The following is a 120,306-nucleotide window of genomic DNA, read 5'->3' as shown; positions in this document are numbered from 1 at the left end:
ATGACCGTGCGCCTGGCTCAGGGCCCGGAGGCCTTGCTGGAGGTGGACAGGGGGCATTCCCAGCAGGGGAGGCCTATCGGACATCTGCATGCTGGCACTGGGCCTCCCTCTCTATTTCCGGTGCACAGAGCCCATGGGTGGCCAGCCCGTCAGGAAATGGTGACATGAACTGCCCTTCAAACTGAGAAACACAAATTTGAAAAAATATGAAATTGCTGGAAAGGCGGGTTTCCCAGTTAAAATGCCAGCGTTCTTTAGGATATTTCTATAAGCAGGGCGGTCTGGCTGCAGGGTGGGCCGGGCGCCCAGCACAATTCCGTGGGCAGCTTCCACAGAGTTTGGAGGGCCCTGGAGTGTGGAGTTGGCAGAAGTTCTGGCTGCCGCTTGTTACTTAACTGAATGCGATATAGACTTCCTGGGCATCCAACCCAGGGTACACCAGGAGCCCTTCCAAGACCACCCAAGTGGTTTGCCCTCGTTTGGCGGTTCCTGCCACCCTTCGCCATGCCTATGCAGCTTTCTGCTTCTTATCAGGTGGGGGGAGGTTTCCAGGAAACTCCTCATGATGCACTGGAGGTCCAAGGACTGCAGGCTGAGATAAGTATTTAAAGATGCATGTGTTGGTCAGGGACAGTCAGCATGTATTCATCCTGCACCAGCTACTCTGACTTGCAGCCAGCAGGAATCACATTTGTTTTTGTATATATTCCATGTACTGGGCTAAGAGCTGAAATACTGCTGAGTATACATCAGGTGGTGTAAAGCCATATTTTTGCATGCTTCCAATCAAACTTTTATAGGTTCCCATGATAGCTGTTTTCAGAAATGAAATTTCTGTGAAGTTAGATGTCTAAGAAGAAAGAATATTTATGTGTGGAAGTCATTTTAAGTAAATTTACTTGAGTGTGAGATCTTATAAGCATGTGCAGGGCTCAACTAAGGAATGAATGACTGACTTTCAGGCAGAAGAAAGAGTGTGGGGCAGAGGCAATACCTGTGGAGACAGTGGCTGGAATTTGTGTTCCAAAACTTAAGAAATCAAACTCCAGTTTCCAGAAACTCTAGCAAAAGTTGAGGTGGAAAGTGGGGTGGAAATTCTCCTTAGTACATCAGTGAACCAAAAACAACTGATAAACAAAATGGGAAAATACTGAAGACATTAAAATAAGATTAATTCTCTTCAAACTGGTAGAAATAGATTTAAATCTGACTTTTGCTCATGATGTTTGTGGGCAAACAGCAGAGTGAAGCCTCTGGACTCTGAGGGGGAATTAGTGCAAATCTATAACTCTATACCCAGGATACTGGGCCTTAAAGAAGAGCTTCATGCTGAGAAGTGCTATTTAAATGAAGACATGTTCAGGAAAAACCAGTGAGAGTCCATTGCCAGGGAGTCATGCACCAAAGGGGGTAGTGAGAGAGAATTTTCCAGGAAAATGTAAATGAGCCCAGATAGAAGAAGTGAGAAGCAAATAAATTCTGTGTGTTAAAAAAGAAGCAACAGGCCTGACATGGAATCACTTGTGCTGAGCCCACATCCGAACCAAGACTCAGTGCCTGACCTGGCTGCACTCTCAGTCTCCCCAGTGAAAGCAAAGGAGCGACACACAGCAGCAATTCACCGGAGAATTCCGCTTTATTAGGGAAAGGTGCTGGGTTATATAGGAAGGGGCATGGGGTGATTGTGGTGTCACTTCTACGGGGCTGGTGGCTATTGGCTAGGTGCTGGGATTAGGGGGGTGAGGGGTGATTGGGCTTCAGATGGCGCTGGCGGGAACCGAGGACCCGGAAGAGAAGCAGGAGGTTCACCATCTTATGGGTGGGGGCCCCTCATTCCCCCCTTTCTCCTCTATGGGGTTGTGGATGTTGCTTTCTCTCTGACTGCTTCCTGCTGAACGGGGGTGGAGAAGGGAGTGAGGGCTTGAGGACTGGGGGGAAAGGGTTGATAGGACTCCCCACAATAAGGACGAGTAGATGTGGACTTCTTCAGGTTGGAAATCAGTGAAGGTTCCCTGTAACCATAGGTCGAGGACTTGTTGATTCTAATGGTGCCAAGAGGACACGGGTGCCAGAAGCCAGGCGTCTGCGGCCATTGTTTGCAGGAACAGTTTCCAGCGGAGAGAGGGGTCCATCTCAGCGTGTGGTGGGGAGGTCACGTGAGGGTGAGGGATCTTCTGTGGCTAAAAGCTGGTAGTTCCTGAGTAAAAGCTGGTTGAAAGTTTGATTAGAGATTTTACTGACTTGGGATTTGACAAACTTTACTATGCAAGGTAAGAAGAGACAGGTGAGGAGAATGATTATTATAGGGCCTGCAATGGGCCAAAGCCAGATAAGGAAGGGATTTGTTAGTATTGAAGAGAATGGGTTGGAGGAGTAATACTGTGGGTACCGGGAGTTACCCATGTAGTGAATGGCGCAAGACCAGTAGGGACATCCCCGTAGGTGTCTGGCCATCGCCTGAAACAGGCTTGTCTTTGGTCATAGAGGAAGCAGAGGTAGGAGAATAAAGGTAGCTGCTAGTGAACACTTGGGTGGAGGGAGGAAAGTGGAGGTATGAAGGCTCGGAGCAGCCTTTCAGAGGGCAGTCTGATGTGGCAATGAGGGCAGTAACTTTTGTTTGATGCTGTGTGTAAGTCTGTCTGACTTTGAATCGCCATACAAAGGAGGCTGGGGTGGCGGGGAAGACAATAGGAATGAGGAAAAAAAGCTAGAGAGAGCGAGGGAGCAGTAAAGGAGGAAAAAGTCATGATTCGGGTATGGATGGCAAAGGGGGTGAACGGGATTTTGGAGGAAAGAGGACAGTAAGGTCAGGAGTCTGGAGGGAGGGAGAGTCTGTAAACTTTTGTAGGTTAAGAGATCCTTTAGGTGATGTGGGGACAGAATGGTAAGGGGCGCCCCGAATGTCAGTTTATGAGCTTCCTTCTGCAAGAGCTGTCCAGCGGCTAATGCCCGTAGGCAGGGGGCCCATCCCCAAACTGTGGGGTCTAACTGCTTGGAAAGATAAGCTACTGGGGCAAAGGATGGGCCATAATATTGGCCTAGGACTCCTAGAGCTTGACTGGACCTCTCATGAATGTATAATGAGAAGGGCTTCGACAAATCAGGAAGATGGAGAGCTGGGGCTTCCACAAGGGCTCCACGGAGCTTAATGAAGGAGTGTTGGGGTGAGGAGGATAACGGTTCTTCAGGGGGGCCCTTGCTGAGGTCGTATAGGGGTCTTGCCAACAGGGAGAAGTTAGGGATCCACGCTCTAAAATACCCAGCCAGGCCTAGAAAGGAAAGGATTTCTGTCTTGGTTTTGGGAACGGGCAGGTCAGAGAGGAGCCGTTTTCTGTCTAAGGTAATGGACTTTCTTTGTTGAGATAGAAGAAATCCGAGGTAAGTGACAGAAGGGGAAGAGATTTGAGCTTTGGGGGGGGATACCCGGTAACCTCTGGAAGCTAGTAGGTTAAGTAGGGAGGCAGTGTCAAGTTGAGACTGTTCCCACGAGGGACTGCAGAGTAGAAGGTCGTCCACGTATTGTAATAAGGTGGACTCGGAGTGATCATGATGAAACTGAGGTGCTGAGGTAGAACCTGTCCAAAAATATGGGGACTATCTCAGAAGCCTTGTGGCAAAACTGTCCAAGTAAGTTGTTCAGAATGTCTTGTGTATGGGTCTGTCCAGGTGAAGGTGAAAAAATCTTGGGATGAGGGGTCCAGAGGGATAGAAAAAAAAATGCGTCCTTGAGATCTAGGACTGAGAAGTGGGAGGCCGAGGCAGGGATCTGCGATAAAAGCGTGTATGGATTTGGGACTAAGGGATGGATAGGGACGATGGCCATGTTAATGAGGCGAAGGTCTTGGATGAGGCAGAAAGATCCATTGGTTTTTTTTAACAGCTAATATGGGGGTATTAAACGGGGAGTGAGTGGGTCTGAGGTAATTTTTGTTTAAAAGATCTTGAATGATGGGTTGGAGGCCTATGAGGGCCAAAGTGGTTAGGGGGTATTGGGCCTGACAGATATACTGAGAGGGGTCACGTAATTTGACAGAGGCAGGAGGACATAGAGCCACGGAGGGGCTTGTAATGTCCCAAACTTTGGGATTTACAGGGTGTATGAGGACGGAACTGGAGCTTTCATTGGGTAGAGGGGGGTTGTCGGCTATGAGGGCCATCAGAAGGGGAGTACTGGGGGCTGTGGGAGTGGATATAGTTATGGAAACATGGAGGAGAGAAAGGATGTCCCGTCCTAGTAAGGGGATGGGACACTGGGGCATAACCAGGAAGGAGCGGGAGAAAGGTATGGGATTGTCTTGGATTGTGCATAAAAGGGGGGGTTTAATGGGAAAATCTGTTTACTTCCTACCCCAACTATAGGAGTAATGGCAGGCGTGGTAGGGCCCCGGTATTCCCACAAGACTGAGAAGGTGGCTCCTGTATATCTAGGAGGAAGGAGATGGGGTGACCGTCTACTATTAAAGTAACCCTGGGCTCTTGTTTGGTGATGGAAATGATCGGGCGAAAAGCCCCCAGGCCCCGTCAATCTTCTTCTGCCAGCCTCACTACGGAGGGCTTAGGATGGGGGTTGTTCGTCCAGCCTCCCCTTCGGGTGGCTGGGCAATCAGACCCCCAGTGGCCCTTTTTGTGGCATCTGGGGCATGGGGTGGTAGGAGATCTGGGGGAGGGGCAAGCCCTTGACCAATGTCCTTCTTTTCCACACTTGAAACAAGCTCTTGTGGGGGCTTGTTTGTAGAAGGGCGCCCAGGTTGTGGTTTTATCAGCTGGGCCAACATTTGGAAATTGGCCTGATCAGCCTTCTGTTTACGGCGTTCTTTCTCCTCCTCCCGGTTATGGAAGACTTTAAAGGCCACTGTTAGGACCTCAGTCTGTGGGGTAGTGGGGCCCTGCTCTAACTTTTTGAGTTTAGCTTTAATGTCGGGGTAGCTGTGAGCCAGGAAGTATGTCATAAGGACATGTCTCCCGTCAGGCGTTTCTGGGTCCAGGCTGGTAACTGTAATAGGGCTTGAGGGAGTCTGTCTAAGAACTCGGGGGGAGCTTTTGAAAACTGACTACTTTATGAGCTGCGTTTTTCAGACCTGCTATTAAGCAGCAGGTGAAGATATCTCGAGAGCAGAGACCCACGGCGGTGGGGGACTGAAGGGTTCTGGCTCAGTCTGTGGGGTAGAAACAGGTGATGGGGGCAAAGACGGAGGAGGCTCCTGGAACTTAGAGGGGGGCTGAAGGGCTCAGGCTTGATCTGCAGGGGGGTGAGGTGGGGGAGGGGATGGTGGGGGAGGAAGGGGGGGCTGTTGTAGGAGAGGAGGGGGAGGGGAGTGGGCGGGAGGCTTCTGCGGGGGAGACGGCTCGCAGGCTAGGAGAACTTGGGGGGAGGCGGGGTAGGAGGCGGAAAGCCTCGATATAGGGAATCTCCTTCCATTTTCTCAGGCGCTGGCAGTAGTTAAAGAGGTTGCGAGTGACGTCAGGATCAAGAGCTCCCCCTGCGGGCCGTTGGTTGTTATTGTCTAGGGGGCATGTCGGCCAATCTTGGGAGCAGGATTTGCGGAGAAGTTTTGGTTTTATATCAGGCGTCAGGGAGAGGGTGGCTAGACGCTTGAGCAGGCATTCAAGAGGTGAGCTTCCAGGGAGGGACGAGGAGGCTCCCATGGCTAAAGGACAGAGAAGGAGACAAACAGGGGAAGACGAACGGAGACCCTCGGACTGGGAACAGACCGCAAGGAGACAGAGGGCGTCCCCGATGGTCCCTGGGGGTCTGCGGACACTCGTATACGAGTCAGTTTCTTAGGAAGTGTGGGTCGTCACCCAGACTTCTCTAAGAAGGCAGATGCCGGGGTCACGAGGTACCTAGTACTAGGGATTTTCGGCGGAAGGAACGGAAGGAGGAGGGGGGGGAAGGGAGCGTTCTCATCCGCAAAGGAGTCACCTCGTGTATGGCTGTTGGAGGAGGGGGCTGAGGGTCCGCCACAGCCGTGAAGGCCTAAGGCGGGGAGAGTTCCCTCCTCGTCCCCGAGCGTCAGGGCCTTGCTGGACGATCACGGTCAATGGCGCTGCGATAGCTCGGGGAAGAGCGGCCCGCTCCAGGGGAAAACTTACCCAAAGGCCAGAGAGGAGTGGGGAGTGTGAGGAGCCAGCGCCGGGAAAAGAGGATGAGGGCAAGCTGCTGCTGGTGTCGGGGGGGAAGACGGGGCCCAGTTGGGGTGTCCCGTCTCCCGGGTTTCGGCACCAAAGAAAGGAAAGGAGCGACACACAGCAGCGATTCACCGGAGAATTCTGATTTATTAGGGAAAGGTGCTGGGTTATATAGGAAGGGGCATGGGGTGATTGTGGTGTCACTTCTACGGGGCTGGTGGCTATTGGCTAGGTGCTGGGATTAGGGGGGCGAGGGGTGATTGGGCTTCAGGTGGCGCTGGCGGGAACCAAGGACCTGCAAGAGAAGCAGGAGGTTCACCATCTTATGGGTGGGGGCCCTTCACCCAGGACCGAGGTCACAGCCAGTGAGCCCGGAATTTCCTGGCTGCCACCAGTGAGGTGACCCACCAAGACAGCCTCGTATCCCCATAGGAGAGCAATCTAAGTCCGAAACCATCCCCCCTTCCCTGTCTGTTCTGCAAGAGCCTCGAACACTTTGTGCAGCTCCTGGGAGCTCTTTCCTGCCTGTTAGATGGGGTGCTCAGGAGTCATTGCACGAAGCCCGGTAGATCTTCAAACTACCCTTGTTTTCTAACAGTGCACAAACATTATTAAATGCTGGATAGGTAAAAAGTAGTTATAGCATGTTGTAGAGGATGTAAACAAGACTTGAATTAACATTCAAAACGTCAGTAGGATTTAGGTTGAGAGAGTAGAACTGTGGTCACATACAAACACATACTGTACAGAAATGAAGGAGGAGAGAAACATCATTAGATTTTTATGGGGCAGCATTCTCATTCTACACCCTATGGAAACAGGAGTGGGGAAGTGAGAGCACGTCTAACTATCCCAAGGCCAGAGCGAAAATCAGCAGGTGCTCCTAGACTCCATCAGAGATTAGCAGGCCCCGCAGGCACAGGGGGTGGAGTGGGTCACAGGGGGTGGGGGGCTCACACGGAGCGGGCGAGGGTCACAGACATTTCCTCCAGAAAGGGAAGCACGACGTCACGAGCCAAAGGGCAAATGTGCCACTGTGGAACAGTCACTGTTCACATGATATTTACTGAGTTTAATTCCTTCACGATGAGAGCTTAATCTGGTGGTTGAAATTTCAATATATTTGGCATCTTCACTAAAGAGAGTGATAGACGCAGGCCGGAAGCCATGAGCCGATGGTGCACAGTCAGAGATCCAGCCCCGTGGGTCTGCGATGAGTGCAGGAGCTCGAGGGAGGAGAAGGGCCCACGTCTGGCTCCTGAGCTGTGGCCCCGCTGCTGATGTGCCGGCTTGGCTAGCAGGGCACTTCCTGCTTCCGTATGCTGATGGGGGATACTGTCTTTACGAGGTTGCGCCAACCTTTAGCAGAATGGTGGGCCCACTGAGTCAAAAGGTTTTAATGTTTCGCCCTTTTGCTATTTGTCTGTCCCTGTTCAGCTTTTAAAATTAATTAATTAATTTACTTTTTCCCTTTGATACCCTTAAACCATTTCTTCCACCCTTCACAACTCCAGCACTTGGCATATTGCCCCAGGGCGCCCCATGTTGTTGTGAATGATACATTCATCCTCCCTTATGGCTGAACAGTATTCCACCGTGTACGACCAGTTTCCTTACCCACCATCCGCTGGTGGACATGTAGGTTGCTTCTTTGTGTTGGCTGTTGCTGACAATGCAGCAGTGAGCACGGGGTGCCTATGTCTTTTCCAATCAGTATGTTCATTTTCCCCGGGGACTTGGACTTCCACAGCGGTGCCCTCATCCGTGGTGGTCTTCTGAGATGGTTTTCCAGGAGCCCCTGGACTGCAGCCATGAAGCCGTGGAGCAAGGTCACTGCGGGGTGCACAGGCGGGGAGAAGCCCTGTCTCCCCATGCACGGGTGGGCAAAACGCCTCCAGGTCCCCTGGCATATCGTGCTGGATCCCACAGCTCCACAAATGACACATTTGTTTGTGGATGGGTGACAAATTTTTTGCTGGGGTGGGGACAAAACAAGGAACTCTTATGCTGCCACGGTGCTGTCACCACTCCACTCCACTCTTCATCACGTTGTAAGATTTAAGAGATAGAAGCCTGAGGTGTGACCAGAAAGCGGTGTTAATGGGTTCGCAGTGTAACATCCACCATGCGGTGTGGGGGAGTGGTGTGGCCCTGTTAAGGGAGGGGGTTTTTGGGGGATTCAATGTAAGTGGTTATTTAAGTGGTTGGTAATGGATTTCTATCACTTTAGGGTATTTTACACAATGCCCATGGTAACCACAAAGAAAATATCTGAGGAGTATGTACAAAGCAACTTGAGAAAGTGATAAAAAATGTCATTACAAAATATCATCTAAACAGAAAGGAAGCCGTTACGGTAGGGAATGAGTTACAAAAGCTGTTGGACACCCAGAAGACAATGAACGGAGATAATGTTAAGTGTTCTTATCCTTAAAAAGTGTTTGCTGCTTTTTCTCTGACCCGGATTGTTCATTATAGGGTCTGACAAGCATATAATGCAATCTGTTCTCAGCCATGATCGTCTTCGAGGATCCTTATGAACGCCACCATCTGTACTGGAGCTGGTGTACTAGTCTTTCTTGCTCTGTCCTACAGATGGGCAGACCCTATGAACCTATTCCCATCAGCATAAATACATGTACACAGAATTTTTTAGGGTTAGTATCACATGTTTTCTGGTTTGCAGTCACTTCCATGTGTATCAAAACCTTTGCTAGCCATACCATTATGGACCCACCACCTTACATGAATATTCTATTTCTTTTGAGTTTCACTGACACACAGCATTATGTAAATTCTGGGTGGACAATGGGATAAAGTGACACATGCATGTAATGCAAAATGCTAACCACAGTAAGGCTAGTTCACACATCCTGCACCTCTCATAATGCCTTCGTGCCGTTGTTACAGTGCTTCTGGGGAATTGCTCTCCTGGCAGCTTCGACGCGTCAGCCATGGTCACTGTGCTGTACCGTGGACCCCCGAGCTCTCCCACCTTCTGAATTGAAGTGTGTACCCTTTTGCCAATGTCTTCCCATTTCCCCACCCTCAGCCGCTGGGAACTACTGTCCCACTCTCTGTTTCTTTGACTCTGATGCTTTCCGATCCCACACTGGAATGAGGTCATGCAGGAAAGTCATAGGACTTGTCTTTGAGTGTCTGATCCCACTGAGCATAGTGTCCTCCGGGCCCTCCATGTCACAGCAAATAGCAGCCTTTCCTTTTTTGTGGACAGATAACATTCCACTGTATGTATGTGCGGCACATCCTCTTCACCTAGTCACCCGGGAGTGGGCACTTACGCTGTTGCCATGTCTTGGTTCCAGAGAACAATATGCTGCTGTGTACATGGGGCACAGTTATCTCTTTGAGGCAGTGACGTCCCCACCCTCATATACATGCCAGATCTGGTGTTGCTGAATCCCTGCTACTTTTATTTTAATTCTTTGAGGAACCTCCATACTGTTTTCAGTCGTGGCTGAGCCAGTTTACATTCCCAGCAACAGGGCACTGGGGTCTCCCTATTCCCACATAGCAAGCATTTGTTAACTCTTGTCTCTTTCATAACAGCCATGCTGAGAGGTGTGAGGTGACACCTCCCTGTGGTCTGGTGTTTCTTTGATCATTAGCATGCAGAGCATCTTTTCATGTGCCTGTTCGCATTTGCATGTCTGCTTTGGAAAAATATCCCTTCAAGTCCTCTGCCTGCCCATTTCTTTTTTGTTTTTTTACTTAACATTTCTTTTATTAAGGTATTATTGATATAACTCTTATGCAGGTTTCACATGAAAAACAATGTGGTTACTACATTCACCCGTATTATGAAGTCCCCACCCACACCCCATTGCAGTCACTGTCCAACAGGGTAGTAAGATGCGACAGATCACTATTTGCTTACTCTGTGCTACACTGTCCTTCCCGTGACCCCCCACACCATGTATACTAAACATAATATCCCTCAATCCCCTTCTCCCTCCCTCCCCAACCGCCCTCTCCCACCCCTCCCCTTTGGTACACGCTAGTCCCTTCTTGGGTTCTGTGATTCTGCTGCTGTTTTGTTCCTTCAGTTTTGCTTTGTTCTTAAACTCCACAAATGAGGGAAATCATTTGGTACTTGTCTTTCACCACCTGGCGTATTTCACTGAGCATAATATCCTCCAGCTCCATCCATGTTGTTGCAAATGGTAGGATTTGTTTCTTTCTTATGGCAGAATAGTATTCCATTGTGTATATGTACCACCACTTCATTATCCATTCAATCAGAGGCTGTTACAACCCAGCCAAATAGCAGCCATGACACCTGGAACTCCCAGGTTCCCCCAATGAGCTTTCTGCTTAGAATAGTCCCCCAAGGCCCCCTTCCTCCATGAAGGACCATGCTGTCCTGTGTTCCCTGCACATGCCCGGGGCTGAGCCACAGCTCCTCCTGAAGTGCAGTCCCTGCTGTTCCCACCTAGACCCCCTTTCCTGGTGAAGCTTTACTTTCTGGTTGACATGGTGCCAGGGTGCCTCAGGGAGCACTGAGGAGGGAGACCTGCTGACCGGGACCACCGGCTGCTGAGGGATGACAAAGGGCTTGCGTCCTTTACATCGGAGACAGATCCACGAATATGGTTCCTTTGAGTCACAGTTACCTTCTTAATTCTGGGAAAGACTGGGCATTACAGGGCGAGGCAGCAGCGACCAGGACTCCGTGTTTCAGGAGACAGTCTGCTGTGGGGCTGATGACTTGCCCTGAATCTCTGGAGAGAGAGTATGAGCCGCTGATGGGAAGGGCTTCTTCCTTTGCAGGAGATGCACACAGCCCTGCACGGCACAGTAACCCAGCTCCGTCTGCACGTGCAGCCCAGAGATAATGAGACGTGGATGAAAGACATCCTCTCAGGGGCCTTTGATCAGGATGAGCTTCCAGCAGAGAAAGTAGGAAACGTGGGACTTGGTCTAATGATGTATCCCAGGAACAGCCTTCTCACTGCTGCTTACAGTAGCATCACATTTACGTTACAAATCTCAACCAGGAAGGTTTACTGGTGAACTGCTGGAGGCCAGTAAGGCCTGAAGGGTGTTGAGGAGGCCTAGCCAGATAAGTGGGTGGTCAGAGGTCCTGGCAGTGGTAATGGTGCCCAGAGACCCCAGGAATGCAAATGCCATCAGAGGTGACAGGGAGAGGCAAATCCCCTGGGTAAATGGTGGAGAATGCCACACAAGTGTCATTTACGAAGTCCAGTTCATGAACCTGTATTTTTAGTGTGATGGTAGGTTCCAGCCTATGGTGGAGGATAGCCTGACCCAATATTTATCAAAGAATTGACTTTTTGTTGAAACAAGAATATTCTGAGACTTTTAGGATTCAGGGAAATTGTCTCTTAAATCTGACTTCCTGCGTGCAGGTCAATTTCTTTGCCATTGTCTTGATTTCCTGTAAAACCTGAAATTCACTGGAGGTAAAGAACAAGAGCTCCGGGAGGGATTGGAGTTGCTCTGAATCATTCATTGGCCTTTCCACGGATTCAAGTTGCAAGAAACAATTGATGCTTTCAAATTAAAAAAAAAAATTCTTGTAAGTGTTGTTCTGTGAGATCTTTATTCTTTATCTCCTTCCTGATCTGGAATGAGGGAGTCAGGAAGTCATCGTCCCCTGTCCCCTCCTCAGCCCAGCACACCCCCTGTCCCTCAGGGTTTCTGACGTGCTCAGGATGTGGGTTCTCACACTGTGTCTCTCGCACAGTAATACACGGCCGTGTCCTCAGGCCTCAGACTGCTCAGCTCCATGAAGGCTGTGCTCGTGGACGTGTCCCTGGTCATGGTGACTCGGCCCTGGAACTTCTGGGCATAGCTTGGGACTCCAGTATTAGTGTTGATCCATCCCATCCACTCGAGCCCTTGTCCTGGGACCTGCCGCACCCAGTTCACACCATAGCTGGTGAAGGTGTATCCGGATGCCTTGCAGGAGACCTTCACGGACGTCCCCGGCTTCTTCAGCTCAGCCCCAGACTGCACCAGCTGGACCTGGGAGTGGACACCTGTGGGAGGACATGGGAGGGGATGACATGCCCATGACTGGCCCTGTGCCCTCCTCAGCCCAGGGACTGGGGATCCCCGCACCTGCAGCCAGTGCCAGGAGGAAGAGGACTCTCCAGCTCCAGTCCATGGTGAGGGGGTTGCTCTCAGGGGCTCTGTAGGGGGGGTGCGGTGCTGGGGTGATGTTCTTGGGGCACAGACATGCCCATATTTAACCTGGTGCACCTCAGCTCGTTTGCATATTCATGATGCAGAATACTTTATAGAGAGGCTGGGCCCTACCTGAGAATGAGCAGGTAGGGGACACAGGGACCATCCTCATGGGAGTGAGGAGCCCAAGTCCCAGTTCTTCTTTGCAGACATGTGTCCCCGTCACATCCCTGAGCTCAGTTCAGACAGAGCTCCTCCCAGTGTGGAAAAGCCCCATGGAAGGTCCTGGTCCCTGTGAGCCCTCCCTGAATGGCATGGACACCCCATGACCTTGTGCTCACATCTTAAATCTGAGTGTCTTACACCTAGGATCTCAGGGTCCCCAAAATGCTGCACCAGTGAGTGAATCCCTCCCTGTCCTTCAGCTCCTCCTTCTCAGAAGCCCTGTAAATGCCCGCTTGGCCCCTGGCTCTCCACGAATGTATCAGGTTGGGTGAACACTTCTCACAGGAGAGGATATTATAGCTCACAGCAGCTGTCTGTATGCAGCTTTAAACTGGGTGAAAGTTTTTATAGGAAGTCAGTGCCAGGCCCCCGGAGGGAAGCACTTCCCACCCCCTGCACCTGCTCCAGGGCTGCAGGCCTGTCCTGGGGAGCCAGCGCCCCCTGCAGCCCAGCCCCTGTCCTGCAGAACATGTCCTGTCTGGGCCCCCAGCCCATTTCTCTCAGCACCTCTAGTCCAGTGTACGTGGCTGTGTCCTCCCTCAGGTGCTCTTTCAGGGCACCACGTGCCCCGACATGGTTTCCGGAGACAGAGAGGGGGCCTTACTAAACCCACATGCTCTGCACAGAGACCAGGGGGGACTTCATGCCACCCCAGGGGGCTCCTTCCCTGGAGTTGCTGGAGGCCCTGACAGTCCACACTCAGGGTGAGTCCAGACCCTCAGGGCTCTGGGGCCTAGAGTCTCCTTGAGGCTCCTCTGCACAAGGTACCACCTGAATTCATCTGCACATACTGACCTCATACACTAGCCCACTGCATGCCTACACACCCACACCCACACACACACACACACACGTAGAAGGTGGTGTTCTTGCTGACTCCAGACTTGCCCCTCCCTGTGTCTAGCACATGGGCAGTGACCCCACACTAACTCTAGGCCTGGGGACAGTGACTTCCTCTCTCCATCAGAACCACAGTGAACCTTCCACAGCACAGAATAGGACGTTCATGCCCATGTGTTTGTTCCTGTAGCACCTGGGATCCTGCAGACGCTCAGTAACAGTGGGACACATTGTCCCTCAAATAGATATGGGCCGTGTTCCTTCTTGGCCCAGTCAGTACACAGCAGCCTTGTTTCCCCTGGAGCCCAGGCCTGGATGGGAGACCCCTAAGTGTGAGGGTGAGGCAGCTCCCCTCCAGCTGACTCAGGGGAGCTGCTCTGTTGGGGCACCCGAGGGGAGCGGCAGCCGGGGCAGGTGAGTGAGTACAGGTCGTGAAGGGTCCCTGGCTTCTGCAGGACTCCTGGTCACTGTGAGGGACTCACTTCTGTCCATCTTGGGGGCTCCACCCTGCTGGTCACCACCCCTCTGACCCCCAATCCATGGGCCTCAGGCCTGGCATCTGGCCCAGCGTCAGACTCCCTACTTTGTCCCCAAGGATGGCACCAGGCAGGTTCCTGTGGGACCCCCACCTCTTCACTCCTGGTCTGTGTGTCTGATGGAAACCTGGGACACACCTGATGCCCCACAAATCCCATGAGGACAGGGAACCTCTGGCAGAGTCATCAAGGGCACAGAGAGAGGAAGGGTCTGAGGCCAAGGAGAGGGTCCTGATCTGTGTCTGGAGCTGACAGGGTCACAGAGGCACAGCTGTCCTGCCCCTGAGTCCCTGTGACTGTTCTCTCTGGGTGTCCCCGAGTCCCCTTGGGCAGACACCGTGTGTGTTCTGTGGCACCTGCAGCATAGTCTGATCATATCACGTTGGGTGGTGTATGTGTGGAGGGCATTATTTCCTCATGATTAAACACTAGGATTCAGTGGAACTGCTCTGGGCTGTGACCCTCACAAATCTGCTCCATGGAGCATGTCCCCTGCCCCCAAATATGCCCTAGATGAAGGGTCCCCAGTCTGTATCTCTGAAACACAATCCTGTTCACTATTATTCACCCAACAGGTGACATCACATGATGGTGGGTCCAGAGCAGGGAGGAATCCCCTCCCACCCCAGAACACAGGTCAGGAGAGTCCTTCCCTGAGGGTCTGCCTGGAGAAGGTCTGGGGGATTTCTCAGGGATCAGTCATCTCCCCTAGTCAGAGCCATGAGGGGGTGTGTGGATCCCATCTGAGAACCTGGAGGCCCTGGAGGGAAGGCCAACACCAGGGTGGGTGTGGCCCAGGTGCTGTCCTCCCCTTACCAGAGCCCCCTGTGCCCCCACCGTGCATGACCGTCCCCTGAAAGGGCTCCTGCTCCTTGTGCTCCTGCAGCTTCTGTTCCAGGTGAGCAGATCACTCTGTGCCCTGGGAGGAGCATCAGAGAGAATCCTCTGACCTCACTGAAGGGGTTTTATCGGGAATGTTAGGTAGCAGTGCTGATGGGGAAACCTGGAGAGTGTGTTCGGCTCACGGCTCACCACGGTCATCCTCTGCTCTGGCTGCTGTAATGATGACCCACAGGCCGGGTGGCTGATGAACAGCAGGAATTTATTTCTCACAGCTGTGGGGTCTGCGATCCTGATCCCAGGTGCCAGCAGGATGGGTGACTGGGGAGAACCTCCTCCCTGGGGGGGCTGTCCCTCCTGTGACCTCACGTGGAGGGAGGGGACACAGGAGCCTCCTCAGTGCTGCTTCACGAGGGCCCTGGCCCCACTCATGGAGCTCCGCCTCCTGACCTCAGTGCTTCCCAGAGGCCCCGCCTCCTAACAGCATGTTGGCCATTAGGATTCAAAGTGCACATTCTGAGGTAGTTTCAGTTTTAACCTGATAGCAACCCCTGAAGAATCAATACACAATTCCAGCAACCGGAAGGCTGCTCCGAAAGAGCCCGTCAGCTGAGGAATCACACGGATCCTTGGAAGCCTCTGATCTTTGGACCCACAAGGCTGATGCATCTGTTTCATAATCGGGTCATGACTTTGGGGAGTAGACAGCCTCCACCCAGACTCTGGACCAACCCTGGACAATTGGATTATTAGTATTACTTTGCTATTATTATTGCTTGCTGACATGTAAACATACCTCCTATAGACTCAGGTTATTGTACCTGCATCTACCTGCAAAGTTTGCTGGTGAGGAGGCAGAAACCAGGAAGGCTCAGTGAGGGTTAGGAAGGCCTGGGATGATGGGCAGGGGCACGGGGTGGCCAGGGACCCGAGAGCTTGAATAGAATTGGAGGATTGAGGCAGAGACACATCCTCTGAGCAGATGATAGGGTCAGACCTTGTCCACTAAGAAGTCCAGTCCCAGTGTATTTTAGGTTTCTGGTGGTTCTGGGATGCATCTGAGGGTGGCTGACTCACCAGTAGATGGGTGTTGTCCATGGATGGGGTCAGACCCTCTTTGGGCTCTGGATCATTGTCCAAGTTTTTATTTTTCTCTCAAAAACAGGACAACTTGTTTTCGAATGTCCTGGCTTTCGTCATGTCTGCAAACATCTGGGGACAAATCGGGAGACCCTGTGGTTGGCAAGGTCCTGGGAGGACTTCGCGCTGCCTAGAAGCAGGCTTGTGGGTCAAATGTTGGCTTTTGCAGAGGCTCAGTTTGCAAGTTAAGGGCCGTTGGCTTCCATTTCTCTACCCTCCTGTGATCCTGCAAGCTGACCCCAAATGACTGAGTGGCAGTGGCTATAACAATGCTTAGACATTGTCCTGTCCACCCATCCACACTCCTCCAGTGTCCTCTTAAATCAGGGAGAAGATTTCTGTCTCATGTGGAAATGGACTAATGTTATGCTTGGGACCTCAGCTACGGTGCTGGGAGCCTTTGCAAAGTCTGTGACTGCATCCCACAGGGTCTTGGGGTGCCCCATCTTCCTGAGGACACAACCTTAGGTCAGCCCACACGGAGGGAAGGGCCTCCACGGTCACTCCCGGCAGGCCCAGGCTGCCAGCCTGCAGCCCAGCCCCTTCCCAGTCCTTTGCATGTGCATCTGATGCTCTAGCCACCTGTTCTCCTGATGTGGGTGGCTCCCTGGAGGCTGCCTGTCTTTTTGATGACCGCCAGGTAGGCACAGGTAAGAACCCTTCATACTGTGTGTGCACAGGTGTTTGGAGACTGGTGGACATTCACAGCCACACACACTGGTGTCCACAATGAAGGGAGCCTGCAGTGGCAACCAGATGGAGACTCGTATGTAACCTTAGCATTGCTCCGGACTAGGGGGGATCCCAGGGCAGGGAGGATTACAGGTTGAGGCAGGAGACGTGGTAAACAAGCATCACCCTGTGGTGAACATGGTGGCCCCTCAGGTGGAAGAGCCTTCCCCAGATCCCTCTTCCATAACCACCTGAAGTTTCTCTACAATGTCAATTTCCTTTGCAAAAGAGGACTTCAAACTTGTACTTTCTGTTTAGGCCTTGGGGGAGGGTAAAGAGCTGTTCCTGCTTCTGGTGATCAAGGGCCTGCAGTTCAAACTAATCCACATGCCAAAGGCCACTTCAGGGTTGCTTGTCCTGATGCTTTGCTGTAGGCTGACTGATCCACCAGCTGGTGAGCAGAGACGTCTCCTCAGGAGGGGCTTCCCAGGCCAGAAGGGTTCCCTCTGGTTCCCACTTTCCCCCTCACTGTGATGCCTGTGAAATCACACAGAGCAGAGGTGTCACACTGGAGCTCAGCACGGGTCCTGGACACTGGGCTGAGGGTGCACCCTCTCCAAGCAGGCCTGCCCTCCGGGCACAGCCTTCCTCTCTGCAGTGTCAGATTTAGCAAGAATCCTGCAGACAAAATGGGGTCGGATTAGCCAGAACCCTAGTTCAGTTCTGATAAACCCCTATCTGATGGGTTCCCCAGCTCCCCATGAATCCTTCAGCCTCAGCTGGGATAGGACGCTAGGGGCAAGGGCAGTCACCATGAGTCCCATTACACCAGTGCTGTGCCTCAGTTTCTGCAGGCTCTCACACAGGCCTTCTGGAGAGGCAGGAGACAGAGGGGACACTGTAATCCTCCCCACACCTGGGACCAGGGTTGAAATTGCTGGTGAGCATTGATGGACATGCTGAGGAGAGGGGCCTCCTGGACTCACTCTGTGTGTGCAGGAAGGAGAAGAGTTTGTACATGGGAATCTGGAGCTTGTCCTTGTACCAAGCCCTGGGCCTCTGTGTGCACCCACTCCCCTCCAGGGAGGGTCATAATGCACTGGACTTTCTGGAGAGTGAGGGTGTGTGTCTGCAGTCCTACTGAGGGGCAGGCACAGGCATGGCATCCACACCTCTGAGAACATCAGGACCAGAGCAAACCCAGTCCCCTAGTCCCTCACCTCCCACTCCTGCTGCTAGTGGCCTAACACAATGGCTAAAATGGAAGGACTTACAATGCGAAGTGTTGTCATGCATAAAGAAGAGCTGACAGGCTGACCATGCTGGTGGGAATTGAAATCTACACAGTCACTCTGGAGCTCAGTAAGGCAGTTTTCTACAAAGCTGAGTGTAGTTTTATCCTACAATCCACAAGTCAAGGTCCTGGGTATTTACCGACCTCTCATGAGAGCTTCTGTCCACACAAACTACATGGGAATGATTGTAGTTGCTGCATTCATAAGGGCTGAAACAGGAGGCAAGCAAGATGTCCATTCACGGGTGAGGGGTGAGCGCTCTGTGCTCCACACGTGCAGTGGACAGTCTTCACTGGCAGAATGTGTGACTGAGACCTGTAGGGGAGCTAAGAAGACACACAGGAGTCTCTTTTTGAAATGGATGTGAACTTCACTTATCATAAAATTAACTTTTTTTAAAGTGAACACTTGAGTGGCATTAAGTCATTCTCAACCTTGTGCAACCATCTCCTTTGTCCAGGCCCCAAACCTTCCCATCTCCCCAAAAGGAAACTGTCCCGCAAGCCCCTTCCTCCTGTTCCTCTCACCTCCATCCCTGGCCGCACAGCCTGATTTCTGTCCTGTGGACTCGCCTGTCCTGTGTATTTCACACGAGTGGAATCACATCCTCTGCACAGTTTGTGTCTGTCCCCATCAAGGTTTCAGAGTTCATCCACCTTGGAGTTTGTGTCTGTGCATCATTCCTTAGTTGGCTGAATAACATTCCACAGTAAGGATATTCCACCATTTATTCATGCACAGCTTAACATCCGGGCCGTTTCCACCCCTCTGTTTGTTGTGAATACTGCTGCAGTGGATATGCATTTATTCATGTCTGTTTGGGTCCCAGTTTTCATCCTTTTCCGTGTACAGGTCACGGCAGAAGTGCTGGTGGTGTGCTCATCCTGTCGGTAACATTTTGAGGACTTTCTGTCTGTTCTCCGCAGTGCCCAGCATCTTTCCACATCCCCAGCCCAGTACCCTGAGGGCTCCCAGTTCCCCACACCCCTACTTCCCCTCTGCTTATCATAGCCATCTAGTTGCCTGGAAGTGGTACATCCTGGTTTTTCAGTTTCTATTTCCCTAAGATCTGAAGGTGTGGAGCATGTTTTCATGTGTCTGTTGGCCATTGTATATCTTCTTTGGAGCAAGATTCATTCAAGTCATTTTCTGTCCCCCTGTTTAAATGTGGTATGTTTACCATTTCATTGTTTAGTAGTTAGTGTTCTTTGTATATTCTGGGCACTGGACTCTTGTCAGGTTTGCAAATCTTTTATTTCATTCTGTTGAGTGTCTTTTCACATTCTTAGTAATGTCCTTTAATGACAGATGTATGTAGTTTTGACGAATGCCAAGATAGAAATTCTTTCTTTGCAGCTCTCAGTGTCATAAGAAGAACCACGTGACACATCCAGGGTCATGAAGAGCTGCTCTCACGCTCCCCTGCAGGGATCTCAGGGTGTTCAGTTTTACATTCAGCTCTTCAAAGCACTTTGAGTTTGTCTTTGTATATGAGGTAAGGTTGGGACAGTTTCACTGTTTGCAAGCGGAAATCCAGTTTTCCGGGCAGCATGTGGGGAGATACTCCACCTCATGCTCCCTGCAACCTAGACAGGATTAATTCACCCTAGAAGTGTGGACCTCTCTGTGCACGCTCAGTTCCATTCCACTGGTTTATGGGTCAGTCCTCATACCAGGAGGAAACTGTTTTGAGCGCTTCCCAAATGCCATGAGGATCCCCCAGTCATGACTGGGGATGCAAAGTGGTAAACCCACTTGTGAGGCACTTTAAGTGTCCCTATGGAGGTAACCTGGGCATTCCAAGTAATGGAGCAGCCATGCCCTGAGAGATTTAACCAAATCATGTAAAAACTTAGGTTCACACAAACCTCCACAAAGAGATAATGCTTATATCTGCATTATTCATTTGAACTTCTCATATTGTACATTCTGCTCACAGGAAGACAAGTCACAGGGAACAAATGACCCCACAGCTTTGGGACTGGGACGGGGATAGAAGGGTTTGGGGCTGTGTTACACAAGGCCCATGATGCCATGGACAGGATTTTGGAGGAGATTCTGGTGAGACAAAGATGATAGCTTTAGAGACGGCCTCTGCTTCCTAGAGAACACGTTACTCTGATGGGATTTTAAGTACAGGGTTTAGTAAAGGCAGTTCTGATCATGTTCTCAGATGAAGACCAGAACAGGGCTTGACACTGGAGGGGGGCCGTCCTCTTTATTACCTGGGAGAGAGCTTGGTGCAGCTGTGTCTGTGTCCTTCTTCTGTGGAAGGGAGAGGGTGGGAGAATGACCCTGACCCGTCTCCGAGGGCTGGTGCTAAGCGGGGCTGAAAGACGTGTCGGCTCCTCCTTGGAACTTGAAACAAGTGCAGTGGGACCTGTCTAGACCGTTTGCAGACTGTATGCCTGCTTCTCCACATCACCATCGATGATCCAGCATAAACACAGTTTCCTATGAGAAAAGGAAGAGCGGCTTGAGCCTGAGTGAATCCCCAAAACTCCAAGAACACCAGGCCACCCCCTACTCTGCTTTCAAAATCTGTCCCAGGGGTTCTGCTGAAGCCACACATCCTGTGATCTGTCCCAGCCTGCGGCGGGTTCACTGTGGTGTGAGTCAGGGGCCCTCTGAAGGGTGTCTGGTTGGAGCACCCATGGGTGGCCCTGAAGGCAGTCCAGGAATGTCCCCAGCACCCTGCACCTTCCTGTGGTCGAAGGTCGTGTGGTCTCACAGATGCTGCAGCCTCACCTGGCACCCTTGCTGTGTCTCTCACAAGGGTGTCTTTCTAAAACAATAAAGCATAATATACAAACCATCTTAATTTACTCTTTATTCAACTGCTCAGAGGCCAAGCATCAGAAAACCACTTTTATGGGTTCTTGATGTCATGAGCCTCTTTCTGCAGGGGGAACACAGAATGGTCCTGGCCATGGTCAACTGCACATGGCAGGCTCACTAGGCCTGACCCCAGTTTTCTATCAGACATAAGCCGACTGCTGCTGTGATGATATTTTAGAGGTTTATTCAATTCCATCATCCATTGTCCTACCCCAGGAGGCTCTCCTAGATAACCTGGTGGGACCTGAGTCACACAGAGCTGGCCTGGGGATAACCTTGCTTGTGGACAGCAGATCACCTTCCCAATAGTCCAGTCTGGCCTTCTTGATGACCATCCCCATGGATGCTGGGTGAGCCCGGCCTGAACCCTGATGGCCACCCCACAGCCCACAGCCATGAGGGAGGCTCATCTGCAGGCCGCCTGGAGCCCAGGTGAGCAGGCCACACAGTGACAGTGTGAGCAGCACAGGGTCATTTCTTCCTCACTGCCCATGGTCACCAAACACGTGCACCCCCTGGGCTCCTGCTTCACTGGCATTTGCCAATGTGTCCACACAGAGGAAAGCAGGGGAGCCCTGGACAGGGTGAGGGACAATATCCCTCCAGCCCTTTCAGGAGGTTGCGGGTGTCACAGCTGCGCTCCAGGTAAATATCCTGAGCACTGAAATTAGGGCACAGATAACACATCCTCTAAGCTCAGGAGCAGAGGCAGCAAAGGGCAAAGCAGGAAAACAACTAGTGGTGGTGAAACAGATAAGAAGGAAAGTGAGCTCAGGGTCAGAGCCGAGGTTTATCTGTGCACTGTGGTCAGGGGGTGACTCAAAAGTGAGCCCAGGAGAGACTGCAGCATCCGATGCTGGCCCAGCTTCTGGGTGGCTGTTGCCACACCCAGACACCCTGTGCTAGTCAGGGGCTCCCCCAGAGGGCTCTGCACTCACACTGATTGGGATCCCCCATCCGGGTCCCTGGAGCTTCCTCGGGATTCCCACCCTAGTGAGCACCCAGGGTCATTTATGCCTCGTTGAGGGACACAGTACATTTGGTGCAAGGGAGAGAAGAGCTCCAATCAGCAGGAAAACAAGAAAACCTTCTGTCCTGCGAGATGTCAGGAGTGAGCAAAGGAACATAAATATACAGAAGTTCCCTGGGGGAGCTGCCACGTGGAGAGGGAGCCCGGACCCTGACAGGAAGCAACCCTGAGCCTCCATGTGCACCTGCTCCTGCGGCTGCGTCCCTCTGACGGTGGGTCCTCAGCGCCCCCTGGTGTCCTGCCCCTGCAGCCCAGCCACTACTGTGTCCTCCAGGGAGGTTGGTGTCTGGGCTCTCAAGGACTTTGCCTCACTGTGTCTTTCGCACAGAAATACAGGGCTGAGTCCTCGTCTGTCAGGGGGTCCATTTGCAGATCCACCGTGTTTTTGCCGTTGTCTCTAGAGATGGTGAACCGGCCCTTCACGGAGTCAGTGTAGTATTTGTTGTTTCCATTCCAGCTAATACTTGAGACCCACTCCAGTCCCTTCCCTTCAGCCTGGCGGATCCAGCTCATTGCATAGTCATCAAATGTGAATCCAGAGGCCACACAGGTGAGTCTCAGCGACCCCCCAGGCTGCACCAAGCCTCCACCAGACTCCACCAGCTGCACCTCACACCGCACACCTGCAAACACAGAGATGTCCTGGTCAGGCACCTGTCACACATGCAGTGCTTCCCCCTCTCACACCACCCACACCCCAGGGTCTCCTGTTCCCCATCAATCACCTCCTAGGAGAGCAGCAAGGAGAACCCAACTTAGCCCAGACTCCATGGTGAGCCGTGTGTGTTGAGTCCTGATGACCGACTGGGGACACCTGCGACTCCTGGGGCTGGGGCTCCTCTCCCAGAGCTGCAGGGTCAGGGCTGGGCTGCTTTTCATCAGCACAGGGAGGGCCCCATTTGCATGAGCTCTGACTCAATAGCAGCCCTGGGGCTGTACATCTATGGAGTGGGTAGAGCCCCAGAGCAGGGGTGTGTGTTAGGGATGCTTAACACATTAAAATGCTTTCAAACTATATGAATTTTCATTGTGTCTTAGTGTATTGATAGAAATGAGTGACCCATATTGTGATTTGTTTCATACACTTGTGCAAAACCTAGTGTCATAGGAAGCCATGGATATTCATTTATTTACTTATAAAAATTGCAAAAAGTATACAAATGGTTGCTGGAAGGTTTTCCTGAGACCGTGTCTGGTGGGATGACCCCGGGGGTGTGGGCCTGTGTTCCTCCCAGTGGCCCCGACTGCTCCCTATTCCAGCCCCAGGGAAGAGCTGCCACATTCTCAGTGATTTTCAGGCCTTTCCTGCATGGGAATGTGGGATTTGCTGCATCGCAGTCCTACCTAAAACACGGAGGAAGCCAGGCTCACACACCTGTGCTCAGGACTCTAATGTTTCCTGGGTCCGTATCTAACCCTCCAGCCCTCCTGCCCCTCTGATACCCACAGTTCCCCACCCCTCCTTGCTGAGGTGCAGCGCCCAGGATAATGCACATCGTTACCCTTATGTCAATGACTGTGATGTAAGTGTCACTGTGCAACAGCATCACTATAAACCGAGCGCACAAAAGCTTCCCCCAGGATGTGTCCTTGTGTCCTGGGGATTTCTCCCCCGACCCCTTCCCTCCTCCTCACACCCACGAGATCATGGTCTTTATAGGGCTTCACAGGTGATCTCATCTTGGAGAATCAACACGAATGGATGCCCTGAGGGAGCTTTAATGCTGAGGGGCCAGTGAGCCTGGGCAAGGAGCTATCAGGGTACTTTTCACAATTCCTACAGGGCAAAGCAAGTCTGGGCCATGAGTTTGAAGAAAATGAAGGAACAAGGTATTTGGAATGAATGTTTGTAGACCCCAAGGCTGCCTGTGTTTCTCATCTAACGGATCAGTAAACCCATTTTTTCTCAAATAAACCCATGGACGCTGTGCTGGCCTGAGGCTGCCCTGCACGTGGCTCCTGGTGGGATGCACTGGCCACGCTCCCCACTGTGGTGCCCAGATACCCACCCTCTGCTCCTGCTGAAGCCGTCAGTGCTGCCATTTGTCCCTGGGAGTGGCTGCAGGATCTGGGAGATGGAGGGGGTCCCTGAAGGGACACTTTGTTCAAGGACACCCGCATGAATTTCTGGGACCTTCCCTGGCCTGCGGGACAGTGTCAGAAACCCCCTCCCTCCACAGCCTCTGCCCGTCCCTCCGGGTCAGAGGAGCTCCGGGAGCTGCCACCTCCCAGCACCGCCCAGCCCCCTGCCTTCTCCCTGCGCAAAGCTGCTGCCCAAATAAAGAACCCGGGCCAGTTAAATCCAGTCCTTGTGGCTGCTTTAGGGGACAGGGAATAAAAGGCAAAGACAACCCGTGATTGATAGAGACCTGCCTCTATGTGCAGGTGTCGTATAAACTGACCACGGCCATGGTCAGAGCTGTGCCCACCTGGCTGGCTTGTCCCCTCCAGTTCTTCTCTCCGACAGTCACCCACAGTCCCTGTAAGGGCGTCTGCAGATGTCATGAAAGTCCACCACCTCATTGCCCTGAGACTCGGGGTGTGTCCTAGACAACCGGGGTGTTCCAGGTTCCGTCAGAGCAGGACTGAGGGACACGATGTGCTCAGGGGACAGACACCTCTGCTGCAGCTCAGGAGGAAAAGTGAAGCCCTGAGGGGTGGTGGTGCCCAGCCTGCCCCACATCACAGACCCTCAGCTCTGAGTCACCACCCTTCCCCACCCTCCAACCCCACAGTGAGGGTGGCCTCTGCAGGACAGCTGAGCCTCACGGGACCCGCACCCACATCCCAGGTACTGATCCAGCCTCCCCTGGGCCTCTAACACCCACTGCCTTTCCCCAGGGTCCATGTGTGCACGGAGCAGGCACATCCTAGGCAAGCATGGTGTGGACATCCCATCGGCCTTTTATGGTGCTGGGGGCTCCCCAGCCTAGGTCACAGCTGAACCCCAGGTAAGGACTGAGCCCCATGTTCACCCCTGAACCCACATCAAGGAGCAGGAGACAGAGATGTGGCCACACATTGCAGCAACGAAAGACACTAATTCGTAGAAAGTGGGGCAATGCAACCAGGGCTCAGAGAGCCTGACCCAGACACTTTCTGTCAGATGTCACCTCCACCAGGTCCTCAGGCCACAGGCCCTGGACTGGATGCATTGGGTGTCACCACAATCCTCAGACTGCCCTTGGTGGTTTCCTAAGATTCCCACCTTGAGTCTCACTGAGAAACGCCCCCCCAGGGCCCTTAGCATCCTCAAGCCTCTGCTTTGGGACCCCTGCACACATTGCTGCCTCCACAAGTGACCCCCTGTATTTGGTGCATGTGATAAAGTGACCACACATCACAAGTTTCCTCAGCCAGAAATGCCCAGTTCCCAAGGCATGAGGAGCACAGAGGGTTTCCATGGGAAGCTGTTAGATGCAGAGGAAACCACAGACTCTGGCAGGAAGCAGCCTCCCTGTGCACCTGCTCCTGGGTCTGCTCTCTGAGCTGTGGGTGCTCAGCGCCCCCTGGAGTCCCGATGTCCCCTAGTGCATCCTGCGTATCCCAGGGTGTCGTGAGCACCTGGTATATACTGAGCACCCCTTTGTGTGCTCAGTGCCCCAGAGTCCTGAGATGCCTCCGGTGGTCCTGAGAGACCCTGAGAGCCACTGTGGAACCTGGGAACGTGGGCAGAGCTGCTCTGGAATGAAGGGAAGAGGCCCCCACCTCCACATCCATGTGGGTCTGTAAGTGTCCAGGTGCTCTCAGGGCCTTAACTGGACAGACATACATGAAGGGCCCATCCTGCCTCCAGGAGGTGGGGGCACCTGGACGGACAGGGTTCATGTACTCACAGAGGAGACAGTAGGGTAGGTGTGCCTTTGTTCATGGGGGTGCTCGTGGGTTTCAAGTGTAGCTCATCCCCAGGAAGGAAGAAACAGGTATGTGGGGCTCCGAGGTGCTGGTGACATTTGTGGACATTATTCATGGTGATTGTGGCTGGACACAAGGTCATGTTACAATACTAGGAAGAGAAAAATGGAAGAAAAATAAAGACCGAAGGGTCTTTAGCAATAAAAGGACATAAGGTAACCTGTAAAACAGATGCCATTGAAGGTCCCCAGTGATGAGGACACTGAGGGGAATCAGCCACCATGACCTGAGGGTGACTTAGAGGGGCAGGTGGCTCTCATGCTGGGGAGATGGGACCTTCCCTCTGATGCCTTGTGTCCCCTGGAGAGGGCTCAGAGGATGGACAGGGAGCAGAGTCTGGTCTCAGCACAGGGGGGCCTCACGTCTGCAGCGTGGAGTCTGTGGGACTCGGTGAGCGACCGTGTGACAATGTGTGCAGAGAGATGGCGCTGTTGTTGGGGTGTGTTCGCTTCAGGTGAGTTTCTGCTGCTGAATCAATGAAAATTCGCTGTCACCAGTTTTCTTTGTTTTGGTTTTATTAGCTCATGTTCTTGGAAGCCCAGTTGCCAACATTGGAAATAAAGAAGAAACTCAAATATGACAAGAAATTTTTCGCTACGTGTCCATAGACCCTTGGGAGTGATTAAGGTTAGGCTCAGGGAATCTTGTTCAAGATAACCTGGAGGCTGATCTCTAATGAGATGGAAACAGGTTAACGGAAACCATCAGTGATGACAAGAGCCTCAGTTCTCTGAGCCACTTATTGGAAAACCACCGGATCAGGCAAATACCCCCAGTATAGGATCTGATGCCTCCAGCTGTACATGAACATAGGTCTGCCTCCCTGGTGCAGCCTCACGTCCCCCCAGGCACCTGTCCCCGTGCACATGTGACAGCTCTGGGTCTGGGGTCACAGGCCTGGTTCTTCAGAACTCACTTTGGGGAAATCCCGTCCTTTCCCCTGTCCCTGCTACTCCCTGCGTGTGACTTTCAGAACCATGTTGTCAGGTCCATGCCTGGTGGGGGTCAGAGCCCCTGAACGTGACACAGACATTGAGTTGAATAAAGAGAATGGTGTCCTCCCACGTGGAGAATCTGCAATCTCACAGCTCCATGGTGGCGCCAGAGGGCTTCCAATGAATATTAGATAAATGCCTCTGTTTCTCTGCACTACGTGGTGTGGACAAACTGGTTTCTACCTAAATCCAATACTTGTGAGGACACTTTACAAAGACATCGGAGGTCATTCCTGGTCATGTGACACCAGCAACATCAAATACCTGGGCAATCTGTCCTGAGGGACATGGCCAGCACCCGGTCCTCAAGGGCCCCCTGTACACATACATGGATTTTGTCCAGTTCCACCTGCCATGGATTTGAATGTGTTTTATTTGTTGTGTATTTTCTCCTTGTCCCGAAGCGACTCCTTGACAAAAACCTACATTATTTTAAGTCCCTATAGCCGTGCCTGAGTGCACATTTCCCATGTGTGGTGGACCTGCTGTTACATCCAGTAATGGAGGTGCACACCTTCCAGCCTCATCATACACCAGCCCTGCAAGGCGTCATTACATCTCAAATTCCACTCTCCCCACATCCACAGTTTTCAAGGAATACTGAAAAATAATATTCTTTAATAAAACTATCCAAACTTTCCTCTGTGCCAAGGTGTTCCTACTGGATATGAAGGCATCAGGGTCCCCTCCCTGCGGACACACCCCTGACCCCCTGTGACATGGTCCCGGGGACGACCGTGCACTTAGACATGTTTCCTCCCATAGCCGCCTTGGCCCTAATGTGTTCGGACACTGCAAAATGTTTAAAAGAATCCATGTACCTGCTCATGTCACCAACAGGTGACGGCTGCCTCCCACTCCATCTTTCCCCAGACTCCCATGGGCCACAACCCATTCATTCCACGTACTGAGAGAAACACCACACACAAATAGCCCTTGAATCACACTGAAGGGATTTAACAGGAACTTTGACAACAAGCTTCGCTGCACAGCCCCAGAGTCAGTGTTTGGTTCACGGCTCACCAGTGTCTTCTTGTGCTCTGGCTGCTGTAACGAGGATCCACAGACGGGGTGGCTCATAAACAGCAGGAAATTCTTTCTCACAGCTGTGGGTCTGGGATCCCAAGATCAGGTGCCAGCAGGTTGAGTGACTGTGGAGAACCTCCTTCCTGGGGGACTGTCCCTCCTGTGACCTCACATGGAGGAAGGGAACAGGGAAGCCTTCTCAGTGCTGCTTCATGAGGGCCCTGACCCCGTCCCTGGGGCTCCGCCTCCTGACCTCAGTGCTCCCCAGAGGCCCTGCCTCCTAACACAGCACATTGCCCATTAAGTTTCAAAGGGCACATTTTGGGGTGGTTACAGTTTTCAGCAGATAGGAACCCCTGAAGAGTCAATATATAATTCCAACCAACCGGAAGGCTTCTTGGAGAGAGCCCATCACCTGAGGAATCTCACGGATCCTTAGAAGCCTCTGATCTTTGGACTCACAAGGCTGATGCACCTGTTTCATAACGGGGTCATGACCTTGGGGAGTTGACAGCTTCCACCCAGACTCTGGACCAACCCCTGGACAACGGCATTATTAGTATTACTTTGCTATTGTTATAGCTTGCTGACATGTAAACATACTTCCTATGGACTCAGGCTGTTGAAGGCTCTTTAACCCTGTGGATTAAATGAAGGTTCCTGTGGCCGGGATGTTCACCTGGGCATGGTTGGCTAGCTCACTACACACGTGTGGGGAACATGTCATTATTGACTCTATAGTAAGAGCCCTGGCTGTGCTCTGGGTGACATGACAGCATGGGATTCAAAGCTGCAGGAGAGCAGAGCAGAGGCTGGAGTGGTGGCAGTGATGAGGACAGAGACTGCGATGGCTCAGGTGGCAGAGAAGCCCAGAGGCGGAGACCGGCTTGCAGCCTGCAGACTCGCTCTGAGTGAACAAGATTTTAGTGATTAACCTCCCACCATGGAACTAAAGTGGATATAACTCTTTTACTCCAAGAACATTCTACTGTCATTTCTTTGGTCACATTGAATCCACAGTGAACTTGCCCAGGGCTGAAACCCATTGGCGAGACACATCTGTCACTGGTCCTCTGCCTCCCCCACTCACACATCCCACATCCCTACGGTCTCCTTTTCACCTTCTGGGAGAGCAGCAAGGAGAACCCAGCTCAGCCCAGACTCCATGGTAAGCTGTGTGTGTTGAGTCCTGATGACCGACTGGGGACACCTGGGACTCCCTGGGCTGGGGCTCCTCTCCCAGAGCTGCAGGGTCAGGGCTGAGCTGCTTTTCATCAGCACAGGGAGGGCCCCATTTGCATGAGCTCTGACTCTAAAGCAGCCCTGGGGCTGGACCTCCATGCAGGGGGTAGAGCCCTAGAGCACGGTTGCGATTCCTTAGGGAAGCTGAGCCCCTGTTGCACAACCTGCTCTCCCAGGGGAGGTGTGTGTCCGGCTCCCAACTGAATCCTCATCACAGAGCTCTGGGCACTGCAGTACAGGCCTGGGTCCTCGGCCATCACACTGAGCAGCTGTAGGATCACTTGGTGCTTGGCTGTGTCCCTAGAGATGCTGACTAGGGCCTGGAGGTCAGAGCTGAGCTGAGTGGTCCCCTTAGCCCAGATCACACCGACCGGTTCCAGCCCCCTTCCTGTGGGGGGCAGGTCCACCTCAGAATATTCCAGTACTGAGAGAGCAGGTGGCACAGGTGAATCTCAGCACCCATGAGGACTTTGCCATGCCCTCCCCACAGTGCGATGTCGTCCTTGGCCTGCACACCTGGAGGCAGGGAAGAACATGACTCCCCCAGACACACGCCTCATGCCTGCACCCCATTGCTGAGAACTGTGGGTCACTCAGTCAGGACAGAAGCCAGCAGGCAGAGCAGGGCCCATGGACAGGGCCAGGTGTTTCTGGATAGGGCAGGGCCCAGAGGGAGTGGTTGGATGACTCCTTAGTCATGCCTGGATTTCTCCTTGAATCTGGTGTGTTTGCACGGGCACAGTTCAGCGGTGTAAGGTGGAGGGCCAGGTGGGTTGCAGGTCACTGTGCCCACAGGTATCCTGAGGAGGCCCAGGCTAGTGAAGGGGAGGGGCCCCTGGGGAACCAGGGGCATGCAGGTCTGCCTGAGCCTCAGGGCTGCGATGCTGGGCCAGGCACCTGGGTCCCAGATGGCCCCTCTCGGTAGCTCTCCACGCAATGACATCATCTGCTCCCTGTTCATACACACCCCATTTCCTCATGGTGACCGAGAGGCTCTCTGTCCTATTTTAATACCCCACTGGCAATAGTGTCCAATGATGCTTTTCATACCATTTTAACAGACATCAGAATGAGTTTTCTTCAACAGAATAGAAAGCTTAAGGCACAGACTGCACCCTGATCAACGGACAGGTTCATGGGATGTGGGAGCACAGAGCGTGTCTCTTTGATCAGCAGCCTCCGTTGGGGATTTGGAGATTGGAGGTCCACAGGCCTCCGGGAGGGGGGCTCCCAGGACCTTCCTACTGCCTTTGCCTGTGTGCGGGCAGGGAGTCCCTTTACCTCCAGGATTACAGGCCACAGAATACGGGGTCCTTATCGGGAGCCAATGACCAATTCAGTGATTATCATAGGAGGACTGTGACACAATATTAGGGCTTTGAGGACAGAGAACATGAGAATTTCTTCCAACACTGACAACTTCCGTATGGATGGAGTACAAGATGGGAAAACAGTGTGATTTGATGTTTGGTATGGCCTGTGTTTGGGTAATAAGTGAGCAAGAAGATACTTGTGGAGACTGTGAGGATACAGAGAAGCAGAGAGGGGCGTCCATGGTGCCTGCAGAGAGAAAGCCCCGCCACCCCCCCACATTCACCCTGAGGCTGCCCGATCCTCCAGCAGCTTATCCTGAGGGACAAGGGAGGCCTAAGTGAGCACCTCCTGCACAACACAGATAAGGGACTGTAGGAACTGGCAGGAGAGTTGGGGCAAGGTGTCTCAGGGCCCACCTACTGGGCAGCCCACAGGAGGGAGGGGCACTGCTGAGGGCCTGGAGCCCAGACCCACCAGCCTGACTGGGGGCCCAGAACATGCTGCTGGTAATGTTATGGAAAACCTGAAAAACCTGGACTGGATTGCTGGTGGAAGAACTCGGAGGTCTTGGGGTGCTGAGGTTTATTTCACACCCAGCAGGCCCCAAGGGGAGTCGTCTCCCAAGGTCTGCGCTCCAAACAAAGTCAAGGCAAGCAGTATATATATTTCTGCTTCTGTATCTGCAACATTTCTACGTGCACAGCAAGGGAGCAGGCAAGGGGGAGGGAGGTCAGGGAGGGAGGTCCTGGCAGAGCGGGGAGTGAAGGGAGTTTCTGTTGTCTTTGCTCAGAAGAGCAGCAGGATAGAGCTGCCTGGACTAGCCTGCTGTCCTTGTAATTTTTCCCTGTCACCCTCCCTCTGATGCCCCTTTCCACACTTCCTTTTAGGATGCATCAGCTCCTTGGTTTATGATAGGGTCATAATGGATCTGCGTATGCATGAGCCGCACGGAGGACATGCGTTCCCTGATTAAGCTAAGGAGCCAGTTAGAGGTGCAGGGTCCCACTAATAGCTCATGGAGCAACAGAGCCGCGGGCCCAGCAAGGCCAGTTAACAGAGTTGTTAGCTACAGATTCCAGTTTAACACCTGCAGCTTGGGAGGCGCTAATGTCAGAGGGGGCTTGTGCAATTGGAGCGGATGGGCACATATCTTAAGGGCCGGTTAAAATAAGAAAGCAGCTGGAGGGGCACGTACCCCACCTGGAGTCCTCCTCCGCACCCCGCCTCAGCCCAGCCCTCCACTGACTGCGCAGTGGGAGCTGAGGACGCTCCAGGGACTGAAGGCAGACCCCGTAGTAATAGTCACCTGCTTAATCAGGGAACCAAATGTCATGAAAAACCTGAGAGGTCAGCATTGTGGTCAGCTGCCCCTTTAGTCGGTGCCTTTGGGGGCTGCCTGACCTTTTCATCCCCATCCCTCTGTGCTTGGCTCTGGACTCCCCCCATCAGACATTCCAGTGTGGCTGAGGCAGGTCTGGCGGACAGTGGGTCTCTTCTTCCCCTAATCGCACAGTCTGAGTCCCATTGATTTATTGTTTTAGTCCAGTATCTCCTCTCACCTTTAAGGGAAAGGGTGGCCCTGTTCTTACCATAGCATTTAGCAGGCGTGTAGGTGTAGGCACTGAACCTGGTCCCCCATTTGTCTGACTTTGTGCAACCACACTGAGGTTCCCCGGGAGTGTGGGGGAGAAGGGAAGGGAAAGAAGGTGTAGAAATAACTTGACAGAGTGCTAGTGGGGAGATGCGGGCAGAGTTTGAGTGTAGTTAGGAGAAACAGGTAAGCAAAGCACAGCAAAACAACCTACGACTGCCTAGTAGACAATAAACAGGGCAACTTTCGAGGAATAGTCCAGTCCTGGCAGGGGGGACAACAGCAGAGAGTTCAGTGCCCAGGATGAAAGATACCAGTCCAGCAAGGGCCAGGATCCACGGCGCACTGGTGTTCTCATCAGCCAGAGGGCAATCGTTGGGTGCGGAGGCAGAGAGGGTTCTGCAGGTCTGGCTGGGCCTCCCACGGATGTATTATTTGCCCGGATTATGGGCCCTTCTCACTCTGGAATGACAGACCCCCGGGGTGATGCCTGCAACGTTGGGGGCAGTAGGAATGGTTAGAACAACAATGCGGGGCCCAGTCCACTGAGGTTTGAGGGGGTCCCTTTTTCAATCTCTGACCTGGACTGAGTCCCCAGCCTGAGGGGAATGCACTGGGGTCCCCAAGGAGATCATGGCTCTTTCTAAGCTGTATTGCTGCAGCCTATTCAGGGTGGCTCCCAAGGCCTGGAGCTGCTCTCCTGCTCCCTTATCTCCCATCTGCTGTAGGTTCCCTGGAGGCTTCCTAGACACGGGGGAGGGCGTCTGTACACTAATTCAAAAGGGGAAAAGCCTTGAGTCCCAGGTGCACAGCGAGCACGCAGGAGAGCCGGGGGCAGTAGGTCCGCCCACGGACTTAGCTAGGGTTCCTTTGAGGGTGCGATTCATTCACTCCATTTTCCCTGAACTTGTGGCCTGTGTGCAGTGTGGAGTTTCCAGGTAATGTTGGGAGATTTTGTTAAAATCTGTATTGCATCTGCTATAAAGGCAGGTCCACTGTCACTGTGAATTGTAGACAGTAGGACAACCTGGGGCACAATTTCTCTCAGGAGGACTTTGCCTGCCTTCCGGCTTCATTCTGTCCTGGTTCAGAAAGGTTTGACCCACCCAGGGTATGGACGCACCATTACTAGGAGGCATCTGAGCCCTCTGCTTGGCTGGACATCTGTGAAGTCTATCTCAAGGTCTTCAAAGGGGGCAACTCCTGCTCTCTGGACACTGGGCGGGGGTCATAGTGCAGATCGAGCATTATTTCTGGCACAAGTCATGCTCCTCTCCCTGACCGCTTGGCATGATGCTGGCAACTGCCTGATGTAGTATTGCTTTTGGAGGAGGGCTTCTAGTGCCGTTTTCCTAGGTGGGTGAGCTGGTGGTGTTCACTGACTAGATGCCTTCCGGTTGCCCTTGGGACAAAGATGTGTTTGTCAGAAAGCATGTACTATTCTTTAGAGCTAGGGTGGCTCCGTCAGCCATGGCCCAGTCCTTCTCTTTTTCAGTGCATGTGGGTGGAGGGGCCTCCACTGGGGGTGTTAGGGTCGTAGCAAGGGAAGGAGCTTCATCTGTTTTTTATTTGGCTGCTGTTTTAGCTGCCTTATCCGCGAGCTGGTTCCCCTGTGTTATAGGGTTTTCCTTTTGATGTTCTATGCAATGCAGAACTGCTGCTTTCTTATGTATGAAGAGATTGAAGGCCCTTTTTGTGTCCGGCATGCCTAGGGCTGGTGCCTGTTCTGAAGCAGCCTTTATTTCCAGGAAGGCGGCTCTTGCCTCTTTTGTCCAGCCAGGGGGCCTTCGGTCTGCCTCCCACCCCCACCCCAGGAGGCTGTAGAGGGGCCTTGCCATTGCTGAGAATAGGGAGTCTAGATTTTGCTGAACCCTGCGTCCAACAGGAAATCTTGCATGCCCTTCTTCATCTGGGGGTGAGGTAAGGAGATAATGACCTTTTTCCTCTCTGGCCGTAGTGCCCTCTCTCCCTGGGTGAGGACGAAGCCCAAGTACCAGACTCTCTGCTGGCAGACTTGTGCCTTTTTCCAGGAGGCTCGGTATCCTGAGTGTGACAGGAGGTGCAGGATGACCTTTGTGCCTTTTGCACAATTTTCCTGGGTGTCACTGGCAGGGAAGAGGTCGTCTACATACTGCAGGAGGGTGCAGGGCATGGATTCTCTCAGAAAGCAGGCAAGGACTGGGGCCAATGCCTCTCCATAGAGACTGGGTGAGTTCTTGAGCCCTGTGGAAGGCGCGTCCATGTTGACTGCACCTGCCACCCCGTATCCGGTTCAGTCCATTTGAAGGCAAACAAGAGCTGGCTTTGGGGTGTAATTGAGGAGGTCAGCCATGGGGAAGGGTAGGTAGTAAAGCGTGGCCAGGCTGTGTGGTCCCATCTTTACTATGCCTTTCAGGATCCCATGTCTCTTGCACCAGCATCTAAAGGATGCCTGCTCCTGCCTGAGGGTTCAGTCTGGCTGCTGCTCTGGGTCTACTGGTTCTGGGGGTCGCAGGGAGGCTGACAGCTGCAGGGTATCCGGGACCCGGTGCTGGGTGCTGACAGTCTTGGGAGTGCATATGGTGGGGACAATATTGGCTCTTCCTCTGGGTCACCAGAAGAATTTGCAGAGGCTCAGGCTTCTGTTGATTCTTTGTGGGCTGCTTTGTTGAGCTGACTAAGACCCTACCCTGTCCCTGCCTGTTCCAAGCGAACCACACACAAGGGGGAGGGTCTGGGCAACTCCTAACCGGGAGTCAGTGTATGGGAACTGGTTGGGATGACCTGGGTCTCCAATGATGACCCATTGACTCGGTGGATTGTTGGGATATCTAGAGACCCTTCCGGAGGCCACCCTACACTAAAGGTGGGCTCTATGGATTCACACAGGGCTTCTAACCTGCCTGGAGTTAATTTTACTCTGTAGTTTTCTGAAAATCCCTTCCTGAAATTTTTGGTTGTGGTGTCGAGAACTGTGGGTTCACTGTGCCCTGACCCCATGATGTGTCTGTGGACAGTGCCATGACAACCGACAAGGGAGGGGTGCCTCCTCTAGAGAGGAGACCAGTCAGATGCCCGTCCATTCACGCTCCTTGTGGAGACTTTGGTCAGCCTTGACCAAAGTGCACCCGTGCAAGTCCCTGGCCAGGTCAGCCGAAGCTGACTCACTGTTATGACATGGTGGCTGACCACAAATAAGGCGAAAGACCCACTCAGATTCCGTAGCACAGGCCATGTAATCACAGGTTCTGTGCAGACTGAATGGCTTCAGCTGCCCTGCACACTCACTCACACACACACACTCGGACCAGAGTTTAAACATTCCCCCCCAGGAATGTGTACCTGTGAGACTTCTAAGAAGTCTCCGGAGGTGATCAGGCTCCCCTTCCACCCCAACGGGTGGGACTGGCTGGGTCAGGGGCCCCGGGGCCTTACCGGACTCGGCATCTGAACCAGATCCTCCCCTGCCAAGCCTCCTCGAGTCTGGTGGGAACAGCAGAGCAGGGCTGGCCCAGGGCAACCAGGTGGGAGCCTGCTGGCAGATCAGGCGGGGTGTGCCTTCCCGTGGCGATCTCCTGTCCATCACCGCCTGCCGTAGCCCCAAATTGGTGGCAACGAGAAGCCAGGGTGGTTGGGTTTCCCGGTCAGGGAACCAAATGTTATGGAAAATACTGGAAAAAAACCTGGACTGGGTCCCTGACAGAGGAACCAAGTGGCACTCGGAGGTCTTGGGGTGCTGAGGTTTATTTCACACTGACGGGCCCCGAGGGGGTCATCTCCCCAGGTCTGAGCCTTGTGCACAAGCAACGGGAGCAATTTATATTATTTTGATATGTGGCATTTTGGCATGTGTAGGGCAAAAGGAGGAGCCTGCAGTGGGGGAGTAGGGAGCGGGGGGTGCCCTGCTGATTTTTCCAACCAGAGTTAAAAAATGGTTTACTGACCTTGACGGCTGTGTTGAATCCTTCCGTTATCACGGATGACATTCCCTTGTGTACATGTGTCACATCTTCTTTATCAGTTCGCCTGCTGGTGGATGTGTAGGTGGCTTCTGTATCTCGGCTGTTGTAAATGATGCTGCAATGAACATAGGGTGGCATGAGTTAGTGAATTTGTTTCTTTCCTGTTGGGAGCGAGCCTATGGACTTTAAGCAATGCCAGTTATGTAAGTTAAGACAACAGCAATCATTTCTGCAGTATCCTAGAAAAAGCAAAGCTGCTCTCCTAGCCAAATCAATATAGATCTTGCAGTCAGATTGCTAAGCAACATTTCCTCCTCTGTTCTTTCCACTGGCATTCTAACCCTGCCAACACCCTGCTTCTCAAGAACATCCTCTGCCCCAGGGAAAGGCCCCCCCTTAAAACCTTCCTCCCAAGGGCCCCCACCCACAAGATGGCGAACTCCCTGCTTCTCTTCCAGGTCTCTCGCTCCCACCGGCACCACCTAAGGCCCAATCACCTTCTGACCCACCCCTTCCTCGCTACCTGTATAAATTGAGCCTGCAAACAATAAAGTGTGTCAGCTTGATCAGACATCCTGTCTTGCTGTCCGTTCTTTGTGTCCCTTGCCCCTCTTTTTTTTTTTTCAATTCTCTCCTCCAGGTCGTTGACCCCCGTTGATAGTCCTGCAGGTCGGGACACCTTCCAGCAAATTCTCAGGAGTGAAATTACTGGTCCTGTCATCAATAGAACAAAAAGGCATCCTACAGCATGGGAGAATATATTCATGAATGACATATCTGATAAAGGGTTGACATCCAAAATATATAAAGAGCTCATGCACCTCAACAAACAAAAAGCAAATAAGCCAATTAACAAATGGGCCAAGGAGCTGAACAGACACTTCTCCAAAGAAGAAATTCAGATGGCCAACAAGAACATGAAAAGATGCTCCACATTGCTAATCATCAGAAAAATGCAAACTAAAACCACAATGAGATATCACCTCACATCAGTAGGGATGGCCAATATCCAAAAGACAAACAACAACAAAGGTTAGTGAGGTTGTGGAGAAAGGGGAACCCTCCTACACTGCTGGTGGGAATGTAAACTAGTTCAACCATTGTGGAAAGCAGTGTGGAGGTTCCTCAAAAAGTTCAAAATAGAAATACCATTTGACCCAGGAATTCCACTCCTAGGAATTTACCCTAAGAATGCAGGAATTTACCCTAAGAATGCAGTTCGAAAAAGACAGACACATCCCTATGTTTATCGCAGCACTATTTACAATAGCCAAGATATGGAAGCAACCTAAGTGTCCATCAATGGATGAATGAATAAAGAAGATGTGGTACATATACATAAGGGAATATTATTCAGCCATAAGGAGAAAACAAATCCTACCATTTGCAAAAACATGGTTGGAGATAGAGGGTATTATGCACAGTGAAATAAGCCAGGCAGAGAAAGAGAAGGATCAGATGATTTCACTCCTCTGTGGAGTATAAGAACAAAGCAAAAACTGAAGGAACAAAACAGCAGCAGACTCACAGAACCCAAGAATGGACTAACAGTTACCAAAGGGAAAGGGACTGGGGAGGGTGGGTGGGAAGGGGGTGATAAGGGGAAAAGGGGCATTACAATTAGCACACAGAATGTAGAGGGTGGGGGACATAGGGAAGGTAGTACAACACTGCGAAGACAAGTAGTGATTCTATAGCATCGTACTATGCTGATGGACACTGTAATGGGGTGTGTAGTGGGGACTTGATAATGGTTGGAGTCTAGTAACCATAATGTTGCTCATGTAATTGTAGATTAATGTTATCAAAATAAAATAAAAATAAAAAAAGAAATTACTGGTCCTATCGTATTTGTATTTCTACCTTTTTTGAGGAATGTCTGTACTGTTTTCCAAAGTCACTGCACACATTTACATTCCTGCCAACAGTGTGTGAGGGTTCCCTTTAATCTACATCCTTGCCAATGCCTGTTACTTCTTTTCTTTCAGATAATAGCCATTTGGGTAGAAAATGCCTTATCTGGGGTAGAGGGTCCTGAGTGGCATAGAGATGATTACAAGTAAGGCTGGAAATGTGTATGAGGGCTGGACACTAAGTGCCATGAAGGTGTTATAGTGGGAAATGCTCCGGAGCCACACAAAGGCTCCCCGAACTCATAAAAACCTTTCCTCTAGGATGGGGACAAACCACAGAAGCTGCCCTCCCCAGGGGTTCAGCCTGAGAAAGAGGATGAGCAGCCCCCGCAGAAATGCATGCAGCCCCCCTGCCCATGTCCACTATGGAGATGAAGATCTGACTTTCAGGGAGCCATCAAACTGCATCCTGTGCTGGGGGACCAGTAGGACCTGGAGGGGCCAGAGGTCAGCCCCACAGTCATGATGAGAAACACATCCCGCCCTTCACCTTATTTAAGATAGGACACTAGGGGTAAGGACAGCAACCATGAGTCCCATTACACCAGTGCTGTGCCTCAGCTTCCACAGGCTTTCACACAGGCCCTCTGGTGGGACAGCAGACAGTGGGGACACTGTAATCCTCCCAACACTTGGGACCAGGATTGAAATTGCCTATGAAAATTGATGGGGGTGCTGGGGAGAAGGACCACCTGGACTCACTCTGTTGTGTGTAGGAAGGAGAAGAGTTTGTACATGGGAATCTGGAGCCCTGTCCTTGTACCAAGCCCTGGTCCTCTGTGTGCACCCACTCCCCTCCAGGGAGGGTCATAATGCACTGGACTTTCAGGAGAGTGAGGGTGTGTGTCTGCAGTCCTACTGAGGGGCAGGCACAGGCATGGCATCCACACCTCTGAGAACATCGGGACCAGAGCAAACCCAGTCCCCTAGTCCCTCACCTCCCACTCCTGCTGCTACTGGCCTAACACAATGACTAAAACCAAAGGCCTTACAATACCAAGTGTTGACATGCATATAGAACTGCGGACAGGTTCACCGTGTTGGTGGGAATGAGAATCTACACAGTCACTCTGGAGCTCAGTAAGGCAGTTTTCTACAAAGATGAGGGTAGTTTTATCCTACAATCGACAATTCAAGGTCCCTACCGACCTCTCATGAGAACTTCTGTCCACACAAACTACACGGGAATGATTGTCATTGCTCTATTCGTAAGGGCTGAAACAGGCGGCAAGCAAGATTTCCTTTCACAGGTGAGGGGTGAGCGCTCTGTGTTCCACACGTGCAGTGGACAGTCTTCACTGGCAGAATGTGTGACTGAGACCTGTAGGGGAGCTAAGAAGACATGCAGGAGTCTCTTTTTGAAATGGATGTGAACTTCACTTATCATAAAATTAACTTTTTTTAAAGTGAACACTTGAGTGGCATTAAGTCATTCTCAACCTTGTGCAACCATCTCCTTTGTCCAGGCCCCAAACCTTCCCATCTCCCCAAAAGGAAACCGTCCCGCAAGCCCCTTCCTCCTGTTCCTCTCACCTCCATCCCTGGCCGCACAGCCTGATTTCTGTCCTGTGGACTCGCCTGTCCTGTGTATTTCACACGAGTGGAATCACATCCTCTGCACAGTTTGTGTCTGTCCCCATCAAGGTTTCAGAGTTCATCCACCTTGGAGTTTGTGTCTGTGCATCATTCCTTAGTTGGCTGAATAACATTCCACAGTAAGGATATTCCACCATTCATTCATGCACAGCTTAACATCTGGGCAGTTTCCACCCCTCTGGTTGTTGTGAATACTGCTGCAGTGGATATGCATTTATTCATGTCTGTTTGGGTCCCAGTTTCCATCCTTTTCCATGTACATGTCACAGCAGAAGTGCTGGTGGTGTGCTCATCCTGTCTGTAACATTTTGAGGACCTTCTGTCTGTTCTCCGCAGTGCCCAGCATCTTTCCACATCCCCAGCCCAGTACCCTGAGGGCTCCCAGTTCCCCACACCCCTACTTCCCCTCTGCTTATCATAGCCATCTAGTTGCCTGGAAGTGGTACATCCTGGTTTTTCAGTTTCTATTTCCCTAAGATCTGAAGGTGTGGAGTATATTTTCATGTGTCTATTGGCCATTGTATATCTTCTTTGGAGTAAGATTCATTCAAGTCCTTTTCTGCCTCCCTGTTTAAATGTGGGTGGCTTACCATTCTGTTGTTCAGTAGTTAGTGTTCTTTGCATATTCTGGGCACTGGACTCTTGTCAGGTTTGCAAATCTTTTATTTCATTCTGTAAAGTGTCTTTTCACATTCCTACTAATGTCCTTTAATGACAGAAGTATATAGTTTTGATGAATGCCAAGGTAGCTCTTCTTTCTTTGCAGCTCTCAGTGTCATAAGAAGAATGACGTGACACATCCAGGGTCATGAAGAGCTGCTCTCATGTTCCCCTCCAGGGATCTCAGGATGTTCGGTTTTACATTCAGCTCCTCAAAGCACTTTGAGTTGGTCTTTGTATATGAGGTAAGGTTGGGACAGATTCATTGTTTGCAAGTGGAAATCCACTTCTCAGGGCAGCATTTGGGGAGATACTCCACCTCATGCTCCCTGCAACCTAGACAGAATTAATTCATCCTGGAAGTGTGGACCTCTCTGCACGCTCAGTTCCATGCCACTGGTTTACATGTCAGCCCTCATACCAGGAGGAAACTGTTTTGATGCTTCCCAAATGCCATGAGGATCCCTCAGTCATGACTGGGGATGCAAAATGGTAAACCCACTTGTGAGGTACTTTAAGTGTCCCTATGGAGAAAACCTGGACATTCCAAGTAATGGGGTGGGCAGGCCCTGAGGGATTTAACCAAGTCATGTAAAAACTTAGGTTCACACAAACCTCCACAAAGAGATAATGCTTATATCTGCGTTATTCATTTGAACTTCTCATATTGTACATTCTGCTCACAGGAAGACAAGTCACAGGGAACAAATGACCCCAGAGCTTTGGAACTGGGATGGGGATGGAAGTGTTGGCTATGTGTTACACAAGGTCCATGCTGCCGTGGACAGGATTGTGGAGGTGATTCTGGTGAGACTCGGAGACAAAGATGACTGCTTTAGAGATGGCCTCTGCTTCCTAGAGAACACGTTACTCTGATTGGATTTTAAGTACAGGGTTTAGTAAAGGCAGTTCTGATCATGTTCTCAGATGAAGACCAGAACAGGGCTTGACACTGGAGGGGGGCCATCCTCTTTATTACCTGGGAGAGAGCTTGGTGCAGCTGTGTCTGTGTCCTTCTTCTGTGGAAGGGAGAGGGTGGGAGAATGACCCTGACCCGTCTCCGAGGGCCGGTGCTAAGCGGGGCTGAAAGACGTGTCGGCTCCTCCTTGGAACTTGAAACAAGTGCAGTGGGACCTGTCTAGACCGTTTGCAGACTGTATGCCTGCTTCTCCACGTCACCATCAATGATCCAGGGTAACCACATCTTCCTATGAGAAAAGGAACAGTGGCTTGGCCCTGAGTGAGTCCGCAAAACTCCAAGAACACCAGACCACCCCCTACTTCTCTTTTGAAATCTGTCCAGGGTTTCTGCTGAAGCCACATGTCCTGTGATCTGTCCCAGCCTCTGACAGGTTCGTTGTGGTGTGATTCGGGGGCCCTCTGAAGGGTGTCTGGTTTGAACACCCCTGGGCGGTCATGCAGGCAGTCCAGGAATGTCCCCAGTGCCCCACCCACCCTCGCTGTGGTCGAAGGCCGTGTGGTCTCACAGATGCTGCAGCCTCACCGGGCACCCTTGTTGTGTCCCTCACTAGGGTGTCTTCCTAAAATAATAAAGCAAAATACACAAACCATCTTAATAGACTCTTTATTCAGCTGCTAAGATGCCAAGCATCAGAAAATCACTTTTATGAGTTCTTGACATCAAGAGCCTCTTTCTGCTGGGGGAACACAGAATGGTCCAGGCCATGGTCAACTGCACATGGCAGGCTGACTAGGCCTGGCCCCAGTTTTCTATCAAACACTAAGCTGACTGCTGCTGTGATGATATTTTACAGTTTTACTCAAATCCATCATCCAGTGTCCTACCCCAGGAGGCTCTCCTAGATAACCTGGTGGGGCCTGAGTCACACAGAGCAGGCCCGGGGATGACCTTGCTGGTGGACAGCAGCTCAGCTTCCCGAGGGTCCAGCCTGGCCTTCCTGATGACCACCCCCATGGACCCTGGGTGAGCCCATCCTGCACCCTGATGGCCACCCCACAGCCCACAGCCATGAGGGAGGCTCATCTGCAGGCCACCCAGAGCCCAGGTGAGCAGGCCACACAGTGACAGTGTGAGCAGCACGAAGTCATATCTTCCTCACTCCCCATGGTCACCAAACACGTGCACCCCCTGGGCTCCCGCTTCCTGCTTTTTGCCAATGTGTCTGCACAGGGAACAGCAGGGGAGCCCTGGACAGGGTGAGGGACAACATCCCTCCAGCCCTTTCAGTAGCCTGCAGGCGTCACAGCTGAGCTCCAGGTAAATATCCTGAGCACTGAAATTAGGGCACAGATAACACATCCTCTAAGCTCAGGAGCAGAGGCAGCAAAGGGCAAAGCAGGAAAACAACTAGTGGTGGTGAAACAGATAAGAAGGAAAGTGAGCTCAGGGTCAGAGCCTAGGTTTATCTGTGCACTGTGGTCAGGGGGTGACTCAAAAGTGAGCCCAGAAGAGACTGCAGCATCCGATGCTGGCCCAGCTTCTGGGTGGCTTTGGCCACACCCAGACACCCCATGCTAGTCAGAAATTCCCTCAGAGGTTCTGTGCTGACCCTGATGGAAACTCCCACCAGGGTCCCCTGAGCTTCCTCGTGACTCTGATCCTGGTGACCAAGAGGGTCATTTCTGCCTCCTTAAGGGACATGATTAATTTGGTGCAGGTGAGAATTTCAATCCCAGTCACTAGGAATGCAAATGAAACCTGCACTGTGTGATGTCAGAAGTGAGCACAGGATTATAAATATAGACAAGTTCCTTTGGGAGCTGCCACATGGAGAGGAAGCCCAGACCTGACAGGAAGCCACCCTGAGCCTCCCTGTGCACCTGCTCCTGGGGCTGCGTCCCTCTGACGGTGGGTCCTCAGCGTCCCCTGGTGTCCTGAGCCCCTGCAGCCCAGCCACTACTGTGTCCTCCAGGGAGGTTGGTGTCTGGGCTCTCAAGGACTTTGCCTCACTGTGTCTTTCGCACAGAAATATAGGGCTGAATCCTCGTCTGTCAGGCGGTCCATTTGCAGATCCACTGTGTTCTTGGCGTTGTCTCTGGAGATGGTGGACCGGCCCTTCACGGAGTCAGTGTAGTATTTGCTGTTTGCATTACCACTAATACCTGCAACCCACTGAAGCCCCTTTCCTGGAGCCTGGCGGATCCAGTGCATGGCATAGCTACTGAAGGTGAATCCAGAGGCCACACAGGTGAGTCTCAGCGACCCCCCAGGCTGCACCAAGCCTCCTCCAGACTCCACCAGCTGCACCTCACACTGCACACCTGCAAACACAGAGATTTCCTGCTCAGGCACCTGTCACAAGTTCACTGCTTCCCTGACTCACATGCAGGAACAAACACAATGTCTCCTGTTCCCCATCCATCACCTCCTAGAAGAGCAGCAAGGAGAACCCAGCTCAGCCCAGACTCCATGGTGAGCCGTGTGTGTTGAGTCCTGATGACCGACTGGGGACACCTGGGACTCCTGGGGCTCAGGCTCCTCTCCCAGAGCTGCAGGGTCAGGCCTGGGGTGCTTTTCATCAGCACAGGGAGGGCCCCATTTGCATGGGCTCTGACTGTATAGCAGCCCTGGGGCTGGACGTCTATGGAGTGGGTTGAGCCCCAGAGCAGCGGTGTGTGTTAGGGATGCTTAATACATTAAAATGCTTTCAAACTATATGAATTTTCATTGTGTGTTAGTGTATTGAAGGAAATCAGTGACCCATGTTGTGATCTGTTTTATACACTTGTGCAAAAATTAGTGTCATAGGGAGCCATGGATATTCATTTATTTACATATAAAAATTACAAAAAGACTACAAAGGTGTGCTGGAAGGGTTCCCTGAGATCGTGTCTGTTGGAATGACCCCTGGGGTGAGGGCCTGTGCCCCTCCCAGTGGCCCCGACTGCTCCCCAATTCATCTCCAGGGAAGAGCTGCCACATTCCCAGTGATTTTCAGGCCCTTCCTGCATGGGAATGTGGGATTTGCTGCATCGCAGTCCTACCTAGAACACCGAGGGAGCCCCGCTCACACACCTGTGCTTAGGGCTCTAATGTTTCCCGGGTCCATATCTAACCCTCCAGCCCTCCTGCCCCTCTGATACCCATGGTTCCCCACTCCACCTTGCTGAGGTGCAGCACCCAGGAAATGCACATCATTACACTTACATCATTGACTGTGACATATGTGTTCCTGCAAACCAGCATCACTACAACCCGATGGGAGAAAGGCTTCTCCCAGGATGTGTCCTCGTGTTCCTGGGATTCCTCCCCCTGACCCCTTCCCTCCTCCTCACACCCAGGAGATCGTGGTCTTTATGGGGCTTCACAGGTGACCTCATCTTCGAGAATCCACACGAATGGATGCCCAGAGGGGGCTTTAATGTTGAGGGGCCAGTGAGCCTGGGCCAGGAGCTATCGGGGTACTTTTCACAATTAATACAGTGTTGCCACCTTTCCCCTGGGAGTGACTGCAGGATCTGGGAGATGGAGGGGGTCCCTGAAGGGACACTTTGGTCAAAGACACCCCCATGAATTTCTGGGACCTTCCCTGGCCTGCGGGACAGTGTCAGAAACCCCCTCCCTCCACAGCCTCTGCCTGTCCCTCCGGGTCAGAGGAGCTGCGGGAGCTGCCACCTCCCAGCACCGCCCAGCCCCCTGCCTTCTCCCTGCGCAAAGCTGCTGCTCAAATAAAGAACCCGGGCCAGTTAAATCCAGTCCTTGTGGCTGCTTTAGGGGACACGGAATAAAAGGCAAAGACAACCCAGTGACTGACAGAGACCTGCTTGCGTGGGCAGGTGTCATATAAACTGACCACGGCCGTGCTCAGAGCTGGGCCACCTGGCTGGCTTGTCCCCTCCAGTTCTTGTCTCCAACAGTCACCCACAGTCCCTGTAAGGGCATCTGCAGATGTCATGACGTCCACCTCCTCATTGCCCTCAGACTCGGGGTGTGTCCTAGACAACCTGGGTGTTCCAGGTTTGGTCAGAGCAGGTCTGAGGGACACAATGTGCTCAGGGGACAGACACCTCTGCTGCAGCTCAGGAGGAAAAGTGAAGCCCTGAGGGGTGGTGGTGCCCAGCCTGCCCCACATCACAGACCCTGAGCTCTGAGTCACCACCCTTCCTCACACTCCAACCCCACAGTGAGGGTGGCCTCTGCAGGAAAGCTGAGCCTCACAGGACCTGCACCCACATCCCAGGTACTGATCCAGCCTCCCCTGGGACTCTACACCCACTGTCTTTCCCCAGGGTCCACGTGTGGGGGGAGCAGGCACATCCTGGGCAAGGGTGGTGATAATGTCCCTTCGGCCTTTAATGGTGCTGTGGGCTCCCCAGCCTAGGTCACAGCTGAATCCCAGGTAAGGCCTGAGCCCCAGGTTCACCCCTGAATCCACATCAAGGAGCAGGAGAGAGATGTGGCCACACAGTGTAGCAAAGAAAGACACTAATTCACAGAAAATGGGGCAATGTGAGCAGGGCTCAGAGAGCCTGACCCAGACACTTTTTGAGGAGGAGTGTCAGATGTCACTCCCACCATAGGTGACCCCCTGTATTTGGTGCATGTGATAAAGTGACCACACATCACAACAAAGATTCCTCAGCCAGAAATGCCCAGTTCCCGAGGCATGAGGTGCACAGAGGGTTTCCATGGGAAGCAGTTAGATGCAGAGGAAACCACAGACTCTGGCAGGAAGCAGCCTCCCTGTGCACCTGCTCCTGGGGCTGCTCTCTGAGCTGTGGGTGCTCAGCGCCCCCTGGAGTCTAGATGTCCCCTAGTGCATCCTGCGTGTTCCAGGGTGTCGTGAGCACCTGGTGTATCCTGAGCACCCCTTTGTGTGCTCAGTGTCCCAAGACCTGAGATGCCTCCGGTGGTCCTGAGGGACCCTGGGAGCCACTGTGGGACTTGGGAAATTGGTAGACCTGCTCTGGGGTGAGGGGAAGAGGCCCCCAAGTCCACATCCATGTGGGTCTGTAAGTGTCCAGGTGCTCTCAGGGACTTAACTGGACAGACATACATGAAGGGCCCATCCTGCCTCCAGGAGGTGGGCTCACCTTAATGGACAGGGTTCATTGTACTCACAGAGGAGACAGTAGGGTAGGTGTGCATTTGTTCATGGGGGTGCTGGTGGGTTTCAAGTGTAGCTCATCCCCAGGAAGGGAGAAACAGGTATGTGGGGCTCTGAGGTGCTGGTGACATTTGTGGACATTATTCATGGTGATTGTGGCTGGATACTACGTCATGTTATAACACTAGAAAGATGAAAAAAGAAGAAAAATAAAGACAGAAGGGTCTTTAGAAATAAAAAGACCAAGGGTAAAGCTGGAAAGATGCCATTGAAGTTCCCCAGTGATGAGCACACTGAGGGGAATCAGCCACCATGACCTGGGGGTGACTTAGAGGGGCAGGTGGCTGTCATGCTGGGGAGATGGGACCTTCTCTCTGATGCCTTATGTCCCCTGGAGAGGGCTCAGAGGATGGACAGGGAGCAGAGTCTGGTCTCAGCACAGGGGGGCCTCACGTCTACAGAGTGGGTCTGTGGGACTCGGTGAGCGACCGTGTGACAATGTGCGCAGAGAGATGGCGCTGCTGCTGGGGTGTGTTTGCTTCAGGTGAGTTTCTGCTGATGAATCAATAAAAAATTCACTGTCACCAGTTTTGTTTGTTTTGGTTTTATTATCCACATATTCTTCGAAGCTCAGTTGCAAACATTGGAAACAAAGAAGGAAATCAAATATGACAAGAAATTTTTCACTAAGTGTCCATATACCCTTGGGGGTGATTAAGGTTAGGTTATGGGAATCTTGTTCATGATAACCTGGAGGCTGATCTCTAATCATCAGTGATGACAAGAGCCTCAGTTCTCTGAGCCACTTATTGGAAAACCACCGGATCAGGCAAATACCCCCAGTATAGAATCTGATGCCTCCAGCTGTACATGAACATAGGTCCGCCTCCCTGGTGCAGCCTCACGTCCCCCCAGGCACCTGTCCCCGTGCACATGTGACAGCTCTGGGTCTGGGGTCACAGGCCTGGTTCTTCAGAAGCTCACTTTGGGGAAATCCCGTCCTTTCCCCTGTCCCTGCTACTCCCTGCGTGTGACTTTCAGAACCATGTTGTCAGGTCCATGCCTGGTGGGGGTCAGAGCCCCTGAAGGTGACACAGACATTGAGTTGAATAAAGAGAATGGTGTCTTCCCACGTGGAGAATCTGCAATCTCACAGCTCTGTGGTGGAGCCAGAGGGCTTCCAATGAAAGTTAGATAAATGCCTCTGTTTCTCTGCACTACATGGTGTGGACAAACTGGTTTCTACCTAAATCCAATACTTGTGAGGACACTTTACAAAGGCATTGGAGGTCATTCCTGGTCGTGTGACACCAGCAACAGCAAAGACCTGGGCAATCTGTCCGGAGGGACATGGCCAGCACCCGGTCCTCAAGGGCCCCCTGCACACGTACACGGAGTTTGTCCAGCATTCAGCTGTCATGGATTTGAATGTGTTTATTTGTTGTGTGTTTTCTCCTTGTCCTGAAGCGACTCCTTGACAGAAGCCTCCATCCCTTCAAGTCCCTAACGCCGTGCGTGAGTTCCCGTTTCCAGCGTGCAGTGGACCTGCTGTTACTTCCTGTAACGGAGGTGCTCACCTTCCAGCCTCATCACACACCAGCCCTGCAAGGCGTCATTACCTCTCAAATGCCGCTCTCCCCACATCCACAGTTGTCCAGGAATGTTGGAAAAATAATGTTCTTTAGTAAAATTATCCAAACTTTCATGTGCCAAGGTGTTCCCACTGGACATGAGGGCATCAGGGTCCCCTCCCTGCAGACACACCCCTGACCCCTGTGACACGGTCCCGGGGACGACCGTGCACTTAGACATGTTTCCTCCCATAGCAGCCTTGGCCCTAATGCGTTCGGACACTGAAAAATGTTTAAAAGAATCCGTGTACTGTAGCTGCTCACGTCACCAGCAGACGATGGCTGCCTCCCACTCCATCTTTCCCCAGACTCCTGTGGGAGGCAACCTGTTTATCTATTGGGAGAAACATCAGATTAAAACCATCCTTGAATCACACTGAAGGGATTTTAACAGGAACATTAACAACAAATGTCGCTTCACAACTGCAGAGAGTCAGTGTTTGGCTTCATGGCTCACCAATACCTCCCTCTCCTCTGGGTGCTGTAATGAAGGTCCACGGACTCGGTGGCTTCTGAACGACAGGAATTTATTCCTCATGGTTGTGGGGTCTGGGAATCTGGGGTCAGGTGAAAGCAGGATGGGGGACTGGGGAGAACCTCCTCCCTGGGGGGCTGTCCCTCCTGTGGCCTCCATGGAGGGCGGGGCAGGGGAGCCTCCTCAATGCTGCTTCATGAGGGCGCTGATCCCATCCCTGAGGCTCCGCCTCCTGAACTCAGTGCCCCCAGAGGCCCTGCCTCCTAACCCATCACAGTTGGCATGAAGTTTCAACATATGAAATTCTTGGGGACACAAACCTTCAGCCCATATCAGTAACTAAACATCACGTTAACATTCCAAACACCTGGACGTCTGCTGCAGCAGAGCCACTCAGGCTGAGGAATCCGAGGCCTCTGACCTTTGAATGAACATGGCTAATGCAGGACCTTGAGAACAAGCTCATGACCTTGAGTAATGGCTTCCTCCTGAGACTGGGTCACACCCCTTGCTAATTCCATTATTTCCATTATTTTCTTATTAGAATTCCTTAATTACTCATGAACTTTCTTCTACACTCAGTAGACCCAGGTTGTTGCCTTCCCATAATGACCTCTTATCTCCCACCCAGTTTTTATACTTTTCAGTTTAATACAGTCTCAGGCTCTGTTTTGACGTCTGGCTACTGACACCCCAAGAATCATCCCCTCCCTCCCTGTGCCCACACGTGGAAAAATGATAGAAAGCACGGCTCCCCTCCCTGGATGCCAGTGGGTCACGGAATCCACAGAAGCCCTCCTGGGAGCAGGACCCTCACCCCATCCCCCTGACCCACAGTCACTCTCTGGGGGAGTCTCCTTTCCCATCTTTCTCTGTTTCCCGATGAGACTGGACGACCCCGTGAATGTCCTGTGGGTGCCCTGCCCTGCACGATGCCCACTCCAATCCACGGTAGTGGTGCCCTGAGGCCCCAAGAGTGCAGATGCCATGAGAGCTGATGGGGAGAGGCAGGTCCCTGTCAGATGTTGGAGAAACCCACATGGGTGCCCACTAAGAAATTCAGGCCACAATCCTCTATTTTCAGTTTGATCGTAGGTTGGAGGGTGTGATGGAGGGTGGACTGTCCCCAACATCTATGGGACAATTGACGATCAGGTAAAACCTGTATTTTCTGGTGGTTATAGAATTCAGGGAAATTTATCCTTAGACCTTACTTCTTCCAGTGTGTAGAACAATTTATTTGAGAATGTCCAGATTCCTACAAAATCTGCAGTTCATTGGAGGTAGAGTGAGAGCTTTGAATTAGATTTGAGTTACTCTGAGCCACTCATGGGCCTTCCTACACATTCAGTAGCAAGAAAGGACTGCTGCATTTGGGTGTCACTTTTTTTATTCTTGTAAGTGTTCTGTTTTGAGATCTTTATGGTTTGTCTTCTTTGTGATCTGGTATGAGGGAGTCAGGAAGTCATCGTCCCCTGTCCCCTCCTCAGCCCAGCACACCCCTGGTCCTCAGGGTTTCTGACACCCTCAGGATGTGGGTTCTCACGCTGTGTGTCTCGCACAGTAATACACGGCCGTGTCCTCAGGTCTCAGACTGCTCAGCTCCATGAAGGCTGTGCTCGTGGACGTGTCCCTGGTCAGGGTGACTCGGCCCTGGAACTTCTGTGCATAGTCTGTGTCTCCATCTCCAGGGTAGATCCGTCCCATCCACTTGAGCCCTTCTCCGGGGACCTGCCGCACCCAGCTCATATAGAAGCTGGTGAACGTGTATCTGGACGCCTTGCAGGGACCTTCACGGACGTCCCCGGCTTCTTCAGCTCAGCCCCAGACTGCACCAGCTGGACCTGGGAGTGGACACGTGCAGGAGGACATGGGAGGGGATGACATGCCCATGACTGGCCCTGTGCCCTCCTCAGCCCAGGGACTGGAGATCCCCTCACCTGCAGCCAGTGCCAGGAGGAAGAGGACTCTCCAGCTGCAGTCCATAGTGATTGGCGGTGCTCTCAGGGTCTCTGTAGGGAGGATGCGGTACTGCTCTCGGGGCACAGACATGCCCATGTTTAACCTGGTGCACCTCAGCTCATTTGCATATTCATGATGCAGACTACTTTATACTGAAGGCTGGGCCCTACCTAAGAATGAGAAGATAGGGGACACATGGACCATCCTCAAGGGGGTGAGGAGCCCAAGTACCAGTTCTGGTTTGCATATATGTGTCTCGGTCACATCCTTGAGCTCAGTGAAGACAGAGCACCTCCCACTGGGGCCAAGCACCACGGAAGATCCTGGTCCCTGTGAGCCCTCCCTGAGTGGCATGGACACCCCGTGACCTTGTGCTCGAATCTGAAATCTCAGTGTCTTACTCCTAGGATATCAGTGTCCCCAAAATGCTGCACCAGTGAGTGACTCCCTCCCTGTCCTTCAGCTCCTCCTACTCAGAAGCCCTGGAAATGCCCGCTTGGCCCCTGGCTCTCCACGACTCTATCAAGTTGGGTGAACACTTCTCACAGGAGAGGATATTGTAGCTCACAGCAGCTGTCTGTGTGCTTCTTTAAATTGGATGAGATTCTGTAGGATGTCAGTGCCAGGCCCCAGGAAGGAAGGGCTTCTCACTCCCTGCACGTGCTCGAGTTCTGCAGGCCTGTCCTGGGGAGCAGCGACCCCTGCAGACCAGCCCCTGTCCTGCAGGGCATGTCCTGTCTGGGCCCCCAGGCCATTTCCCTCAGCACCTGTAGTCCATTGTACGTGGCTGTGTCCTCCCTCAGGTGCTCTTTCAGGGCACCACGTGCCCCGACATGGTCTCCTGAGACAGTGATGGGGCTTTACAAAGTCCACATGCTCTGCACAGAGACCAGGGGGGATTTTATGCCACTCACAGAGCCCCTTCCCTGGAGCTGCTGGAGGCCCTGACAGTCCACACTCAGGGTGAGTCCAGACCCTCAGGGCTCTGGGGCCTAGATTCTCCTTGAGGCTCCTCTGCACAAGGTACCACCTGAATACATCTGCACATACTGACCTCATACACGAGCCCACTCCATGCCTACAGACACACACACACACACACAAACACACACACACACACACACAACGCACGGATAGAACTGGTGTTCTTGCTGACTCCAGACTTGCCCCTCCCTGTGTCTAGCATATGGAAAATGACCCCACACTAACTCAAGGCCTGGGGACAGTGACTTCCTCTCTCCATCAGAACCATAGTGAACCTTCCACAGCACAGATTAGCACGTTCATGCCCATGTGTTTGTTCCTACAGCACCTGGGACCCTGCAGATGCCCAGGGAGAGTGGGACACATTGTCCCTCAAATACATATGGGGGCCTGTTCCTTCCTGGTCCAGTCAGGGCCCATGCAGCCTTGTGTCCCCTGCAACTGAGGCCTGGAGGGGAGACCCCTGAGGTGAGGTTGAGGCAGCTCCCCTCCAGCTGACTCAGGGGAGGCTGATCTGTTGGGGCACCTGAGGGGAGGGGCAGCCGGGACAGGTGAGTGAGTCCAGCTCGTGAGTGGTGCCAGGCTTCTGCAGGACTCCTGGCCACCACGAGGGACTCACTTCTGTCCATCTTTGGGGCTCCCCCTGCTCATCACCTCCCCTCTGACCCCCTGTCCATGGGCCTCTGGCCCAGCGTCAGACTCCCTGCTTTGTCCCCAAGGACGGCAACAGCCAGGTTCCTGTGGGACCCCCACCTCCTCACTCCTGGTCTGTGTGTCTGGTGGAAGCCTGGGACACACCTGATGCCCCACAAATCCCATGAGGACAGGGAACCTCTGGCAGAGTCACCAAGGGGACAGAGAGAGGAAGGGTCTGAGGCAGAGGAGAAGGTCCTGAGCTGGGTCTGGAGCTGATGGGGTCACAGAGGCACAGCAGTCGTGCCCCTGTGTTGCTGACTGTTCTCTCTGGGTGTCCCCGAGTCCCATTGTGCAGACACCGTGTGTGTCCTGTGGCACGTGCAGCATAATCTTCTCTTTTCACCCTGGGTGGTGTCATGTGTGTTGAGGGCATTACATCCTCATGATTAAACAGTAGGCTTCAGTGGAACTGCTCTGGGCTGTGGCCCTCACAAATCTGCTCCATGGAGCACGTCCCCTGCTCCCAAAACCCTACCTGGGTGCAAGTTCCCAGTCCATTTCCCTGAAACAAAACCCTGTTCACTATTATTCACTGCTTAGATGATACCACTTGATAGTGGGTCCAGAGAAGGGAGGAATCCCCTCCCACCCTAGAACACAGGTCAGGTGAGTCCTTCCCTGAGGGTCTGCATGGAGAAGGTCTGGGGGATTTCTCAGGGATCAGTCCTCTCACCCTGTCAGAGCCATAGGGGGTGTGTGGATCCCATCTGAGAACCTGGAGGCACTGGAGGGAAGGCCCACACCAGGGTGGGTGCGGCCCAGGTGCTGTCCTCCCCTTACCAGAGCCCCCTGTGCCCCCACCGTGCATGACTGTCCCCTGACAGGGTTCCTGCTCCTTGTGCTCCTGCAGCTTCTGTTCCAGGTGAGCAGATCACTCTGTGCCCTGGGAGGAGCATCAGAGAGAATCCTCTGACCTCACTGAAGGGGTTTTATTGGGAATGTTAGGTAGCAGTGCTGATGGGGAAACCCAGAGAGTGTGTTCGGCTCACGGCTCACCAGGGTCATCCTCTGCTCTGGCTGCTGTACTGAAGACCCTCAGGCGGGGTGGCTGATAAACAGCACATATTTATTTCCCACAGCTGTGGGGTCTGGAATCCTGAGTTCAGGAGCCAGAAATTTGGGTGACTGGTGAGAACCTCCTTCCTGGGGGGCTGTCCCTCCTGTGACCTCATGTGGAGGAAGGGGTCATGGAGCCTCCTCAGTGCTGTTTCATGAGGGCCCGGACCCCACTCATGGGGCTCCACCTCCTGACCTCATTGCTTCCCAAACACCCCATCACCTAACTCATCACTATGGGCATTAGGATTCAAGATGTGCAATTTTGGGGTGAAACAAACTTCAGCTCATTTCAGTTACTAAAGCATCAATTAAAAATTTCAACACCTAGAAGTCTAGTGCCACAAAGCCCCTCAAGCTGGGCTATCAGAAAACTGTGACCTTTGAATGAGCAGGGCTGATGCAGGACCTTGAGAACAAGCTCATGACCATGAGTAATAGACAGCTTCCTCCTGAGACTGGGTCACACCCCTTGCTAATTCCATTATGTGCATTATTTTGTTATTATAATTCCTTGCTTTCTTATGAACTTTCTTTTACATTCAGCAGACCCAGGTTGTTGCCTGCCCATAATGATGTCTTATCTCCCCCTATACTTTATACTTTTTAGTTTAATACATTGTCAGGCTCTGTTTTGACGTCTGACTGCTGACACCTCAAAGCTCATCCCCCTCCCCCTGCCCACACGTGGAAATATGAAGGAAAGCACAGCTCCCCTCCCTGCATGCCGGTGGGACACGGAATCCACAGAAGCCCTCCTGGGAGCAGGACCCTCACTCCTTCCCCCTGACCCACCGTAACTCTCTTGGGGAGTCTCCTTTCCCGTCCCTCTCCATGTTTCCCGATCAGACTGGGCATCCCCATGAAGTTCCTGTGGGTGCCCTGCCCTGCACGGTGTCCACTCTGGTCAATGATTCCCGCGTGGGGTCAAGACCATGAGGACCCCGCCAGGGTTTCTCCTTTGGCTTTGGGTTCATGAGGCATCTGCAGCGTGGTGCCCACCAGGCACTTCCTGATCTGCTGGTGGGCAGCAGGTCCCTGAGCATCTCTGGGCTGCACCGTGCAGGCCAGCTGACCTCTCTGATGCCGTAAGATGCCTGATATAAGATTTGGTAATTAATTGGTTGGCAGGGCCATGAGCAGACTGCCTTTTGTGCATGTGAGAATGTTTCCTCCTATTACAGTGACCCCTGCTGATTCAGAGACTGATGTGGGAAGTGAACAATCATGACCACAGAGGGGTTCTTTGTGCAGAGAGAATATATGGAGAGGAAGCCCCCGTCCTGACGGTTATCCAGCCCTGAACTCCACCTGCATCAGCTGCAGGGACGGATCCTGCTCTGCGGCTCCTGGGCGCCCCCTGGTGTCCTGAGCCGCCTGTACGCGGCCTGTCCTGCCTCCCTGAAGGCAGGTTGGTGTCCAGGATCACAGGACCCGTCCCCTCCCCACCGCGCTGTGTCGTGCGCAGTATCGCCTGGCCAGGGGCGGCTCTGGGAGGAAGCGGATTGCCCAGCTTGGTCAAGTTCTCTATGAATGTGATGAGGGCGAAGTAAACAAGAGTGAGAGGTTGGGAAAGGATTTTTATTTCTCACGTCTCAGTCTCTCTCCCCGTGCCCTACGCCCCCCTCACCCCTCCGTGCTCCCCAACTCTCTCCCTCTCCCGCTGCACTGGGCTCCCCTCTCCCCAGCTCCTTTCTCTTGGGGTGACCCCGTGGGCAGGTCCCTGGTGACTGGCAGGTGCCTGACCAATTATGTACCAGGAATGAAGGGGAGGAGGGCTGGCCATTTTCTCTGCACCCCTTTCCCTGGACAGACAGTCGTGTGACAGACTGGGGCTCTGCAGCAGTAAACAGAACACTGACAGGCAAACATGCTCTATATGCACATTAATATCACTGCCAGGCAGAAATTCCGGTTGGAAACTTCCATTTACCCAACTCCAAGGTATTGACTGCGAGGCTGTTCATGTGAAGACACATCATGCTCTTGGTGCTGTCTCTGGAGGTGGCGACGTGCCCCTTCCTAGAGCCAGGCTGGCACGTGCACCTCATGTACTAATGCCGGTGGCCTAATGTGGCCCCTTCCCTGGTGCCTGGTGAACCCCATTCATGTCAGCATTACTGAAGGTGATCCTGAGGCAGACCTTAGATGATGAGAGAAATGATGATATTTATAATAGTTTGGACATGAATTTCTGCTTTCATAGGCTGACCCTTTGCAGGATGTTGGGATGTGATGAGTGTATTTGGCATGTGAGATCGCTGAGAAAATTTGGGAACATGAGGATAGACTGAAGGGGTTTGAATAGGCTGTGAGCCAGTGAATATTAACGTAATGACAAAAGGTATTGTGTTTAATTAACTTAGAAAGTGAGATTAAAATATTACCATGGAGCATCGGGGTGGCTCCTTCTGTGATCAAACAGCTCTCATCAGGGGAAGACACAGGGAGCCTGGGTCACAGCCAGAGTAGGTACAGTGCCCATTGACACAGACAGGCCTCGGCTGTGAGGTGGAGGAAGGGGCCGTGAGCCCACAGGTGCCAGGACTCAGGTCTAGGAGCTGGAGAGAAATAACACAGTCTCCCAGGTGTCCCAGGGTGTGTACACAAGCCAGGACTGTGTTTGCAGCCCCATGAATCTGAATGCAGCCTTGTGACCAGAGAGGGTTAGAGGTAAATATATTTTGTTTTATGCCCTGTGTGGGATAATTTCCCTTGGCAGTCGTGTGAAATGAGTAGGTGCCAGGAGAGCATCTCACACCAGGAATCTCCCCACCCAGGTCCCAGCTGTGCAATGACCCTTGGGGCTGCCTCAGGGCCAGGGACACCTGCAGGACTGTGGCCCATGGGGATGCGCTTCCCCTGGAACCCACCACAGATGAGAAATCAGAAGAGGGAGCTGCTGACGCGGCCTCAGCTTGACCTGGCACCATTGCCCATGCCTGGCTTCTCACATATCAGCAGGATGGCCCTGCGGGAAGGTCATGGAGTGCCGTTGGCCTGACAGGTGGGAGGTGACACCCAGTGCCGAGTGTCAGGTGGTCATGCTGCTCTGAGCGTGCCTTCTTCTCAGCTGAGAGGGACTCGGAGACTGTGACAAGGAAAGCCCTACAGCCCCAGGACCTGCTACCAAGCCAGGATTCCCAGCTGGTCAGGAAGCATTTCCAAGGGTTTCAGACATCAGGATGTGGGTTCTCACACTGTGTCTCTCACACAGTGATATCCGGCCATGTCCTCAGGTCTCAGACTGCTCGGCTGCATGTGGGCTGTGCTCTTGGACGTGTCCCTGGTCATGGCGACTCTGTCCTGGAATTTCTGTGTGTATTGGTGCTTCCATTTCTGAGGAAGATCAATCCCATCCCCTCAAACCCCTGTCCATGGGCCTGCCACCCCCAGCTCATGCAGGAGCCACTGCAGGTGCATCCGGATGCCTTGCAGGAGGCCTTCCTGGATGCCCCTGGCTTGTTCAGCTCAGCCCCAGACTGCACCAGCTGGACCTGGGGTGGGAGGGGATGACGTGTCCCTGATTGGCCCTGTCCCCTCCTCAGTCCTGGGACGGGGTGCCCCTCACCTGTAGCCAGTGCCACCAGGAAGAAGATTCTCCAATTCAGGTCCATGGTGAGGGGTGGTGCTCTCAGTAGCTGTGCAGTGAGGGTGCCGTTGTGGGGTGATGCTCTCATGGCACAGACATGCCCCTGCTTAAGCTGGTGTAACTCATCTCATTTGAATATTCGTGAGGCAGAACACTTCATAGTGAAGTCCTGGCCCAACATTGGAAGGAGCGGGTAGATGACAGGCACCGTGCTCATGGGGATGAGGAGTGTACATGTCCCAGTCCTTGTCTGTGGATCTGTGTCCCCTGCCCCATCCTTGAACTCATGGCAGGCAGAGCAACTCCGTGTGAGCCCACCTTGAATGGCACAGACCCCCTGACACTGTGCTGGGATCTGAAATCTTAGTGTCTTACTCCTGGGATCACTGTGTCCCTGAAATGCTCCTTCCCTGGGTTAGTAAACCTTCCATGTTCTCCACCTCTTTCCATTCACATTTTTTTTAAATTAATTATTTTTTATTGAAGGGTAGTTGACGCACAGTATTACATTACATTAGTTTCAAGTGTACAACACAGTGATAAAACATTTATATACATAATTCTAGGTTCCAGCTATCACCCTACCAAGCTGTTACAATATCTTGACTATATTCCTTATGCTATACATTACATCCCGGTTACTTATTTATTTTACCATTGGAAGTCTGTCCTTTTTTTTTTTTTTTTTTTTTTTTTTGTGAGGGCATCTCTCATATTTATTGATCAAATGGTTGTTAACGACAATAAAATTCTGTATAGGGGAGTCAATGCTCAATGCACAATCATTAATCCACCCCAAGCCTAATTTTCGTCAGTCTCCAATCTTCTGAGGCATAACAAACAAGTTCTTACATGGAGAACAAATTCTTACATAATGAATAAGTTACATAGTGAACAGTACAAGGGCAGTCAGTCATCACAGAAACTTTCGGTTTTGCTCATGCATTATGAACTCTAAACAGTCAGTTCAAATATGAATACTCATTTGGTTTTTATACTTGATTTATATGTGGATACCACATTTCTCTCTTTATTATTATTATTTTTAATAAAATGCTGAAGTGGTAGGTAGATACAAGATAAAGGTAGAAAACATAGTTTAGTGTTGTAAGAGAGCAAATGTAGATGATCAGGTGTGTGCCTGTAGACTATGTGTTAATCCAAGCTAGACCAGGGCAATAAAACATCCACGTATGCAGAAGATTTCTCTCAGAACAGGGGGGTGAGGTTCTAAGCCTCACCTCTGTTGATCCCCAATTTCTCACCTGATGACCCCCCTGCGACTGTGCCTGTCTTAGGTTGTTCCTCCCTTGAGGAATCTTACCCGTCTCTGGCTAACCAGTCATCTTCCGGGGCCATACAGGGAAATGTGAAGTTGGTAAGTGAGAGGGAAGCCTTATTGTTTGAAAAGGTTAGCTTTTTACTTCTTTGCATATTTATGCCCTGTGGCTTCTATGCCCAGCATTTGTCTTGAGGTATCTTTACCACTTGGAAGAATTGTGATACTCGGTAAATTTGATATGAGGCACGAATTCTATTTAAGGGTTGTAATTAGGAAGGAAGAAGAAAAGCTATAGAAGTAGCAGGCGGAAGAAAACATGGGAAGATTGATTATATCTTTGACATATCTTCTTGTAGAGTAACTTCAGCATGTATAGGTTTTAAGCTACTACTGAAATTGCGCACACACATTAACATAATAGGAGTATAGTTACATAACCAAAGCATATCTGTAATTACCAGCCATCTCCAGTGAAACCAAGAAAACCAGTTAGGCACCTTAGGCATTTGTGAAAACTTATCTATGACATGGTGGATATTGTCCAACTGAACTTGAACAGTCTGAGAGAAATCAGACAAATTAAAACAACCCATTCCTGGGGACTGTTCACATGCCATATGTTCTTTTAACAGTAAATAGTCTGTAGTTGTAAGACTTTGGAGCGCTACAATTTGCACTTCTCCTAATTCTTGGTTGAGTTCCAACTGTATAGATCCAGTCAAATTAGTTGTTTTACTGTATGCACAGGCCAGCTTAGATATCTCCTTCCTCATTCCCATGGCAAGTCCAGGAACTGGTGGGATGAGTGCATCTACAGCTGTAGCAGTGCGTGGATCTTTGTTGGGATTTTTTGATGATCATCTTCTGGCATGAGTCTTCCAGAGAGTGCTGATGTTGGAAGTTCTTTTTCATATCGTATCTTAGTTCATTTTCGGGGTAGCCCAATTAGGCTTTGATCCTCTGTATAAACACAAACAGACCCTTTGCCTACACTTTTATATGCCCTTTATACCCTTGTGTAGAACTCGTTGGAGGTTACCACACAGGAACTGCCCTTTTTTTTTTTTTGCTTTGTTTTTGGTATCACTAATCTACACTTACATGACGAATATTATGTTTACTAGGCTCTCCCCTATACCAGGTCTCCCCTATAAACCCCTTTACAGTCACTGTCCATCAGCATAGCAAAATGTTGTAGAATCACTACTTGCCTTCTCTGTGTTGTACAGCCCTCCCCTTTATCCCACCCCCCATGCATGCTAATCTTAATACCCCCTACTTCTCCCCCCCTTATCCCTCCCTACCCACCCATCCTCCCCAGTCCCTTTCCCTTTGGTACCTGTTAGTCCATTCTTGAGTTCTGTGATTCTGCTGCTGTTTTGTTACTTCAGTTTTCCTTTGTAGTTATATTCCACAGATGAGAGAAATCATTTGGTATTTCTCTTTCTCCGCTTGGCTTGTTTCACTGAGCATAATACCCTCCAGCTCCTTCCATGTCGCTGCAAATGGTAGGATTTGCCCTTTTCTTATGGCTGAGTAGTATTCCATTGTGTATATGTACCACATCTTCTTTATCCATTCATCTATCGATGGACATTTAGGTTGCTTCCAATTCTTGGCTATTGTAAATAGTGCTGCGATAAACACAGGGGTGCATTGGTCTTTCTCAAACTTGATTTCTGTGTTCTTAGGGTAAATTTCTAGGAGTGCAATTCCTGGGTCAAATTGTAAGTCTGTTTTGAGCATTTTGATGTACCTCCATACTGCTTTCCACAATGGTTGAACTAATTTACATTCCCACCAGCAGTGTAGGAGGGTTCCCCTTTCTCCACAGCCTCGCCAACATTTGTTGTTGTTTGTCTTTTGGATGGCAGCCATCCTTACTGGTGTGAGGTGATACCTCATTGTAGTTTTAATTTGCATTTCTCTGATAATTTGCGATGTGGAGCATCTTTCATGTGTCTGTTTGCCATCTGTATTTCTTTTTTGGAGAACTGTCTGTTCAGTTCCTCTGCCCATTTTTTAATTGGGTTATTTGTTTTTTGTTTGTTGAGGCGTGTGAGCTCTTTATATATTCTGGACGTCAAGCGTTTATCGGATGTGTCATTTTCAAAGATATTCTCCCATACTGTAGGGTTCCTTTTTGTTCTATTGATGGTGTCTTTTGCTGTACAGAAGCTTTTCAGCTTAATATAGTCCCACTTGTTCATTTTTGCTGTTGTTTTCCTTGCCTGGGGAGATATGTTCAAGAAGAGGTCACTCATGTTTATGTCTAAGAGGTTTTTGCCTATGTTTTCTTCCAAAGTTTAATGGTTTCATGACTTACATTCATGTCTTTGATCCATTTTGAGTTTACTTTTGTATATGGGGTTAGACAATGGTCCAGTTTCATTCTCCTACATGTAGCTGTCCAGTTTTGCCAGCACCATCTGTTGAAGAGACTGTCATTTCACCATTGTAGCTCCATGGCTCCTTTATCAAATATTAATTGACCATATATGTCTGGGTTAATGTCTGGATTCTCTAGTCTGTTCCATTGGTCTGTGGCTCTGTTCTTGTGCCAGTACCAAATTGTCATGATTACTATGGCTTTATAGTAGAGCTTGAAGTTGGGGAGTGAGATCCCCCCTACTTTATTCTTCTTTCTCAGGATTGCTTTGGCTATTCGGGGTCTTTGGTGTTTCCATATGAATTTTTGAACTATTTGTTCCAGTTTATTGAAGAATGTTGCTGGTAGTTTCATAGGGATTGCATCAAATCTGTATATTGCTTTGGGCAGGATGGCCATTTTGACGATATTAGTTCTTCCTAGCCACGATCATGGGATGAGTTTCCATCTGTTAGTGTCCCCTTTAATTTCTCTTAAGAGTGACTTGTAGTTTTCAGAGTATAAGTCTTTCACTTCTTTGGTTAGGTTTATTCCTAGGTATTTTATTTTTTTTGATGCAATTGTGAATGGAGTTGTTTTCCTGATTTCTCTTTCTGTTGGTTCATTGATAGTGTATAGGAAAGCCACAGATTTCTGTGTGTTGATTTTGTATCCTGAAACTTTGCTGTATTCCGATATCAGTTCTAGTAGTTTTGGGGTGGAGTCTTTAGGGTTTTTTATGTACAGTATCATGTCATCTGCAAATAGTGACAGTCTAACTTCTTCTTTACCAATCTGGATTCCTTGTATTTTTTTGTTTTGTCTGATCGCCATGGCTAGGACCTCCAGTACTATGTTAAATAACAGTGGGGAGAGTGGGCATCCTTGTCTAGTTCCCAATCTCAGAGGAAATGCTTTCAGCTTCTCGCTGTTCAATATAATGTTGGCTGTGGGTTTTTCATAGATGGCCTTTATTATGTTGAGGTACTTGCCCTCTATTCCCATTTTGCTGAGAGTTTTTATCATGAATGGATGTTGAACTTTGTCAAATGCTTTTTCAGCATCTATGGAGATGATCATGTGGTTTTTGTCTTTCTTTTTGTTGATGTGGTGGATGATGTTGATGGACTTTCGAATGTTGTATCATCCTTGCATCCCTGGGATGAATCCCACTTGGTCATGGTGTAGGATCCTTTTGATGTATTTTTGAATTCGGTTTGCTAATATTTTGTTGAGTATTTTTGCATCTACGTTCATCAGGGATATTGGTCTGTAGTTTTCTTTTTTGGTGGGGTCTTTGCCTGGTTTTGGTATTAGGGTGATGTTAGCTTCATAGAATGAGTTTGGGAGTATCCCCTCCACCTCTATATTTTGGAAAACTTTAAGGAGAATGGGAATTATGTCTTCCCTGTATGTCTGATAAAATTCCAAGGTAAATCCATCTGGCCCGGGGTTTTTGTTCTTTGGTAGTTTTTTGATTACCGCTTCAATTTCATTGCTGGTAATTGGTCTGTTTAGATTTTCTGTTGCTTTCTGGGTCAGTCTTGGAAGGTTGTATTTTTCTAGGAAGTTGTCCATTTCTCCTAGGTTTCCCAGCTTGTTAGCATATAGGTTTTCATAGTATTCTCTAATAATTCTTTGTATTTCCTTGGGGTCCGTCGTGATTTTTCCTTTCTCGTTTCTGATACTGTTGATTTGTGTTGACTCTCTTTTCCTCTTAATAAGTCTGGCTAGAGGTTTATCTATTTTGTTTATTTTCTCAAAGAACCAGCTCTTGGTTTCATTGATTTTTGCTATTGTTTTATTCTTCTCAATTTTATTTCTTCTCTGATCTTTATTATGTACCTCCTTCTGCTGACCTTAGGTGTCGTCTGTTCTTCTTTTTCCAATTTCGATAATTGTGACATTAGACCATTCATTTGGGATTGATCTTCCTTCTTTAAATATGCTTGGATTGCTCTATACTTTCCTCTTAAGACTGCTTTTGCTGTGTCCCACAGAAGTTGGGGCTTAGTGTTGTTGTTGTCATTTGTTGCCATATATTGCTGGATCTCCATTTTGATTTGGTCATTGATCCATTGATTATTTAGGAGCGTGTTGTTAAGCCTCCATGTGTTTGTGAGCCTTTTTGCTTTCTTTGTACAGTATATTTCTAGTTTTATGCCTTTGTGGTCTGAAAAGTTGGTTGGTAGGATTTCAATCTTTTGGAATTTTCTGAGGCTCTTTTTGTGGCCTAGTATGTGGTCTATTCTGGAGAATGTTCCATGTGCACTTGAGAAGAATGTGTATCCTGTTGCTTTTGGATGTAGAGTTCTGTAGATGTCTATTAGGTCCATCTGCTCTACTGTGTTGTTCAGTGCTTCCGTGTCCTTACTTATTTTCTGTCTTGTGGATCAGTCCTTTGGAGTGAGTGGTGTGTTGAAGCCTCCTAGAATGAATGCATTGCAGTCTATTTCCCCCTTTAGTTCTGCTGGTATTTGTTTCACATATGCTGGTGCTCCTGTGTTGGGTGCATATATATTTAGAATGGTTATATCCTCTTGTTGGACTGAGCCCTTTATCATTATGTAGTGTCCTTCTTTATCTCTTGTTACTTTCTTTGTTTTGAAGTCTATTTTGTCTGATGTTAGTACTGCAGCCCCTGCTTTCTTCTCGCTGTTGTTTGCCTGAAATATGTTTTTCCATCCCTTGACTTTTAGTCTGTACATGTCTTTGGGTTTGAGGTGAGTTTCTTGTAAGCAGCATATGTAAGGGTCTTGCTTTTTTATCCATTCTATTACTCTGTTTCTTTTGATTGGTGCATTCAGTCCATTAACATTTAGGGTGACTATTGAAAGATATGTACTTATTGCCATTGCAGGCTTTAAATTCGTGGTTACCAAAGGTTCAAGGTTAGCCTCTTTAGTATCTTACTGCCTAACTTAGTTCGCTTATTGAGCTGTTATATACACTGTCTGGATATTCTTTTCTTCTCTCCCTTCTTATTCCTCCTCTTCCATTCTTCATATGTTGGGTGTTTTGTTCTGTGCTCTTTCTATGAGTGCTCCCATCTAGATCAGTCCCTGTAAGATGTTCTGTAGAGGTGGTTTGTGGGAAGCAAATTACCTCAGCTTTTGTTTGTCTGGGAATTGTTTAATCCCACCATCATATTTGAATGATAGTCTTGCTGGATACAGTATCCTTGGTTCAAGGCCCTTCTGTTTCATTGTATTAAATATATCATGCCATTCTCTTCTGGCCTGTAGGGTTTCTGTCGAGAAGTGTGATGTTAGCCTGATGGGTTTTCCTTTATAGGTGACCTTTTTCTCTCTAGCTGCCTTTAAAACTCTTTCCTTGTCCTTGATCTTTGCCATTTTATTTATTATGTGTCTTGGTGTTGTCCTCCTTGGATCCTTTCTGTTGGGGGTTCTGTGTATTTCCGTGGTCTGTTCTTTTATTTCCTCCCCCAGCTTGGGGAAGTTTTCAGCAATTATTTCTTCCAAGATACTTTCCATCCCTTTTCCTCTCTCTTCTTCTTCTGGTACCCCTATAATACGGATATTGTTCCTTTAGGATTGGTCACACAGTTCTCTTAACATTGTTTCATTCCTGGAGATCCTTTTATCTCTCTCTCTGTCAGCTTCTATGCGATCCTGTTCTCTGGTTTCAATTCCATCAATGGCCTCTTGCATCCTATCCATTCTGCTTATAAACCCTTCCAGAGTTTGTTTCGTTTCTGCGATCTCCTTTCTGGCATCTGTGATCTCCCTCCAGACTTCATCCCATTTCTCTCGCGTATTTCTCTGCATCTCTGTCAGCATGTTTATGATTCTTATTTTGAATTCTTATTCAGGAAGACTGGTGAGGTCTGTCTCCTTCTCTGGTGTTGTCTCTGTGATCTTTGTCTGCCTGTAGCTTTGCCTTTTCATGGTGATAGGAATAGTCTGCAGAGCTGGGACGAGTGACGGCTGGAAGAACTTCCCTTCTTGTTGGTTTGTGGCCCTCCTCTCCTGGGAGAACAGCGACCTCTAGTGGCTTGTGCTGGGCAGCTGCTTGCAGACAGGGCTTCTGCTTCCTGCCCGGCTGCTATGGAGTTTATCTCTGCTGTTGCTGTGGGCGTGGCCTGGCTCGGGCATCTGCTCCAAAGTGGTGGAGTCGCGTTGGAGGGGGAGCGGCCGGGAGGCTGTTTATCTCCGTAAGGGGCCTCCCTGCTCCCTGCAGCCCTGGGGTTAGGGTGCCCAGAGATCCCCGGATTCCCTACCTCTGGATTAAGTGACCCGCCCTGCCCCTTTAAGACTTCCAAAAAGCACCCGCCAAAACAAAACAACGACCACACACACACAAAAAAAAACTGTAAAAATTAAAAAAAAAAAAGGCCACTCTTTCGTCTTTGTTCTCTGGCTCCAGCCTCAGACATCTGCTCACCGGTCTTGCTGCCCTGTATTGGGGTCCCTATCCCTTTAAGACTTCCAAAAATCACTCTCCAAAATAAAACAGAAAATAAAAATGGTCGCTCGCTTTTCTTATGTCCTCCGGTGCCAGGCCTCCAGTGCCTGCTCACCGTTCTTGCTGCCCTGTTTCCCTAGTATCCAGGGCCCTGCGCACGCACTGTGTCTGCACTCTGGCCCAGATGGCTGGAGCTGGGTGTTCAGGAGTCCTGGGCTCCATCTCCCTCCCGCTCTGCCTACTCTTCTCCCGCCGGGAGCTGGGGGGATGGGTGCTCGGGTGCTGCCAGGCCGGGGCTTGTATTTTACCCCCTTTACGAGGCACTGGGTTCTCACAGGTGTGGATGTGGTCTGGATATTGTCCTGTGTCCTCTGGTCTTTATTCTAGGAGGAGTTATCTTTGTTATATTTTCATAGATATATGTGGTTTTGGGAGGAGATTTCCGCTGCTCTACTCACGCCGCCATCTTGGCTCCAGCTCTCCATTCATATTTTTAGCTGTCCTAATTGTAGTTTCTAAAGGATCCTCCATACAGCTTTGCACAGTTGCTGCACCAATTTACATTCCCACCAACAGTGCAGGAGATTTCCCTTTTCTCTACACCCATGCCCATATTTCTTATTTCTTGTCGTAGGGACAGAGGTCCTCCTGTCTGGTGTTTGAGGTCATACCTCTCTGTGGTTATGGGCAGCATTTCCCTCTTATTTGGTGGTGAGAATCTTCTCATGTTTCTGTTGGCATCTATGTGATTTTGTTGGAAAAATATCTGTTCAGGTCCCTGGCTCAATTTTTAATTGGATTATTTGGTGTTTTGTTTCGGCATTGAATTTTATGAGTACATTATACATTTTGGATATAACCCCCTTTTTGAATATATCATTTGAAAATATATTCTCCCATATGGTAGTCTGCATTTATGTTTTGGTGAGAGTTTCCTTGGCTGTGCAGAAGCTTTACTGTTTGATGTAGTCCCACTTATTTCTGTTTGCTTTAGTTACTATGCCTGGGGAGACAACTCCATAAGGAAATTCCTCATGGTGAAGTTCATGGAATTATTTCATATAATTTCTTCTCAGAGACTTATTGTTTCCTGCCTGACATTTAGGTCTTTAATCCACTGAGAGTTTACTTTGTGTTTGGTGTAAGACAGTGATATAATTTCATTCACTTCCATGTAGCCGTCCAGTGTTCCCAGCACTATTTGTTTAGGAGACTGTCTTTCCCATTGTATATTCATGGCTCATTGTCATATATTAATTGACCATATATGCATAGGTTTATATCCAAGCTTTCTATTCTGTTCCACTGATCTGTGTGATGGCCTTAGCCAGGACCATACTGGTTGAATCACTGTAGTTTTGTAGCATAGCCTGAAGTCAGGGAGCATAATACCCAAAGCATGGTTCATTATCAAATTTGCTCTGGATATATGGGGTATTTTTCACTCCTTATGACTTCAGGGTTAGTGTCTCTAGTTCACTGAAAAATGTCATTTGTATTTTGATAGGGAGGGCATTGAATCTGTAAATTGCTTTGTGCAGGATGGCCATTTGACAATATTAAACTACCTATCCATGAGCAGGGAATGGATTTATATTGATTTGTGTCATTTTCAATTCCTTCCATCAGTTCCATATAGTTCTCAGAGTAGAGGTCTTTCCTCTGCCCGGTCAGCTTTATTCTCAAGCTCAGGTTTGATTCTTAGGATGTGTGTTTTTGGAACTTCTTTGGATCCAGCTGAGTCCCTCCACAAGTAATTAACACCAAAAGGTCACCTTAGTCTCTCTGTTGCCATGTACAGGAAACTCTTCTAACCAATGCAGAGGGAATGGAGGGCTGACCTGAGAGACTACAGCAGCAATAGGAAAACTTTGAAGGTTTTCTAACAATCAGTCTTGAGCCAAGCATACGTTCCCAATGATCTGGCCAGGACACAGGTGTAAGAATTCCCACCTCTTGGTTAGTGGGACCTGAGCCCAAAGACGGTCTCAGGGTCTGGGCAGGACATTCTCCAGCTGCTCTGAGGCCTGCAAGTTCCCTACTAATACAACTCAGTAAACCACAAAGAGGATTTCTCTTCCTGCCTTCTCCTCATCTCTTTTATCTCAAATATATTAGATGTCATACTTCCACCAGTGGCTCTGGGAGTTAAGTCACCTGGGAATTTTAGACGTCATCCCTGAAGGACAAAGGAAGCCACCTTGGTTATATTTACATGAAAAACAGTGCGGCCCAGGGAGCAAGTGATCACACCTCTCTCATGCTCCAAGGGATGTTCTACGTGATAATTTGGAAAAACTGACCAGGGACACCCTACAATTGGCCCAGGAAAGGAACACTGACATTAGAAATTTAATAATTGTTGGTTGGGCAAAAGGAGGGAACTCTGTTTTGGTCCAATAACAATCCCACCCCACCAGGAATTCGAAGCTTCCACTTACCCCTGTGCAGGCCTCAAACCTTGGGTCAGCTGACATGAAGACAGTGCTCATGAGCTGTACTGTTGGGAAATGTGAATAAGGCTACTTAAAGTGCCTCAATTGTTCCCCTGACATGCTGCCCCTGGGCATTTAAAATTGCCCAGTGAAGTTTTTGAGTTTTGGCAAATTGGATTCAAGCAGCCACTCCACCTCGTGGATATAAATATGTGTTAGTAAATGAGTTGTATGTTTCCTTACTGACACGAGGTCACCCCCTGTACACAGGCCAATGCCTCTTCAGGGGCTACATTCAGTTGTAAGTGGTGACCCCTGCCTGGGGGACCCCTCTGGAATAATCACCTACCAGTGAGACAAAGTTCCTACACAGGTCCTTTGACAAGTCAGCACATTCTAGTCCATTTCACCACTTTCACTGTGCTTACCATCCTCAATCCTGTGACCTACTTGTCTGCAGTAATGGCACTCTTAAGATGCAAATGGCAAACCTTGTAGATCCCCCCAAATACCCTGAGCAAACGAATAGCCATTGGCCCTCCTAAGTCTCAGATCTGACCCCTTTGGGACGTGCATGCTCTCAGACTTTGCGACAGTCATGGGGCGCACAATTGCGTGTGGCCCCTGCCTCATCTGGCTCACAGCTGCTAAGAGGAGATACTGGAAATACTGTAAAGGCTTAATTTCTTCTATTGAAAAGAGCAATGCTTTGGAAGAGCAAGCTTCTCACCCACACTCCAGGGGATGGAAACTGTAAGCAGCAAACCTTACAAACTGCACATTTGGTCTATTGGAAAGACCTCAGAATGATTCTCTTCAACTTTGCTGAATCTCTCACCCTTATTAAGGGCTTCTAACCAACCCTGGTGGCACCAAGCTCCAAGGAATACATTCCTTGCTTCTTCTGACTCATCTTACAAAAGGTACCAAGTCCTGCCCGGCCTGCGCTCCATAGGCGACCAGGAAGTAAGGATTTCCCAGGAGGTGAGCAAGTGACACCTGACAACACAGCTTTCCCACATCACGGGGATGCGGCCTGGAAAACTGTGCTGCTTCTTTCTCCTTCATGCAAATGAAATGCCCTTGTATGAGTTTCTGAAACCTTTGTAAAAACAGGGAAACCCCATCTCTGCTTAGGTCCTTTTGGAAGCACCACTGTATAATCCCTTGAGCTCTTTCCGAGGGCTTAGTGAGCTAGGCATTGTAAAAGTCTTTCTTTTAGCTTCACTGTTAGCTGACCTTGGATTCCTACAGGCTGTACTGATTAAGATAAGATAATACTACTGTTTAAGAGTCTTTGGCTTCTACTGCTTGCAAAATGTTCGTCAGGTGTTGCTTCGTGTTTACACCTGTCCTTTGTTTACTCAAATGCACTCAGTTATCTCCTTCAGTGAGCTCTCACAGTAATCCGTATTCTGCTTTTGTGGGCAATTTAAGCAGGGACTTGCAGGAGGCATAGCTGCCTTTGTGTTTGCCAGAAAGGGAGATCTTTTCTTCTCTAAAATAAAGCATAAGGACCAATTTGGGATTGCACATTGCTTCTGTTCTCTATGATTATTTTAAGCCCTGTATGGTGTTGCCTCTTAAACTTCTGACAAGGTGATGTACTCAGTACTAAGGTGATCACCACCTATGATCCCCTGAATATGCACTGCAGATGGGAAGAGCCTGAGAGCTCCCCACCCCAGCCCTGTTTGTCACTCAAATGTGGCCAGAAGTGTTTCCAAGGGCTTTGAAACAACCCTCTGACACAGGACATGAAAACCCCGAAAAGTCCTTCTTATCACTGATGCTTACTCAATACAGAAAACTTGTATCTGGATCAGTGTTGCTTTTGATGAAAGATCTTGATTGAAAGGGGTAAATGTGTAAACTGATAAAGAGGAACCTGACTGACAAGGCATCAGAAGCCTGCAGGGGAACCTCTCACACCCGCCCTCCCGGAAGTGCAACTGCACAACCCACAGGACAGAAGGGAAAGACACTTTGCAACTCACACTTTTCTGGCTGCTTTAACATTAAGTAAGAGGAGGAAGAGTTTCCACCTCCCCTGGCAACAGTCCAACCAATAAGAGGCTGTTACAACCCAGCCAATGAGCAGCCATGACACCTGGAACTCCCAGATTCCTCCAATGGGCTTTCTGCTTAGAACAGTCCCCCAAGGCCTTCTTCCTCCATGAAGGACCATGCAGTCCTGTGTTCCCTGAACATGCCTGGGGCTGAGCCACAGCTCCTCCTGAAGTGCAGTTCCCTGCTGTTCTCACCTAGACCCCCTTTGCTGGTGAAGCAACTGAGATCCTTACTTTCTGGTTGACATGGCGCCAGGGAGCCTCAGGGAGCACTGAGGAGGGAGACCTGCTGGCCGGGACCACCGGCTGCTGAGGGATGACAAAGGGCTTGCGTCGTTTACATCGGAGACAAATCCACGAATATGGTTCCTTCTGAGTCACAGTTACCTTCTTAATTCTGGGGAAGACTGGGCGTTACAGGGCGAGGCAGCAGCGACCAGGACTCCGTGTTTCAGGAGACAGTCTGCTGTGGGGCTGATGACTTGCCCTGAATCTCTGGAGAGAGAGTATGAGCAGCTGATGGGAAGGGCTTCTTCCTTCCCAGGAGATGAGCACGGGCTCTGGGGTGCACAGTAACCCTGCTCCGTCTGCACGTGCAGCCCAGAGATAATGAGACGTGGCTGAAAGACATCCTCTCAGGGGCCTTTGATCAGGATGAGCTTCCAGCAGAGAAAGTAGGAAACATGGGACTTGGTCTAATGAAGTGTCCCAGAAACAGCCTTCTCACTGCTGCTTACAGTAGCATCACATTTACGTTACAAATGTCAACCAGGAAGGACTACTGGTGAACTGCTGGAGGCCAGTAAGGCCTGAAGGGTGTTGAGGGGGCCTAGCCAGATAAGTGGGTGGTCAGAGGTCCTCACAGTGGTAATGGCGCCCAGAGATCCCAGGAATGCAAATGCCATCAGAGGTGACAGGGAGAGGCAAATCCCCTGGGTAAATGCTGGAGAATGCCACATGATGGTAAATTTAAGAAAGCCATTCATGAACTTATATTTTTAGTTCCATTGTAGGTTACAGTGTGTGGTGGAGGGTTGGGTGAATCCAACATTTATGGGAGAATTGTCTTTTGGGTGAAACCCGAATTTTCTAACGGTTTTAGGATTTAGGAAATTGATTGTTAAATCAGAGTTTCCTTGTGTGCAGGACAATTTATCTGGTAACGTTCTGATTTCTTGAAAATCAGCTGTTCACTGGAGGCAAAGAGCAAGTGGTCCAAAGGGATTTCAGTCACTCTGAGATGTTCATTGGCCTTTCCACAGATTCACGTGGCAGGAAGCAACTGTTGCTTTCAGTGTTCTTTTTAAAATTCTTGTTAGTGTTGTGTTGTGACATATTTATATTTTTGTCTCCTTCCTGAACTGGTATGAGGGAGTCAGGGAGTCATCGTCCACTGTCCCCTCCTCAGCCCAGCACACCCCCAGTCCTCAGGGTTTCTGACGTGCTCAGGATGTGGGTTCTCAGGCTGTGTGTCTTGCACAGTAATACACGGCCGTGTCCTCAGGTCTGAGACTGCTCAGCTCCATGAAGGCGGTGCTCGTGGACGTGTCCCTGGTCAGGGTGACTCGGCCCTGGAACTTCTGTGCATAGTCTGTGCCACCACTGCTAGGGTTGATCCATCCCATCCACTCAAGCCCTTGTCCACGGACCTGCCGCACCCAGTTCACACCATAGCTGCTGAAAGTTTATCTGGACGCCTTGCAGGAGACCTTCACGGACGTCCCCTGCTTCTTCAGCTCAGCCCCAGACTGCACCAGCTGGACCTGGGAGTGGACACCTGCGGGAGGACATGGGAGGGGATGACATGCCCCTGACTGGCGCTGTCCCCTCCTCAGCCCAGGGACATGGGAGCCCCTCACCTGCAGCCACTGCCAGGAGGAAGAGACTCTCCAGCTCCAGTCTATGGTGAGGGGCGGTGCTCTGTAGTGTGCACTCCTGGGGTGATGCTCTCAGAGCATAGACATGCTCCTGTTTAACCTAGTGCACCCCAGCTCATTTACATATTCATGAGGCAGAATACTTTATAGGGAAGGCTGTGTCCTACCTGAGAACCAGCAGGTAGTGAACAAAGGGACCATGGGGGTTGAGGAGCAGAAATCCCCATCCTTGTTTGCAGATATGTGTCCCCTTCACATCCCTGAGCTCAGTGTAGACAGGGCTCCTTACACTGGGGGACAAGCCCCTCCAAAGTTCCTATTCCCTGTGAGCCCATCTTGAATGGCACGGAGACCCCCTGACCCTGTTCTGGGTTCTGAAATCTTACCGTCTTTCTCCTGGGATCACATTGTCTCTCAATGCTTCACCAGTCAGTTAATAATCCCTCCCCATCCTGCAGCTCTTCCTACTCAGATTTCCAGAAACCCTGGAAATGCCTGCGTTGCGGTGGCTCTCCATTGCCTTATCACATTAGGTAAACACTTCTTAAAGAAGAGGGTATTTATAACTGACACCAGGTGTCTGTGTGCATCTTTAAATTGGGTTAGATTCTGTAGGAAGTCAGTGCCAGGCCCCAGGAGGGAAGGGCTTCTCACTCCCTGCACCTGCTCCAGGGCTGCAGGCCTGTCCTGGGGAGCCAGCGCCACCTGCAACCCAGCCCCTGTCCTGCAGGGCACATATTGTCTGGGCCCCCAGCCCAATTCCCTCAGCACCTCTAGTCCAGTGTGAGTGGCTGTGTCCTCCCTCAGGTGCTCATTCAGGAGACACATGAATGGACATAGTCTCCTGAGACAGTGAGGGGACCATCCTAAATACACATGCTCTGCTCAGAGACCAGGGGGGCTTCATGCCACCCAGGGGGCCCCTTCCCTGGAGCTTCTGGAGGCCCTGACAGTCCACACTCATGGTGAATGCAGACCCTCAGGGCTCTGGGGCCTAGAGTCTCCTTGAGGCTCCTCTGTACAAGGTACCACCTGAATGGATCTGCACATACTGACCTCATACATGAGCCCACTTCATGCCTACAGACACAGACACCCCCCCCACACACAGATAGAAAGCGATGTTCTTGCTGACTCCAGACTTACCCAACCCTGTGTCTAGCACAAGGGAAGTGACCCCACACTAACTCTAGGCCTGGGGACAGTGACTTCCTCTCTCCATCAGAACCACAGTGAACCTTCCAAAGCACAGATTAGGACGTTCATGTCCGTGTGTTTGTTCCTGCAGCACCTGGGACCCTGCAGACGCCCAGGGAGAGAGGGACACGATGTCCCTCAAATAGATAAGGGCCCTGTTCCTTCCTGGCCCAGTCAGTACACAGCAGCCTTGTGTCCCCTGCAACCCAGGCCTGAAGGGGAGACCCTGGAGGGTGAGGGTGAGGCAGCTCCACTCCAGATGACTCAAGGGAGGCTGCTCTGTCGGGGCACCTGAGGGGAGGGTCAGCTGGGGCAGGTGAGTGAGTCCATCTCGTGAGGGGTGCCCGGCTTCTGCAGGACTCCTGGACACTGTGAGGGACTCACATCTGTCCGTCTTGGGGGCTCTTCCCTGCTGGTCACCTCCATTCTGAACCCCAGTCCATGGGCCTCAGGCCTGGCATCTGGCTCAGCATCAGACTCCCTGCTTTGTCCGCAAGGACAGCACCAGCCAGGTCTCTGTGGGACCCCCACCTCCTCACTCCTGGTCTGTGTGTCTGGTGGAAGCCTGGGACACACCTGATGCCCCACAATTCCCATGAGGACAGGGAACCTCTGGCAGAGAGAGAAAGTGTCTGAGGCCTGGGAAAGGTCCTGAGCTCAGTCTTGAAGCTGAAGATGTCAGAACAGCACAGCTATCCCTTCCCTGATTTGGTGTGACTGTTGTTTCTCAGTGTTCCCAAGATCCCTTCTGCAGATCACATCTGTTTCCTGTAGCATTTGCACCATAATCTGCTCTGATCTCACTGGGTTGTTCATGTGTGTGGAGGGCATTATGTCTTCATAATAAAACAGTAGGACCCAGAGGAAACGCTCTGGGCTGTGACCCTCACAATTCTGCTCCATGGAGCACGTCCCCTGCCCCCAAATTCATCCTTCAATGCAGGGTCCCCAGTACGTTTCTGGGAAACACAACCCTGTTCAGTATTATTCACCCCACAGGTGTCATCACATGATGGTGGGTCCAGAGCAGGGAGGAATCCCCTCCCTCCCCAGAACACAGGTCCGGAGAGTCCTTCCCTGAGGGTCTGCCTGGAGGAGGTCTCAGGGATTTCTCAGGGATCAGTCCTCTCCTCCCATCAGAGCCATGAGTGGGTGTGTGGATAACATCTGAGAACTTGGAAGCCCTGTATGGCAGGCCCACACCAGGGTGGGTGGGGCCCAGGCACTGTCCTCCCCATACCAAAGCCCTCTGTGCCCCCACCGTGTATGACCATCCCCTGAAAAGGCTCCTGCTCCTTGTACTCCTGCAGCTTCTGTTCCAGGTGAGCAGATCACTCTGTGCCCTGGGAGGAGCATCAGAGAGAATCCTCTAACCTCACTGAAGGGGTTTTATTGGAATGTTAAATAGTAATGCAGCAGTGCAAACTGGAGAGTGTGTTGTGTCACGGCTCACCAGGGTCATCCTCTGCTCTGACTGCTGTAATGATGACCCACAGACTGGGTGGCTGATAAACAGCAGGAATTTATTTCTCAGAGTTGTGGGGCTGTAGCTCCTGAGTCCTGGGTGACTTGGGTGAACCTCCTCCCTGGCGGGCTGTCCCTCTTGTGACCTCATGTTGAGGGAGGGACAGGGGAGCCTTCTCAGTGCTGTTTCATGAGGGCCCTGATCCCATTCATGACCTGAAGAGTCTCCCCCTCCTGACCTGAGTGCCTCCCAAAGGCTCCGCCTCCTAACACAGCATGTTGGCCATTAGGCTTCAAAGAGCAAATCTTGGGCAGTTGCAATTATCAGCTGATGCAACCCCTGAAGAATCAATGTATAATTCCAACAACCAGAAGGCTGCCCTGAAAGAGCCCGTCAGCTGAGGAATCTCACGGATCCTTAGAAGCTTCTGATCTTTGGACTCACAAGGCTGATGCATCTGTTTCATAACTGAGTCATGACCTTGTGGAGTAGACAGCTTCCACACGGATCCTGAACTAACCCCTGGACAATTGCATTATTAGTATTACTTTGCTATTATTATCGCTTGCTGACATATGAACATACTTCCTGTAGACTCAGGCTGTTGACGGATCATTGTAGGAATAACCCAGCCCCCCATTTTCCCTAGTGTCCTATGAGAACAGCTGTCTGCTGCTTTAGCCCGAATATGTCTGGCCTTGCATGGAGCTAGATAAGTCTGGCCTTGAGAAACCTGAAAATACAGCTTGTTGTACCCATGGGAAAGGAGCTAGATAAGGGCCTTGAAGGACAGACATCTGGCCACGAAGGCCACACACATGTGCATCTTCAACGCTTATGTAACCATGAATTAGCACTGTAGCAGCATAAGAAGTACAGCTCGATGCAGAAAAAAGTGGCCTCTTTGAGCGCCCTCCATGGTGACTCCCGCTGCCCTCTTTGCTCTTTGTGTTGCCCCAAAACCTCAAAGGCTCCCCCCAGATCCTGACACTTGGCGCTATGATCAGAACAAGGAAGGCGGTTGCAAAGGCAGCACTCCATCTGCTTCCTTGGACACGGAGGTATGTGTGGAGGAGATGTGGCTCCCATCCTCTGTTTGGTACCTGGTGGCATCGTACTTGACCACTTGGGCAGTGCCGAGGTTTGGGAGTGTGTATAGCTGACCACAGGCACTGTATAGATGCCGTGGAGACTCTAGAGTCCCTAGTTCCTCTGGTCCCCTGGGAGTCGGCTGGGCGAGTGGCGTGGATGTTCTTGATGGCCATCTGCCATGCCTCTCATGAAACTACAGAGTTGCAGCGGCGAGAGCAGTCTCCCACAGGAGGAGGGGGACTTGGGGCGCGGCTGGCACCGCCGAATGTGTGTTACAGAGATCGGTGAGTCCTGCCCCGTACTCATCACCAGCCGGAAGCCCGGAGGGCGGCACAGCATCATTGGCTTTACATGCTCATCCCGCAGTGTGGCAACGTGTGGAGATGCAGGAACCCATAGGGACAGGGGCACAGCCAGGTGGCCCCGGGATAGCTACACGACTAACGACATACATGGCCATGGAATTGCAGAATGTGGCCAAACAGTGTAAGCAGCTTTTGTGTTAATCTGTGCCTGCCTGGCTGTTGTGACTGTGAGGGGACAGCTGTAAGAATACAAAGCTGTGTCCACGTTAGCTCACTTGGGAGACGTCGAAATAAAGCGCCCTCAGGCGAGCAAAGTGAGAACTACCGCGGTGAAGTTGCACAAGGAAAAAATAAGTAAGACAGCCGCGGTTGGACCGCTGGAAGTGAGCCGCAGACAGGTGTGCACTGGCCTTTGGCTGCTGCTTTGGCTCATGAGAGCTTGATGGACAGCCTTCGAGGTCCTGACGGGACCTTGGGAGCCGTTGCGTCCAGACCAACGCCATTGCCCAGTGCCTAGAAGCAGGTGCGGGCGAGCCCTGTGGTGGACCAGGAACCCGTGCCTTGCACACTGATCTCTTCCACCACTAGGCATGGGGCTGAGGCACCCAGCCTGTGAGACAGCGGACACCGGAGGCTATTTGTCAAACTTGCCCCATACAATGGACAGCAGGTGTTGGCACTAGCGGATACAGGTGGCTCTTGGAGGAAGTACACATCATCCGCCTGGCACACAGCCCTTTGAATTCACCCGTGTGGCCTGTGAAGAAGATTACGTCACCTGGAGAGTGACTGTGGGCTATCGGGAACTAAATAAAGTGACTCCCTGCTGCACGCTGCAGAACCACACACTACTGACTTGACGGATACACTGACTGTGACGTTGGGGACTTATCACTTTGTGTTGGATTTGACTAGTGCCTTCTTTTCCATTGACATTACACCAGAAAGCCAGGATCAGTTTGCCTTCATGTGGGAGGGCCGGCAGTAGACAGTCACTGTCCTCCCACAAGGATACTTGCACAGTCCTACTTGTGTCATGGTTTGGTAGCTAGTGGCCTGGCCACCTGGTCCCCTCCACCCTCGGTTCAGGTGTTCCATTATGTAGATGACAGAATGTTGCCTTCTGATTCTCCCCCAGATCTAGAAGCTGCAGCTCGCAGTTTGTACCAGGCCCTCCAGGGCTGGGGACGGGCCGTCAACAAGGACAAGGTGCCGGGACCTGGTTACTCAGTCAAGTTCTTGGGTGTGTCCGGTTGGGTAAGACAAAAGTACTACCTGAAGCAGTGATTGATAAAATACAAGAGTAACCCCCCAGAAAATGTTAGGCAGCTACAAACATATGTAAGTCTGTTGGGGTATTGGGGAACGTTTATCCCTCACTTAGCCATGCTGCTGAAGCCACTGCATCCATTATTAAGCGAGGGGAAACATGGGATTGGGCACCACAGATAGAAGAGGCTTTTGCTGAGACAAAAGCAGCAGTGGCTGAGGCCCAGGCGCTGTGAGTCTCTGACCCGTCCAGACCGTTCCTGCTGACGGTGTCTGCCAGCACGGATGGGTACGGGTGGGGATTATGGGAGAAGCACAGGGCCCACAAAGCCCCAATAGTTTTAGCCTCAGTTGTAAAAAGGAACTGAGATTCTCCATTCATTCTTTGAAAAACAGCTGGCAGCGTGTATGCGGCCTTACTGGCTCCTGAAGGAGTCACGGGAATGCAAGCAGTACAGGTGGTTACTGCCCTTCCAACTGAGGGGTGGGTGCGAGCCTGCGCCACAGCTTCCCGGACTGGGGCTGCCCAGACACCCACCCTGACCAATGGGGAACCTACTTAGAACAACCGGCTAGATTCTCTAAAAGCCCTTTCACAGGAATCGCAGCAAGTCTGGGACCATTAACTTTTGTGGTTGGACCCGCACCCACCTCACTGAGTGTGGAAGCACCAACGCTGTGCCCCTGTGAGGAGGGGACAGGGACACCACCAGTGGACGCCTGGTACACAGAGGGACCTGCAAAGGGCCACCCACCGACATGGGTGGCCGCCACCACTCAGCCCTCACAGGAAGAGTTCTGGTATGAGTCTGGAGTAGGGCGATCCAGCCAATGGGCTGAATTACAGGCGATGTGGCTTGTTTTGACAAGGGGATCAGGGCAGATAACCATTTGCCCAGAATGTTGGGCTGGGTTTTGGGGCTTCACTGTCTGGCTGCCTCAGTGGGCAGCACAGGCCTGTGGAATTGGCCTTCACCCACTGTGGGGACAAACGATGTGGAAGGACCTGTGGACCCATGGGTTAAAGGAAGGGCCCCTAATACATGCGTGTCAGGACACCACCCAGCACTAAGTCCTGTGAATGATGTGGCCAATGCCTTGGCCAGGGCTCGTATGCTCCAGGAATGCCCCCTACACACATGGGGCAATGGTTGCATAAGAACTACGGCATGTAGGCCCTAGTAACATGGGTAAAGTTGCCCAGAGGTGTAACAATCTGCTGTCGTTTGCTGAAGCAAAACAAACGGTGCAAGCATGTGCTCAATGCACTTCCTTTTACCCGCATCGTCATCAGGTACCTATGCAAGAGGGACTGAAACAGTTAGCATGGATGCAGTGGGTGAAGCTCTTGCCTGTAGCAAGGAGGGGACAGGGACACCACCAGTGGACGCCTGGTATACAGATGGACCTGCAAAGGGCCACCCACTGACTTGGGTGGCCGTCACCATTCAGCCCTTACAGGAATAGTTCTGGTATGAGTCCAGAGTGAGCAACCAGGGAAAACAGGGAAAGCCCCACAGGGAGGTCGGTGGTGGCTTGCCCATACATCTTGAAATATTTGAAATAAGGCCCCAGTGAGTTGTAGCCACAGATTCTGGAAGAAACATCACTCCATTCTGCCCCACGTATGCTGTCTCCTGGCTGGTCAGAGGTGTGGCCGTGGCCGTGGACCTTGGTGTTTGAAAGACATTCATGGGTCACCTTGTATGAGGTATGGGGGGAGGGCTGACCCATGGGTCACAAGTTACCCCATGGATAGGAAGGTAGCCTTTAAAATGGACTGCCTCCTTGCCGGAGGGGGCAACAGCCATACCGGCAGGGACTTCAGCCGTGTGAGTGTGGCTAATACCACAATTTCTGTTGAAGGCTGAACCTGATGCTCTGCCAGTGTCCTTGGGCACTGTGGGCTGGTATCACAGACCAGGAAAGCCACTGAGGCTGCGATTGTTTTGTCACAAGATGACAAGGTAACCTGTACCCTCCCGGAGTTCTGGTACTTGCCGTTGACGGTGTTGTTGTCTGCCCTGCCTTTCTGCCCAGGCTGACAGAGAGCAATAGCATGGTGGCAGGGGCCCACACTTTTGCCCAGGTACATAGTGCCTCCCACTGCTGGGTGTGTATGGAACTGCCCCAGGAAATCACTGCCGGCCTGCTGTGGAAAACTGCTCCCTTAAACCTGTCTGCGTGGGAACGCCCTCGAGCATGGAATCACAGTGATGCCAAAGGTGAAGCAAAACAGTGTGTGACTGGGCAGTTGATTCGGCAGTCAGCACACACTGCCTGGGAGGGGACCATGTATAATGGGTGGGGACAGATGTCTAGTACACGTGTAACCTTGCAAACCATTGCTCCGCTGTGCACTGAACAGCAGGTTTCCATACCCAGTCTCATGGTTGGCTGGTTACCCAGAGAACTGTGTGCCAATGTCAGTGGTATTCACACCCCTAAGCACTGGTGGGATGGTTACACCCATGTGGGCACTGTGCCGACTGACCCCCTGCCAGGGGAAACCATTTGGATATGTGGAGAATATGGCTGGTCCTATCTCCCTGCAAACTGGATGGGCCGTTGTACATGGGGCCACCCCAACATATCAGGACAGATACTACAAACCTTGCCATGGCCCACACGTAACTGGGATGCTGTACATTCCTGCTGGCATCATCCCAAATGGACAGCCTGGTGGTTTACCCCCTGGCTATCTTCCTTCCAGGAGCTGGCACTATAAATGTAGAACTACAAATGGATGCCCTGGCACAGCATGTTGTGCTGTGAATGTAACAAAGTCCTCGCCAGCCCTATTGCTAGATGACGTCACCCAGATGCGGAAGGTGACTTTACAAACCAGAAACGCTCTGGATATACTCAGAGGCGCACAAGGGGGCACCCGTGCTTTACCGCACATCGACTTCTGCAGAATGAAGGGGCCTCTTTGAGCTCACTCGGTAACGACTCCTGCTGCCTTGTTTGCTCTTCGCATCACCCCAAAACATAGAAGGCAACCCCCGGCCCCAACTCTCATTCCCCCCATTCTCCCTACTCCCACATGTGGGAATCTGATAGGAAGCCGGGTTTCCCTCCTCGCATGCAGGTGGGAGATGGAATACCCTGCAGAAGCCCCTCCTGGGAGCAGGACCCACACCCCTGACCTCCCTGACCCACAGTAACCCCTGAACCAGCCTCCAGTCCTGGCTCCATGAAACCACTTCTGCCCTGCAGACAGGCCTCCCTGCTCGCCACACCCGCGGATGGAGGTGATGCAGGATTTATGTCCCCTGGAGGGTGTGTCCTGCATCACAATGCTCCACGTCCATGTGGGCTACTCGGGTCAGCCTACCTTTGTGTGGTGTCCCCTACATGGATGCTCTGAGCTTGCGGTGGACAGTGACCCCATGGGGGCTTGTCCTTTCTTCTTGTGGATTCAGGAGGCCTCTGCTGCCTGACACCCACCTGCACATCATGCTCTGCTGGCAGCTGGGCTCCTGGGGGTGTGGGCTGAGTTGCGGAGGCCAGATGAGCCTGTTTTGTGGATTTATGTGACTTATGTGAAAATAAGGGAAGCCCTTCCCTTCCCTTTATACCAGCTCCTGCGGCTGAACCTGCACTGGATCCTGAGTACCCTGGTGTCCTGAAACCACTGTTGCCCTACCCGGCCTGTGCCCCTGCAGAGATGTTGCTGTTAGGCTCACACTGACTTTCCCTCACTGTGTCTCTCACACAGTTATACGGGTCTGAGTCCTCGACTATCAGGCGGTCCATTTGCAGATCCAAAGTGTTCTTGCCATTTTCTCTGGAGATGGTGAACCGGCCCTTCACGGAGTCAGTGTAGTAAGTGCTTCCACAATTACTAATAGCTGAGACCCACTGCAGGCCTTTCCCTGGAGCCTGGTGGACCCAGCTCATATCATATCATATCCACTGAAGGTGAGTCCAGAGGCTGCACAAGAGAGTCTCAATGACCCCCTGGCTGCACAAAGCCTCCATCAGACTCCACCAGCTGCACCTCACTCAGCACACCTGCAAACACAGAGATGTCCTGGTTAGGCACCTGTCACATGTACACTGCTTCCCCCACTCACCTCCACCCACACCCCTGGGTCTCCTGTTCCCCATCAATCACCTCCTAGAAGAGCAGCAAGGAGAACCCAGCTCAGCCCAGACTCCATGGTGAGCCTTGTGTGTTGAGTCCTGATGACATATTGGGGACACCCAGCACTCCTGGGGCTGGGGCTCCTCTCCCAGATCTGCAGGGTCAGGGCTGGGCTGCTTTACATCAGCACAGGGAGGACCCCATTTGCATGAGCTCTGACTCTATAGCAGCCTGGGGCTGGATGTCTATGGAGTGGGTGAGCCCCACAACAGGATCAGAGCCTTGGATTTGGTGGCATTTATCACATTTCACATAATGTGATTATTCATTTTGTAGTTTTCCTAGAGGGAACATTTATCACTCCTGTGTTATTTTTTTTATCACAAAGGAGCATAGTGTGCATAGGTGTTACCCCATGTTAGAGATGAGAAGCTACACCTGAATAGCAGAGAGCTTGTGAAGCATACAGTATGACCCTCAGGTGAGCCTGAACCCCAGGGTCTGGCTCTGAGAGCCTCCCCACTGGCCTGACTGCTTCCCTGCGCCAGCTCAGGGCTGAGCTGGAGGCATCTCATGGGGTTTGCAGTCCCCCTTACTGTCATGAGGACATGATGCTTTTGCTCTGACTGGTATTTTATGCAGATTAATTTTGGAGATTCTCTAACATTTCACTATCAGCCCTTCCCTGACACATATCCCTTTTCTTTATATGCAGTCACTCTAATTAGGCATGAGTTATGTACAATAAGCTGACATATTTGGAATGTGCATTTGATACATGCTGAGATGAGCATCAGCATTATCAGGAGCGAACACATCAATCCCCTCAAACTCCCCTAGTTCTCCTGAAATGCCCCTTCCTGTCCCCTCTGCACCCTGTCCCAGCATAGAGACTGATCTTCCCTGTGCTGCTTCAGGGTACTTTTCCTTCTGTGCATTTTTAAAAGTGGAGGCACGTCACATATTCATTTGTGGTCAGGCTTATTTTGTTTATCATAAATGCTTGTGAAGAAAACTCGGTCGCTGTGTTTATTAAGCATCGTCGTTGTAGCCGAAGGAGCCCTTGAGAGACCCTGTAGAGCACACCTTGTCCTTTTACTTCTGTTCAGTGACGTGTGGCTGATGGCAACGGTGTGCCCGGTGTAAGACATGGGGATTGGGCAGCACATGCACCCCCTGACGCTCACCTGCAAGCTGCTGCCCGTCCGTCCCCATGCAAGGTGGTCACAGTGTTATTGCCTGTGTCCCCTGTCAGATACTTTCATCTCAGTGACTGACTTACTGTATCCCTGGCAGTCTCCGCCGTTCTACTGTCTCACCTTTTCCCCAGCACTTTCCCTGTGGGAACCACAGTTTGTTCCCTTTATCTGAGTCTATTTCTGATTTGTTTGCTTTTTCATCCACTATATAAGTGAAGTCGTATGGCTTTTGTCTTTCTCTGACTTACCTCACTTTGTATAATGCACTCAGGGTCCACCCATGTTGTCACTAATGGCAGGTGTCATTCTTTGTGTGTCTGAATAACATTCCCTTGGGTGTATGTGTCATATCATCCCTATCAGTCCATCTGCTGGAGGATGTTTAGGTTGCTTCTGTATCTTGGCTGTTGTAAATGATGCTGTAAAGAACATAGGGTGGCCTGAGTTAGTGGTTTCCTTTGCTACCAGTAAACTCTTTGAAGGGAATTTACTGGTTTAATGGCATTTGTATTTTTATGTTTTTGAGGATCGTCTGCTGTTTCCGTAGTCCCTGCACACATTTACATTCCCCCAAACAGTGTGTGATGGTTCACTTTCCTCCACATCCTTGCCAATGCTTGTTACTTCTTGTCTTTCAGATAATAACCATTTGGGCAGAAAATGACCTTATCTGGTGCAGAGGGTCCTGAGTGGCATAGAGACTATTACAGGTAAAGCTGGTAATGTGCATGATGTCTGGACACAAAGTGCGGTGAAGGTGTTATCATGGGAAATACTCCATGGCCACACAATGTCTCCCCATCCTCCTGAACCCCTTTCCTCTAGGTTGGAGACAAACCACAAAAAGCTGCCCTCCCCAGGGATTCAGGCTGAGAAAGAGGATGAACAACCCCTGCATAAATGCATGCAGCCCCCCACCCATGTCCACTATGGAGATGACGACCCGGCCTTCAGGGAGCCATCAAACCGCTTCCTGTGCTGGGGGACCAGTAGGATCTGGAGGGACCAGAGGTCAGCCCCACAGTCCTGCTGAGAACCACATCCCCTCCTTCACTGGGCACAGAAGACATGATTTTTAGGGAAGGCCTCCAAGTTGGGAGCTGAGGGCACAGAGGGAGAAGCCCTAGGGCTGTGGAGGGCACAGTAGGGAGGGACAGAAACACCCTGAATCCATGGATGGCATGGGCCCATGGGCACTAGCAGTTTGGAGGACAGGAACCCGACAAGGCCTCACCCAGTCCCAGGATCCCACACCCACCCCGGGAACCAGGCTCAGTCAACACATCAGGGGCTCCTCTTGTCCAGCCTGTACCCGGTCAACCACTGCAAGTGACTGTGGCCCTGGAGTCTATCAGAGCTGGCATGCATACTGCAAAGGAGAACATAAGGGGACAATAGCCAATCAGGATACAGGCACGGAGATCACTGGGGTTTCCCAAGCCCTCTGGAGGCCCCAGAAGAGACACACATCAGCCCTGGGAGCCACTGCACCCATGTGCTTCACATGGGCCTAGCTGGGTTCACACAGACCCCACAACACGGACCTGACATGGGCAGGGTGGGATTGTCTGCAGGAAGAAGCCAAACCTCCAATACAGCAGGGAGGCAGTACCCACGGCCTTTCCCCATTGAGGGCCCTGGGCTTACATCAGTACCGCTTGAACCCATCCACGTGGGGTCATTCCTGGATCTCCGCCTGTCCCACTGGGCTGGGTGACGGTGTCCCCGCCGCCACCACGGGGTTTGCGTGCAGCAGCTTTGAGGGCCGTTTACAGTCAGGGAGAGTTAGTCCTCCAACTGTGCTCTTCCCCAGGACTGTTCTGTGGTCTTCCGTGGTTATAAATGAATTTGAGGATACATTAATTTATGTAAAAAATGTCATTAGGTTTCCATGGCGACTGCATAGGGGTTCGGTAGGGAACCTAAAGATGGCTGGTGACGTGGGGACATTTCCACAATATTTACTCTCATGTGCACGAATGTGGGGAGCTTCCATTTCTTTGTGCTTCTGCAGTTTCTCTCCTCAATCCTGCATTTTGCTGTGTGAATCCTCCCTTGATTGAATTTATCTGAACTGTGTCCCTGTGTTTGATGCTGTCACAGAGGGAATTGTTTTCCTTGATTATTTCTTGTCATTTACTGTTTTGGACCGAAATGCGCTGAGCTCTGTATGCTTATATTGTATCCTGAAGCTTTCCATCCTCTGTCCGTCAGCCCAGCAGTTTATAGGTGGGGTCTTCAGGGTTTCCTACATGCAAGGTCACACCCCGAGCAGAAAGTGCCCCCTCCTCCTGCCCGGTATGGATGCCTTCTGTGCCTTTTTCCTGCCTGCTCGCCTCATGTGGGGCATTGAATCCCAGAGTATATGGAATGTGTGCAGTGGTAGGGGATGCTTGTCTTACTTCTCACCTTAGAGGAAATCATGCAACCTTTCACTGTTGAGTATGATGTCAGCTGTGCACTGGTCTAATTTGGCCTCTGTTTGGTTAATATTCCTGCCATACCCTGGTTGTCAAGGGTTCTTATCATGAAAGAATGTTGTATTTTGTCAAATATTTTTCATGCATTGATTGAAAAGCTCATAAGGCTTTTATCTGTGACTCAAACTTCCCTATTCCATACTGCAGGACTTGGGTGTACCAGGTGAGGAATTACACCTGTACATCTGTGCACACTGTTGTATTAGACAGTCTACCACAGGCTTAGTTGCTCACTCTGCACCAAGAGAGGCATATTTGGCTGCTGGTTCTGAGGACCACCCCTTCCCAGGCTGTGTGCCTGGGCCCTGCAAGCCTGACCTGTTTGCTGGAGACCCAGAAATTGGATGGCACATGGTTCCCAGAGAGCACCATATTCAGAGCACTTTACATCAAGATGGGCTCCGTTAGGGAAAGTTGGATATTTGGTCTGAGAGCAGAGAAGTAGGAACTCCTTTGTTGTTTCATTGTACAGTGTTGTTACACTTGCACAACACACCTGTACCTGCAAGGTTGGCTGCTGAGGAGGCAGAAACCATGAAGGCTCAGTGAGGGTTAGGAAGGCCTGGGATGATGGGCAGGGGCACGGGGTGGCCAGGGACCCGAGAGCTTGAATAGAATTGGAGGATTGAGGCAGAGACACATCCTCTGAGTAGATGATAGGGTCAGACCTTGTCCACTAAGAAGTCCAGTCCCAGTGTATTTTAGGTTTCTCGTGGTTCTGGGATGCATCCAAGGGTGGCTGACCCACCAGTAGATGGGTGTTTTCCATGGATGGGGTCAGACCCACTTTGGGTTCTAGATCGGTGTCCAAGTTTTCATTTTTCTTTCACAAAAGGACAACTTGTTTTTCAATGTCCTGGCTTCTATCTTACCTGCAGATATCTGGGTGCAAATTGGGAGACACAGTTGCTGGCAAGGTATCAGGAGGACTTCAAGCTGCTCAGAAGTGGGCTTGTGAGTCACACGTTAGCTTTTGCAGAGGCTCAGTTTGCAAGTTAAGGGCAGTTGGCTTCCATTTCTCTACCCTCCTGTGATCCTGCAAGCTGACCCCAAATGACTGAGTGGCAGCCCTTATAATAATGCTTAGAGATTGTCCTGTCCACCCATCCACACTCTTGCAGTGTCCCCTTAAATTAGGGAGAAGATTTCTGTCTGATGCGGAAATGGAGTAATGTTACGCTTGGGGCCTCAGCTTCGGTGCTGGGAGCCTTTACAAAGTCTGTAGAGCGCATCCCACAGCGCCTTGGGATGCCCCCTTCTTCCTGAGGACACAACCTTAGGTCAGCCCACATGGAGGGAAAGGCCTCCACGGTCACTCCCGACAGGCCCACTCTGCCAGCCTGCAGCCCAGCCCCTTCCCAGTCCTTTGCATGTGCATCTGATGCTCTAGCCACCTGTTCTCCTGATTGGTGGCTCCCTGGAGGCTGCCTGTCTGTCTGATGACCACCAGGTAGGCACAGGTAAGAACCCTTCATAGTGTTTGTGCACAGGTGTTTGGAGACTGGTGGACATTCACAGCCACACACACAGGTGTCCACAACGAAGGGAGCCTGCACGGCAGCCTGATGGAGACTCATGTGTCACCTTAGCATAGCTCAGGAGTAGGGGGATCCCAGGGCAGGGAGGATTACAGGTTGAGGCAGGAGACATGGTAAACAAGCATTACCCTGTGGTGAACATGGTGGTCTCTCAGCCGGAAGAGGCTTCCACAGATCCCTCTTCCATAACCACCTGAAATTTCTCTACAATGTCAATTTCCTTTGCAAAAGAGGACTTCAAACTTGTACTTCCTGTTTAGGCCTTGGGTGGTGGGTAAAGATCAGAGGTGTCACACTGGAGCTCAGCACGGGTCCTGGGCACTGGGCTGAGGGTGTGCCCTCTCCAAGCAGGCCTGCCCTCCAGGCACAGCCTTCGTCTCTGCAGTGTCAGATTTAGCAAGAATCCAGTAGAGAGAATGGTGAAGGATTATCCAGAACCCTAGTTCAGTTCTGACAGACCATTATCTGAAACGGTTAGCCAGCCCCACTGTGAATACTTCAGCCTCAGCTAGGATAGGACTCTAGGGGCAAGGGCAGTCACCATGAGTCCCATAACACCAGTGCTGTGCCTCAGTTTCCACAGGCTCTGACACAGGCCTTCTGGAGAGGCAGCAGACAGAGGGGACACTGTAATCCTCCCCACACCTGGGACCAGGATTGAAATTGCTGGTGAGCATTTATGGGGGTGCTGAGGGGAGTGGCCTCCTGGACTCACTCAATGTGTGCAGGAAGGAGAAGAGTTTTACATGGGATTCTAGAGCCTGTCCTTGTATCAAGCCCTGGGCCTCTGTGTGCACCCACTCCCCTCCAGGGAGGGTCATAATGCAGACTTTCAGGAGAGTGAGGGTGTTTGTGTGCAGCTCTTCTGAGGGGCAGGCACAGGCATGGTGTCCACACCTCTGAGAACATCAGGATCAGAGCAAACCCACTCCCCTCCTCCTCACCCCTATCTCCTGCTATACAGGCCTAACACAATGGCTAAAATGGACGTCCTTATAATACCAAGTTTGACATGAATACAGAACAGCTGACAGGCTCACCTGGTGGTGGTGAGTTTGAAAATCTACACAGCCACTCTGGAGCCCAGTAAGGCAGTTTTCTACAAAGCTAAGCATCATTTTATCCTATGAACCAGAAGTCATGGTCCTGAGTGTTTACCGACCTGTCATGAGAAATTCTGTCCACACAAACTACACGGGAATGATTATCGTTACTCCATTCGTAAGGGCTGAAACAGGAGGTAAGCAAGATGTCCTTTCACAGGTGAGGGGTGAGCGCTCTGTGTTCCACACGTGCAGTGGACAGTCTTCACTGGCAGAATGTGTGACTGAGACCTGTAGGGGAGCTACGAAAACACACAGGAGTCTCTTTTTGAATTGGATGTGAACTACACTTACCATAAAATTAACTTTTTTAAAACTGAACACTTGAGCGGCATTAAGTCATTATCAACCTTGTGCAACCATCTCCCTTGTCCAGGCCCCAAACCTTCTCATCTCCCCAAAAGAAAACTGTCCCACAAGCCCCTTCCTCCTGTTCCTCTCACCTCCATACCTGGCCGCACAGCCTGATTTCTGTCCTGTGGACTCGCCTGTACTGCGTATTTCACACGAGTGGAATCATATCCTCTGGGCATTTTGTGTCTGTAACCATCAAGGTTTCAGAGTTCATCCACCTTGTAGTTTGTGTCTGTAAATCATTCCTTAGTTGGCTGAAAAATATTCCACAGTAAGGATGTTCCACCATTTATTCATCCACAGTTTAACATGTGCACCGTTTCAACCCCTCTGGTTGTTGTGAATACTGCTGCAGTGGATATGCATTTATTCATGTCTGTTTGGGTCCCAGTTTCCATCCTTTTCCGTGTACATGTCACAGCAGAAGTGCTGTTGGTGTGCTCATCCTGTCTGTTACATTTCAAAGACCTTCTGTCTGTTCTCCACAGTGCCCAGCATCTTTTCACATCCCCACCCCAGTACCGTGAGGGCTCCCACGTCCCCACACCCTTACTTCTCTTCTGTTTATCATAGCCATCTAGCTGCCTGGAAGTGGTACATAATGGTTTTCCAGTTTCTTTTTCCCTAAGATCTGATGCTGTGAAGCATATTTTCCTTTGCGTGTTGCTCATTGTATATCTTCTTTGGACCAAAATTCATTCAAGTCCTTTGCTGCCTCCCTGTTTAAATGTGGGTGTCTTACCATGCTTTTGTTTGGTAGTAAGTGCTCTTTGTGTATTCTGGACACTGGACTCTTGTCAGGTTTGCAAATCTTTTATTTCATTCTGTTGAGTGTCTTTTCACATTCCTACTAATGTCCTTTAATGACAAATGTATGTAGTTTTGATGAATGCCAAGGTAGCTCTTCTTTCTTTGCTGCTCTTAGTGTCATAAGAAGAACCACGTGACACATCCAGGGTCATGAAGAGCTGCTCTCACGCTCCCCTGCAGGGATCTCAGGGTGTTCGGTTTTACATTCAGCTCCTCAAAGCAGTTTAGGTGGTCTTTGTATATGTAGTGAGGTCGGTACAGTTTCATTGTTTCCTCGTGGAAATCTAGTTTTCACACCACCATTTGCTGGGGATACCCCATTTCATGTTGCCAGCAACCTTGACAAGATTAATTGGCCAGAGAAGTATGGACTTATTTCTGCACGGTCGATCCTATTCCTCTGGTTTACATGTCAGTCCTTATAACAGGATGATACTCTTTTGAATGCTTCCCAATCCATCGTATCCACTCAAGCTCTTGTCTAGGGGCCTGTCACACCTGGCTTATACAGTAGCTGGTGAAGGTGTCTCTGGGTGCCTTGCAGGGGACCTTCACGGATGCACCTGGCTTCTTTAGTACAGCACCAGAGTGCACCAGCTGGACCTGGGAGTGGACCCCTGTGGGAGGACATGGGAGGGGATGACATGCCCCTGACTGGCCCTGTCCCTCCTCAGCCCAGGAACAGGGGAGCCCCTCACCTGCATCCACTGCCAGGAGGAAGAGAACTCTCCAGCTCCAGTCCATGTTGAGGGACGGTGCTCTCAGTGTCTCTGCTGGGAGGGTGCGGTGCTCGGGTGGTGCTCTCAGGGCACAAACATGCCCATATTCTATCTAGTGCATCTCATCTAATTTGCATATTCATGATGCATAATTATTCACAGTGAAGGCCTGGTCTAATCTGAGAATGAGCTGGCTGTGGGCACTGCTCCTGACCACATTCAGGGGTGTGAGGAGCACACAGGTCCCAGTTCTTGTTTGAGGATTGTCCTCTGTCACATCTCTGAAGTCAGGGCAGAAATAGCTCCTCCCACTGTGGAACAACCCCACCAGGGGACCTGCTGCTCCCTGTGAGCCCACCTTGGGCAGCGAGGGACTCCCTCAGCCTGTGCTGGGCTCATATTGGAGTGTCTTATCGTTGGATCATTGTCCTGAATATGCTGCACTATTAATTTAACAAGCCCGCTGTCCTCCAGCTCTTCCCATTCAGGCACCCAGAAGGCCCAGCAATGCCCTCTTGAATGAGATTTTATTGCTCTCTGGGCTGGCAAATACTTCTGCCATAATCGGGTATTTATACACACTTCAGCATTCCTTGTCCATCCATTTATTTAAATTTTTCTCCTGCAATGAAATTCACCTTTCCTGGGGGAAAGTCCTCTTCTGCTGTTGTTCATGTGGTCCTGGGGCTGACATGTTCTGAGCACCCCCTGTACCCCAGCCCCCACCGTGCAGGGAGGGTCCTGTCAGGACACCCGAAGCATTTCCCTCCACATATCTAGCCCAGTGTTAAGGGGTTGTGTCCTCCTTCACATTTTTTTTCTTGGGCCACACATGCTTCTCCATCATCCCCTGTAATTATGAGGGGGCCTTATTAAACCTGCATACCCCACAGGGTGACCCAGGAGGGATTTCATGCCACCTCAGGGAGCCCCTTCCCTGCAGCTGCCAGAGGCACTGACACCGTCCACACTCACGGTTGGTCCAGACTCTTAGGGGCCCTGGGGCCTCTAGTCCCCTTTAGGCTCGTCTGGTTGAAGGTCCCCTCAGGGAAGAGCTGCGGGTAGAAACCAGGAGCTCGAAGACCCCACGTCACTCATATCCAGTAACACACACTCTGTGGCAGATTTTCTCAGTAACAGATGCCAGAAATGTCGTGAGTCTGTGGATGCGGCTTAGGGATCGGGAACCTGGAATGTGATGGAAGGGAGTGAGGGGCATGTTACCCAGAGCCCATGTTGCCAAGGACAGGCCTTTGGAGGTGATGCTGGTGAGACTCGGAGACAAACCGCAGAGCTGCAGAGATGGCCTCTGTCCTCCTGGAGATCGTGTTATTCTAAAAGGACTTTAAGTACATTGCTTGCTGAGGCCATTCTGATCGTGTTCTCAGTTAGAGACAAGAACAGGGGTTGGAGCTGGAGGAAAGCAGCCCTCCTTATGAACTGGTGGAGCTGGTGGAACTGTGTTTCTGTCCCATGTTCTGTGGAAGGAAGAACTTGGAGCAATGCCATTGGTGTTCAGCCGAGGGCCATTGCTATGCAGTGTTGATAGTCAGGTTGGCTCCCCCTGCCGCCGTGTAACAAAGGCAATGGGGCCTGACCAAGGTTGTATGCAGATGACATTCGTGCTTCTCCACGTCATCCTTGATAATCTAGCATAACCAGGTTTTTCAAGGGGAAAAGACAGAAACAATGGATTGGCCCTAAGTGAGTCCCCAATCCTCCAGGAACAATGACAGTCATGGACCCCTACCACTGCTGCTCCTGAAGTCTGTCCCCTGGCTTATGCTGAGGCTGCAGTACCTGTCACTGTCCCATCCTGTGACTGGTTCATCGTGGGTGGCTTAGGGGTCCTCTGAAGGCAGCTTAGGGTGGGGCCCTACTGCATGGCCTTGCTGGGCCAGCCTTGTCCTGCAAGCAGCCCAGGAATGTCCCCTCATCCCCTCCTGCCCTCACTGTGCTCGGATGCCTGGGGGGTTCTGAGATTTTGCAGTCTCACCTGCATTTCCTACAAAAGGGTGTTTTCTTAAAATAATAAAATAAAATATAGAAACATACTATTTAATGTAGTATTTATGAAGCTTTTTAAAGGCCAAGCCTCACACAATCATTTTTGTAACTTTTTGATATCACGAACCTGTTTCTAATTGGAGAATACAAAATGATCCTGGCCATGGTCAAAATTACATGGCAAGCTAACTAAGGTAGTATCAAGCTTACTATCAAACACTAATCTGGTTGTTGCTTTGATAATCTGTAGTTTTTATTGAAATCCGTCATCTGTGGTCACTAACTCAGGTTGCCGAAGATAACCTGGTGGGGCCTGAGTCACAGAGCAGGCCTGGGGATGACCTTGCTGGTGGACAGCAGCTCAGCTACCTGAGGGTCCAGCCTGGCGGCCATCTCTGAGGACAGAGGGTGAGCCCAGCCTGCCCCTGATGGCCACCCCACAGCCCACAGCCATGAGGAAGGCCCATCTGCAGGCCACCTGGAGCCCAGGTGAACAGACCACACAGTGACAGTGTGAGTAGCACAAGGTCATTTATTCCCCACTTCTTGTGTTCAGAAAGCACATGCACCCCCTGAGCTTCTGCATCACTGGTTTTTCCCAAGGTATCCACATAGGCGACAGTGGAGCCCTGGGCAACAGTGAGGGACAACGTTCTGCCAGCCCTTCCACGAGGTTACAGGTGCCACAGCTGAGCTCCAGTAAGGACCCTGAGTCTGGAGATTAGGACACAGGTAAAGAAATCCTCTAAAGTCAGGAGCAGAGGCAGCAAAGAGGAAAGCAAGAAAACAACTAACTACAGTGAAATGGATTGGAAGGAAAATGAGCTCAGGGTCAGAGCTGAGTATTATTTGCCCACCGTGGTCAGAAGGAGGGTCAGACGTGAGCTTCAGGAGGGTTTGCTGCAGCTGACATGGTCCCAGCCTCTGTGGCTGTACCCACATTCATCCACCCTGGGCTAATCGGGGAGTCCCCAGAGGGCTCTGCCCTAAGTCTGATTGGAAACACCCAACAGGGACCCGAAGAGTCCTTGTATCTCTGCTCCTAGTGACCACACAGAGTCATTTGTGTGTCTTATAGGGACACAATTCATTTGTGCAGGTGAGAACATTAGCCTCAGTCACTAGGGATACAAACACCTTCTGTACTGCATGATGTCAGAAGGGAGCAAAGGATCGTAAATACAGACATTTCCCTGGGTGAGCTTCCATGTGGAGAGGAAGCCCCAGACCTCACAGGAAGCCAGCCCTTCCCTTCCCCCTGCACCTGCTCCAGGGGCTGAACCTGCACTGGATCTCGAGCTCCCTTGTGTCATGATTCCCCTGCAGCACAGCCCCTCCTGTGTCACTGCAGGGAGGTTGGTGTCTGGGCTCACACTGACTTCCCGTCACTGTGTCTCTCGCACAGTAATATCGGGCTGTGTCCTCGACTCTCAGGCTGTCCATTTGAAGATACACCATGTTCTTGGCGTTGTCTCTGGAGATGGTGAACCTGCCCTTCACGGAGTCAGGGTAGTAAGTGCTTCCACCACTACTAATAGCTGAGACCCACTGCAGCCCCTTCCCTGAAGCCTGGCGGATCCAGTGCATGTCAGCGGTTCTGATGTTGAATCCAGAGACAGCACAGGTGAGTCTCAGAGACCCCCCAGGCTGCACCAAGCCTCCTCCAGACTCCACCAGCTGTATGTCACACTGCACACCTGCAAACACAAAGACATCCTGGTCAGGCATGTGTCACGTCCACACCTTCCCACACTCACACTCACACACACCCGCAGGGTCTCCTGTTCACCTCCTAGAAGAGCAGCAATGAGAACCCAGCTCAGCCCCGACTCCATGGTGAGCTGTGTGTTTTGAGACCTTATTGACGGGGTCACCTGGCAATCCTTTGGCTGGGGCTCCTCTCCCAGCGCTGCAGGTTCAGGGCTGGCCTGCTTTTCATCAGCACAGGGAGGGCCTCATTTGCATGAGCTCTGACTCTAGGGCTGGACGTCTGTGAAGTGGGTAGAGCCCCAGAGCAGGGGTGTGTGTCAGGGATGCTTAACACATTAAAATGCTTTCAAAGTATATGAATTTTCATTGTGTGTTAGTATACTGATAGAAATCAGTGACCCTTGTGATTTATTTTGTACAAATGTGCATAAGTTAGTGACATAATTAGTAATGAATATTTATTTATTTAGACATAAAAATTACAAAATTGAACACATGGGTGTTGAAAGGCTCCCCTGAGACCATGCCTGGAGAAATGAGCCCTGGGGTGTGGACCCATGTTCCTTCCCAGTGGCCCCAAATGCACCCCATTCCAGCTCCAGAGAAGAACTGCCACATTCCCAGTGATTTTCAGGCCCTCCCTGGGTGGGAATATGGGATTTGCTGCATTGCACTCCTACCTAGAATACCCCGGGAGCCTGTTTCTCTCACCTGTGTTTAAGGGCCCTACCTTTTCAGAGAGCCTGACACAGACACTTTATAAGGAGGAGGGTCAGATATAAACTCCACTGAGTCCTCTAGGCCGCAGGCTGTGGACTGGATGGCTTGGGCTGTCACACCAATATCATAGATTGTCCTCCTGAGCTCCCTGCCCTGAGTCTCATTGGAAAATCCCCACCAGGTCCCTGAGAATCCTTGAACCTCTGCTACTGGGATCCCTGCAGCCATTGCTGCCCCCATAAATGACTCCCTGAATTGGGTGCATGTGATAAAGTGTATGCACCTCACAATAGAGTTTCCTAAGCCAGAAATTCACTGCTAGCAACCAACGAGGAGCACAGGGAGTTTCTGTGGGAAATGGTTAGATGCAGTGGAAACCACAGACTCTGGCAGGAAGCCTCAGACTCCATGTGCACCTGCCCCTGGGGCTGCTCTCTGTGCTGTGCGTCCTCAGCCCCCTGGAGTCCTGATGTCCGCTACTGCTGTCCATGAGTCCCAGGGTGTCGTAAGCATGCTGTGGTATATCCTGAGCACCGCTGGGTGCCCTCAGTGCCCACAGGAGTGCTGAGATGCCTCTGCTGGTCCTGAGAGCCCCCGTGTGAACTGAGAAAGTGGTGGACCTGCTCTGAGCAGAGGACTAGGGGCCCTTATACCCACATCCTGGCCAGTGTGTTAGTCTCCAGATGCTCTCAGGGCCCTAACTGGATGGACATACATGAAGGGTCCATCCTACCTCCAGGAGGTGGGGGCACCTGGATGGACAGGGTTCCATTACCCTCACAGAGGAGACAATAATGTAAGTGTGTATTTGTTCATGGGGGTGCAGGCAGATTGCAAGGGAACTTCACTCCCAGGAAGGGAGAAAGAGTGATGTGGAGCTCAAAGGTGTTCATTACATTTGTGAACATTATTAGTGAGTTTTCTGTTTGAAACTAGGTCATGTTATAACATGAGGAGGGGTACAGTGGAAAGAATGTCATAGAAATAAAAAGAGAAAGGGTTACCTGGGAAAGAGATGCCATTGAAGGTCCCCAGTGATGAGCACACTGAGGGGAAACAGCCACCATGAACTGGGGTGACTTAGAGGGGCAGGTGGCTCTCATGCTGGGGAGATGGGACCCTCCCTCTGATGGCTTACATCCCCTGGAGAGGGCTCAGAGGATGGACTGGGAGCAGAGTCTGGACTCAGTACAGGGAGTCTCATGTCTGCAGAGTGTAGTCTGTGGGACTCGGTGAGTGACCGTGCGACAATGTGCGCAGAGAGATGGCGCTGCTGCTGGGGTGTGTTTACTTCAGGTGAGTTTCTGCTGCTGAATCAATGAAAATTCATGGTCATCATTTTGTTTGTTTTGGTTTTATTATCCACGTGTTCTTGGAAGCTTAGTTGCCAACAATAAAGAAGAAACTCAAATATGACAAGAAATTTTTCACTAAGTGTCCATAAACCCTTGGGAGTGATTAAGCTTAGGTTATGGGAATCTTGTTCATGATAACCTGGAGGCTGATCTCTAATGAGATGGAAACATGTTAACAGAAACCATCAGTGATGACAAGAGACTCAGTTCTCTGAGCCACTTATTGGAAAACCACCGTATCAGGCAAACAGCCCCAGTATAGGATCTGATGGCTCCAGCTGTACATGAACATAGGTCGGCCTCACGGGTGCAGCCTTACAGCCCACCAGGAACCTGTCAATGTGATCCTGTGACAGCTCTGGGTCTGGGGTCAAACCCGGGGTTATTCAGAAGCTCATTTTGGGGAAATCCCCTCCTTTCCCCTGTCCCTGCTCCTGCCTGCATGTGACTTTCCGAACCATGTTGTCAGGTCCATGCCTGGTGGGGGTCAGAGCCCCTGAAGGAGACACAGACATTGAGTTGAATAAAGAGAATGGTGTCTTCCCACGTGGAGAATCTGCAATCTCACAGCTCCGTGGTGGCGCCAGAGGGCTTCCAATGAATGTTAGATAAATGCCTCTGTTTTTCTGCACTATGTGTTGTGGACAAACTGGTTCCTAAATCCAATACATGTGAGGACACTTTACAAAGACATCGGAGGTAATTCCCGGTCATGTGACACCAGCAACATCAAAGACCTGGGAAATCTGTCCGGAGGACATGGCCAGCACCCGGTCCTCAAGGGCCATCTGCACACATACATGGATTTCTACCATCATCCACCTGCTGTGGATTTGAATGTGTTTTATTTGTCGTGTGTTTTCTCCTTGTCCTGAAGCAACTCCTTGACAGAAGCCTCCATCCCTTCTAGTCCCTAACGCCGTGCGTGAGTTCACGTTTCCAGCGTGGCGTGGACCTGCTCGTACACCCAGTAACGGAGGTGCACACCTTCCAGCCTCATCATGAACCAGCCCAGGAAGGTGTCATTACGTCTCAAATGCTACTTTCCCCACTTCCACAGTTTTCAAGGAGTGTTGAAAAAATAATATTCTTTGATAAAATTATCAAATTTTCACAGACCCTTGAGTTACCATGTGCTAAGCTGGTCCCAGTGGGCACTAGACCATCAGGGTCCCCTTCCTGCAGACACACCCCTGACCCCTGTGACATGGTCCCAGGGATGACCGTGCACTTAGACATGTTTCCTCCCATAGCAGCCTTGGCCCTAATGTGTTCGGACACTGCAAAATGTTTAAAAGAATCCATGTACTGTACCTGCTCACATCACCAACAGATGATGCCTGCCTCCCACTCCATCTTTCCCCAGACTCCTATGGGAGGCAACCCGTTTATCTATTGGGAAAAATATCAGATAAAATCACCCTTGAATCACACTGAAGGGATTTTCACAGGAACATTGAGAACAAATGTCACTGCACAACCCCAGAGTCAGTGTTGGGTTCATGGCTCAAAGTGTCTTCCTCCGCTCTGGCTGCTGTAATGAAGACCCATGGACTGGGTGGCTTCTGAACAACAGGAATTTGTTCCTCATGGCTGTGGGGTCTGGGATCTGGGATCAGGTGCCAGAGGTTGGGTGACTGAGGAGAACCTCCTCCCTGGGGGCTGTCCTTCCTGTGACCTCACGTGGAGGGAGGGGACATGGAGCCTCCTCAGTGCTGTTTCACGAGGGCCCAAACCCCACTCATGGGGCTCCGCCTCCTGACCTCAGTGCTTCCCAAACACCCCATCACCTGACCCATCCCTATGGGTATTAGGATTCAAGATGTGAAATTTGGGGATGAAACAAACTTCAGCTCATTTCACATACTAAAGCATCAATTTATAATTCTGAACACCCAGAAGTCTACTGCCACAGAGCCCCTCAACCTGGGCTCTCAGAAAACTCTGACGTTTGAATGAACATGGCTGATGCAGGACCTTGAGAACAAGCTCTTGACCGTGAGTAATAGACAGCTTCCTCCTGAGACTGGGTCACACCCCTTGCTAATTCCATTGTTTGCATTATTTTGTTATTATAATCTCTTGCTTTCTTATGAACTTTCCTCTATATTCAGTGGACCCAGGTTGTTGCCATCCCATAATGACCTCTTATCTCCCCCCATTTCTTATACTTTTCAGTTTAATACATCCTCAGGCTCTGTTTTGACATCTGACTGCTGACACTCCAAGGCTCATTCCCTCCTCCTCCCTCTGCCCACAAGTTTAAATATGATAGAAAGCACAGCTCCCCTCCCTGGATGCCAGTGGGAGATGGGAAGCACAGAAGCCCTCCAGGGAGTAGGACCCTCACCCCTTCCCCCTGACCCACAGTAATCCTCTGGGGAGTCTCCTTTCCCGTCATTCTCCATGTTTCCCGATCAGACTGGATGTCCCTGTGAAGCAACTCTGGGTGCCCTGCCCTGCATGGTGTCCACTCCCACCAGCGATGTCCATGTGGGGCCAAGACCATAAGCACCCTGCCAGGGGGTTTCTCCTTTGGCTTTGGGTTCATGAGGCATCTGCAGTGTGATGTCCACCGGGCACTTCCTGAGCTGCTGGTGGAGCACAGGTCCCTGAGCATCTCTGGGCTGCACTGTGCAGGCCAGCTGACCTCTCTGATGCGGTGAGCTGATTGATGTAAGATTTAGTAATTAATTGGTTGTCAGGGACATGAGCAGACTAACTTTTGTGCATGTGGGAATGTTTCCTCCTATACAGTGACCCCTGCTGATTCAGAGACTGAAGTAGGAAGTGCACAATCTTGACTCCAGAGGGGTTCTTTGCGGAGAGAAAATATATGCACAGGAAGTCCCCATGCTGACGGGAAGCCAGCCCTGAACTCCACCTGCATCAGCTGCAGGGACGGATCCGGCTCTGCGGCTCCTGGGCGCCCCCTGGTGTCCTGAGCCGCCTGTACCCGGCCGGTCCTACCTCCCTGAAGGCAGGTTGGTGTCTTGGATCACATGACCCCCACTCTGTCCTGCACAGTAACACCTGGCCAGGGGCGGCTCTGGGAGGAAGTGTGTCCCCAAGAAGATCAAGCTCTCTATGAATGTGGTGAGACTAAAGGAAAACAAGGGTGAGAGGATGTGGAAAATTCTTCTTTCTCACATCTTAGTCTCTCTCCCAGTGCCCTCCATCCCCCTCACCCCTCCCTGCTCCCCAGCTCTCTCCCTCTCCCGCTGTAATGGGCTCCCTTCCCCCTGCTGACTCCTGCCTCACGGTGTAACCCCGTGGGCAGGTCCCTGGAGACTGGCAGGCTCCTAACCAATTACAGATCTGGAGCAGAAGGGATGAGAAATGGCTACCTGTCCACCCTTACTGCAGACCGGCTGTCGGGTGATGACTGGCAGCTCTGCCATAGTGAACATCACATTGATATGCAAACAGGGCCTTATATGCATATCACTATGAGGGCCAGACAGAAATTCTGGTTGAAAACTTCCATTTACCCAACAATCCACCCTTCCAGAATTCTCACTTCAAAAACTACATGTACCTAATCTTCTGCAATAGCCCCTGTGTGAGAAAGCTAGACCGCTTTAACCAGATCAACAATATACAAATAACAACAGAAACTATGATACAGAATCAGGAAAACCATGACAACCCTCATCCCAGAGGGTCCAGGTGCATTCCAGACCCTACTCAGACTGAGCCCAGAGCTCACAGGTTCCAGTAACAGCCAGCCCCTTAACAAGCAGGGGTCTGCAGGCATGCTCAGGAGGGAACAGCTGTCACTAGAGGGACTGCCTGACCCACAAAGACTGCAGAAGAGAATCACCTTAAGGGCAGTAAGATACTTGATTCAATGATACCAATATCATTATTGGCAAGTAGTGGCAGTATTCGTCCCTCAGGTAAGATGCATGCAAGAGAGTGGCCCTGTGACAGGACAGTGGCAGGAATGGGGCTCCATCCTGGTCTAGGACACCAGACCTTCACCCTCTCCCTAGGGGAGTTACAGATGCATTAATGTGGGGCTATGAGAAGCACATGCACTGGCCACAGCGATAGGACAATGCTCCGCATAAGGTGCTCTTCCTTCTAGACATTTTGGATACACTTCCGTTATTTGGGGGACTTCATACTGTTACTCCAGGAACACACAGAAGGCCAGCTTCCAGGCCTTGTCCCCAGGGTGCCAGAATGACTAGCCATCACTGGCCTGTGTCAAAATGTCCGAGGACATATAGTCTCCAGGTGGCTGTGGACCTCTGTCACGTGGTGTATTCCTGCCAGGCTCTCCTGACTTCTCCGAATGTCAGAGGCAGATGTCCCTGATTGGCTACAGCCCATATTGACTTCACTGGACCACCCATAGGGGAACCCCACTGAAACATCGCACCTATGAGGACCGTTCTTCGGATTTACCAGATCCTGCTGACTGTGCCAAACAGTGACTCTGGGAGGAAGGAGGTGCCCTGCCTGGAGCATGGTCTATATAAACTGATGACACCAAAATAAAAACAGGGTGAGAGGTTGGGGAAGGCTTTTTAATCTAATGGCTCAGTCTGTCTCCCACTGCTGTCCACACAGTCTCACTTGGCCATGGTCCCCAGCTCTGTCCCTCTAGCTATGGCAGGCACCCCTTCCTCCCAGCCCTTCTTCTGGGAGTAACTCCATGGGCAGGTCCCTGGTGACTGACAGGTGGCTGGCCAATTATGTACCAGGAATGAAGGGGAGGAGGGAATGGACATTTCCTCTGCACCTGTTGCCCAGACCGACAGTCCTGTGAAAGACTGGGGCTCTGCAGCAGTAAACAAAACAGTGATGTGCAAACATGCTTTATATGCATATTAATATCATTGCCAGGCAGAAATTCCGGTTGGAAACTTCCATTTACCCAACTCTGAGGCATTGACTGTGAGGTTGCTCATGTGCAGACTCATCATGCTCTTGGTGCTGTCTCTGGAGATGGCGATGTGCCCCTTCCTAGAGCCAGGCTGGCATGTGCACCTCATGTACTAATGGAAGTGGCCTAATGTGGCCCCTTCCCTGGTGCCTGGTGAACAGCGTTCATGTCAGCGCTACTGAAGGTGAACCTGAGGCAGACCTTAGATGATGAGATGAGATGATGATATTTATAATAACTTGGACTTGAATTTATGCTTTAATAGCCTGGCCCTTGGGGATGTTGGGATGTGATGAGTGTATTTGGCATGTGAGATTGCTGAGAAAATTTGGGAACATGAGGACAGACTGAAGGGAACTAAATATGCTGTGAACCAGTGAATATTAACTTAGTGACAAAAATACTGTGTTGGGTATAACTAACTTAGAAACTGAGATTAAAATATTGCCATGGAGAATCTGGGTGGCTTCTCCTGTGATCAAACAGCTCTTATCAGGGTGTCTTGCCAATGGGGTTCAGCCCCAGGCAAGTTCGCTGTGGATTCAATGTGAACAAAGAAATTGACAGTGAAACGTTGGGGGTGAAAGGGTTATACCCAACTTTATTTCCAGGTGGCAGGTCAGTCAGAGCGAGTCTGCAGGCAGGAAGCCCATCTCTGCTTCAGGGCCACTCTACCCACACAGCCATCCTCTGGGCTGCTATGCACAGCCGTCCTGCACAGCCAACCTCTGGGCCTCTCTGTCTGCACAGTCATTCTCTGGGCCTCTGTCCTCATGCTCCCACCACTCCAGCCTCTGCCCTGCTCTCCTGCAGCCTTGCAGCCCTGCCATCGTGTTGTGCCCAGAGCACTGGGTGGACCACTTCATACAGAGTCAACAGCCATGTATTGCCCACAGGTGTGCAGTGAGCTAGCCAACCAGGACCAGGTGAGAATCCTGGCCACAGAAACTCTCATTTTATCCACACAGGGGAAGACAGAGGGAGGCTGGGTCACAGCTGAAGTGGGTAAAGTCCCTGTTGACAAAGAAATGCCTTGGCTGTGAGGTGGAGGAAGGGGCCGTGAGCCCACAGGTGCCAGGACTCAGGTCTAGGAGCTGAAGAGAAATAACACAGTCCCCTGGGTGTCCCAGGGGGTGTACGCAAGCCAGCACTGTGTTTGCAGCCCTGTGAATCTGAATGCAGCCTTCTGACCACAGAGGGTTAAGGTGAATGCATTTTGTTTTATGCTCTGTGTGGGATAATTTCCCTTAGCAGTCGTATGAAATGAGTAGGTGCCAGGAGAGCATCTCACATCAGGAATCTCCCCTCCCAGCTCCCAGCTGTGTGATGACCCTTGGGGCTGCCTCAGGGCCAGGGACACCTGCAGGACTGTGGCCCATGGGATGTGCTTCCCCTGGAACCCACCACAGATGAGAAATCGGAAGATGGAGTTCCAGATGTGGCCTCAGCTTGACCTGGCACCGCTGCCCATGCATGGCTTCTCCCATATCAGCAGGATGGCCCTGCAGGAAGGTCATGGAGTGCCGTTGGCCTGACAGCTGGGAAGTGAGACCCAGTGCCGAGAGTCAGGTGGTCATGCTGCTCTGAGTGTGCCTTCTTCTCAGCTGAGAGGTACTCGGAGACTGTGACAAGGAAAGCCCTACATCCCCAGGACCTGCAACCAACCCAGGATTCCCAGCTGTTCAGGAAGCATTTCCAAGTGTTTCAGACATCAGGATGTGGGTTCTCACATTGTGTCTCTCGCACAGTAACACACGGCCATGTCCTCAGGTCTCAAACTGCTCGGCTCCATGTGTGCTGTGCTCCTGGACGTGTCTCTGGTCAGGGTGACTCTGCCATGCAAATTCTGTGCGTATTGGTGCTTCCATTTCTAAGGAAGATCAATCCCATCCCCTCAAACCCTTATCCCTGGGCCTGCCTTTCCAGCTCATGCAGGAGCCAGTGCAGGTGCATCCAGACACCTTGCAGGAGGCCTTCATGGATGCCCCTGGCTTCTTCAGTTCAGTCCCAGACTGCACCAGCTGGACCTGGGGTGGGAGGGGATGACGTACCCCTGACTGGCTCTGTCCCCTCCTTAGCCCCAGGACGGGGAGCTCCTCACCTGTAGCTACTGCCTGCAGGGAGAGGACTCTCCAGCTCCAGTCCATGGTGAGGGGTGGTGCTTTCGGGGCTCTGTAGTGAGGGTGCAGTTGTGGGGTGATGCTGTCATGGCACAGACATGCCCCTACTTAACCTGGTGTAACTCATCTCATTTGAATATTCATGAGGCAGAATATTTCATAGTGAAGTCCTGGCCCAACCTGGGAAGGAGCAGGTAGATGACAGGGACTGTGCTCAGGGGGTGATGAGCATCCAGATCCCAGTCCTTGTCTGCGGATCTGTGTCCCCTGTCACATTCTTGAACTTATGGCAGGCAGAGCAGCTCCTTGTGAGCCCACCTTGAATGGCACAGACCCCCTGACACTGTGCTGGCATATGAACTCTTAGTGTCTTACTCCTGGGATCACCGTGTCCCTGAAACACTGCTCCCATGAGTTGGTAAACCTTCCCTGTCCTCAATCTCTTTTTCATATTTTTAGTCATGCTACTTTTAGTTTTTGGAGGAACCCCATACAGCTCTCCACGGTTGCTGCACCAATTTACATCCCCCCCAACAGGGCAGGAGGTTTCCCGTTTCTCCACACCCTTTGCCCATGTCTGTTATTTCTTGTTGCTCAGACAGTGGTCCTCCTGTCTGGTGTGAGGTCTTGCCTCCCTGTGGTTTTGGGCAGAATTTCCCTAATATTTGGTGATGTTGAGCATCTTTGCATGTTTCTGTTGGCATCTGTGCATCTTTGTTGGAAAAATATCTGTTCAGGTCCTTGGCCCAATTTTAAATTGGATCATTTGTTTTTTATTTTGGTGTTAACTGTACAAGTTATTTATACATTTTGGATATTAGCCCATTGTTAAATGTATTATTTGGAAATACATTCTTCCATGTCTTAGGCTGCATTTATGTTTTGCTGAGAGTTTCCTCGACTGTGCAGGAGCTTTTCTGTTTGATGTAGTCCTACTTATTTCTGTTTGCTTTAGTTACTATGCCTGGGGAGACAAATCCATAAAGAAATTCCTCATGGTGAAATTCATGGAATTATTTCGTGTAATTTCTTCTCAGAGACTTATTGTTTCCTGCCTTACATTTAGATCTTTAATCCACTGAGAGTTTACTTTGTGTTTGGTGTAAGACAGTGATATAATTTCATTCTCCTCCATGTAGCTGTCCAGTGTTCCCAGCACTATTTGTTTAGGAGACTGTCTTTCCCACTCTATATTCATGGCTCACTGTCATATATTAATTGACCATATGTGCATAGGTTTATATCCAAGCTTCTATTCTGTTCCACTGATCTGTGCGATGGCCTTAGCCAGGACCATACTGGTTGAATCACTGTAGTTTTGTAGCATAGCCTGAAGTCAGGGAGCATAATACCCAAAGCATTGCTCATTATCAAATTTGCTCTGGATATTTGGGTAATTTTTCATTCCTTATGACTTCAGAATTAGTTGCTCTAGTTCATTGAAAAATGACATTTGTACTTGATAGGGAGGGCATTGAATCTGTAAATTGCTTGGCACAGGATGGCCATTTGACAATATTAAACTTCCTATCTTGAGTATGGAATAGATTTCCATTTATTTGTGTCATCATCAATTCCTTCCATCAGTGACTTACAGTTTTCTGAGTAGATGTATTTCACCTCCACAGCTGGCTTTCTTTTCAAGCTCAGGTTTGATTCCTAGGATGTGTTATTTTGGAACTACTTGGATCCAGATGAGTCCCTTCACAAGTAATTAACACCAAAAGATCACCTTAGACTCTCCGTGGCCATGTACAGGAAACTCTTCTAACCGATGCAGAGGGAATGGAGGGCTGACCTGAGAGACTACGGCAGCAATAGGAAAAGCTTGAAGGTTTTATAATAATAAGTCTTCAGCCAAGCATACGTTCCCAAGGTCCAGGGCTGGACACAGGAGTAAGAATTCCCACCTCTTGGTCAGTGGGACCTGAGCCCCAGGATGGTCTCAGGGTCTGGGCAGGACATTCTCCAGCTGCTCTGAGGCCTGCAAGTTCACTAGTAATACAACTCAGTAAACCACAAAGAGGATTACCGTTCCTGCCTTCTCCTCATCTCTTTAATCTCAAATATATTAGATGTCATACTTCCACCGGTGGCTCTGGGAGTTAAGTCACCTGGGCATTTTAGACGTCATCCCTGAAGGACAAAGGAAGCCACCTTGGTGATATTTACATGAAAAACAGTGCTGCCCAGGGAACAAATGGCCACACCTCTCTCATGCTCCAAGGGATGTTCTCACAAGGGATGATTTGGAAAAACTGACCAGGGACACTGTGCAATTGGCCCCAGGAAAGGAAAAACGACATTAGAAATTTAATAATTGTTGTTGGGATGAAAGGAGGGAACTCTGGTTTGGTCCAAATAACAATCCACCCTACCAGAAATTCTAACCTTCCACTTATTCTGTGCATGCATCAAACCATGGGTGTACTGACATGATGACAGTCTTCCTTGATTGTTCCCCCTGACATGCTGCCTCTGGGGATTTCAAGTTGCCCATTGGATCCATTCATGTGTGGAAAATTGGGTTCATGCATTTACTCCACCTCATGGATATAAATATGTGTTAGGAATGAGTTGTATGTTTTCTCACTGACATGAGGTCTCCCCTTGTACACAGGCCAATGCCTCTTCAGTTGTAAGTGATGACCCCTGTCTGGGGAACCCCTCTGAAATTTCCCACCTGTCGGTGAACCGATGTTCCTGCCCAGATCCTTTGACAAGACAGTGCTTTCTGGCCTGTTTCACTACTCTCCCTGTGCTTAACATCCTCAATCTGGCCTATTTGTATACAGTAATGGCACTCTGAAGATGCAAATGGCGAAATTTGTAGATCCCCCATATACCCTGACCAAAAGAATAGCCATTGGTGCTCCTAAGTCTCAGATCCCTCCGCCGCCGCTTTTTTGACGTGTAGATTCTCACCCATTGAGACACTCATAGGATGTAAAATCGCATGTGCTCTCTGCCTTGTTTGACTCATAGGTGATAAGAAGAGATACCTGGAATATTGTTAAGGCTTAATTTATTCTATGAAAAAATCAATGCTTTGGTAGAGCAAGATTTTCACCCCACACTACAGGGTATGAATACTTTAAGCATCAAACCTTACAAACTGGAGATTTTGTCTATTGGAAAGACCTCAGAATGATTCTCTTCCACTTTACTGGATCTCTCAGTGTTATTAAGTACTTCTAACCAACCCTGGTGGCACCAAGCTCCAAGGAATACATTCCTTGCTTCTTTTTTTAAAATTTTATTTTGCTATCATTCATGTATGACTACATGAGCAACATTATGGTTGCTAAACTCCCCCAATTATCAAATCCCCCCCACATACCCCAGTACAGTCACTGTCCATCAGTGTAGTAAGATGCTGTAGAATCACTACTTGTCTTCTCTGTATATACTGCCTTTCCTGTGATCCCCCCACATTATGTGTGCTAATGGAAATGCCCCTTTTTCCCCCTTATCCCTCCATTCCCACCCATCCTCCTCAGTCCTTTTCCCTATGGCAACTGTTAAACCATTCTTGGGTTCTGTGAGTCTGCTGCTGTTTTTTTTCCTTCAGTTTTTGCTCTGTTCTTATACTCCACATATGAGTGAAATCATTTGATACTTGTCTTTCTCCACCTGGCTTACTTCATTGAGCATAATACCCTTTAGATCCATCCATGTTGTTGCAAATGGTAGGATTTGTTTTCTTCTTATGGTTGAATAATATTCCATTGTGTATATGTACCATCTCTTCTTTATCCATTCATCTACTGATGGACACTTAGGTTGCTTCCATATCTTGGCTATTGTAAATAACACTGCTATACACATAGGGGTGCATATGTCTTTTTCAAACTGTGCTCCTGCATTCTTAGGGTGATTTCCTAGGCGTGGAATTCCAGGGTCAAATGGTATTTCTATTGTGAGTTTTTTGAGGAACCTCCATACTGCCTTCTACAATGGTTGAACTAATTTACATTCCCACCAGCAGTATATGAGGGTTCCCCTTTCTCCACATTTGCACTAACATTTTTTGTTGTTTGTCTTTTGGATGTTGGCCATCCTAACTGGTGTGAGGTGATACCTCTTTGATGTTTTAATTTGCATTTCACTGATGATTAACAATGTGCAGCATCTTTCCATGGGCCTGTTGGCCATCTGGATTTCTTCTTTGGAGAAGTGTCTGTTCAGATCCTCTGCCCATTTTTTAATGGGGTTATTTGCTTTTAGTTTGTTGAGGTGTGTGAGCTCTATATTTTGGATGTCAACCCTTTATTGGATCTGTCATTTATGAATATATTCTCCCATACTGTAGGGTACCTTTTTGTTCTATTGATGGTGTCCTTTGCTGTACAGAAGCTTTTCAGCTTGATATAGTCCCACTTGTTCATTTTTCCTTTTGTTTTCCTTGCCCAGGGAGATATGTTGATGAAGAAGTTGCTCATGTTAATGTCCAAGAGATGTTTGCCTATGTTTTTTTGTAAGAGTTTTATGGTTTCATGACTTACATTCAGGTTTTTGATCCATTTCGAATTTACATTTGTGTATGAGGTTAGACAGTGATCCAGTTTCATTCTCTTACATGTAGCTGTCCAGTTTTTCCAGCACCATCTGTTGAAGAAGCTGTCATTTCCCCATTGTATGTCCATGGCTCCTTTATCATATATTAATTGACTGTATATGTTTGGCTTAATATCTGGACTCTCTATTCTGTTCCGCTGGTTGGTGGGTCTGTTCTTGTGCCAGTACCAAATTGTCTTGATTACAGTGGCTTTGTAGTAGAGCTTGAAGTTGGGAAGCAAGAACCCCCCTGCTTTACTCTTCCTTTTCATCATTGCTTTTGCTATTTGGGGTCTTTGGTGGTTCCATATGAATTTTAGAACTATTTGTTCCAGTTAGTTGTAGAATGCTGTTGGTATTTTGATAGGGATTGGATTGAATCTGTAGATTGGTTAGGCAGGATGGCCATTTTGACTATATTAATTCTTCCTAGCCACGAGCATGGGATGAGTTTCCATTTGTTAGTGGCCCCTTTCATTTCTCTTAAGAGTGACTTGTAGTTTTCAGGGTATAGGCTTTCACTTCCTTGGTTAGGTTTATTCGTAGGTATTCTATTCTTTTTGATTCAATTGTGAATGGAATAGTTTTCCTGATTTCTCTTTCTGCTAGTTCAATGTTAGTGTATAGGAATACAACAGAGTTCTGTGTACTTATTTTGTTTCCTGCAACTTTTCTGAATTCAGATATTGGTTCTAGTGGTTTTGGAGTGGAGTCTTTAGGGTTTTTTATGTACAATATCATGTCGTTCTGCAAATAGTGACAGTTTGACTTCTTCCTTGCCAATCTGGATGAGTATTATTTCTTTGTGTTTTCTAATTTCTGTGGTGAGGACCTCCAGAACTATGTTGAATAAAAGTGAGGAGAGTGGGCTTCCCTGTCTTGTTCCCAACCTTAAAGGAAAAGCTTTCAGTTTCTCGCTGTTTAGTATGATGTTGGCCGTGAGTTTTTCATATATGGCCATTATTATGTTGAGGTAATTGTCCTCTACACCCATTTTGTTGAGAGTTTTTATCATGAATGGATGTGGAATTTTGTTGAATGCTTTTTCTGCATCTATGGTGATGATCATGTGGTTTCAGTCTTTTTGTTGTGGTGGTGGATGATGTTGATGGATTTTCGATTGTTGTACCACACTTGCATCCCTGAGCTGAATCCCACTTAATCATGTGCATGATCCTCCTAATGTATTTTTGAATTCAGTTTGCTAATATTTTGTTGAGTATTTTTGCATCTATGTTCATCAGGGTTATTGGTCTGTAATTTTCTTTTTTGTGTGTGATGTCTTTGCCTGGTTTTGGTATTAGAGAGATGTTGGCTTCATAGAATGAATTTGAAAGTATTCCCCCTTCTTCCATTTTTTGGAAAACTTTAAGGAGAAAGGGTATTATGTCTTCTCTAAAATGTCTGATAAAATTCAGTGGTGAGTGCATCTATACCAGGAATTTTGTTCTTGCTTAATTTTTTAAATTACCATTTCAATTTCATTGCTGTAACTTGGTCTGTTTAGATTTGCTGTTTCTTCCATGGAAAGTCTTGGAAGGTTTTATTTTTCTTGAAAGTTGTCCATTTCTTCTAGGTTAACCACCTTTTAGCATGTACATTTTCATAGTATTCTGTAATAATTCTTTGTATTTCTGTGGGGTCCATCATAATATTTCCTTTCTCATTTCTGATTCTGTTTATGTGTGTAGATTCTCTTTTTCTCTTAATAAGTCTGGCTAGGGGGTGATATATTTTGTTTATTTTCTCAAAGAACCAGCTCTTGGTTTCAATAATTTTTTATATTTTTTTGTTCTTCTCAATTTCATTTATTTCTTCTCTGATCTTTATTATGTCCCGCTTTCTGCTGACTTTGAGCCTCATTTGTTCTTCTTTTTCCAATTTCAGTACTTGTGACTTTAGACTATTCATTTGGGATTGTTCTGCATTCTTTAAATAGGTCTGGATTGCTATATACTTTCCTCTTAGAACTGCCTTCGCTGCATCCCACAGAAGTTGGGGCATTGTGATGTTGTTGTCATTTGTCTCCGTATATTGCTTGATCTCTGTTTTAATTTGGTCATTGATCCATTGATTATTTAGGAGCATGTTGTTAAACATGCATGTGATTGTGAGCCTTTTTGTTTTCTTTGTACAATTTATTTCTAATTTTATACCTCTGTGATCTGAGAAGTTGGTTGGTAGAATTTCAACCTTTTTGAATTTACTGAGCTACTTTTTGTGTCCTGGTATGTGGTCTGTTCTGGAAAATGTCCCACGTGCTCTTGAGAAGAATGTGTATCCTGCTGCTTTGGGGTGTAGAGTTCTGTAGGTGTCAGTTAAGTCCATCTGTTCTAGTGTGTTGTTCAGTGCCTCTGTGTCCTTACATATTTCTGTCTTGTTGACCTGTCCTTTGGAGTGAGTGGTGTGTTGAAGTCACCTAAAATGAATAAATTGCATTCTATTTCCTCCTTTAATTCTGTTACTATTTGTTTCACATATGTCAGTGCTCCTTTGTATGCATAGATATTTATAATTATTATATGGACTGACCCCTTCATCATTATGTAATGTCCATCTTTATCTCTTGTTACTTCCTGTATTTTGTAGTCTATTTTGTCTGATACAAATACTGCAACACCTGCTTTTTTCTCCCTCCTGTTTGCATGAAATATCTTTTTCCATCCCCTCACTTTTAGTCTGTGTATGTCTTTGGGTTTGAGGTGAGTCTCTTGTAAGCAGCATGTAGATGGGTCTTGCTTTTTTCTCCATTCTATAACTCTGTGTCTTTTGATTAGTGCATTCAGTCCATTTACATTTAGGGTGATTATTAACAGATATGTACTTACTGACATCGCAGCTTTGGATTCATGGTTACCAAAGGTTCAAGGGCAGCTTCTTTACTATCTAACCATTTAACTTTAACTCACTTATTATGCTATTATGCACACAATTTGATGATTCTTTATTTCTCTCCCTTCTAATTTCTTCCTCCTCCACTCTTTATATGTTAGGTGTTTTATTCTGTGCTCTTTTGTGTTTCCCTTAACTGCTTTTGTGGATAGCTGATTTTATTTTTTTTCCTTTAGTTAGTATTTGGTTGGTCTGCTTTCTTTGGTGTGATTGTATTTTCTCTGGTGACATCTATTTAGCCTTTGTAGTGCTTCCATCTATAGCAGTTCCTTTAACATACCCTGTAGAGGTGGTTTGTTGGAGGCAAATTCCCTCAACTTTTGCTTGTCTGGAAATTGTTTAATCCCTCCTTCAAATGTAAATGATAATCTTGCTGTATACAGTATTCTTGGTTCAAGAACCTTCTGTTTCATTGCATTAAATATATCATGCAGATATATTTAATGCAATGAAACAGAAGGAGGTCCTGCACACAGGGAGCAGTCTCTGGGTTAATTCCCTGAGGTATTTATATCTGGCCTGTAAGGTATCTGTTTAGAAGTCTGATGATAGCCTGATGGGTTTTCCTTTGTAGGTGATCTTTTTTCTCTCTCTGGCTACCTTTAATACCCTGTCCTTGTCTTTGATCTTTGCCATTTTAATTATTATATGTCTTGGTGTTGTACTCCTTGGGTTCCTTGTGTTGGGAGATCTGTGGGCTTCAATGGTATGAGAGACTTTTTCCTTCCCCAGCTTGTAGAAGTTTTCAGCAATTATTTCTTCAAAGACACTTTCCATCCCTTTTTCTTTCTCTTCTTGTGGTACCCCTATTATGCAAATATTGTTCCATTTGGATTGGTCACACAGTTCTTTTAATATTCTTTCATTCCTAGAGAGCCTTTTATCTCTCTCTGCTTCAGCTTCTCTGTATTCCTGTTCTCTGATTTCTATTCCATTAACAGTCTCTTGCACCTCATCCAGTCTGTTGTTAAGTCCTTCTATTGATTGTTTCATTTCTGTTATCTCCCTCTGGACTTCATCCCTTAACTCTTGCATATTTCTCTGCAGCTCCATAAGCATGGTCATGACTTTTATGTTGAATTCTTCTTTAGGAAGATGGGTTATATCTACCTCACCAGGCCTTCTCTCTGCCTTTGTTTCAATGACTTTTGACTGCACCAGGTTCTTCTACATTTTCACAGTGACAGAAGTGATCACCAGCAAGTGGCGCATGTGTCAGCTGGGAGAACAAAGTCTCTTTCTGCGTGATGGTTGCCTTGACCTTCTCCACTGCCTTTACCAGTTACCCGCACACAGGGAGCAGTCTCTGTGTTAATTCCATGAGCTTCAGTGGACAGGGAGGCCATCCAGATGGCCTAGTGCACTGCCAGGTATCTCAGGTGCACTGGGTGTGTTCTCCTGTGAGAACGGTGCCCCTTCCTGCCTTCCAGACTTTGCCCTGGCTTCCTCTGTATGTGCCAGGCAGCGGCATGCTGGTGGCAGCCTCTGGGTCTGTCCCAGTTAGCTGCATGCTGGGAGAAGACTCTGTGTGGTTGCCTTGGGTGGAGCTGCTCCCCAGCTGGTCCACAGCAATGGAGGGTCAGCCAGTTTGCTTGCAGTGCCAGTGGGGGTGAATGAATGGCAGGTTGCCTATCACTGTGAGGGGCTTCACACCTGCATTGCCACCCAGGGCATTAGGGTACCTGAAGTTCCTTAAGATTCCCAGCCTACTGGGCTGAGTGTGCCGGGATGATTTTGTCCACCTGTGTAGCCCTTGTCCCTTTAAGACTTTAAAGTACCTGCTTTTGTCCCAGAGGAGCAGCCTGTGGTGACCCGCTCCCAGTCTCCATCTCGGATTTTACTTTCTTGTTTCTCTAATATCCAATACACCATGCAATGTGTGTCTGTGTTCCTGGTGTGGATTAATAGGGCTGGTTATTTAGCAGTCCTGTGCTTCCACTCCCTCCCCACTCTGATTCTTTTCCTCCCGCCAGTTGGCTGTGGTGTGGGGAGTGCTCAGGTCCTGCCAGGTCACTGCTTGTATCTTACCCCCTTCTTGTGATGCTGGGTTCTCGCAGATGTAGATGTAGCCTGGCTGCTGTGCTCTATCTTCTGCTCTGTCTTTTAGGAGTGGTTGTATTTGCTGTATTTTCAAAATATATATGGTTTTGAGAGATTTCCACCGCCCTGCTCACAGTGCCATCGGAAGCACCCACCATCCTTGCTTCTTCTGACACATCTTACAAAAAGCACCAAGTCCTGCCTGGCTTGCACTCCCTGGGGGACCAGGATGTAAGGATTTCCCAGAAGGGGAGCAAGCGACACCTGACAAGACAGCTTTCCCACTTCATGGGGATGAGACCTGGATACATTTTGCTGCTTCTTTTCCTTCATGGAAATGAAATGCCCTGTGTGAATTTCCGAAACCCTTGTAAAAAGGGGAAAAGTGAATGTGTGCTTATGTCATTTGGGAGGCAACACAGTATAAGCCCTTGAGCTTTTTCTGAGGGATTAGAAAGTTAGACATTGGGAAAGTCTTTTTTGTAGCTTCACTGTTAGCTGACCTTGTATTCTTCCAGGCTGTATTGATTAAGATAATAATACTGTTTGAGTGTTTTCGACCTTTGCTGCTTACAACATGTTCATCAGCTATTGCTTCATGTTTATACCAGTCCTTTGTCTGCTCAAACACAATAGTTATCTCCTTCAGTGAGCTCTCCCAGCAGTCACTATTTTGCTTTTGTAGCCAATTTAAGAAGCGACGTCCAGGAGACACACCTGCCTTTGTGTTTGTCTTGGTGGGAGATGTTTTCTACCCTAACATAAAGCATAAGGGCCATCTTGCAATTTGGGATTGCACCTTGCTTCTGCTCCCTATGATTATTATAAGTCCTTTATGGTGTTGCCTATCAAACTCCTGTCAATGTGATATACTCAGTATACTAAAGCAATCACCATCTATGATCTCCTAAATATGCACTATAGATGGGAAGTGCCTCAGTGCTCTTCCGCCAGCACTGTGCGTTACTCAAATGTGGCCATAGGTAGTTTCTAAGCGCTTTGAATTTTCCCTCTCACACAGGACATGACAACCAAGAAAGGTCCTTCCTGCCACTGACAGTCACTCAATACAGAAAACTTGTCTAATGGTCAGTCTTGCTTTACGTAAAGGATCTTGATCAAAAGGGGGAAATATGAAAAATTCATAAAGGGAAACCTGACTGACAAGGCATCAGAGGCCTGCAGGGGGACCTCTCACACCCGCCCTCCTGGAAGTGTAACTGCACAACCCACAGGATGGAAGGGAAAGACACCTTGCAACTCACACTGTTCTGGCTGCTTTAACACCAAGTAGTAGGAGGAAGAGTTTCCACCTCCCCTGGCAACAGTCCAACCAATGAGAGGTTTTTATAAGGCAGCCAATCATCAGCTTTGATACATCATTTTCCCACTTTCCCCCAAAGAAATTTTGGTTTAGGACAGTGCCCAGCTCCCCTTTGCCCTACAAATGTGCTCCTCTTAACTGCACATGCCTGGGGCTGAGCCACAGCTCATTCTGAAGTGCAGTTCCCTGCTGTTCCCACCTAGACCACCTTTGATGGTGAAGCTTTACTTTCTGGTTGACATGGCGCCAGGGAGCCTCAGGGGGCACTGAGGATGGAGGCCTGCTGGCCGGGACCTCCGGTGCTGAGGGATGACAAAGGGCTTGTGGCCCTTATATTGAAGACAGATCCACGAATTTGCTTCCTTCTGAGTCAGTTACCTTCTTAATTCTGGGAAAGACTGGGCGCTACAGGGCGAGGCAGCAGCGACCAGGACTCCGTGTTTCAGGAGACAGTCTGCTGTGGGGCTGATGACTTGCCCTGAATCTCTGGAGAGAGTATGAGCCGCTGATGGGAAGGGCTTCTTCCTTCCCAGGAGATGCGCACGGCCCTGCACGGCACACTAACCCAGCTCCGTCTGCACGTGCAGCCCAGAGATAATGTGACGTGGCTGAAAGACATCCTCTCAGGGGCCTTTGATCAGGATGAGCTTCCAGCAGAGAAAGTAGGAAACGTGGGACTTGGTCTAATGAAGTGTCCCAGGAACAGCCTTCTCACTGCTGCTTACAGTAGCATCACATTTACGTTACAAATGTCAACCAGGAAGGTTTACTGGTGAACTGCTGGAGGCCAGTAAGGCCTGAAGGGTGTTGAGGGGGCCTAGCCAGATAAGTGGGTGGTCAGAGGTCCTGGCAGTGGTAATGGCGCCCTGAGACCCCAGGAATGCAAATGCCATCAGAGGTGACAGGGAGAGGCAAATCCCCTGGGTAAATGGTGGAGAAAGCCACACTAGTGTCAGTTTAGAAGTCCAGTTCATGAACCTGTAATTTTAGTTTGATGATAGGTTCTAGCCTATGGTGGAGGATAGCCTCACCCAACATTTATCAAAGAATTGACTTTTTGTTGAAACGAGAATATTCTGAGACTTTTAGGATTCAGGGAAATTGTCTCTTAAATCTGACTTTCTCTGTGCAGATCAATTTCTTTGAGACTGTCCTGATTTCCTACAAAATCTGTGAGGTAAAGAGTGAGAGTTCTGGGAGGGATTGGAGTTACTCTGAATCATTCATTGGCCTTTCCACAGACTCAAGTTCCAAGAAACAACTGATGCTTTCAGATTTAAAAAAAAATTCTTGCAAGTGTTTTTCTGTGAGATCTTTATTCTTTATCTCCTTTCTGATCAGTATTGAGGGAGCCAGGAACACATCATCCCGTGTCCTCTACTCAGCCCAGCACAACCCCTCTCCCTCAGGGTTTCTGAAACCCTCAGGATGTGGGTTCTCACACTGTGTCTCTCACACAGTAATACTCGGCCGTGTCCTCAGGCCTCAGACTGCTCAGCTCCATGAAGGCTGTGCTCGTGGATGTGTAGCTGGTCAGGGTGACTCGGCCCTGAAACTTCTGCGTGTAGTTTGTGCCACCACTGCTAGGGTCGATGTATCCCATCCACTCGAGCCCTTGTCCAGGGACCTGCCACACCCAGGTCATATAGTAGCTGGTGAAGGTGTATCTGGACGCCTTGTAGGAGACCTTCACGGACATCCCCGGCTTCTTCAGCTCAGCCTCAGACTGCACCAGCTGGACCTGGGAGTGGACACCTGCGGGAGGACATGGGAGGGGATGACATGCCCCTGACTGGCCCTGTCCCCTCCTCAGCCCAGGGACAGGGGAGCCCCTCACCTGCAGCCACTGCCAGGAAGAAGAGGACTCTCCAGCTCCAGTCCATGGTGAGGGGCGGTGCTCTCAGGGTCTCTGTAGGGAGGGTGTGGTGTTGGGGTGTTGCTCTCAGGGCACATACATGCCCATATTTAACCTGATGCACTTCAGCTCATTTGCATATTCAAGAGGCAGAATAGTTTATAGGGAAGGCTGGGCCCTACCTGACAACGAGTAGGTAGTGGACAAAGGGACCATCCTCAGGGGGGTGTAAACCCAAAGTTCCAGTTCTGACTTGCAGATATGTGACCCGGTCATATCCCTGAGCTCAGTGCAGACATAGCTCCTCCCACTGGGGAATAAACCCCAGGGGTTGGTCCGCCCCTCACTATGGACTAGAGTTGGAGAGTCCTCTTCCTCCTGGCACTGGCTGCATGTGAGGGGCTCCCCAGACCCTGGGCTGAGGAGGGGTCAGGGCCAGTCAGGGGCATGTCATCCCCTCCCATGTCCTCCCACAGGGGTCCACTCCCAGACCCAGCTGGTGCAGTCTGAGGCTGAGCTGAAGAAGCCAGGGACATCCCTGTGAGCCCACCTGGAATGGCGCAGGACCACCTGTCCTTGAGTGGGTTCTGAAATCTGAGTGTCTTACTTCTAGGATCTCAGTGTCCCCAAAATGCTGCACCAGTGAGTGACTAGCTTCCTGTCATTCAGCTCCTCCTACTCAGAATCCCTGGAAATGCCGCTTTGCCCCTGGATCTCCTTTGCTGTATTAAGTTAGGTAAACACTTGTTACAGAAGAAGATGTTTACAACTCATACCAACTGTCTGTTTGCTCTATAAATTGGGTGAAAGTTTTTATAGGAAGTCAGTGCCAGGCCCCAGGAGGGAAGGGCTTCTCACTCCCTGCACCTGCTCCAGGGCTGCAGGCCTCTCCTGGGGAGTCAGCGCCCCCTGCAGACCAGCACCTGTCCTGCAGGGCACGTCCTGTCTGGGCTTCCAGGCCATCTCCCTCAGCACCTCTAGTCCAGTGTACGTGGCTGTGTCCTCCTTCAGGTGCTCGTTCAGGCACCATGTGAATGGACATGGTCTCCTGAGACAGTGAGGGGACCATACTAAATCCATATGCAATGCTCAGAGACCAGGGGGGACTTCATGCAACCCAGGGGGCCCCTTCCCTGGAGCTGACAGAGGCCCTGGCAGTGCACACTCAGAGTGAGTCCAGACCCTCAGGGCTCTGGGTCCTAGATTCTCCTTGAGGCTCCTCTGCACAAGGTACCACCTGAATGCATCTACACATACTGACCTCATACATGAGCCCACTGCATACCTACAGACACACACCCACACACAAATAGAAAGTGGTGTTCTTGCTGACTCCAGAGTTGCCCCTCCCTGTGTCTAGCACATGGGCAGTGACCCCACACTAACTCTAGGCCTGGGGACAGTGACTTCCTCTCTCCATCAGAACCACAGTGAACCATCCAAAGCACAGATTAGGATGTTCATGTCCGTGTGTTTGTTCCTTCAGCACCTGGGACCCTGCAGATGCCCAGGGAGAGTGGGACACGGTGACCCTCAAATACGTTTGGGGCCCTGTTCCTTCTTGGCGCAGTCACTACATAGCAGCCTTGTGTCCCCTGCAGCCCAGGCCTGGAGAGGAGAACCCTGAGGGTGAGGGTGAGGCAGCTCCCCTCCAGCTGACTCTGGGAGCTGCTCTGTTGGGGCACCTGAGGGGAGGGGCAGCTGGGTTAGGTGAGTGAGTCCAGCTCGTAAGGGGTGCCCGGCTTCTGCAGGACTCCTGGTCACCAAGAGGGACTCACTTCTGTCCATCTTTGGGGCTCTAGCCTGCTGGTCATCTCCCCTCTGACACCCTGTCCATCGGCCTCAGGCCTGGCATCTGGCTCAGCATCAGACGCCCTGCTTTGTCCCCAAGGACAGCACCATCCAGGTCCCTGTGGGACCCCCACCTCATCACTCCTGGTCTGTGTGTCTGGTGGAAGCCTGGGACACACCTGATGCCTCACAAATCCCATGGGGACAGGGAACCTCTGGCAGAGAAGGTGTCTCAGGCCAGGGAAAGGTCCTGAGGTCAGTCTTGAAGCGGAAGATGTCAGAACAGAACAGCTGTCCCTTCCCTGATTCGGTGTGACTGTTGTCTCTCAGTGTCCCCAAGTTCCCTTCTGCAGATAACATCTGTTTCCTGTGGCATTTGCAGCATAATCTGCTCTTATCACACTGGGTTGTTCATGTGTGTGGAGGGCATTATGTCTTCATAGTAAAACAGTAGGACCCAGTGGAAACTCTCTGGGCTGTGACCCTCACAATTCTGCTCCAAGGAGCACGTCCCTTGTCCCCAAATTCCTCCTTCAATGCAGGGTCTCCAGTACGTTTCTGTGAAACACAACCCTGTTCAGTATTATTCACCCCATAGTTGTCATCATATGATGGTGAGCCCAGAGCAGGGAGGAATGCCCTCCCACCCCAGAACACAGGTCAGGAGAGTCCTTCCCTGAGGGTCTGCATGGAGAAGGTCTGGGGGATTTCTCAGGTGTCAATTCTTTCCCCCCATCAGAGAAATGACTGGGTGTGTGGATCACAACTGAGAAACTGGAGGCACTGGAGGGAAAGCCCACACCAGGGTGGGTGCGGCCCAGGTGCTGTCCTCCCTGTACCAGAGTCCCCTGTGCCCCCACGATCCATGACCGTCCCCTGAAAGGGCTGCTGCTCCTTGTGCTCCTGCAACTTCTGTTCCAGGTGAGCAGATCACTCTGTGCCCTGGGAGGAGCATCAGAGAAAATCCTCTAACTTCGCTGAAGGGGTTTTATCGGGAATGGTAAATACTAATGAAGCAGTAAGAACCCAGAGAGCGTGTGGATAATGTGAAGGTTCCTACTGGCAGGAGTCTCACCTGGCCCTGTTTAGCTTGGTCGCTTCACCCGTGTGGGGAATGTGTTGTTATTGACTCTATATAAAGAGCTCTGCCGGGTGCTCTGGGTGACACCGTGGCACACCTGTAAGGCTGCAGGAGAGCAGAGGCTGCAGTGGTGGCTGTGCTGAGGACAAAGAGAGATACTGCTATGGGACAGAGACAGCCAGAGGCCAAGACTGGCTTGCTGCTTGCCGACTCGCTGTGGGTCGATGGGATTCTAGTGATTGACCTGCCACTGTGGGAATAAAGTTGGGTGTAAACCATTTCACACCTAAAGCCTTTCATTGACTTTTTTGGGTCGTGTAGTGTACATAGTGAACTTGCCCAGGCCTGAAACCCACTGGCAATACACTGTGTTCAGTTCATGGCTCAAATACCTTCCTCTGCTCTGGCTGCTACAATGAAATTGCACAGACTGGGTGGGTTATTGTCTTGCCAATTGGTTTGAGCTCTGAGCAAGTTCATTATGGATTCAGTGTGACCAAAGAAATTGACAGCAAAACGTTCTTGGGGTGAAAGGGTTATACCCAACTTTATGTCCAGGTGGCAGGTCAGTCACTAGAATCCCATTCACTCAGAGTAAGTCTCCAGGCAGTAAGCCACTCTCGGCCTCTGGGCCCCTCTGTCCACACAGCCATGCCCCGGCCTCTCTACACAATCGTCTTGCACAGCCATCATCTGGGCCTCTGTCCTCGGCACTGCCACCACTCCAGCCTCTCTCTCCTGCAGCCTTGCATCCCTGCCACCCTGTTGTGCAGAGTACAGGGCCGAGCTCTTTATATAGAGTCAATAGCCGTGTATTGCCCACAGGCGTACAGTGAGCCAGTCAACCACAGCCAGTTGAGAAATCTGGCCCCAGGAACTCTCATTGTATCCACACTCCACCCCTCCAGGACTCTCTTCTCTCAATCTATGTGCCCTGAGTCCTCTGCAATGGCCCCTGTGCAGGGAAGCTCGAACATTGTTCTCCAGCCTCTCCAACAAAAAGTCTTGCAAACATACAGGCCCGACTCGTGGCTCTGTCTCTGACCTCTGCCTCTTTGGTCTTAATGGCTGGAACTGCTACTCTGGTTTCAGCTGTTGCCATAGCTTCAGAAAGATCCTATTTGGCTTCCCACCTAATTTCCTTCCATCTGTGCCTGCCCGTATCAAATCAACCCACATCTTGGTCTTTGTAACGCTCACAGGGCCACTCAAATTCCTCCTGTGAGTAACAGGTCTTATGTCTTTCCTGGATCTCATTGCTTCACCTACTGTACGTGTCACCTCGCATTTTTTAATCGCTGCCTCAAGGCAGCTGCACTGTCAGGGAAGACAGCGTTCCCATCTCTCATCCCGACAGAACAATTCCATCCACCACTAAGTCCCACAGATGCAGGAGCCAAGCTGATATTGACACCGAGGGCTTCTGCCTAAACTGGGAGCCCAAATCCACCAGCCCAGCCTGAGTGTAGGGGCGGACCATTGAGTGCTCCCCGACCTGGGGAGGGCGCTGCTCCTCTCCTGGGGGAACTTTCAGCTGCTTTGTCTTTATTTTCTTTACAACCACTGGGCTTGCTTTCAACGCAGGAGGGGCAAGTGCCTCCGGCACCACCCCTTCATCCTTCCCCAGCTCCTCCATTTCTGGGGCTGATGGCACCTTGCTCTCCCCTCCCCCGAGTGCCTCATCTGCTGCAGTGCCTCGCAGCAGCGCCAGCTCAGTCTTCAGAAGCTCCCTTACCTTCAGCTCAGTGCTTTGCAGCTGACGTTCTCCTGCCACCTCCGCCTGTGCTTCCCTCAGGAGTTCGTCTTTTCACTTGATGGCCTCTTCCTCCTCCAGAGCACCTGGCAGCGCTGCCGTCTCATCTCCAATGGCACCTTGCTGCCGGCGCTCTCACGCTGTCTCCTCTCACATCAATGCCATCTCCTTCCTCAGGGAATCCACAGAAGTTTACAGCTTCCATTCTCGTGCCGCCATTTCTTGGGTCTCGTCTGTAGACTTTTTTAAGACTGTGAGAAGCAGCCAACCCACAGTCCCTGCTGCCTCCTGGGCACTCTGCTTCTCAAAGGATCTGCTTACTACACCAAGAGACACCCCTACAGACTCGGGTGTCACCTCCCCTTGCCTCCAGATCCACTGTCTCCCCATTCACAAGGGCTGCCCACTGAAGCACCGCTCCCATAAGGGCAGCCTGTCTTTTCCCTTGGTCAACAGTGGACACTGATGACTTTTGCCAATTGTCTTGCCAAAAAAGTTTCAGCCCCAGGCAAGTTTGCTGTGGATTCCGTGTGACCAAAGAAATTGACAGCAAAACGTTCTTGGGGTGAAAGGGTTATACACAACTTTATGTCCAGGTGGCAGGTCAGTCACTAGTATCCCATTCACTCAGAGCGAGTCTGCAGGCAGCAAGCCGGGCTAGGCCTCTGGGAACCTCTGTCTGTACAGTCATCCGGCACAGCCATCCTCTGGGCCTCTGTCCTGGTCTCCTGCAGCCTTGCAGCCCTGCCAACATGTCATGCCCAGAGCACTGGTCAGAGCTCTTTTTATAGAGTCAACAGCCATGTATCGCCCACAGGTGTGCAGTGAGCGAGTCATCCAGGTTCAGGTGTAAATCCTGGTCACAAGAACTCTCATTTTATCCACCCTTATAAGGAGTAGAAATTTATTTCTCACAGCTGTGGGGCCTTGGCTCCTGAGATCAGGTGCCAGCAGGTTGGGTGACTGGGTACAACCTCCTCCCTGGGTGGCTGTCCCTCCTGTGACCTCACATGGAGGAAGGGGACACAGGAGCCTTCTTAGTGCTGTTTCATGGGGGCCCTGATCCCGTTCATGGGGCCCCCCCTCCTGACATGAGTGCTCCCCAAGGCCCTGCCTCCTAACACAGCACATTGGCCATTAGGCTTCAAAGAGGAAATCTTGGGTAGTTACAGTGATCAGCTGATGCAACCCCTGAGGAATCAATTTATTATTCAAAACACCCAGAAGGCTGCCCTGAAAGAGCCCCTCAGCTGAGGAATCTCACGGATCCTTAGAAGCCTCTGGTCTTTGGACTCACAAGGCTGGTGCACCTGTTTCATAACAGGGTCATGACTTTGGGGAGTAGACAGCTTCCACCAAGACTCTGGACCTACCCCTAGACAACTGCATTATTAGTATTACTTTGCAATTGTTATTGCCTGCTGACATGTAAGCATACTTCCTGTAGATTCAGGCTCCTGATGGCTCATTACCCCCCTTCCCCCTCTGCCCACACCTGGGAATCTGATAGGAAGCCGGGTTGCCCTCCTCGCATGCAGGTGGGAGATGGAGGCTGCAGAAGACCCTCCTGGGAGCAGGACCCACACCCCTGACCCCCCTGACCCACAGTAACCCCTGGGACAGCCTCCTGTCCTGGCTCTGTGATACCACTTCTGCCCTGCTGACAGGCCGCTCTCTCTCCACACCCGCAGATGGAGGCAATGCAGGATTTATGTCCCCTGGAGGGTGTTCGTGCATCACGATGCTCCACGTCCATGTGGGCTTCATGGGTCACCCTGCCTTTACGTGGGGTCCCC

The 120,306-nt window shown here is 50.4% G+C and overlaps 1 protein-coding gene, 2 pseudogenes and 2 gene segments (V, D, J or C); all 5 read right to left on the bottom strand.

Moving 5' to 3' along the window:
* Positions 1 to 11,682: 11,682 nt before the first annotated feature.
* Positions 11,683 to 12,367, bottom strand: LOC118910663 (immunoglobulin heavy variable 1-8-like). The segment is given in 2 exon segments: positions 11,683 to 12,152; positions 12,235 to 12,367. Coding segments are annotated over 2 exon segments (363 nt in total).
* A 9,628-nt stretch (positions 12,368 to 21,995) lies between these two features.
* Positions 21,996 to 43,403, bottom strand: LOC118919449 (uncharacterized). The gene is made up of 6 exons (XM_057488862.1): positions 43,257 to 43,403; positions 42,832 to 43,152; positions 29,262 to 29,410; positions 29,110 to 29,214; positions 28,774 to 29,008; positions 21,996 to 22,339 (listed from the first exon to the last, which is right to left on the bottom strand). Exons 1-6 carry the CDS (start codon positions 43,300 to 43,302, stop codon positions 22,011 to 22,013), a joined length of 1,185 nt encoding a protein of 394 aa, XP_057344845.1. The 5' UTR covers positions 43,303 to 43,403; the 3' UTR covers positions 21,996 to 22,010.
* A 6,150-nt stretch (positions 43,404 to 49,553) lies between these two features.
* Positions 49,554 to 56,036, bottom strand: LOC118919458 (immunoglobulin heavy variable 1-46-like; annotated as a pseudogene).
* A 14,337-nt stretch (positions 56,037 to 70,373) lies between these two features.
* On the bottom strand, positions 70,374 to 88,489 carry LOC118919467 (immunoglobulin heavy variable 1-8-like; annotated as a pseudogene).
* A 3,159-nt stretch (positions 88,490 to 91,648) lies between these two features.
* Positions 91,649 to 92,284, bottom strand: LOC130679602 (immunoglobulin heavy variable 3-13-like). The segment is given in 2 exon segments: positions 91,649 to 92,115; positions 92,208 to 92,284. Coding segments are annotated over 2 exon segments (513 nt in total).
* Between the last annotated feature and the right edge of the window lie 28,022 nt (positions 92,285 to 120,306).

This window comes from Manis pentadactyla, chromosome 11 (genome assembly GCF_030020395.1).
Source record: "Manis pentadactyla isolate mManPen7 chromosome 11, mManPen7.hap1, whole genome shotgun sequence".
NCBI classification, from domain to species: domain Eukaryota; kingdom Metazoa; phylum Chordata; class Mammalia; order Pholidota; family Manidae; genus Manis; species Manis pentadactyla.
The sequence above is the reverse complement of the archived record's forward strand: the minus strand, read 5'-3'. Positions and strand labels throughout refer to the sequence as shown.

What these genes read in the sequence shown, in the direction of transcription:
- LOC118919449 (XM_057488862.1), bottom strand. Translation starts at nt 43,302, where the DNA reads ATGGAGTCTGGGCTGAGCTGGGTTCTCCTTGCTGCTCTTCTAGGAG. An exon ending in ACTGCAGTGCCCAGAGCTCT is followed by an intron (nt 29,009 to 29,109) that starts GTGATGAGGATT and finishes ACCGTGCTCTAG; the next exon opens with GGCTCTACCCCCTGCATGGA. An exon ending in CCTTGCTGCTCTCCCAGAAG is followed by an intron (nt 22,340 to 28,773) that starts GTGAAAAGGAGA and finishes CTGTGTTTGCAG; the next exon opens with GTGTGCGGTGTGAGGTGCAG.